Here is a 118,951-nt window from a genome sequence, read left to right as displayed (position 1 = left end):
AAGTACAAACTGTGGGTCCACAACAGGTAATGCATAACACAGTATCAAAGTCAACATTTAATACACAGAAGTTCAAGTAGTTAGCTGTGTCAGCATGCATAGGCTGCAAAGGATCAGGTAAAGATTTATTCCATGCTGAAAGGAAAAGAAAGACACAACGTTTTGGTTGTGGAGCCTTCTTCAGGTGTGAGGAAGATAGGGGAACCAGCAGCTAATAATGTTTTGGGAGAACAGACAGGGTAATTGAGAGGAGCCGAGAAGCAGGTGAGAAGGAGTATCAACACTCTGGAAGAACTGGAAGAGAGGTGTGAAGTCAAAACCTGCAAATGAATAGGGAATACACACATGAGAATTATGATATTAAGGACAATAATGAGAGTGGCTATACAAAAATTAAATGTCCTTTCTTTACATATCTTACAGGAATGTCAGGCGTCTGAAGGTGTTACGAGAGAAGTATCCAACAGCCCTTCATCACAAGCAAGATTGTGAAGGAAATTAACGTTTTCTTTCACTTCACTCATAAAATTACTCTGATCGCTAATACAAAGGTCCAGATGGATTCCTGACTTTAGGTGGGTAGCTAAAGTCAGCATGTGTAGGCTGCAAAGGAACAAGTAATAGGTTTATTCCATGCTGAAAAGAGAAGAAAGAAAACACAATGCTTCGGCCGTGGAGTCTTCTTCAGGTGTGAGGGGCCGCCTTCTTTTTTCAGCATGGAATAAACCTATTACTTGTTCCTTTGATTCCTGACTTTATTACGTTTTGTTTTAACACAAGTAAAGAAACATTTTACAGGAGCAACAAAAGAAAACCTAATTCAAGGACAGTATTCTACCTACACATCAGAATGCCTATGAAACTGACCTTGCACAAACACAGAAGATCTAGACATCTAAGAATACAGACTTCCGCCAGCAACAATCTGCCCACTGCCTTCTTCAAACATTGCTTCAGCTCTGATCTATCAATACTCAAATGAGCAAAACACAAGATACAAACTTAAACGATTCCTCCCTAGCAATCATGTCCCATGTGCACATGCTGACAATGGCAGTACATTCAATTGATTAACAAGTGATAACGAACTCTTCACACTGCCACATTAGTAGCATCTAGTGGCCATTGCAGAGTTAGGTTCACCCAACTAGATCAATGCCACACAAAGATCTTTTTTCTCAGCTACAATACTGCACTCAGTTAGGATTGCCACTAGAAAAATAGACTCCCTTGGGTTAATCATGCATTTCCCATGACCACCATTTCACTTCCAGCAAAATTCACCCATCCATTTTCTAACCATTTCTTCCAATGCAGCTGGAGCCAGATGCTATCTCAGCAAGTAAGGGGCATACAGCAGGTACGGTACACCCTGGACATCCATTCCAGGGCAGACACTCAGTCACACCTAGGGCCAATTTTCCCAGAAGCCACTTAACCCACCAGTGGGACTTTGGACTGTGGGAGTAAACTGGAGCACCCGGAGGAAAACCATGCAAACATGGGGAGAACATACCAACTCTGTGCAGATAGCAACCCCCCAGATCTGAAATTGAAACCAGGGCTCCAGGACTGCAAGGGCAGCAATGCTAACCACTGTGCCACTATGCTGCCCACTTCCAGCAAAATACCTAGAGAAAACTGATTGTATTATAACTTCTTTCAGTGGGAGATTGTAAGCAATCAAGGGTTCCATTGACAACCCTCATACCACAGGACAGAAAACCTATGGTTGCGATTGCTACATGGGTTTTCTTATTCTGCATTCCTCAGACTCCCCTCAAACGCTTGCACCTCCCACCCAGTGGCTGATATAATTGTTGGAACAGTCAGTACAAGAGGCCTTGGGTGTGTCCCTGTATCCACAGTTGTGGTATTGTGCTATTCATATGCACATTACTGCAAGGGTCTACAAGGGCTTAGGGTATCCTATTTCTAATTTGAGTTTCACAGGGGTACTCATGAACATCCCCAGTGGGTCTTCTAAGTGCACGTCAGGTCAGACATCACTGAAGGGTGTTACCCAAAATCCCTGGCGAAATTATGACATGTTCTAACCTATCAAAGCAGAGTGAAGTTTCCGCAGAGAAGAAAATACTCAAGTGTAAGCACAATTAAACTTTTTTACAGTTTTGCAACTCAATATTTGTGTAAAAACAATTTTATTAGGCTACAGTGTATTTTGTACATGGAAAGACAAACTATTTAATATTTGAATAGATAGAAAAAGTTTACCTTATTTAGATCATGAGCCTTAACAATAAGTGATGTCATGCGCGGGATTTCCCAGGAGCCTTTTATTAACAGTGCATCCTCAGATGCTTGTGCACCTTAAGCCCACACCTACATTATGTCACAAAAGGCCAGTCCTGGATGAAGGGCAGTTGTGTCTTCTCTTGGCACGTCTGTCTTCTCTCCTCTGAAATCAGTTCTCCCCCTTATTATATTTATATCGGAAAGAGAATTAGTCATGATTGGGGTGCAGTGGGGAGCAATACGTTCTCTTACTCTAAAAGCTTTGAACAATATATTGTTTGTATATGTTGTAATTATGTTGCTTTTGTTTAGTTTTCAAAATTTAACTAAAAAATGCTACAAATAAAAGGTTGGGGATGGTATGGTCTCTGTACCATTATATTGACTGAGATACAAACTCTATTATTATAGGCACTAGTAAAGGTTTATTCCTTGCTGAAAAGTGAAGAAAAGAAACACAACGTTAATGTTTCGGCTGTGGAGCCTTCTGTGGGAGTGGGCTTCTTCGATACCCGAAGAATGCTCCACAGCAGAAATGTTAACTTTGTGTTTCTTTTCTTCACTTTTCAGCATGGAATAAACCTTTACTTGTTCCTTTGCAGCCTACTGTACACATGATGACGCAACTACCTACTTGAACTACTTCTATTATTATATACATTTAAGTTATTTTATGTGGTTCTAACAACAGAATTTTGGATCATACAAAACATCATGTGCTGTAAATAGTTTTTATTATTTTGGAAGTATTAAGATTTGACCACCTTTCTGTCCCTGGGACACCCAATCACTGCCACTGTGTAACACAGACCGGCTGTTTTTAATCTTTGTCAGTCTGAAACGTGTGGGAAGAATAGAGTAAAAATAACTGCTTGTCTAGGGCAGGTCTGTGTATATTAGGGGAGGATACATTTTACATGCAATAAGTGCTCTCTTAATTATACAGGAAAATGGGCAAACCAGTGATACGTACTTATATTTATATATACATTTGGCTGACACTATTTTATTCCAAAGTGACTTACATTTGCCCCCTTTCATACAGTAGAGTATTTTACTGAAACAATTCAAGTGATGTACCTTGCTCAAGGGTAGAAAAGCAGTGTCTCACTTGGGATCTGAACCCACTGTATTTCAAGTACAAGTTCATATCCAAAGTAAATTAACTACTTCTTACTTCTATTATATAGAAAAGTATATACTATTTCTATTCCTAAATTTTCTTTCTATAAATGTCTGTAACATACTGTATCTATGACAGGGATATTTTCTTTAAGGTGTTTGCTTAGAGTCACAATACTGGGGTATTCATATATTTAGGATTTTTGAATTGGCCTTAAAATGTTTGGTTTTCCCACACTAAAATAGATTACTTTCGTTCTTTAACCATTTTGTTTTAAAACAGAATATTCAACATTCTTCAATTATCCAGAAATAGAGAGGAGAGCCTCCACCAAGAATTTATAAATTTAATCAGAAACATGGCTAAAACTATGCTTTTTAATAATGGTCATTTCATTGTACCTGTTTTCAAAAACCCAGCTGCACAACATTTGTTTCCTTCTTTAATGCACCTGTTGAGGATTTTGTCTGTTTGGTGAATTTTATTGAATATCTGTACACTGTTAATTCTTAAATAGTGAAAAAACAGAATGCTTTCTGGTATTTCTGTTGCTGTGTATAAACAAGTTTTATGTTTGTGACTTTATTGAGTCATGCAGGGTGCGGTGCAGCTCGTAGCTACACTTATCCAAAAAGTTGTTAGCGTGGCAAAAATATAGAAGTTACAGGACATGTAAGCCATTACATTGTAGAGATTGTTATGGTGGATGTGTCACTAAAACAAACATTACTCCTGCCAGCAGCTGTAGTCCACGCTAGATTTCACCTAGTAAATCTAAGTAAATCTGTCTTTAATAGCAATATAGATTTACACTCACCTAATACTGTAAGTGCAGAATATATTTTCAGACCTTTGTTTGATTTTTTATTTTATTTTTAATTTCACACTTCTACCAAAGTGCTTCTTATTTTGATTCAGTTCAGGACATCTTGTGAGTACAGAGTTAAAAAAACAAGACAGAACACAAACAAAAAAGTAGCTTGAATTATGCAGCTATTCTTCCGCGACATCTGCGATAACTGGGTATCTTAATAATGTTTCGTGATCTCAGTTTTAAATACACTTCCATATACTTTTCAGTTTTATCCTCTGGTTCCTCTTGTGTTGCAATTTCTTCAGAAGACCTCTTTGGGGTTGACTTGGTTAATGACTTTGAAGATTTGGAATACTTGAATTTTTGAATATGAAAAAGATTCATTTCTTTTAGTCTGGCGGAGTCAGACATTCCTTTCATCCCAGGAACCTTGATCTCTAGAGGACTGATTACAGAGCAGCACTATAATTTTTGTATCGTGGTGACCAAAATTGTATATAATATGGTAAATAAGTTTGCTTGTATCCACCCATCCACCTGGTCTTGATCAATGGTAAATAAGGGGTTACTAGTTCATTATAGGGTGGAATGGTGGTGCAGTGTTTAGCATTAATGACTCACAGCTCTGGGGCCCTGGGTCCAATTCCCAACCTGAATATCCGTGTGGATTTTGTACAATCTCCCCATTTTCACCTGGGTTTCCACTGGATGCTCAGGTTTCCTCCTTCAGACCAAAGACATACTGGTAAGTTACTTGGCTTCCTGGAAAAATGTGCCTGATGTAACTGTGTGCATGTCTGTGTTTGTGTCTGTATGTGTGGCCTGTGATGGGTCTGCCTAGTGCCTATTGTTGCCGGGGTAGGCCCCGACTCCCCTGTGACCCCAGATTGGATGAAGTGGCTTAGAAAATGGATGGCTGCATTATACAAATTTAACATAATATTGCTTGACTTAAAGTCTGTGTACAACATTCCTTCCTTATGATTGCTTTTTTTAGTGTTGCACTTCTATTTCACATGAAAAGCACATTTCAACACAAACCACTAAGCCTTTTGTATAGGTATCACCTTTGTGCTTGGGGCTTTTCACTTTATATTTCTATTTTATGTTATTGCTATCTTCATGTACTGTACATTGAATGTCATGTATCAAGTGTTGCCCCAGTCTCTACTTTTACTCTAATTTCTTACAGCCTTTGCTATCTAGACAATTAATATACTGTAATTAGGAAGAGCAGTGGTCCTAATATAGACTCCTGTGGTACACCTCTCCATATAACCCGTATGTATACAAAATATATCCATTTAATGGTTATATGATCTACACAGGTTACATTTATGAAATATTAAAATGTTTTATAAACATAATGATACACTGTACTTCAAAGAACTATAACAAAGTACACATTAAAGCAATAAGTAGCTACATAGGTAGTAGAAGTACTTCAGGTGGGTAGCTGCGTCAGCATGCGTAGGCTGCAAAGGAACAAGTAATAGGTTTATTCCATGCTGAAAAGAGAAGAAAGAAAACACAACGTTTCGGCCATGGAGCCTTCTTCAGGTGTGAGAAAGACAGGGCAATAAGCAAAGGTAATGTAGCAGGAGAACAAAAGCCGGGAGAGAGGAGGAGCAGGAGGCAGGAGCAGGGAACAGAGTGGCCAATCCGGTAGTGTGAAGTGGATAGGTGAAGAGAGGTGTAAAATGAAACCTACAATGAACAGAGAGAATTTGTCTGAAAATGAGTCTGTCATTGAGAGAAGAGGAAAGGTGTGATATTTCCTAGGAGTTAGGAAATCCATCTATGAGAACACAGACGGAGAGATTAGTGTGATCATGGCCTTCAGAGGTGAAATATATTACTTAGTAATAGGAATAAACCTATTACTTGTTCCTACATAGGTAGTATTCCACTTTATCTGTGTTAGGGCTTGGATTCAATTATGAAATAAGAGACACTCACACACTCTCACCTGGGGCCAATTGTCCCATTAACCTAGCAGTATGTCTTTGGGTTGTTGGAGGAAACTGAAGGAAACTACGGTAATCACAGGAAGAATGTACAAACTCCATGCAGAGAGGTTTGGAACTGAACCCCAGCACTGAGAGGCAGCAATGATAACCACTGTGCCACCAATGTACTGGTCATATGTAAACTTTTTTTTTTAGCCAGGGGCTACCCTTGCTAGCATATGTAACTGGGCATGCCATTATTACTGTGCTCCCATCACTCTTTGTGAAGAAGAGGTCAGCCACTAGGGTTACTAGTAGACTGCAATCATGGTAGGAACTAAAGCACATTCTTTGTATCTACTTAAACCCAGCCAAGGCCTTTAAAAAATATAGAGAAAATCAGTAGCATTTGCTCTCAACGTATGAGAAAAGTTTTCTAGCATTAAAATATTGTACTGTATTTACCAAAATCCTCTACATTTGCTTGAAGCTCAGCCATACGTCAATCCTCTCAAGAGCTTAGCTACAGTATATACAGTATATCCAGTTGACACTACATACCCTATTAATTTTAATATTAGCCCTACATCAAGTGCAGGGATGAGATTCGCCTCAAAGGCTGTCCCCAGAATGCACTTTGCATGTGATAGAGAGTGACTCGCTCCCAAGCAATATGTGTGAACAACTTCTTACATCTGATCATGACAGGACAAACTGCCATATAAACTCTTAAATATAAATACAAATATAATAATGATTCATATACACTTTGAAATGCAAAGTCCAAAAACCTTGCAGGCCTTGAGGACAGCAGTGGCCACTCCTTACTTAATCTAACAGCTCATTACTCAAAAAAAAGAGAGTTTTATCTGAAACTGTGGATTATGTTTTTTTATAATTGGCCACCTCTTCGCCAAACAATATACTGTATGAAGGAAGAACATTTTTATTTTTCAGGACCATGATCAAAATGGTAACACCAGGGTGGAGGTGTGCCAAGCATGGTCTGTGTAATTTATCGTGTGTGAACTTTTCTATTCACATGTTGTGTACAGTTTTGACAGGGAGTTCAGTGGTTAAATTATGAAGAAAAATCTGACTTATTTAGCTTTGCATGTAAATGCTCTGCTGAAGATGGTGCTATTGAAGGGCTCTTGGAGATGTGTAGAATCAGCTCCATCATTTCAGATAAAAAAGACTTGAGAAGTGAAGAGGATATTAAATAAGTGGCACGAGTTTTTTTTAAATTAATGAACATTGGAAAAAAGAGCACAAGATGCAGGCCTTTAGATTTCCATCATAATGTCAATAATGTCAATTTCCCTGGGAAAAAATGTAATTCAATGACTCTTTTAAAGCTTTCCATTAAAACGTAGTGGAGGAGCTAAACATGATGCTCTTTTACTTCCCAGGAATGCTGTGTACTTGCTTTTTCTTCCATTTTGAGATGTAGACACCAAGACAACAAGCAAGATTGAAATGCATTTATTCACAATGCACAGTTTATCTACAGTATGAGCACAGATACAGTATCAAGCTGTGTTTACTAAACTTTTCTGTATAAGGTCGACACTCATTTTGCGATTAAAGACTTGAGATGGACTATGAAGGATTGGTTTTGTAAAAGCTCCTAATTAAAGTAAATATTATCCATTTTAAATGAATCCAAATGTGAGTGCACACAGAAATGTGTTATCATTTAATTCACAGACTTTGGGATAGGTCATGACAACTAACTATAAATAAATGGAAAAGCTGCATTTTAACATCCAAAAATTAGTAGTTACACATAAGCTTTTAAGCACATAAGCCTTTTAAGGAGGTTTCTGGAATCGTTTAGATGCCTACGTCATACCTCACCTTGGGCAGACTAGACATTTAGACATTTAGATTAAATCTGTCTACAAAGAACAAAAATACATTTACATTTTTCTAAACAATTTTATACAGAAGCTAGTCCAGTAAAGAAAGAACAAGTTATTATAGAAGACTAAACTGCCTACCTATTTAAAGAACACAGGAAGGACCCACTGTGGTAAAAATAAAGAAAATTATTTGTAAGGCAAAAAAAAATCTAGTATACAAAACCTCCTTACCAATAATTTGTTAAATTGATCAACAACATCTAATGTGCAGTAGCCATTATATATACAGTATATATTTTACTTAAAAACACAGAATATAAAATTTCGGATACACATCAAATTGTATAGGATTTAAGACAATAAAGGGTGAAATTCAACAGTTATGAATATTCTTTTAATAGCCAACTTGGGAATCTGTCTGGTAAAGTATCCTGTTAATTTTAATCTTTTAGGCTGGGATTTCTTTTAGCAGTTCTAGTGTTGTGGGTTACTGAATATTGGTTGGTAGAAAATACTTTTGTTCCGAAAAGTCTAAACAATTAAATACCCTTTACTTCCTTTATCATGTAAACATGTAAGCACGATAAAGGTTCATGGTTCAAGCATGGATCTGCCGATGTAACTTAGATTTAATTTATGATTAGAGATAATTTTACTAAGTTCTACACATCAATACTGAAACTAAATTTGGCTAAGTATGACTATCCATGTTGTTCAACCCTGATTTTGTGGTCAAGTGAGAAATCTGGTGGCTGTTTTTGATGCAACTTTTACTCCATGTCCTTCTTTCAACCAGGGAACATTGCTTGGTCGCATTTTGTTATGTCATTGCCCATTGTGGAAATACTATTGCTTTAAACATGTAACCCTGGTATAGGTGTACAACCATGTACTGTATATAGTTTGTATATCCACACCAGGGTTACCAGCCTAGCAATTTTAAAGTAGCTTGCTGTGATTTTCAATACATTTTGCTGCATTTTTTGCTTTTCTTCGCGAAACAAATGCTGCACCTGGAACAATCTTTTCCAATTATTTTGATCATTATTCACTGTACAGAAAAAGTTTTGTATTTTTATTTTGCTGCACTTTATTTAACAATAATCGTATTATTAGTACACTTTTCTGTCTGAATGGCTTGACTTATGGCCTTCTTAACTGAAACCTGCACAGTCATGTCTAGTGTTACTTGGCATTCTTGCTTCTTGGGTAGATGCATGAATAGTTAAAAAAAACGTTAGTTTTATTAACATATTAATTTCCTGGATAAATAGCTGTGACAATGTATTACATCGTGTTTGTGAAATGAATGGTATCAAAGTTATATAAAAATGTTATTAATGTTTGGAGTATTTGCATTGGTTTCCTTACTGATTTGATCTTATTCTTAGTTTTCTGAAGTTACATCTAGTGAAATAGCGACACCAAGCGTTGCTTTGACATGTTACAAATACTGCTTATTATATACAATTAAAATCCCTATGTCTGTAAAATTGTATTGCAGTTTCTCCACTCGTTAATATGGACTTTATTTTTACGTGTCATTGAACTATAGACCCTGTATTCGTGAATAAAGCGATTAGAAAATAAATGCATGGATGAACTACAGGTAAAACCAATCAGAACTCCACTGAAGTTGTGTCATAAATGTCTTTGTGAGGAAATGACAAATGTTTATAGGATAGTATAACTAAGCCTACAAATACATAATTAAAGTGCGGTACTGAAGTGCTGATCATTGACGTGTATCCAAAGCTGTATATTTTTTGTCACGTCTTGGAGGCGGTTGTCATGGAGACACCTTACCAAATGTAGTGCATACGTCACGTCCGGTGCTGAAGTTGGTTCCGGTGGGTCTTTTTGGTTCCTCTTTTAGGTTCTCCGGTACCTGGGTAGTAAAGGAGAAAAATACTTAGAAAAGGGGGGTTCTTTCTTTAGGTACGCAGCAATTAAAATTAAAGGACCGTCTGTCTGAGAGTACTATGGATACTTCAGGGAGTTCGCACAAAAAAGCAAAACTGAGCAACGAGGCGGAGAAGTGGGTGAGTTTTGTGACTGCCGCCGCCTGAGATTCAGACTGGGCAGTAGATGGTCTCACGTTTTTCGTCTTTTTTGGCCAGTGCCGAGCGAGTGTATTAAGAGAGGGGGTTGGTGTGTCTGCAGCTGCAAATGAAAAGGGAATGCCCTTTTTTCCCGGTGTTTTTTGGAGGTGTTTCAGTACCGGTCCAGTCCGCTATAGCCCAATTAGCAAGGCTTGTAGACGAGGTGGAAACACTGAGAAGGTTAACTTCTGACGTGTAATACAGATGAATGCAGGCTAAAGGGAACGAGTCGCCTCAATGTAAAACTTGGAAATTGATTTTGTTAGGAATAAAAATGTATCCCGTTTTTCAAACGACCCCTTTGAGGCAAATCATACCATACCTTTCCTGAGCGACTGTTTTACGTTTAATCCCTTATTTTGATTAAAGCGCAACAGCTTTTCGTGAGTGACGTATCAGTTCAGATTGAAATAAAGCTAATGGTGATAAAACAAGCATAAACACACATTTTTTTTTATCCTTACAGAAACTGATTTTTTTTCCTGTTGTTTTGAGTTGGAACATGAGCATCTAGAACTTGTAATTGAACAGATCGCTGGATCGCAAAATGTTAATATACCAGTAATGATGACGGTATTAAACCAAGTTAACTGCGAGTATGGGTGATTCAAAGAGGGAAGAGTATAATTTCGAATATTCTATTATTCTGCTTCATCTTACACCATACGAATGGATATCATAATTACACCCTAGTAACTAAGAAGGCGTCGAAATTGTCGATACTGGGTCTTGATGGACATTGCAGTTGTATTAATGATTATAACTTACAGTCAGCGCACATATCTTTTATAACAAAAATGCAATCTGTAAGGTATAAACAGAGTGCTTTTTTAAAACGACATTGTGATCAGTATATGCCAATGATAAATCGTTATAAATCCAAAAGGGGTATTTTGAATGTTTTGAATTTTAAAATCCCTTTCACCGCATCCATGACATGAAATCAGTTATCGTACTTATCAGCATATCTCCCTTTCTAATGCTGATACTGCAAGTGGAAATTTCCTTTTACGTGTAGAAGTGACCTTAAAGCTTGATAATTACAAAAGCAGATACACCAATCTGGACGGCTCTTATTTTCTCATGTTTCACTTCCAGGACTGGTAAAGTTAAGGAAGCTTATCATCTGTATTTAAAAGCGCCAATCAGCTTGTCAGTTAATTTCTGCTGAAATTTCAGTCTAGTTATCATAGTTGATCAGCAGTGCCCTTCACCGATCTATGCATGCGTGTATTTTGCATACAAGTCATCAGACTAATCTAGGCCTTCGAGATATATTTCCCGTTATAGAAACCAATAAATCTCACACTATATTTTGTGTAAATCTCACTGTATTTATACTGTATTTTGTTTAATATAGTTCATGTTTCGCACTCTGTTTACTTTAAAACAATATTTTAACATATCTGTGTGCAAATGGGCTTGTAACATCATATTTGAAATATACAGCAGCTACTGTGGGGTTCTATAGAAGCCCAAAAGTGATCAAATTGCTCTGTAACACAATTTTTCTTCTTATTAAGAAATTAATCACCTTATGGATTTTGTAAGTAACTCTTTGGAAGGACAATTGCATTATATTTGACACCTGAATCATTTAGAATCATTTAAATTTGCAGGAAACTGTTTTATAATAGTAAGATATTACATTTAAAAAATTATTTTGGGGTAAAGAAATGAGACATTCTAAATCAACCATAACAGGAAAATGGTTCTTATAGAAGAAATATGAGGATCTTTGACTGTTTTGCTATTATGTTTTGGGAGAATAACTTTAAAGAAATCCTGATAACTTAAAAAATCCTTATTGTATTATTAGACTACGTTGTTCATACTGTTCTTATAAACAGGGCATTTACATTTTTGTGTGTAAGCCCCACTTTAACAAACTTTAAAAAGCTTTGACGTTTTATTTAAGTGTAGGAAAAATGTATTTTTACATCTTCAAAATTAAGCTTACACTTTCAAATTTTTTTATTAAAAAAAAATCAGAACCACTTTTCACCCAGCAAATTTGGAACATCCAGATGTGTGTTTTACCTGTCTTGGCTCTCATCTATGATTCTTGGTCACAGTGATGGGACCCAGGCTCAAACCTGTGATCAAAGAGAGAAATCTGTGGTCGAGTGAAGGACCATACCACTCTGCCACTTAGTAGGCCCCCTGTAACTATTTTAATAAAATGAGCCCAACCCTGGTCCTCAGAGCCATAGTGTCCTCTGTTTTTAGTTTTGGTTGTGCTCTGAATTATTTAATTGGTTCAATCATTTGAATATTTAGGAGCTATGAACAAAGGTCTAGATCTGTGCTGAATGATTTACTTAATGCCTGCAAGATGACAGCCTTTGAGGATCAATAATCTATATTAATCAGCTAAATTAGAAAATAATTAAGATGGCAAAGTGTAAACAGAGGCTGAAAATTACAGCAGAGCATTACATTGTTGTCAAAACTTGTGACCATTATATGTGATGTCTAGTGAGACGAGGAACACAGGGATAGAATAAAAGGTGATGGAAAAGTATTATGATGGAAAGACAAGAAGGAAAATTGAAAAACACTGAAAGCAAACCATAAGTCTGTTTTTAGACTTTCCAAGAACTAGAGAGAGCAGCTAAAAGTAGTAGTTAACTGGATTAAAAGGCGATTTGTGTAGTTGGTGTTAGCTAACATTTCTTTGAAAAAGTGGTGAAATAGAAGAAAAAAGAAGAGCTTCCCAATTGTTTTTAAAAACAGTTGGTGATTAAGCAAAGGTGATAGTGATTGACGTTGCCCTTCTTTAAAGGAATGAAAAAGGGTATATTGAAGGCAAAATTTATTTTTATATGTAGGCTCTTTTTTTCTTATTTGTTTCAAGTTTGTAAAGTTAGTTACTCAAAGTCCTTTCATTACACAAGAACAGTTTGCATTCCAGAGGAGAAAAAAACTTTACCTATGCCTCACAAAAAATGTAGCTACTTTTCAGGGAAAATGCTAATAAATACCAAGTGTGGAAATTCAGAAAGGAGAAGTGTTTTCTTTAATGTCATTTGTTGGGTGAAAATCATTGCGACAAACCAAAACTTTTGCTTTCATTTGAGTATTTTTACATGGTTTTGAACCTAAACTTTGCCTTCTAAACATAGCATATAGGATATACAGTAGTCCCTCTCTGTAACAGAAGACCAAATATTAAATGGTTAGTTGCTAAACCATCCTGAACATGATCATATATTAAGCATGACCTCCAGCACATGGTCAAATATATACGTGAGAGGAATACAGCTTCATTTTCCCCTATGGTTTTGTCCTTCCATTATTCACTGCAAAATAGCACATTGCCCATAGTCACATGTACATAGAAATGCAGGGTGTTTGCAAGGCACTCAAAGCTGAGATAAAATCTGAATGATTTTCTTAAAACAGAATGTAACATAATGTTACTTCCTGTTAGAATAGCATACTAAACATTTGTAGCATTATCAAAATGGTAAATCTTCCATCAGCTTTTATTTTTTTTAAACAACTAATTAAAACTAGGTCACCAGAACTGTATGGAAATGTAAACTGCAATCTGAACAATTAAGATTGTACTTTATATTTGCAGTATGTACGTGATTTAAAAGATAAGCCGGTAGACACCAACCAAAAGTCTTAGGTATAACTTAATGATCCTATATTCTTGCAAATCTTGCATAGTAGTAGTAGAAGAGTACTCTTCATACTTTGCCCATTCAGTACAACTCATTCTTTTAAAATATGTAAATGTAAACATGTTTTACTTACTCTTACTCTTACTCTTCTTAGAATCTGTATCAGAAAGATGTTTTCATATTATATGACTTGAACTGTGGTATTGCCTGCCTCTTTTTCCATCTTCTTGTCTTACTTCACAGCCATAAAAAGTGATCATTTTTATTGAAAGTTTAATCATTCTGATTTTATAAAAAAAATATCCTGATGAAAACAGAATGCATGATCTATTTACCCTGAAAATTTAAACAGATTTAGAAATAGCCAAAATCATACTATTGCCCTCTTTAATTTATGTAAAAATGTAGCGGGCATACTTAGCTGAAGTTAGAATTCATATTTCATTTTGTTAATGGTGCATGGGATGCTTTCATTTTATTTGAGGTATTATGCTGTTTTTTTAATCAAGGTTTTTTGTTACCAGTTCTACTAATACATGTTCTAGTGTGTGTCTAGTGTGCTTTCTGTGAATAAGTGTTTTAATTTGTTTAATTGTTACAGGGGATGCAGAGAGCTACTAATGTGACGTATCAAGCTCACCATGTCAGCAGAAACAAGCGTGGTCAAGTGGTTGGCACCAGAGGAGGGTTCCGTGGCTGTACAGTATGGCTGACAGGTAGCGTCCTGACTTCCACCCATGTCTCAGAACTGTAATATGATTAATAACAGTAGTCGCATTTTAGTCAATGTTTATTTTTCAGTCATTTGTTGATTCAAAATTTAGAATAAATGCATTGTTCCTTTTGTAATGCATGGGAAAGTTGCTCACATTAAATCGGAATTGAAGACTGTATTAACAATTATCAGTCCTGAGACATTACTTTTTAACTACGGTATTGAATGTTATAAATCCAAAGGTTTTTGGAACCTTGAGATTTAACATATCTATTCGGTCAAAAGACAAGTAGTATCTTATCTTGGTAATTGGTGATTAACCTGATGCCTCTGTTTTTTCAAAAATTTTTTACCATATTTTGTGGTTCACGTCCTCCAGCAATTTAGGGCAAAATAAATTGTTGGGCTATTGAAAACAGAGCCCTGAGTAAACCTCTAGGTTGTTTTCAAAAGTGAATTTTCAGTTTGGTTATTTTCTGTGCCACGGAGCACACTAAATGTGTTTGCAGAGTGACCTGAAACCCTCTTAAAGGAGTTGATGTTCTTGAGTTTCACTTGCATCAATACATTCCATTTAAACTTTTCCTAAATTCGTGATGGATTCATACCTGCCCAGTTGCCATGATGGTGTGGTATTCAGCACTGCTGCCTCCTGGCTTCTAGGTCCTGGGTCCTTTGAGTATGGACTTTATCTGTGTGAGTCGAATTTGCTTGAGAGTTTGTTGGCTGCCCTATTTCCTCTCACCTCTCAAAGTTATGCTATTCTAATTTTTCTCTTACTTTGTGGCCATGCAGTGAACCTGTGTCCCGTCCTTGCGGGGAGCAGTCATATGGTTGCAGTCTTACCATCTGCTGTGTCCTTCTGGGATAGCCTCGAGCTTGCCCATTGATAGATCACACCATTCCACAGTGTAATGTTTGCGTGTAACTTCTCTCTTGGTGATGAGAAACCCCCGATCTCCGTTTAAACGTGGTTTCCGAAGGGAGAGTAAAAGCTTTTGACTGAGCCAAAATTCCGGTTAGATTTTGGTACCAACAGCAAAATGTTAATTAACTCCTTCTGTGTCGAAGAAATTGCCTGTAGAATTAAAACAGAAATATCAATTTGTAATTATAGGTTTTTATTATTTTAAATACTTTTTCCAATTTATGAGTAAGAACATTAACATTTTTTCCCATCTGTGAAAGTATGAAAAAATAATTTTAAGCCAAGGCAGGGTGAAAGTGGCCACAGATGTCTGTTGATTTAACGAATCGCAGTGTGTGTTTTTAACGTTTCTTAAACACATTTTTTTCAGCTTGATGTCTTTCTTTGTTGCAGGTCTCTCGGGGGCCGGGAAGACCACGGTGAGCATGGCCATGGAGGAGTATTTGGTGTGTCACGGCATTCCCTGTTACACTCTGGACGGGGACAACATTCGCCAGGGCCTGAACAAGAACCTGGGCTTCAGCCCTGAGGACCGCGAAGAGAATATCCGCCGGATCGCGGAGGTAGCAAGGTTGTTTGCAGACGCTGGTCTCGTGTGCATCGCCAGCTTCATCTCTCCATACAGCAGGGTGAGATTTCAAAAACCTTTAATTAAAGAGTGTGTGCAGGCACAGTCGTTTATCTGCAGAAAGTCCTGCTTTGCACCCCGGCAGCGGACAAAAAAGCAAATCTGCTTTGCACAGTTGAAGGACTGAGTTTGATATGATGACAACTATTCTTTTCCACCTCTGTCAATCCCCCAAACCCCCAGCAGAGAACAATATTTGTTGTGAGCTGTCGATGGATTATTCCATACCGTTTTGTGAGTAGGTTGTTAAAACACTTTAATCTGCACTTCAAGTTTTTGGGTCAGAAATCAGGTCATGTGGGCCTCCAGTATCTTCTACAGCATTCTAAATTCTTGTTTTAGTTGTCCTAACTTTAACTCTTCTCCTTGTTAACTCTTTTTTGCCATTCTTACTGTAAAGCTCTTTGTGAAGCTACTTTTAAAAGGCATTAAATAAAATAATTAACTATTATGAAACAAAGGAGTGGCAACAGCTGCATATTAACCATGAAGATCACAGCCTTGCTAGAATGTCACCTTGATGTTTTTTAAAATAAATTTTTAGTGGCCTGTGGTTCAGTCTTGTGGATGGAACCCTCCTGGTTCTCTCCTCTTGGAGACGGCTGTATGGTCTTCCGTGTAGCTCTTCTCTTCGGGTTTCTTCCTTTCATAGCTTTCCTTACCTCCAGGTCTTCACTAATCTCTGTTCTCCCATCAAATCAGACTCTAATGTATAATGGAAATCATTGGTGTACCCCATTGACTCTGTGTTACGCAGTCACACGGTATCTTCATTTCAGAAATATAATCGCTCCTCCCCAAGCATATGCTCTTCCCAAGAGGCATTCAGACTTTCCAGCTCAGCTGTACTAGCAGGGTCTGCTCGGCCAGGGACGCAGCTCTTTCTTCAGTAATTACCACTTGCATTCCTGCCATAGTAGCAGTTGGCTTGTTGATTTCTCTTTCTGCCTGCTGGTGAGACCACACTCCTGCTTGTTGGTGTGATAGCCCGGGAGTATTCAGCTGTGCTATCTAGACACATTTCTTCTTAGCCAGATACACTACTACCTTGCCACATGAGCTGTCCTACTCCTCCAGGTATTAATACTTCCCATCAGCACTATTCCTTTTTCACTCACCAGGCTCAGACTACCTGACACAGCCCACCTGTCCAGCACTTGATGCCCCTCAGTATAACCTGATATATTTTCTTGAAGTAGCCTTTGTCCTACAAGCCTGTAGTACAGCTCAACCTGTTGCTTCTTGGACCTCCTTCCAGAGCTCTCTCTTTCATTTAATGCTGGGGCCTAGATGCAAGCTGTGAGCTGCTTCCTTCTGATCTTATACACCTTTCCATTAATCCAGTGGCTAGTTGCAATCAGAACAGACCTAATTTTTCCTCTTTAGCATGTGGAATCTCAATCCCACTGGGTGCCAATTACCCGTTTACACCAGGTGTGTCTTTTGACCTGAATTGTCCTCCTTAAGAGGTGCTATTCTTCCAAAACTACCTCACAAAAGCATTTTAAAAGCCATTTTTTGCTAAGCTTTTGCTAATCTTAAGCAGTTATTAATGGTTGGTATTGATTTTAAAAGGAGCAACACAAGAAACAGATTTATATTTTTGCTTTAAATATTTAATGCAGCTCAAGATAACTAAAAATTTTAATTATCCAGCGGCAAGATTCACAGAGAAATTTGTATTAAACATTTGTAGTTTAGAAATGGTTAATTGACCACAACTCCTGAATTCAGATCCAGGCTGTTCCTCATTAAGTTTTAAGTAAAAAATGCTATTACATATAAAGCAATTTAAACTAAATGAGAAAACCTTTCATGAAGTGTGTAATGCTATAGTTTAATTGATTAGATGTTTGAATAATTGTTTTTGCCTAGCACCCTTAAAGTTGGGAAATGCTAATGTAAATCCTTTAAAAATAATATATTCATGAATGTTTAGAAATTGCATTACAAACAAAATCTTATTTCAAGCTGAATATTTCAGGTAAATAGTGATTTAATTATTTTAAAAAAGTATTAATCTGTTGTCTTGATCTCATGTTGAAAATTTAAATGGTGCTTTATCAGTTGTTGCTGTTACCTTCCTAAGAGAGTATGTTACCTATGGTGCAGCTGTGTCATGTTCCTTTCTTCTTTTGTTTCCATCCTGATATGGCCAAATTTCTTCCGGTCAAATTCCGTGTAGACTTTAAAATCCTCATGCTCACCTATAAGGCTCTGCATGGCTTGGCACCTCAGTACCTGTCTGAACTATTATCGCCCTACTCCCTACCTCGCAACCCTCGCTCTTCTAATTCTGCTCTCCTGACTGTCCCCCAAGCCCGTCTACATTTTATGGGTGACAGGGCCTTCTCCTGTTATGCTCCCAAGCTCTGGAACTCTCTCCCCAAGGATATCAGAGAGTCACCTTCTCTAAACTCCTTCAAATCCAGACTCAAAACCCTCTTCTTCAGAAAAGCCTTTACTTAACTGGTTCCATTCTTCACCCCCTCTGCTTTTCTTAGTACCACTATCCACGGTCTCCTCTATATATTGTAATTGTGTTTTATCTTGTGTATTCTTCTTATTTATTGTTGTTGTCATCCTGTAAAGCGCTTTGAGAAGCCACCTTTAAAGGTGCTATATAAAATAAAGTTTATTATTATTATTATTATTATTATTATTATTATAATAATATGTTGTTTTGTTTTTTAGGACCGTATCAATGCCAGAAAGATCCATGAAGCTGCAGGCCTGCCTTTTTTTGAAGTATTTGTGGATGCTCCTCTAGATGTGTGTGAGCAGAGAGATGTGAAGGGACTCTATAAAAGAGCCAGAGCTGGAGAAATCAGAGGTGACTATTTATCTGGGACAGAAGTATTCAGGAGCCAGTTGTTCTACAACATCAAATAAGATTTTTTTATCTTATTGGAGTTGCTTCATAAAAAGTTGTTTTTTATGCAGAAGAGGGATCAGATGCCACTGATCCAATTTTTTCATGCAATACTTGAGCAGCTTGAGTGGTTCAAAGAAACCATCATCTCTCTTGTATTGATTATAGGAAGAGAGTGCTGTAGCACAGCCTTTTAAGTGATAGAAACAGGAAATATTTGATTTAAAAAGGTGGGAACTGCAGTTTAATTTTCATTGAAATAGTAATTTTTCTCTGTTATGTAGGCTATAGCATGTACAAACACCTCTGCTTACTACAAATCATATTGATGCTTTTATTTTCCTGTGTGTGGAGGAGATAATGGCAATATAAAGTTCTCTCAGTTCTAAAAGTAGGATCAGGCTGTCCTGCCTGAAAGCAGAATTGGAATTTAAGATGGGTGTGAATATGAAACAACAGACTATAATTATCTATAATTATCTAATCTATAATTGGATCCCTTGTATATAACTGAGTATCAGTTTGCATTTTGTCATAAACCTGTAAAGGTTTATTTTTTATTGCTATTTGTTAAACCATAAATCTATAACTTGATATTTCTGCCTAGTGCATTTTGTGATTCATAGTAACCCACCCCTAGCATCGATGTGGAATATAAGACTGCTTAAAACTTTTACTATCAGGAGTTTAACCAATGTTATCTGAACTCAAGTATGCAAGGTTAGCAAAGAAAAATATTACAGGATGTAGCTCATATGACTATAATCATATAGCAAAGAATTATCAGATCATTTAAATTATGTATTTGTTACCACATAAGACAGGTTGTTTGCTTGGCATGTTCATGACCATATATTGAGTGTTTGGTAACAGGTTTACAGGCAAATTGTGTTTTACATGTACAGTAGGCTTTTATCATGCAGATGACAAAACAGAGAAAACATGAGCAGTGTCTTCCCAAACCTTTTTCTTTACACCTGTGCTATGTGAGATCCATAATATCTCAAATTAAGTATCTAAAACTTCTGTGTATTAGAAGTTCTACAATACTTCCCTGAAAACCCTGCTTTGCTAGGGGAAAACTGAAATAAAGTGCTTAAGGGTGAACCGCAATACAGATTTGTCCAACCGGTTTTTACATTTTGGTAACAAAATAAATTCATGGACAGTATAGAAGAAAATCACAAATTTTGAATTGAGCACAAAATCATTAATTTTGTGAAAGTACGTCGCCATGTTGTCTCAACGCCATGTCTCGCCATGGGCGAGAGCGAGAATTCCCACTAATTGCAGCATAATGCGGCCCTTCCTGCTCGTTAGTCACTGTATTGTCTAATGTAATGTGATGTACGAGCAAATTAAGTACAGGTTGTGCAGCAGATATTTCACCACAGAGAGATTCTAATGTGATCTGCATGCAGAGTTCCATTTATTGGCAAAACCATCCTGAAGTTAAGAGCAATATTTCTATTGGATTAAAAGAGACGTTTTCACAAGTCTGCTTGTACTATGTAATAGGGCCACTTCACGTCACCACGGTTTTGTTGCCTCATTCTGAATCGCAGAATATGGCACTGCACATAAGTGACATTTTCCTCTATTTTGTGGTATAAATTGGAGGTTTTACTTTTTTGTAGTTTGCACTCATCAGTGCTGATTCTTTCTAACCCCAATATATAAAAATAGCATTGCAGTTCCCCTTAATAGTAATCAGCAGATTATAGTTTTCTCTGACCTGTGAGCTCCTGGTGATACTCTGAATTTGTGATAACTGACAGTTAATTGCAGTCAATTAGTGTATGGTCACAGATTCATAGATTCTTTGCTTTCTGGGAGTATTACTTAGTTTTGTACATCTCGGAGTGCCTTTTTAAAAAGCTGCAATTAAATATTCTGGTACATTTATCCCATGAAGCTTTGCGGCATACTGGGACTACGTGGCAAACGTTGCAATTAAACATCTGCTCTTTACAAAGCAAAGAAAATAAAAGCACATATAGCTGACCAAGTTTTGGCATTCTCAACTTAAGCATATTCTTGAGTGCTGAACTTAGAAAATAGACATCTGCGTATCGGTATTTTTTACGAGTGTTAACGATTACAACAACAGTATAGGAATGTGCTGCGGTCACGTTATCATCTTTGCAGTAAGAGGTTCCCACTAGGTGTGAAGACTGAGGCATTAAACATCTGGCACGCACTTTGAGTATTTACTCATGTAATAAAATCCCAGATGTTTTACTACCTGGGTTCAAGTGCATTTAAGTTTGCTCTATTCAATTCCTTCAGCTTGCTCAGACTCACCTGTTCGTGATCGTCTTTGTAGGTCACAGTTTTGAGGTGGCTGAGAAGATCTGAAACAATGACAAATTCAATGATTTAGAGTTGTTTCATGACTTGGAAGACAATCTTAAATCCAGTCTTTCAACAATTTTAACAGTTGCCTCCTATCCCGTGGCCAATGTGCATTTCATGTTGTTTTCATCTTTACCTTGTATTATGTGATAGTGAGGGAGGTGGAGTGGTGCAATGTAAACGTGTGGTGTAACTGAAATTACTAAGAAGCAAGAAGTGATTTTCTTTGAACCTGGCTTTGACATTCCATTCTTGGTTTCCAATCAGTAATTATGGAAAAAATATTTTTTTTTCAAAAGGTAGGCCTTGACTCTGCTAATATCAGCAATCCATTAATGTAGGAAGTGGTGTTTTATATTCTGTTCCCTTCTCCTTTTTTCAGGCTTCACTGGAATTGACTCTGAGTATGAGAAACCAGAAGCCCCAGAGCTGGTCTTGAAGACAGACTCCTGCAGTGTTAATGATTGCATACAGCAAGTAATCGACCTCCTGCAAGAAAGGGTAATTTGACTTCATAGTGCATAGTTAACATAATGCTTTCTATAATGGTTATATAAAGTAGTTAAATATAATGCTTTTTAAGGGTACTGAGTAGCACTATAAAGATATATACCAGTCCTCAAAATATATCCTCACAAAACGCAAAATGTTATATATAGTATACATTCCTGATTTCTATTTAGTCTCTACAGAGCTGTAGATTGGTGTTGTTTATATTTGGAAACTGAACACTTATGGTTAAGCCAGCTTTGGTGTGCGAGTAGATCTCTGATGAGACAGGGAACATGCATCTTCCAGTGAAGGGAACACTGGCCATGGATGGGAGAGCCCAGTTGAGTGTGCCAGGGATTCAACGGAATAAAAAAAGGTTTGTTTTGCAAGGAAGAGAAATGGAGAATGAAGAGGAGTGTGACAGGCTCTTTTAGTGGAGTAGATGTGAACTTGAATGAAAAAGTAACATTGATACTTAGGCGGGATATTTTCATTGTCAACCTTCTGTAAACTTTAGTGCATTTGTGTTAAAAATAATGATTTCTTAATAATTAATGTATTATTATAGAGCAGCAATTTCCAGTTACATTTCCTCCTATTTTGTCATGATTTGGAATTTAGGATTTTCCATAGTATGTTAAAAATTAATCAGCATTGCAGTTTTCTCATAGTTTAAATACAGTAATCAATACGAGTATAGTATCAGTGTAAAACTGTTAATTTCAGAGCTCTGTACTGTAACTCTAAATAACTATTCTGTTGACTATTACAGTATATTAAGCATTATTTTCATATTCTATAATGCTAACACTTTATTATTTGATATTGCTAAAGTGCAGTCTGTCTTTTCTTTTGTTTTTGTTTCTGCACAGGATATAGTTCCTGTGGATGCATCCTATGACGTTAAGGAGCTGTATGTGCCGGAGAATAAGCTGGACTTGGCCAAGGCTGATGCAGAAACTCTGCCAGCAGTCGAGATAAACAAGGTGAGGTGTCTCGTAGTTGCTGCTTCATGTTCAAAACTTTTCTAAAATCTTGCTTGATGGTGCAGTTACAGTAGTTTAGCGATTTTTTTTTTTCCTAGACATTTTATTTGCTCTGGTACAGCTCTGCAAGAGAGATGTGCATACAGACCAGGCAGAAGTAGCTAGCAGCAACTTTTGCAGGACTCTTTATAGTTAATGACAAAGAATGATCTATGTAAATCTTGGCTAATTAATCTAGTAAGAAATAATCTAAGTAAATAGAGATCAGTTGGAAAGTAAACCAGAAGGATGTGTAGCTCTCAAGAAATGGGAATGCAAACCCTTGATTTAACAGTAATACTAGCTGTGTGATAAAAACTTTCATGTAGAATATATCTTTGCTTTGAATAAGGCAGAATGGCAGTACTCCTGAGATGAGCTCTAATGACTGTTGCCTGGGGTCAAGGATATTGAGTAAGAAATCTGGATCAAAAGAGACGACAGGAACAAAAAGAGCATGCTATATCATGGTAGAAGAGAACAGGAATGAGACAACAAGCCATTTGTTCTATAAGAGAGTTTCCTTCTTATAGACTTGGAATACAGAACTTTCAGGTAATTTGACCACTAAGGAGTCCGACTTGTGACCTTACACAAGGGACTTGTCTTAATTGTGGAAATACGTTTTTCCTCTTTGTGGTATCCACCAGCCTTTTATTTGTCTGTTATACTTGTTTTATTTGTGTGTATATTATTATAAAGGTTTTCTGTCTGATTATTATTAATTTATCATTTTGTGCTAGAGAAACAAAGAAAACCTGCTTTGTGACATTTCATTTTATATATTCAATTACTCAGAGAGCCCATCCCACCATTCATTATGTAATGAGTGCTGGTAATCGATATCCCGATTTTGCATTTCTTGTAAATAATTGAGACAGTTAATGTATGAATCAATTTTCTTTTACTGTATAATAAGGAATAAGCAGTATTGCCAGAATTAAATAGTGCTTCGCTATCCTGCCCTTCCTTTTAACAATTCCCTTTTGCTGCTGAACGAGTGAAAAAGCTCAGTATAGCAGTGTCCGTCTGTGATGCATTGTTTCATCTTGTAAATTGTTCTGCATTCCAACTGTATATAATATATGGTAGATGAAGCATATCCTATCATTTCAAGAGCTTTTTTTTACCAATTGCAATACTTCTGAACTTTAATAATGCTGAAAACAACACATCTGCACCCAGATATGGTTTTAAAATATTTGTCATTCAGCTGGAAACTAATGCCAGCACCTAGTTAGAAAATTATATGGGCTCTACCAGCAAAACCGAATTTATGAAATCTTGCCGAGATATTTGGAAAGAACTATATAAGCTGAGAGCTGGTATGACGTAAATACTTAAGTGATTTCTGAATTTGGCTGTATTTTGTTTTCATTAAATGTGAAATAAATTTTTGTAAGAAAAGTCCAGCTCTCAGTTAAGATGACTGACCTGTGTTTCTAACATTTCTAATAGGTCGACATGCAGTGGGTTCAGGTTTTGGCAGAAGGCTGGGCTACGCCTTTGAATGGCTTCATGAGAGAGCGCGAATACCTGCAGTGTCTTCATTTCGACTGTCTTTTGGATGGTAAGACTATCATGACTTTTTATAGTTGATATTCAAAGACTAGTTGGACTTGCTTTAAGTATAGTTTTAATATAGGCTTAAATTCAGTCTGTGAGATAAACCATCCCACAGCTTTGTTTTGGTTTGGGTTTCAAAGGCCCAGCAGAATAAATTTACTTCCAAAATAAAGTATATGACCCCTACGTAAACATAGAATGACATGTGTATCAAAATACTTGATTTTCAAAAAGACCATTTAAAACATAAACCTAAATCTTGTAAAACCTAAACGCCAGTATTTTATAAAATGAATATTATAAAAAGCGATGAGGAAATGTTGTCTGGTGTAATACCAATTTTAACCCTACTTCAGTTTGTCTGTTGAGATATGGCTGTCAACACAGGAGTTATCGCTGATCTATTATTGTGTTAAAACAGTGTTGTGGATATGTTGAATATCAAATTTAAAGAAAGGGTTATTTTATGTTGAGGTGCTAATGATAATTTTGGACTATTTCTATGACTTGGGAAGTTTTGTGTTGTTGAACAATGTTTCAGGAAATGCACGCATATATATATTGATTAAATTACAAAGGAAAGAAACTATTAATAGTTTTTGTCAGTTTGACTTATATTTATACAGATTTATACGGACTTCGTTTTTTGGAGTAATCAAAATTAAAGGCCAAAGTTATGAGTCCAGAGCACTATCCATCATGTTATACTTCTTTTTCCATACCTTTTTATTAGACCTTTTTTTGTATGTACAGAATTACAAACATGATTGTGAAAGGACACAGTACAGCCTACTTAAAAACAGTCTAACTAATTTCAAACTATATGCAGTGCCTTGCAAAAGTATTCACCCTTTTTCAATGACGTCCCATTTTGTTGTCAAATCTGAAAAACTGAAATGTTGATCGGATAAGTTTTCACCCCTTTTGCCATGTTAAACCTAAATTTGTACTGACAAGTCACATTTAAAGTCCTCCTTGTGCATGCAATAATAGTGGTCCTCATGATTTCAGAATAAGCGCATCCTTCTCTGTGATGATTTGATAAGGTTTTTAAAAAATTTATATCAGGAGAAGGGTATAAGGAAAAATCAACAAAAATTATAAGAAAAATCATAACCATTCCCTCCTTTGACTTATCAGTGTAATTTTGTGCTTCAGAGATAAATGTAGGTTTGCTGTAGCAAACAGGGTAAACACCTCTGCAGTCATTATTTTAGTTATTGATTTTTCTTGCAGTTTTTTTTCTGACCTTTAATTTCTTTCATCTGTAAATTTAAGTACTGACATTTTGATTAAAAATCTGTATGAAAAGTGTGTTTATACTTTTTGTAATTTCACAAAATGGGACATAAATTAAAGGGGCTGAAAAATGTGATTTGAAGTATAACCTATAATTTCTTTCTCTCACTTTGCTGCTGTGAAGGATTAATGTGGAGTGTAGACAGCAAATATATTGGATAAAAAAAACTGGTGCAGTGGTAGTCTGAGCATGGGCAATAGAGGGAGCCAGAGACTGAGACTTTAATACAGTGTTCTGGAGGAGAGATGGCACAATACTGGTACCAAACAAATAATTCTTATGGAAAGTGTAACAACATGCAGTGAAAGGAGTAAACTAATATTTATTTTTGTTTTGGCAGTTAGGGGCAGGCTGGTAATTGTTAAAACAAATATATAATTTATGATTTGAATTATTATATCCCATGTGCAGTGATGTATGAGTTTTACCAATGGTAGCCATGTAAGAATTGTACACATTTTTTGGGACATGAACTATTAAATATCAAAGGCATAGTTGTATAATTATGTTTATAATAATTTAGCGCTTGGAACAAGAAGTATGGCTACCGTTCATTCAAAATCTGTCAGTTCTAAAACTGTTCTGGAAGATTCGTTTTCAGATTCTGACAGATGTCTCAGCTAAAATGGATAACCTAAAAGAAAATCCAACAGTCATTTATCCAAATATTGCTAATGGGATAGTTGTTAAAACCAACCATATCTGAGGTAAAAACTATTGTACGTTGGTGCTATATCTGGATTTAAAGCTTTAAATGCTGTGTAAAAATCAATATACATTTGTACTTTGCAGACAACTTAAAATCAATGATTTTTAAAGAAAATACAAAATGCAGTCTAATCATTTAAACGAAAAGGAAACAGGTCTTAATGTTCAAAAGTTTTTGTGTGTTCGCTAACATTTTTTGACCGATTATTCTGTGAAAATTGAAGAGTATTTAAGGTTATTTGAACCATTTCTGATATCCGCTGTGTTTAGACTAATTTTGATTAAGGACTCATTTTTTATTTCTGAAAAGTTTCTCATAAGTTCACAATACTGTAATGTTCACGTAAGTGCTCAAGAAATACATACTAAAATATATCCAATATTGTAAATTAAGAATACTTTGAAAGGATTGCAAGACACTATAATTATTATTAAATGTATACACAGGTAATTGCCTTTCTGTGGCAAAAGTGCTTTCACAAAACATGAAATTATAACTAAAATCAGGTTCAGTTTCCACATTTTTTTTTACCATAAAGTTGTCTTGCTTCCAGTATGTTTTAAAGAATTGGCAGAATTTGTACCATAAATCAGTCATTGGTAATACAATATTCACATTATGCCTGAACATATGTCAGCTCATGGGAAACGAGTCAGTTTTTAATTTTTTTTCTCTCAGCCAAATCACTGCAGGCGTTAACTGTTTTTTTTATAAGCATATATCCAAAAAAAATCTATTACCTGATCCACATACTAAATTCAGACATCTTCACGGTTTGGTTCAGTTTGGCTCAGCAGATATTAAGTGGAAAAGCAGCAGTACCCCCAGGAGACTGAGGTCCTCACTGTTCAGTTGTTCAAGTAGAGAAGGCTCAAAAAGTTTATTAAGATACTTTGCAGCTTAATGGCTAATTGCCTGACATTTGCATATGGCAAAAGACAAATGAATAATTACTTTATTACGTGTTTGGTTAAAATTATTTTACGTAATTCTGTACTATAACTTTTACATTTCAGATATTGCATGTTACTACCTCTTGGTCAGATTATTCCCCATCATGGATTTGGGTTTCATTTCTAGGGTGGTGAAATTCAGAACTATTTTTAGACCAAATTGGATGCTGAAGCTTCATATATAAGTAAAGTCTGTCTTATATTAAGCTATTAAGGTTATTCTCATAGGCTCTCAATTTTGACTTCACAAATTTGCTGGCTTTGAATGCTCTTTTGGCAGAAGTTGGAAACTTCTGTGAGTTTGGGTTAGTTATGCTTTCGTGTACTTTTATTTCAAGTGTGTTAGGAATATCACAGGGGTACCTTTCTTCCTAAAGCTTAACTTTGCATTGATAAGACGATTGCTCTGCCTGTCTGATGGTGAAAAGTTGAAGCATACCATTATTTAATCAAGGCTAGTCTGCTGTAATGCCTTAACTTACCAGGGTATCTTAAGGTACTAAACAGACTTCATTCTTTCCAGAATTCAGTATCCTGTATATGAAAAAAGTATATCAGCATATCACTCAAATACTCTTTAAATTGCACTTGTTCCTGGTGAAATCCTGAATGGATGTACATTATCTCCTCCTCACATATAAGGTACTGAATAGTTTGTTTCCAGTTTATGATATACTGCATGGGTATAATCCATCTCTTGACATTTGATTTGCTGACTCTGGTTGTCTTATTTAAATTTAACATTTAAGTGTTAAATCAGTACATTTTAATGAATAAAAATAAAGTAGGACAGCACTTTACTGTGGCAGGGTTTTTACACATAATAGAAATTATTCTTACTTAATGGAAGTTACTCCTCAATTTTATTTATTTATTAAATGAAACTTGAACTTGTTTTATAGACCAACTATTAAATCCTTGTCAGAACCTCTTTGTTCAGCCCTTTGTTTTGTCCTTGAAAGACAAAAGTAGTCATAGAGATTTTTTTCTGATTATAAGCAAGTGGGTGTGTATGAATCCAAACATTGTTGCATGTAAAATTTTCTTTTTTCATTTGGGTTTGGCAGGCAGCTTGGGGTGCGCAAAGGTTTCTTCAAGTTTTTCATCTTATGAAAAACAGCTGTCTGCAATACTTTGGTGATAGAAGATAGGAATCCCATCAGGAGCATAACATTTCAATTGGATGTAAAATCCATGGCCATGTTGTTTTAATCAAGGTGTAATGCCAAATTGAATATGCCAAAATAATGTCAGTCCTGGAAACGTAAAGGTGGCTTTGAAAAAAACATCTAAATAAAACTATTCCTATATTGACTGAGAGCACTGATTCTGCAGTGCAGTTTTAGAAGCAGTCAAGCAAACCTGCCCGTTATTTAAACCTGATACAGAATACAGTACTTTTCAGAAGTATTTAGACCCTTTAAAAGTTTTCAAATGTTGCTGGATTACAAGTGATACTTACACATCTTTTTCCAATCAGTTTTTTTTATTGCAAGCTTGCATGCTCAAACAGAATATTTTTAAAGACAAAATTAGTTGTTTGTCAGTAAATATAAGTATTAAGCTTTAAGTCTTTTGGGGTAGGTGTCTACCAGCTTTGCACACTGGTTAGGAGTGATGTTTGCTCATTCCTTTTGGGAATTTTAAGAGCAATCTTTGAGGTTCAGTATTAGATGCTAATGTATTAGTAAGGCTAAACAATACAGGTATTAAAATGGTCAGGGTCATGCCAGCAAAAGAATTTGATAGAACAGTCTTTAATAGTATAGTACTTGCCTATGATCAAGAATATGGCGCATCTTCATGACTAAGTATCATTAAGTGTTCTTCAGATTAACACAGAATCCTAGAGAAATACAATTATACACTGATGGATGCTTCTTTCTTCTAAATGTTCCTGCACTGAACACACACTGAAGGGGGGTTTACGCATTTGTAGAAGCTGAATATGATGAAGAAAAGGCATCTTCAGAAAAAAGAGGCTTGGGATAACTTAAATGTAGGATTGAACTGGAAACTGTAAAAACAGCGATTGTGTGGTGTGATGTCTGTTTTTCCTTTATCCATTTCTGTGAGAAGCAGTTGTGAAATTACCCTTAATTTGCCATGCCCTGCTTATGATCTTCAGGACTGGAATTCTGGCAGCAGGCCTAGTACTTTAAACTCAGAATTTTAATCAAAACGCAACACAGTGTTTTAGAAACTACAGAGGACGTCCTGTTGACAAAGTAATATTTTTTTATTGGTGACTCAAAATTAATGATTAAGCTCCAGACATATTGTGCAGTATTATGTTTGAGTGATATGTAATGATTTAACTAGCACAACGTTATCTTACAGAGACAAGAAATAAGAACATTGCTTTTGGAAGTCAAAAATATTGCCTCCATCCAACATTAATGGCATTTCGCAAGCATGTTTGTCCTTGGTACATTGCCCAAATCTTCCCTTCTGGGAACTGTTTACAATTGTTTCCCTTTCCTTTGGTCAGATAACCTGCTTTCAATGAAAGAAGCCTTAAATGCCAATTACATTTGAATAACAATTACCCTTTTTCGTATTGAATGAGAAACATTCTGCACTAGTAGTGCATGAACATATTTACATTTCAGAATTTTTTCCATTCACCTGTTATTGTGTTGAAGAGGACTACAATAACAAATAAACTGAATGAAGAAGTTTCACTGAACGACCAAGTTCTTTAAAGTCAGTTATTTCTTTTAATTATTTAATGTGGCAGTACAGTGGCTCTGTGACTAAGGATCTGCGCCTGTGGCTGGAAGGGTGTCGGTTTGTATCCAGCGGCCGGCAGAGGAGTCCTACTTTGTTGGGCCCCTGAGCAAGGCCCTGAAACCCAACTGCTCCAGGGGTGCCGTATAAATGGCTGACCCCAAGCTTCTCTCCCTGTCTGTGTGTCTCATGGAGAGCAAGTTGGGGTATGCGAAAAAAGACAAATTCCTAATACAAGAAATTGTATATGGCCAATAAAGTGATCTGATCTTATCCAATGTGTACAGCTGCAAGAATTGTAACCTGCCTAACATGGGCATCTGTTTTGCACAAATCCCAAGTTCAGCTTTTTTTGATAGCCTTCCAGTTCCACCTGAAAGGAATAAAACTTGCTTCAGTGGGACTCTAAATGAAAAAAATACTTTTGCAATCCACTGAAGATGTTTTTTTTTCACAAATGTGGATGTGTATTGTATTCCAAGTATTCCGAGTTAGCCCATTAATCTTCAGTTTTTTATTTCATTACATTTAATTGTCTTCTGTGGTATGCACATTTAGCTTAAAGGTGATTCATTTTTTTTTCTTGTTAAAAACCTGTGATTTCTTTTAGAAGTTACAGCATCAGTGAGCACTGTTCTGAAAGCAAGACTTGGTGACACAGAGATTGTCAGGCAACATCTGATCCACGTTTGCTCAGAGCCCATTCAGAGACTGTGTAATCTTGTGTAAAATTGATGATGCCTTGTTTGACCCGAAGTTTGAGCCCTGCCTTTTTTTGCTCCGCAGGTGGCGTGATTAACCTGTCGGTGCCGATAGTACTGCCGGTGCTGACCGAGGACAAAGAGAGGCTGGACGGCTGCACCGCCTTTGCGCTGGTCTATGGAGGCCGCAGGGTGGCCATTCTCCGAAACCCGGAGTTCTTCGAGCACAGGAAAGAGGAGCGTTGTGCTAGACAGTGGGGGACGACTTGCAAGGAGCACCCATATATCAAGGTTACAGCTGAAACTCTTTAAAAGTCTGCCTAATAAATTGTACTTTCCCTGTATTGATTTGAAGAAGGTTTGAACCGCTTATGGGCACCAGCTGGACGAAAACCTCATTTTTATCTTTACAGAGAAATTGTAATCTCTTTATCGCGGCCCTCCTTATTTTCACAGATGTTTTTTATTAAGGTGCCCACCCCAAAATAGAACCTTTGGCACTCATTACCTTTTTGGCTGAGCTTTTGCTGCTCTATCAGTTTTCAATCCAGTAACCTCCCCCACCCCCAATAAAAATCCTCACTTTCTCTCTCCTGTTTTTTGCTATTGGATACAGGCGAAGCATTTTCATTACACTGAATTACTCAAGTCACTGTTAGATTAGCTTTAATGTAATTGTCCCAAGATTCAATGCCAGACACATTAGATATGCAATAGGATCTGAGTTCTATGGATTCGTCTTGAGTCCAGATTTTAAACACGGTTCAATCCATTTGTTGACATGATGGTCATGCTGGAATAAATGGGGATATAAAGGGAGTCATGACGTAAATGGCTTCAGATTGTCCTTTGACAGCACATTACGAGTGAGAAAAATATTTAATTACAGAATGGTGTTTTGGAATTGTGTATTGAATTATTCTTTACCCTTAAACAATTAAATGTATTCCATTCTTTATACATTTTTGGAAAGGCTTACAAGTGTAATAGTAATTTGCTATAGGACATATTAACAGCAGAAAAACTGATTATATAATTGAATTGATATTAATTCAGCATTACTGTACCTGTATTTCTTCATATAAAAGCTAATGAATTTTTTTCTGATGTCAGATGGGCTCATTTATTGTACCCACAGCAAACAAATGTTTAGGCAGTCCTTCACAGAGATGTAGAGCATTATCTATCTTTTGTCTCTTAAATGACTTTCCTTATGACTTTCCATTTTTAACTTCTCAAGAATGTTGGCAAGTTGATGAACGTCAGATTCAGTGGACTCTTGGAAATCTGCCCAAGCTGCTTTTGACCTACTGAAAAAAGTAACAAGTAATAAGTAAGCTGACTATCTTATGGTGTATGGCGGGGGGTTTTTAAAAACTTAAGTTAGGTGACAGCAGATGCATTCATCCATCCCTTTAAGTATATTTTAGTGCTTAGGTAATTAGTTTTGTAAGAACATTAGAAAGACCATTTAAACCATCTTGCTAATTTGGTTTCAGTTATATTTAGCAACGAATTGATCCGAAAATCTGTTCCAGAAGCTTCTTAAAAGAAGCCAAGGTATTGGCTTTAACAACAAGATTCAAGATTGACAGTTGCATCTTATTTTCATTTTTTACAGCTGGGGAAGAAGTGCTAGCCTCATACACAGGGATCAGCCATACAACAGTTTCATATCTAGTAAATTCCAGCAGGTAGGAAGAACAGAATTTTTAGGTGGTGAGTCCAGGTCATCATATTTGTTAACGGTGCATAATCAAGGAAGATCAGGGAATATCTTTCCATGCTTCTTGTCTGGTCAGATGCTCTTTGATTTCATCAAGTGAACCCGCATAAATAATCCGAAACAAGGTGGATGTGACCTACTTTAACTAATTGAGAATTCAAAGCGATACGTAGTTTCTCTGCTGCACAGGCTGAGAGTCACATTGATGTAAGTGTCAGTCACATCTGGCCTCCAGATAGCATTTCGCATTTTTTCTTTTTAGGTGTTAACTGCACAAATGGCTCAGTTTGATAAGTTGTTTTAGATTCCCCCAAAGTTCGTGATTTATCAAAATGCGTTGAATAGAAAAATTGACATTGCGTGTAGCTGAGCAGAAAATGCAATTTGAAGCTGTTGAATCTGATAGTTGTGCTGAACGTGGACAGTTTACTGTGCAAATATGTTTCTTCCTTACATTTCTCATGTTTTGTTAAAAAACTGAAACTGATTTGAAGCTATGAAGAATGCCATCAAAGCACTGGCATAAGTAACACAAAATTGTCTATGGGCACTGGAGCAAAGGCTGTTTGGTTCATATCCCAGGTTGGTCACTGCTGTTGTACCTTTGAGCAAGGTGCTTCTTTCAAAATACCTTGCTATCGTCTGAGAATTTATTATCGATTGACTTACCTAGTTAATTAAAGGGACTCAGTACAGTGTACTACTAGTAGACAGTAGTCAACTGGGACTGTTAACACTTCACTTTGCATTGGTGCATCTTTTTTCATGTGTAATGCTCACAATCTTGTGAAGTGGTCAAATTGTCCTACTTTATTTACTCGTGCAGCTCGATCAAATGAGCGATTGTTTTTGGGGAAGGATTGGTTTTAGTCCAGTAAGCAGAATTTGCCAAAATGGAGAGTCTCCTTTATAGCATGTAAACTAGAGACTAGAGCCTGTTATGTATTATGTAGTAATCTGATTTTCCCTGTTACCGGTCCTCCGGTGCAGTGGGTGGCATTAAAACTGTGGTGTCAGAAAAATTAAAGAAAGTCTTATACCCGAAAGTTATGCCACGTTAATTTGTAAATTTGGAAGTCATGCACTTAAATCTTTTACATATGTAGACCTTTTAAATGCTGTTCTGGGTGATTCAAAGACCGAAGATACAATCAATTTCCTTTTTAATCTGTTCCAAATCTTTTCAGACTGTTTATCTTGATACTTCATAACATACGACTATTAATCAAATTTGTGTCTGATCCATTGCCAGTACTGGACAAGTTGGGTTTCTGAATAATCAAAAACACAATTAATACCATACCATTCAAACTCATTTTTAGGTTTTAATAGTAATGCACCTTGGTCATTAAAGCAAAGCCTGATGATCCATTAGATCTTAGTTAATTATCTCTCTTAATTAATCTCTTAATTAATTAATTTCTCTTTATGATTTCTGATTAATGTAAATTTCAAATAACTGGATGTCAGCATTCTTTATACTTTTGAGATTTTAAAGGCCCCAATCGAGTCATCTTACAGTGGATGACAGACCAGACTAAAGCTATAGTTCTTTCAGTCTTTCATTATAACTGCTCCAGAAAACTTACTCGTATTCCTCCTTGAAGGTATCAGTGTCCCAGTAATGTTGTATTGACCAGGAATAAAACTTTGTAAATACTGTATTAGTCCAATAAGGGTAGCAGGACTGCTTATTATACTTAGGCAGTCTTTTTATTAATTGAATTTGCTGACAATTGTAGGATTACTTTGTGCTTTATCAGTAATTATGTGTTTCATATATGTGTTTGGGGACAAGCAGAGGTTTATAGTCTTTTGACGCAGAGAAAATTGGAGAAGGGGCAGGAGGAGGTGAAAAGGGGGCTCTTCTTTCACCATCCCTTTGCCTTGATTTCTGCACTTTTCTTTAACATAAGAAAATTTAAAAATGAGATGTCAGTTCTGCCCATCTAGCCCATTTGGTAATTGATCCAATGATTTCATCAAGCTGTTTATTTAAGAAAGTCAGAGTATGAACAGCATAGCTGAGTAGTTTGGTCCAGACTGCCACAAGTCTCCTGTTCTTAGTTTTTAAATGCACTTCCTGTAGTTTCCACTTTTGTTCTCTGGTTCTCTATTCTGAATAAATCCTGGATTGACGTCATCAGTGCCCTTGAGGATTCTGAATACCTGTCAGATCTCTTTGTAATCTTCCTCTTGTGTGGAATTAATCACTACTTGTTCCTTTGCAGCTGTTGCAGCTACTCATATATGAGTTGTTGATTACATAGCCCCTAATGTGGTAATAAAGATTGGCCCAAGACTGGTAAAAATAAAAACATGTTGTAAATAACACAATTATTTATAGAATACTTGGCATTATAAATTTTAGATTGGTACATTTGATTGATAACTATCAGCTAGTATCCTTGAATACTTAATTGAAATTTGTTTACAAACTGTTGTTGGTTTCCACATTAACTGATAAATTGGCATATGGGAATTCAGTTTTAGATCGGGGGGGGGGGGGGTGGTTATTGAACAGCTGTGCATTGCATTATTCACCTCTAGCATGCAGGGTCTGTCTTTTAATAAAAACAAATCCACATAAAACAGGTCTGCTTCAAGACTAAAGACCTCTAAAGTGATAAAAGCATTTTTTTTCTGGAAACTGCTCTATTGTATCTTATGCAGTTTTACATTCAGCTACACAGTAAGGGGGAAAAGCCATCTGATGCCTTATTGCCTCAGTCATAACTGTTTTATCACACATTGTGCTTGAAAAAGTACTGAGAGTCATCTGGTTGTGTTTGTCTATTCCAGATGGTGATGGAGAGTGGAGACTGGCTGGTTGGTGGTGATCTTCAGGTTCTGGATCGCATCTACTGGAATGATGGGCTGGATCAGTATCGACTTACCCCTGCTGAGTTAAAGCAGAAATTCAAAGAGATGAATGCTGGTACAGCACATGTATTCCTTTCAGAAGCCCTTCTTTAATTTTTCCACAAACGTTTTAAACAGGTTAATTGTTGACATTTGTGAAGATGAGTGTATTGTGCACATGAACAAAAAGCACGTAATGTGAACCTGTATCACAGTTAATGCAGTTGACAAATGTAGAACTGAATTCTAATAGCATTGCATTAGTTGACTAGTAGTTTTCTATTTTACTGGGATTCAGAAGTTTGAGAGATACAAAACTAAGCAATTGTAAGCATCAGTGGTGCTCTGAGCTTGGGTGTGAAAGGTGATATTAAAGCTCAACAAACACAAAATGCATGGTTTTGGTGTCTACAATAGGCAATAGCAATATACATATATGCACAGGATTGTCAGGTGATATGAATGTCTTTAGATAATCTGTTTGTAATAAGACTTTTCACCTTTATTTCGGAAATACAGAAATGTACAAGACTTTTTTGAGCCTCGGCACTAGACAATCACTGCTCTGCCTGCCCCTATCTTCTCAGATGAGTCTTTTATATCTCCCTAGATGCAGTGTTTGCATTCCAGCTGCGTAATCCTGTGCACAACGGCCATGCTTTGCTCATGCAAGACACCCACAAGCGCCTGATTGAGCGTGGTTACGGAAGACCTGTCCTTCTGCTTCATCCCCTGGGTGGCTGGACCAAAGATGACGATGTTCCTCTGGCCTGGAGAATGAAGCAGCATGCAGCTGTGCTAGAGGAAGGTGTGCTGAATCCCGACTCTACTATTGTGGCTATTTTCCCGTCTCCCATGATGTATGCTGGTCCAACAGAGGTAAGCGTTGCCTGCTAAGGATGTGTAATCAACACCAGACTGCTTCCTTTGAAACTGTTTATTTTAGACATTTAACCTTTATGAATGGGTTCAGCTTTTTTCAGTTCTCCAATTTCAATGTCAAATTCAAAATTTCTAAAAAATGAGATGCAGAAGAATGTTCACATTATTAATATTGAATAATATTTCTTATTGTATCTACCCACAAACTGAAAAACACAGTTGGTTCTAAATGCTGTTGTGTAAAAATTGCAATAAAATGTTTAAGGTAAGGACTTTTTAAATACAAATATCTTTGGAATATGGTGCAGAAAACATGGAGGATGTTTGGTGGCTTCTGCCAGCCTTTTTTCAGTAAACAGGCAAGTGCAGTGAAAATATCACAACAGGAGAATTTTTTGCACGTGTATGGTTGTAGTTTTCTATCATTGTTGGAAACCTCTTAAATAAAACCACTACATGCAACATGGGAAATGTTTTTATCTGTATCCTCCCAAAAAAACAACAGCAACAAAAAAGGAAAATGAAAAAACAACAGATCTTGTCTTTGATTTTTTTTTTCCACTTGAACATTTCCAATGACATAAGCCATGGGGATTGCCAATAAAGGATTGCAGCCGGTTTAAAGTAAAAACACAATTGTCCTTTAATCATTAACTAGAGGTCATTTGGAAATCATTGGTACCAGATTTGTTTCTGTTGGACAAATGCTTTACAGAAAAACAAGCCATTAGCTGCTATGATTATAAGCAGGAAGTGAAGACAGTCTGTGCATCTGAAGATAGAAGGCCCATCTCCTAAGGAACAGCTGAAACTGTGTGTCAGTACCTCTTTATTCACTAGAAAAGGAACTTCACTGAATAACTTTGAAGCCAACCATCAATAACGATATTACCTTGTCTGCCAATCAACCCCATCATCCAGTTTAGGAACCAACGTGCTGTAGTGTTTCACCTCCAGGGCTAAGAATGACTGCTTCAAATAAATCAGACCAGTACAGTAATTGTAAAATCATTCATTATTCCCTCAATAATCTCTTAATGGTTTCCATTGTATGGTTCATTATTGATTCCCTGCAGGGAAAACTAAGCTTACATTTTCAAGTTAGACCCGGTGCCAGACTAATAAAGAAAAAAGGGAATGTTATTGTGTCCTCCAGGTTTTTAATAACTTGTGGTACAAATCTTGGCTTCAAGCAGTCTGAATCCATGGATAATCAGTAAACATACACTACAGGTAATAAAATATGGAAGAAAAAAACTAAGAATTATTTACAAAAGAAACTTTAAAAATAAAAGAAATATTACTATATATTGTTTAGGGAATTGCAATTTTTAGCTGAACTTGCTGTGCAGCTGTTTTCTAAAAGAGAGCTAATACAGAATTCCTAGGTTGGCTAACAGTATTGTCCTGCTTCTTTTGACTGTAAAATAATGTTTGTATTTCAAATTCATCATGTTTATTACACTGCTACCGCTTGATGTTGGAATGTCTTCAGATCTTTTATATGTTTTGATTAAGATACAAATACCTGCTTATGGAGCCCCAGAATATTACTGACAAATAAGTTTACTCTTTAACTCCTTAAAGTTTTCTGTGCTTATTAAATCATTAATAATGCCATTTCATATCATTTAATATACAAAAGAACAGTGACCAGTGTAATGAAGAGTGACCTCAGCTGTAGGTCCTGTATTGCTTCTGTATTATTACCATTATATAAAAACGTATAAAATGGGAACAGTGAATTTGTCATAATCCCAATTGAAAGTATTGCCTCCATACTTGAAACAGTTCTGTACCAGAAGGAGACATTTTATTTTTTGTTAAAATGTAAGGATCATTGCCTTTTCTGTCTATTGTACTTTCTGTACATATTCTGTCTGTGTACCTTTTCCATGAATTTGTATCCTTGATGAACTGTAATTAGAAGTTAATTTAGTAAAGAAAATGGCAGATGTACATTTTTTACATTTCAAGTTTAAAAAGGCATGAAAAGGAATGCTGAATATGACTAATATAATTTTAAAAAACTGTAATTGTAAAAATCTTGTTACTGATTTATTTTATACTAATTTCACAAACTTTATTTATAGAATAATATAGATATAGGTTTATAGAAAAGCTTCATAAGAAATCCCGGATTGTACAGACAAAATACTAATGAGTATTTTCATACTGAATCAACAAAAATGAAAATGTTTGCATTTGCTGTGTATAAAAACATGCATGCAGGCTAGATAATGTTACTGTACTTCGACTGTAGGATGTGTGTACTCAAATGGCACCTCTTCATTAAGGGATAATTTTTTCTTTTGGTTTTCAGGAAGGGTAAAACTTTTGTTTTCCAAAAGCTATAGTCGTAAGGTTCCTGTGATCTTGTTTGTTTGTGGCACCATACAGCAATTCACGGAAAAACATCCCTCTGTTTTGTACACGAAGGAAGTCTTCTCATTAAAAAGGAACTATGGAGCCAGACGGCACACAAATCTTATGTTCTTCCAGCCATAAAACGTAACCAACTTTCCAAGCAGACTAATAAATAAAAACATTGGTTTCTCCTTTTTTGAAAAGGATCTGCCCTCGCAGAGGAAGTTTAGAGGGCCTAAAGGGTTGTCAGATTTTTATTTGTCAATTGGAACATCCTTACAGTTTTTTTCTGTCAGCCAGCAATGCTGTAAAAATGGCACCACGTAAAATTGATGGCATCTAATAAAAGGCAGCTTTTTTAGTTGTTGATCCAGTTGTTTGGTGAAACTAGTCACTGCCTGTTTACCAGACATTTTTGTGTGCATTGTGGTGATAAGTGAACATAATGTACTGTAACAGCACCTCACCTCACCCTTATTTCTCAGGTATATCTGTACTAAACATTGAAGGACACGTGTTCCACAGTTGTAACAAATTCACAAAATTATCAGGAAACGGCAGCTTTTTTATAGTAGGTGCCCTGACTTTTAATTCATTATTCTGAATAACATTTGTAGTCAAAAGGGATGTTAAATGGAGTACACTGTGGAAGTCAGAGTCTTGGAGTATGAATATGGCATGAATATAAGCTATCTGTAGTACATGCAGAAGCTGCCTTGTGGGCTTGTTTCCTATTTCTTTTTTTAGTGGTTGGACAAGTATCTGCCTGTTCACTGGTCTCTGAGCCATAGATGTCATAATAAGCTTTCACAAATGTTTAGAAGGACTCAAGTTTTTCACTCATCCATCACACTTGCAAGAGGAGCATGAGGACATTCATTGTCCCGGTGGAAGAACATCTTAATGTAGCACCATGCTGCCAGGTTGCCATCAATCATTCCAAGAGGTGTTCTGTAACTGTAGTTACTAGACACTCCTGCACACATTAACAGAGTTGGCTCTCCCCAGAACTCAGCTAGCCTTCTGTACATAATTCTTTGTTTTGCTCATTGTACTGCACTTACTTTTATCCATCAGATTGCTCTACACAAAACCATATTTTAAACTAAAGGGTGCATGGCTCCACCTCTGTTTTTTAAGATAATGATGGCGTTCCGGGACTAAGCAAGGCATATTCCCCCATTTGCATCATTTTATAATTCAGCAAAATGGGATTTTTTTTAGAATGGGATGAATAGTTTTGCATGGCACTGTACATTAATACATAGCGATGTTCCATTTGACACTCAGTGTTTTTCATTGTTTGGCAGCTGTGTGGGCAGTTTTTATAACTATTTGCGTTACTTCTCACTTTACATGTCTTTGATCCGCAGGGTGTCAGTCACATGGTGCCTCTGGAGTCACACAATGCTGTCTTTCCCTGTTTGAGGCTCTGTGTGTATTGCTGATGGGATGGCCTGATGTTTTGCAGGTGCAGTGGCACTGCAGAGCCCGTATGGTTGCCGGGGCCAACTTCTATATTGTGGGTCGTGACCCTGCCGGGATGCCCCACCCCGAGACTGGAAAGGACCTGTATGAGCCAACACACGGAGCGAAGGTGCTGACGATGGCCCCAGGTCTCATCACATTGGAAATCGTACCTTTCAAGGTTGCGGCTTATAATAAAGTCAAGAAGAGCATGGATTTCTATGACCCCAAAAAGTAAGTGCTTTGAGATAAAACATATCGCAATTGTTGTGTTTCACTTTTTCAATTCCTTAGTACAAATGCCCCAGGAGGTAATAGCCCATTACTTTAGGAGTTTGCTTACTCCCAAACCAAATGGGCTGGATGGACTGAACGGTCTCCTCTACTTTGTAGCTTTTTTGTTATACAAATACTTTTTGACTTGGTTTTAAAGTAAGATTTGCAGGAGTTTTGATCATTTCTATATTTCTCTTATTTGAATGACCATTAGTTCCCAGCATTTTTCAATGGGCTGTCCCCCTTTGGCTCTTGTCTGCCAACCACCTCATGTCTTAATTTCAAAGACCCAAAGACAAAGTGGCTTTCAGTAATGTGATTTTATTAAAAATAATGGTAAGTCTTAATTCAGTTTGAAAGTAGTCAATTTACATACTGATTCTAAAGTTCAGTGGCATACAAAGCAAAGACATATTACTTAGATTAGTTTTATACCTTAAGAACAAAAGAAAGGTGTCATGCAGTTTGACCACCTGCACTGTTTGTTACTTTATAGCTAAATGATCCAAGGATCTCATTCAGTCATTTATTGGCATCAGCTTCAACAACATGGTTGGATAGATTGTTCCATACTCCAATAACCCTTTGCGTAAAGTCGCTTCCAGTTGGGTTTAAATATACTTTCAGAGAGTTTCCGCTTGTGTCTTCTGGTTCATCTTTTATCATTTATTCTGATTAATTCCATTGGGTTGACTTTGTCAGTACCTTTTAGGATTTTGAATACTTGGATGTCTGTTCAGGAATAAAAAGGTTGGTTCCTTCAGCCCGTTTTGTAGGATATTCCTTTAAGACCTGGAAAGTGTATTGTTGCTCTTTTCTGTACCGATTCCAAAGCAGCAATATACTGTGTATCTATAATGTGGAGATTAGACTTGTCCACAATATTCTCAGTGAAGACTTAACGAGTGCATTGTACCATTTTAAGATACACCCCTAGACTACAATGCTGTGCTTTTAACAGTATATGGTAACATTTTGTTTTCTTTTTTTATTGTTTCTCCATGTTGTCTAGAGAAGGTTACACTTTCTCTGTTTATATTCCTATTTAGGTATTTTCTGCAAACTTGGCCCGTTTACCAAGAATATCAGAAGCTAGATCATTACTATAAATTAGGAAGAGCAGTGATCCTAGTATAGCTCTCACTAATTACAACACCTCAATTTGAGTATTCACCCGTTATATGTACTCTGTTCTCTATAAAACAGTCTCGGTGCTCTGTGTGCCCATAACTGTTTGTTCAAAGGACTTTTAGGTAAATTAAGCAAGACCTGCTATTTATAAATCCATGGTTACTATCAGCTGCAATCGTACTTCCATGTATGTGATGAACTCGTTTAGTTCTGGTTGTTCCTTAACCTTACATGTAATTAAAGTTAGATTCATTGGTTTATAATAACCTGGTTCAGATCCTTTTTGTGGATAGGCACTATATTAGCAGTTCTCCAGTCACCCCTGTGTTGAGTGACTATTGAAAATGTTATCAATGGGCTGTAAATAACATCATTTATTCCCTTAAGTACATTTGGTAGGATACCATTGGTCCCTCCTATGTCCTGAAACACTTCTTCCTTTTTTATTTTAGCTGTATTTAATAAACTCTGGCCTGAGGCATGTTGTTGACTTCTTTCTTAGTGATCTGCTGAGTGAAATACCTATGTACTCAATAAGCCATGTCCCTTTTATTTTATTTAGACAATAAGTCTCCCCTAATTGTCCCAGGTACATTTTATATGTCTTGCATTTTCTGTATGTTAACTGAGCTATTTCAAGTAAACATGAATTTCTCTTTGGTTATCATACCGTTAAGAGTTTGGCTTAGAGGCTTTTAATGGTGAATGGAAGCTCCTACAAAGTTTAAGCCAGTTATTTCTCCTGTGTCCTTTAAGCCACTTGATTTTCCATCACCCTGACTACTGCTAATGGATTATGAGAACAGTGTCACAGAAGAGAGGAGGGTAAATTACACCACAGATACCACAAGTGGAAGAAATTTATTCAGCAAACGTTTAGGCGGTTTCTATAGTACGCCCAAACTTTTAAAGCAAAAGACCCCAGTGTTTTTTAATTTTTCTTTAACTGTGTGTAACTATATCCCAACATAAGCAGAAAGTTTTCTTGTGCTGTTTCTTTTTATATATACATTTGTAAAGTTCTGTGGCTTTCTGTCAGCTTTGATGTTTGAAGCAATCAAAACGAAACTGTTATTAATTACACACTTGTAAGGACATCGTAGACTTTCTGACTAATGAGTATCATGCAGCCCTGCAATGTTTCGTTAATTAGGAAGAACACCATCATATATTTGAAGAGTTAAATTGCCAAATTTGGCATGCATTATGGTGACACAGAGAAGACAGTCTCTGAAAAGCCTGATTCCAGGACCACCCGGCTTTTTTGTGTAATAAATGATGTGCTTCAGTAGCTGTATAACTCTAATGTTGGCAGACTATAAAATCCTATTAATATGAAGTTCTGGATAAGATGAACTTCCTGACCCTGTCTAGTATATTTAAGTTTAATTTCCACACCCACTCAAGCAAGACCTTAGGTTTTCTCCTTAATGCCAGTTGAAATTTTCTTAAACGATTTTACCCCTGTACAGTATACAGCTGTTGTGCGATTTTGTTTATTTCGTTGACTTTTTTCTTACTTTTTTCAGAAGCTCTTTTCCTGTAGTTGTACTAAGTTGTCTGATTTTTGGTTGTCTCAAAAGAGGAAAAGAGTGGACAAAGGTATTTTGTGCAGTACATTTTAAGGAAAGTGTAATTTATTCTCATTTTTTTTAAATGAGTGCTCAGGTCAGTTAAGCCTTTGAGTGTTCACATTTGACATTATGGATTAAAAGTCCTCTATTTCTTTTTTTAAATATTACCCATGAACACTAGACATTAAACTTTCATTCTCCTTTTTGGATTTCACAGCTGACTAGCAGTAGATAATGTGTATAACATCGTATCTTAATACTTCACAGCAACTACAGGTGTTACTTTAACACTTACTCTAATCATGAAAATGAGGAAATCAGGTAGTTGCAGGCTGTAAACATTCTCATGCTTATGCTAAGATTGCTTAGAGTACTTTTCATCTGCTGTTTATTCTGCCTATAAGAGTTATTCAAGCAGTTTTAGTGAAATGTTACCATGCAAAGGTTCTTAATGTCCTAGGCAAAGACCTGTCAAATTATGTTGCTAATGTCTTTCTATTGCAACTTACACAATATGCAAGGGCACTTGTCTTCCATTATGTGTATTACCCCAAAGATAAATAGTGTAAATGAATGTGAGCTGTGTTCTTCCTTGCTCACTGAAGACATGAATCATTTTTTATGAAAATTTAGGTGCACCCAGTAAAGGCACTTTTAACAAGGTTGGATTGTCTAAGTGCATGTTCAGAAACAACTTTGTATTTGACAGCATGCTTAGAAGTGGACCTGGCACTACAGTTGAATCTTTTCACAAATGTAGATATTTTCTTCCAGTTTGAGGACTTAGGTTGGTAAGAGCAAAGGCAAATTGAATTTCAAAGACTTCAGTTGGCGCCTTCGAAAATTTTATGGCAGCCCGTCTGCTTTCAGTTGTTCTTCTGCAGATTGCTGGGCTGTACCAAATTTAAAATGAATATGTGTGCTAAGACTAATTGCCAGCAATCCTCCAAAAAGACTTTGTTGAAGTGTAATGGCACAAATCAGTGCAAGCTGTTTCTGATTTGACCACATATTAAGTTTTCTCTATGGAATATGGTTTCTACATTTTGGTTTCCCCCTTAATAACATGAACAAGAGCAATGTAGTAGCCTGGTTCACCAGTTTTATTTTTGTATTTGTGTATTTGGTGTCTGTTGCTGCAATTCAGCTGACCTCTCTGTACAACAATATGGTATTGATTCTCTTCAGACTACTGACCTGTATCATTCTTCGAGGATACAATGTTTTTCCCAATAACTTTTCATTATATGATTTAAATCCTTCATGTCGGAATATTAACTATTATGTGTTACACACATAAGTGAACAAAGAAAAATATTTTGCTGTAGGTACTGGCTCGATTGATACAGGGCCATCTGAAATTGCATCCATTAGTCAGAGTTCATTCTGGATTTGACAGTTCCAATTAGATTTGACTTCTAAAAAGATTTTTTGGAATTCCTTAAGAATTTTCTTATACAGTACCTCTTGTACGTAAAGTGGTTAACATCCTGCTTTTCATCTATGGTCACTTGAACTTGGGGTGTTCAGTACACGAGAGGCGAACAACAGATGAAATGAATTAGGAAATGTTTTGTACATCATGCACAGCTGAAATCATTTGCCATCTGTCACCCAAATCTGCATTGCAGATTTGGGGTTTGCAGAGAGCTGTTTACACCAAGTAAAACATATTAACACTCATTAGTAATCAGAAAGTATGCATGCAATAAAAACACTCCCAGAGCCTCAGAATCCTGTGAAGTACGGGCATGTCTGTGCACTTCAGTTTGTATTTAACAAAGTTTGTATTTCTTTATTCCTGCAAAACGTAACAAATATTTCCTCCCAGAAACAACAAAGCCTTTTCAGAATTCAGAGACATACAAAGTTCTGAGCTGTTTTTTTTTTATATTATATATGTGACTTGGTGAGTAATAAGATAGCTAATGGCAAAAGGATGTGTACGGAGGAATTGGACAACCCAAAGTAAGATTTTGATCAGGCATACATTATATTGGTAGTTTTGTTATTGCATGCACCAAAGTGTCTAGTTTTGTACTTTATTTTAAGGTGCAAAGACTAGCTGGGCATGTCTGTGTAATGTTAGGCTTTATTCATAATTTTGCAGTACAGCCAAACGTTTAGATCTGGTCTGCCCAAGACATTATTAATTGCTGGCCTGGGGTGGGAAAGAAATCACTACACAATACATTCATTTTTTTTTTATTAACGACAAAAGGGAGAAGGACAGGCGGCAGCAACATAAAAATCTGCCGTCAGATGCCCGATCACGTTGAAAGATGAGGCCTTTCCATTTTGTCATTTAAAAGAACAACTTGTGCCTTTCAAGGTGGTTGTTTATTGCGGTGAAAGCCTTGAGCCCTTTACTGTAGAGCTCAACACACCCTCTGCTTTGTTCTTCTTTTTCCAGGCATGAGGACTTTGACTTCATCTCGGGAACCCGGATGCGTAAAATGGCTCGTGAGGGACACAATCCCCCTGAGGGTTTCATGGCTGCCAAAGCCTGGGCGGTACTGAAGGAATACTACAAGACTCTGGAAAAAGCTTAAGTTTTATTAAGTGCAGAACAGTCCTTTAACAGTTAATGAATTAAAAAAGGGGACCACACAATTACTGTTTCCACTGCTTTGTTGTGGTTTGCATCAGGAAGTCGTTTTCCCCAAAAGCAGGCTCTTGGTCTTAAAGTTACTACCACTGTATTCAGTCTTATGGGTTCCATTATATGCTGGCACCTAACAAAAATACTGTCTTTTTTTATGGATTTTGTTTAATGCACCATATCCGTCTTTTTAATTTAAAAAGCAAATAACTGTTAGCTTGCAATATTTTTAAAAACGCAAAACGCATTAACTAGAAGTAGACTCATCTGAATAGAAGCAAGGGGAGGTTTCACGAGTTGGCTTTTCACCAGTTAAATTCTGAAATGCAAACTGATCAGCTTTTGAACATCTTTCCAGTCAAAGCTACACTCCAAAAAGTCCAGGGAAGATTGTTTTAACTGTTGTGAGGACCTGGATTCAGCATAAAATACTGTAAAAGAACAAAATTGTGAATTGGTTTGAATTGGTTTTCATGTTGTCTGTCAGTGTGAGCCGGTCATTTATGCTCTTCATCAACTTTGATTTGTCACAAATTTGTTTCCCTTTGTAATCTGTGAAGACTGTTATTCTTGATTAATAATGGTTATATTGATGTTTGAACTATCAAGGCTGTATACATTGCTATCCTCTTTTCCTTGCTAAATTATTTTTTAACTATAAAAATACTTCATTGAACATTTAAAGATTTTACAGAGTCATATATTAAAAATATTCCCATGTAGCAGAGTAGATCATGTAGTACAGGTCTACAGTCAATACTGTACGTCTGATCCATTAACCTTCTAAAACTTTCTGTCCTGCTTTCTGAAATTCACATTAGATTACATTGTGAATGAATTTAATAGTCCATGCCTTGCCTCTAAAAGTTTTTTAAATTGACAGAAAAAACACTTAGGCTTTCTAGATTGGAAAAGGCATACGACTGGTTAATACAGTTCAGATCATGAAATAGCTGAAATATTGTCATATCTATTGACACTGATTGTAGCTTATTCAGCTGTTAATGGTATTACTTCTACTAAACATTAATCTGTGTAGTGATCATGTCATTATTGCTACAGTTCACACTTGAATAAACTGTTGTCTCAAAATATGCTTTTCTATAGATTCATAGTTAAATAATCAACTCTTACAGCCTCAAAGTATGTTTGTTTGTCTGTTCAGTTATTCTGTCAAACAAATAGGCATCTTCTCTGTGTACTTGTTGTTTTCCTAATCAGTATTTAGAAGTAAAATGGAGTGAGGCGCATAATTATAAATCACTTCCATACGAGTGAATTTTATTTTTGTTTATTCTGATTTAACTTGTATTTACCAGCATGTTGAGAATTTCTCACAGAAAAACTGTTACCGTTACTGTTTGTGTTACAAGTTGTTACATTTATACCCAATGCTTATTAAAACTTTGCATTAGTTTTATTTAGTTTTTGTATTCATTTTCAGCTTGTAGTGTTTTGTTAAATGTATTTCTATTATTAATTCTTTATTAATTTGTAAAATGTGATGGTAAACGGAGCGTTCAGATGACAGCCCATTATTGGCAGGTATTTGTTACAATTTCTATTAAACCATTCCTACCCAATATTTTCACTTTTTGTTTCAATTTTGGCATGGACATTCGCTTTGTGGTACATATTAAACATGAGTTATGAACAGCAGAATGAGTTTCAAATGTGAAGGCAAAACTATTAAATTCATATACCGTACTAGTAGATGAACTTTAAGGAAAATCATGAAACTTGCTTCCTCGTTTTCAGTGTACTTTGTGGCTAAAATAATATTGCCAGCATCCATATTACCATTCTGTTTTGATCCTCTCGAGTCTGATATCTTAGGGAATAAGGCTTTTGCTTGAAAAAAAGTCAAATGACAATGCGTGTGCACAGAAAGCATTCCTTCTTATTCTGTGTTTCGTTGTGCTTTGGGGCAATAAAATTCTAGCAATTGCCTTGTATTACTAAAGCTTAACGCTTTTTTAATAGAAATATTACATATCTCATCACATAACATAACAGAGGAACAATAGAGTGAAATGTGATGAAAAAGAGCAGTTTGCTATATGTGCCAATCCTTCATTTCTCACAACACAGTGGACTGAATTTACCACAAATTCCATTTCATTAGAGAATTGTTGCCACTTCCCACTCAAGGTTCTGCTGTCTTGTTGTTTGGCATGTGGAGTTCAAGTAGGTAGCTGCGTCAGCATGCGTAGGCTGCAAAGAACCAAGTGAAGGTTTATTCCATGCAGAAAAGAGATGAAAAGGCTCGAAATCCGAAGAAGGCTCCACAGCCGAAACATTTCTTTTCTTTTCTTTTCTTTTCAGCATGGAATAAACCTATACATGTAACTCATGGTGCTACTTTAACATTCAGATGTTAAGCATAAAAAGACGGTTGCATTGTTTTAAACCAACTAGCCTTCTCCTACTTGTGATCAGCTTTTTACAAATTGTGGAATCAAACCTAACCCGGACATGAGATGCTGAGGTGATGGCAGTAAAAGACTATCACAAAAATAATAATAATAATAAAAAATAATAATTGCATACACTTACTGTATATAACGCTTTTCTGGACATTCCACTCAAAGTGCTTTACAGGTAATGGGGACTCCCCTCAACCACCACCAATGTGCAGCCCCACCTGGACAATGCGATGGCAGCCATAGTGCACCAGCACAATCACCACACATCAGCTATCGGTGGGGAGGAGAACAGAGTGATGATTTGTAGGGGAGTAGGAGGCCAAGTCTGGTAAAGGCCAAAGGGAAATTTGGCCAGGATGCTGGGGTTACACCCCTACTCTTTTTTCAGGAAATACATGGAATTTTTAATGACCACAGAGTGTCAGGACCTTGGTTTCATGTCTCACCCGAAGGGCAGTGCCTTTTTTACGGTATAGTGTCCCCATCACTATACTGGAGCATTAGGATCCACCCAGACTGCAGGGTGAGTGCCCCCTACTGGCCCCCCTAACACCTCTTCCAGCAGCAACCTTAGTTTTTCCCAGGAGGTCTCCCATCCAGGTATTGAACAGGCTCACATCTGCTTAGCTTCAGTGGGTTGCCAGTTATGAGTCGCAGGGTGACATGGCTGCTGGCAAAATAATGAACACAATTTCAGAATGTATTGTGGAGGCAAAGTGCCAGCAGAAGACATTAATATAAAAGTAAGTATAGATTGACTGTAGATACTGTTTCTTTTGATGCAACATTCATTGGTTGCACATATTGCTTGAGGGAAGTATTATCAAGGTGTTACATTTTTTGACAATACATCAGACGAGGTATCTGATCCTTGCTATAAAAGATATTTGTTCATTTCGTAGATCACTGTGAAATAGAAACGTTTGATGTGAAAATCCTCCATGTGTAAGAGTGACGTTTGAAATTTAACTTCTCGTAAACTACACCTTACGAAAAGATGATCATTGTCTCTCATGAAAGTTAAGCAGCAGTGCCTCAGTTTCTTACCACTAGAGGCTGCCACTGTTTTAAATTAACTTTAAATTTGCCTTAACCCAAGGATGACAAACTCATTTGCTATGGTGGAGTAGATTGGATTTAAATGTACTTAAAGCAGACCATACATGCCATAAATGATCAGAATAATAGGCACAAACATACTCTTATTTATACTTTTTTGCATTTTTGGTGCTTATTTTCCAATTAATCATGTCCCTTTAAAGTTCAGTTAAGAAGTCATTATGTCTTCACTCGAAACCAGTTTAGTAAAACATATCCACTGATATTTGTATGTTGTTTAGCATAATTAACCATGATTATTCATGATATCATAATTATTAGTATACACTATGTAAATCAAAAGAATATTGTCAGGATACTTCATTCAATTACTATTAAAAATAAATCTGCTCTTATAGGCAGCCATCCCTCAAAATATGAATGTTTGATTGATATTTTTTTGCTACAAGAAACATATTTTATTTCCTGTTTTTTCACTGTATGAAGCTGTGTTCATGACAACAAGGTAAGAATGCACTGCCCTTCGCAACTGTTCCCTGATTTATTTTGTTTAGTGGTTTTTATCATTGAATATTCTTATTTTTGACATTGTGTTGGCAGAACATGTTGCCAGTGCATCAAGTATTGCATAAGCAAAGAAAATAGGGGAAGCATTTCACCTGGATGTAAAACATTATAGCACTGAAAAAGACAACTGGTCAAAAGATCTTTGCATTGTACTAAGTTAAATTGGATATTTATGGTCATAAACATACTGTGGTCTTATTTTGACAATTCAAAACTCTTAAAGTAACAATTAATTATATTGTTTGACCCTAGACTTCTGGAATGAGTCATAAGCTTTTACAGGTAAAGTAATGGGAGTGTAATTTTCATTATGTGCATATGAACGGTAAACTCTGGGACTGAAAAACAAATAAGGGATGTAGGATAAATGATCAGTACTGTGCTTGAGAGACTGTTAATAACATGGTGCTTATGATAAGCGAGAAGCAGCTTGCCTTGTTTCGTATTTAGCAGAGGTTGTGTTCTTAAATGGGGAATAAATAGAAAAAAAACAAGGTTAAAGGGAAATCATAATATTGCTTCAACAACTATTGCTATTACTCTTTGACAACAGCTTCTTTAATCAAGTATGCCACATTTTCATTAGCTTCTATGGATAAATTCCTCCTTCTTTGAACTGATCAGTTTTCTTTTTCTTTTCTTCTGTAGATAAATTACAAGGCCCTTATCACATTCAAAAATAACCTTTAAACATAAAAAACCCCACTATGTATTATGTCAGTGAGACCAGTGGTGGTTCCGTAGCTGTATTTGCCCACAAATTTGGAGGAGATTGGAGGAAGTGTACACACAGGTCTTTCAGTGTCATTTTTTTCTTCCCCCACTGTTTTCTGGCAACAACATGCTCCTGTCAAACTAGACTTGTGACATCATGAAACACGAGCTCTGCAATTGAATAGAAGTAGAGGGCAGGGAGTGCTGTTTATACAAGACTAAGGGCACCTGCCTCGTTTGTGGACTATTCAGGTTCAGACAAAGACAGAACTGAATCTACATCCAGCCCATTGGCCTTATACAGCATTCTATACCCCTGCCTTATGCAGTCAGACAGTTGAATGGGTAGACAGAAATCATCAAATGCAATATGTTGCATGTGAGCCAGAAAAAGAATGCTTCTGTTTTATTTTTTAAATGTTTCCTGGCTTTATTAGTTTAATAAGATTCTAAGCTCAGTTTCCCTGGACTGATCTTAAGTGTTTTAAATCCTTCTGTGACCTCAGAGCCTATTCCAGGGTGATTGAGTTAACTGAGTCACTGTGCATTCGATTTGCCTTATCAGCAACCTGTGTTTATTGCTCAACAACAGTCATTGACTCTGAATGATTTAGTTGAAAGACACCAGTCCTTTGCTTCAGCAGATGCATTAGCTCAGATATAATAATTGCTTACACTTATATAGCGCTTTTCTGGACACTCCACTCAAAGCGCTTTACAGGTAATGGGGACTCCCCTCTACCACCACCAATGTGCAGCATCCACCTAGATGATGCGACGGCAGCCATAGTGCGCCAGAACGCTCACCACACACCAGCTCTCAGTGGGGAGGAGAGCAGAGTAATGTAGCCAATTCATAGAGGGGGATTATTAGGAGGCCATGATTGGTAAGGGCCAATGGGAAATTTGGACAAGACGCCGGGGTTACACCCCTACTCTTTTCGAGGAAAGCCCTGGGACTTTTAATGACCACAGGGAGTCAGGACCTCGGTTTTACGTCTCATCCGAAGGACGGCACCTGTTTACAGTATAGTGTCCCTGTCAGTATACTGGGGCATTAGGACCCACATGGACTGCAGGGTGACCACCCCTGCTGGCCCCACTAACACCTCTTCCAGCAGCAACCTTAGTTTTTCCAAGGAGGTCTCCCATCCAGGTACTGACCAGGCTCACACCCGCTTAGCTTCAGTGGGTTGCCAGTTGTGAGTTGCAGGGTGATATGGCTGTAGCATTAATGACTGTCGTTTTCAGCTTTGGTTACAACACAGAGGACACTTACAGAATAGGTTGTAAGCATCTTAGCCCTTTGTTAAGATGTTCACTAACCGGAAGGATCCCCGTGCACAGGCAATGTGAGTCATGTGCCGCACATGCTCTGACATCACTCTCCAATTTATACACACAGCATTACATGGACTCCAGCTGCATTTTTCTTCAGTTTCCCAGCATCTGGTTTGCATTGCATTTAAAAGCAATTTGTGTGTATCCTTCATGATAAAAGTCTGCTTACACAAAAGAAAGGCAATTCAATGGTACATACCAGGATGTCTGGTTACAAAAAGAAAAAAAAAATCAAAGAAAAACAATAATAAAAAGTCTTGAAATAAAATGAGTGATCAGCATTCCCATTATATTTTAAATTAAACCTGTGCTGTCTAGACAACAGGTTTAGTCTGTGTGAACTACCGAACAGAAACAAGGGTCAATTTTTTCATGAGAACAGTAGCTCTATTGAAATGGCATCATGCCACTACTTTAGGCAGAAAAGGCGCATTTCACCATTTTTATCTCAATAAAAACATCTGCATTTTAGGCAACTGAATATTAATGAACTGTGTGTGAAGTCACTAACTGAATATTTGGATTTTTTTACACAAAAAATTAAACATTTAATTTGCGCACAATAGTTATCTGTGGATGCAGGCTAAGTTTCTACATTAATGTGAACTTGGTTTGTTGGAGAAGTTTTAGTTTACTCTTTATCGAACTATAAAGTATGAGGTAAATCTGATCTGTACAAGTTGTGATTTTTTTTTTCAATTTTTCAATCACGTCTTTACTTATTGCTGATGATCCTAGTTTAAAAATATTTTTTGTCTTCAAATCACATGAAAAACGCATTACAGGATTTGTATTTTCATTTATTAAACGAAAAGGCTTGTCAGTCCAATTTGATGTTATTCAGATTTGATCCATTAGTACCTTTATTTCCTGTCTGCATTGCTACTCCTCATATAGCAATATTGGGCTATGAGGATTCAGCACAATCATGCTGTTTAAGGAGACATCTGAAATGCATCATAAATTGAAGAAGATGTTAGAGAAGAGTAATAGCCAAGCATTATTTACTTGAGAATAACGAATAACAAAGTGGAGTATTTTGTTGCGACTTGCTGTTTAATTTAGAGATTTTTCATTTCTTGTTCATGAGACAGATTTACCAGGGAGGTTTAAACCAGTTGTGTGTCACATGCTCAGGAAATATTGCCACAATCCTGATCTGTCTACATTTATACAGAAGCCACATATACCATAACTTGCATTATTCTTGCATAATTTACATTGCAGTATTCACAATTTTTTTACATATGTGAATCTTGGAAAATCACTTAAATTAGTATGAGCCCAATGTGGGGTAGAGATGCCAACTGCATTGCGTGTACTGTACAGTATGTACTGTATGGTTGTTGTAAAAGGACTTGTTTTTTACTGTTTTTGCTGTGGATGTATTCCTCTTGGTGACCATGTAAAAAAATTAAAAGACGAGCCAGAATGTAATACAGCTCAGTAATATAGATAGGAAAGATCTAACTGCGTGACATTAATGGACAAAACTGGTTCACATCAAAGAACACATCTTTTCAAAGGGGACCTGAACTGCATCTTATTTTTACAGTAGAAAAGGGAGAGAGAAACAAAAGACAAGATGTCTGATGAGCCCCAGAAATGTCTTGTGCATTCGAGGTCTGCATTTCCCACCTACTGTGTATTGTATAATGGTGAGAACATTTCTCTCTCTCGCCACCTACACTGATGGAAAAACAAGGGATCATTATTCCATGAAAGTCAGGTGCATATCCCAAGGCTACTGACGGATACACAGCCAGTGTTGTTGTTTTTTTTCTTAGTTTGGGGGCTTTTTCATGGGGATGTGGGGCGGGGGAGGTCTTTTTGAAACGTTCTTCAGCTACTCTCAGTGGTGAGTTTTCTGTTTTGCCATTTTATAGAATGTGACGGCTCTTGCATCAAGCCTCACACTTCCCGCGGACGTCAATTATGGGTTATTTGACAGATTGCGATATCCCATGGCAATAAAACAGTCTGAACATGTTTAGCTTCATAAGATGGGTCGTTATGACATTTGTCCCATTGCCTAAGTCTTGATGATCGGGCATGCTGGCACAAATGTTTTGCAGGAGTGTGTTAAATTAAGGTTTGGCGTTGCTAGTTTGACTGTGACTAAGCCTCCAGGCCCTCTGTTTTTCTCCGTTGTATTAGAAAGTGCTGTAAGTGTAGGTTATTTGTTATTCTAATTTAACCTGAGCTGCTCATCATCCTAATTGCTAGTGGCCTGGTCTGGAGGGGTAAGGAGCAAGGATATTATTACAGAGATTGAGTAGTCCAATTTCAAATCTTTGAAGATTACTTATCAAGTGTTAGGAACAGGGATTTATTTCATCATGTGATCCCATATGTTTTCTAGGTGACTTGCACTCTGTTTTTTTCACATCCCTCGGAAACCAGAGAGAAAGAAAAGAATAAATCATTTTCTGCCAAATTTCAATCAAAAGCCAGGGAGACCTAAATTTCACATGTGCCACCCTCATTTCTTCCCTCTCTGATCTTCTGTCCAAACTGCAGGGTAGTTTTCATAGGGGATTTAATTACACAATTATTAGAAGGCTGCTTGATGCTTTACGTTTTTTTTAACAAATATGGACTTTCAATAGAGCCTTTTCCTTCTGGCAAGTAAAATATCCCCTTCCCAATACGCAAAATACTATTTTATTTCAGTAAACACTTTTTCCTAAGAAGATGAAACCTTTGGAGAGCACAGGTAATGTAAACAACCTTTTCTTTGAAGAAAACCGCATACATTGTCACACATAATAATCCCAGTGACTGGGGCATTGTGTGCTTGTGGTAATCCTACCAGATCTCTGAAACACTGCAGTGGCGGCCCGCTCTGCTGTGCTTTACATGGTTTAGATAACCATACGTCTTTTTATAGAAAAATTGTAGAAAATGTAAAGGTAATCTCTTCAATGCTCTATTTTATTCCTGAAAGACCTCTCAAACATTGACTGCTGACTGCTTCTGAGTTTGAAATAGGTTATTAGTGTATGGCTGTGAATTAGTGTGCTCACAAACAACAACTATATAATAATGGTGGCTACCAACTGTGTCAGTTCCATGCTTTTAAAGTTAGTGGATCTATTCAGATCACTTCATGTGAACTGTGTGCCACGGATCAATGACCATGAGGAGCAGTTCCCTGTGAACAATGACTTGCGATACTAAATGGATTTGTACAGATTGGAACTGATGCCCTCTGGTGTGTAAAGCTGTGTCCATTCTGAAACACCCTAATGGTATATGGTGTAGCCTGAGGCTCCTCTCAGTCTGCTATTGCCCTTCTGCCCAGGACAATGGGTCAGAGGTCACTGTCTGTCACACAAAGCATAATCATCCAATGATGGACCTTCAGGGTGGATACCAGAATTATACCTGACAGCATCCTAACTGATCATCAACTGTGATTTTCTATCTTAAAAGTCATCACCCAACACATTTGGTGGGTTAACTCACTGGCTCCTCTTCTGTCTCCAAGTGGGAACTCTGACTTTCCCAGCACCGTGACTGCCAGCAGTCTGAGACAGGACTTAACTTTTCTCCAAGATGCCAGGTCGAGATGCCAGGTGTTATATAACATAACAAGTTGATACATTTTAACTATGATGTTATTAACTCTGATAGATAGATACTTTAGATACTTTATTGATCCCGTCAGGGAAATTGCAGTGCAACAGCAGCTTTACACAGACAACACAGCCACAGTGTAACGAATGATACAATAATAATAATAGTACAATACATACAATACAATCAGTACAGTGAGGGGTGCACTAAAAGAGTTACTAACAGTCCAGACACACAAAGAACAAACTAGAACAGAACAGTACGCAGAAAAATCGTATCACACATATGAATATAAATATAGATGTAAATATAGATATAGATATAAATATATATGTATTGCACGGGTCCCTGGCATATATTGCACAAAAAATGGTTGTAAACGGGAAAAGAAAAGAAAGAGAACAGATGTAGCAGTAGATGTGTAGATGCGTTCAGTCCAGAAACAGGTCACTGTCAATGTTGCCTCTGCCCAGACGCAAGGTGGATGCGTTGTACAGTCTTATGGCAGAAGGCAAGAATGACCTCCTGTAGCGCTCCCTGTCGCACCGTGGATGAATCAGTCTATTGCTGAACGTGCTCTTCATTTCTACAAGCCTGTCATAGAGGGGATGGGAGATGTTGTCCATGATGGCCTCTAGTTTGGACATGGATGTAGACAGGAGTAGGTTTGACCTTTTTCCTCCTGAAATCTACCACCAGTTCCTTTGTCTTTGTTACATTCAGTTCCAAGTGGTTCACCCCACACCACTCCACAAAGCTGCTGACCAGTCCTCTGTACTCCTCCTCCTGCTCACCCTTGATACATCCCACAATTGCAGAGTCATCTGAGAACTTCCGCAGGTGGCATGACTTTGAGTTGTACTTAAAGTCCGAAGTATAGAGGGTGAAGAGGAATGGAGAAAGAACTGTCCCTTGAGGTGCCCCTGTGTTACTCACTACCTGTTCAGACACACAGTTCTGAAGTCTCACAGACTGTGGTCTGCCTGTCAGGTAGTCAGTGATCCACGAGGTCATGGAGGCATCGACTTGCATCTCCTCCAGCTTCCTCCTTAGAAGTAAGGGCTGGATGGTATTGAAGGCACTGGAGAAGTCGAAAAACATGATCCTTACAGTGTTGCCAGCCCTGTCCAGTTGTGAGTAGGCCCTTTGCAGCATGTAGATGATCGCATCCTCCACACCAACACTGGGCTGGTAGGCGAACTGTAGGGTGTCCAGTGATGAGCTGACCAGGTGACTGATCTTGGTGATCCCTGAGTGAACGATCAGAGTTTTGTATCTCAGCAGATTGATTCACATTTTCTATTTGTTTGTTATGCATTTTTTAATGTTTTAATGTTCTCTCAATAAATTATAAATTAGAATACACCATTTGAGATTGCAAATTATGTTTTATTGGTTGCTAACAGTCACAATTTGCTGTTCCAATTTACAGTAAATTAACCATATGTCCAGCAGCCATATCACTCTGCAACTCACAACTGGCAACCCACTGAAGCTAGGTAGGTGTGAGCCTGGTCAGTACCTGGATGGGAGACCTCCTGGGAAGGGAAGGTTACTGCTGGAAGAGGTGTTTGTGGGGCTCATCCTGTGGTCTGTGTGGGTCCTAATGCCTCAGTATAGTGATGGGGACACTATACTGTAAACAGGCACCGTCCTTCCAATGAGATGTAAAACTGAGGTCCTGACTCTCTGTGGTCATTAAAAATCCCAGGGTGTTTCTCAAAAAGAGTAGGGGTGTAACCCCGGCACCCTGACCAAATTTCCCATTGGCCCTTACTAATCATGGCCTCCTAATAACCCCCCTCTATGAACTGGATTCATTACTCTGTTCATCTCCCCACTGAGAGCTGATGTGTGGTGAGCGTTCTGGTGCACTATGGCTGCCGTCGCATCATCCAGGTGGATGCTGCCCATTGGTAGTGGTGGAGGGGAGTCCCCATTACCTGTAAAGCACTTTGAGTGGAGTGTCCAGAAAAGTGCTCTATAAGTGTAAGCAATTATTATTATTATTATTATAATAAATTAAAAGCCCTCAAATTGCTACAGTACACACTCCTCCAGGAATTGTTTCCAATGGGGATCCCACTTGACTCAGGCCTTCCCTCTTCCAGAGGGACAGCTAGTGCCTGAGAATGTTGTATCTTTACCGATTGATTAGATTTTGATCTAGTTAACATCTTGATATCAGGGATGCAGAATCATAAGGACTTAAGAAGATAAAAATGGCCCATATAGCCTGTTTGGTTGTTAGTAGTTACTGATCAAAGGATTTAGACGGAAGTTTTGATGATATTGCTAAATGCATACTGCCCCCACCCTTTAGCTAAAGTGCCTCCTGTTCTCAGTTTTATATACACTTTCATGTACTTCCACTTGTACCCTGTGTAATCAATTCAAAACCAACTTGCTTATTTTGTAAAATTTTAAGCTATACAAAATCCATAGGATGAAATCTATGCTCTTAAATATGCCTGCCATAATATTATGTCACTTCTTGTAGTTTTTTTTTGACCTACGTATTTGTATCTTTCCTGACCTTTCACTGATCTGTACAGAAAAGTCTATGAAGCTCAAACAGATTAGACTAGATCTTTGGAGACAATCCACAATGCACCTCTTCGTACTAGGGAGAGTATGAGTCAGTAAAATTAATGTTATTGGTAGGTTAAACTTAATCTATCCACCTCTAAAATTGTCACGATCGTCATCCTTCCTCTTAAGGGCCCTCCGACCATTTCGTATTTTAGTTGATTATGTGCACTTGCCCCCTGTTTTGTCTCTCATTATTTACAAGGCTTGCCTGTTCCCCGGGGCTTGTGGGTAGCCCGAGGGCAGGCCTTATTCCCCAGCGTCCTGAACGTCTGAGTCCAGGGCTCGGAGTGCCTGGCCTCGTTACTGTTTTAACTTCTTTTTAACTTTGTCTGTCTCAGATGGATCCCCCGGTTTCCCCCTTTGGACTGTCTGGATTGTTTGCCTTCGCCATGCCCCCAAGCACCGGATCACCGCCGTCACCGCCCCCTGTCTGTCAACCCGTCCTAATCCTGCTGTATCTTTTCCTGATGTCCTTCTCCACTTACTTCCAGATTATACCGTCTGCATAGGGTCCTGAGCTATGCTTCACGGGAGCCTGGACAGTATTTTGAAGACATTCACTCTATGATTATCAAAGTGATGTGGAAAGCCTGAAAAACACAATTAATATTTTGTTACATTTCAGTGTCCTTATTCCTATGGTGCTTTTATCTTTCGCAAATGCAAAACACTTCAAACTTACAGCCTTCTGTGGAATTCATTTTTTCCCTCTCACTTTTTCTAACATTGCATTGACATGCCCCAAATCTATCCCTTTCTCCACTTTTTTGTATTTCACGACACACAATGACACCCTATTAATATATTGTATATATGTATGAATATTTATATGTATGAATATTTATTTCAAAGGTTAGGCATAAAGAGTTTTCTATTAATCCACTTGGCGTAGGGCCAGCCACCTGGCCATACGACTAAGATTTCAGTTTCGTGCAGAGTGAAATTAAGCAAAGGGTACTGTAGCTACATATTTGAAGAGTAGCTCTACTTTATTCTTGTTCTAGTTTGCTTTATTTTTCTGTGATGTTTCATTGTTTCTTAAGGTATTCCATTTTCATAAAGCAATACACTAAAAAAATCTGGAAATATTTTTGGACTTTTCCACATAAAACACCCAGTCTAATTGATAAAAGTACTGTAAATCCCCAAATACTATTCATCGTGCTATGTTTAATATAACAGCTTTAAAGGAACAAGTAATAGGTTTATTCCATGCTGAAAAAAAGAAGAAAGAGAACACAACGTTTCGGCCGTGGAGCCTTCTTCAGGTGTGAGAGAGACAGGGCAGTAGGCAAAGGTAAAGTAGCGGGAGAACAAAGGTTGGGAGGGAGGAGGAGTGAGAGGCGGGAGTAGGGGACAGAAAGAGAGGCCAATCAAGAGGTGTGAAGTCAGAATGGGTGCAAAGAGGTGTGAAATGAAACTTCCAATGAATGGAGAAAATTTAAAAGAACATTAGTCTGTCGTTAAGGGAAGGGAGAATGTGTGATCCTAGCTGCAGAATAATTTTAGTTTCGGTGGTCTTTCTGATGTATGAGTTCGGAAAACCGTCTTTGAGAAAACAGACGGAGAGATTAGAGTGGTCGTGGCCACAGTGTGATTGACAGGGCCCTTTCCCGAGCCAAAAACACCCCCCGGACCATCAACCCGATCAGGAACTCCCGCCGTAACAACCGCATTCCTTTGGTGCTTCCTTACCACCCTAACACACTTCCTATCCCCAGGACCATTAACCACAACTTTTCCATCCTACAGGATGATCCCTCCATTGGGGCCCTTTTTTCTGATCGCCCTATCATCTCATATCGCCGACCACCTAATCTGCGTAACCTCCTTGTTCACAGCTCCCTTGACCGCCCTAAACAACCATCCACACCTGGCACTTTTCCTTGCAACAGAACTCGCTGTATCACCTGCAAGTACACAGCCACCACCACACTCATTCAAGGCCCCTCAGGACAATTCCGGATCACCCAGACAGCATCTTGTACCTCCAGCAACCTTATTTACTGTATCTCTTGCAGTAAATGCCCAGCCATCTACATTGGAGAAACAGGAAGGAGACTCGGAGACCGCTTCAGAGAACACGTCAGGGCTGTGAAGATTAAAGATCTCTCCAAGCCCATTGTTTCTCATTTCACCTCTGACGGCCACGACCACTCTAATCTCTCCGTCTGTGTTCTCAAAGACGGTTTTCCGAACTCATACATCAGAAAGACCACCGAAACTAAAATTATTCTGCAGCTAGGATCACACATTCTCCCTTCCCTTAACGACAGACTAATGTTCTTTTAAATTTTCTCCATTCATTGGAAGTTTCATTTCACACCTCTTTGCACCCATTCTGACTTCACACCTCTTGATTGGCCTCTCTTTCTGTCCCCTACTCCCGCCTCTCACTCCTCCTCCCTCCCAACCTTTGTTCTCCCGCTACTTTACCTTTGCCTACTGCCCTGTCTCTCTCACACCTGAAGAAGGCTCCACGGCCGAAACGTTGTGTTCTCTTTCTTCTTTTTTTCAGCATGGAATAAACCTATTACTTGTTCCTTTGCAGCCTACGCATGCTGACGCAGCTACCCACCTGAACTACTAACAGCTTTAATGCCAGGTGAATGTTTTTGTGTTAAACAGTTATGAACCCTTTTCAAAAGTGGATCACCAATGTGATCCTCATTTCTAAAACATCTGGGGAAGCCCAGAAATAGCTCTGGTCTCACAATACATTTATCTGAAGTCATTCTGGGAGTAGGAAATAAGGAGTCAGGAAGTAAAAGACAAAGGGACTTTTGAAGTAGAAGTTCCTCGTAAAACAATCAATCAGTTTTCACACATACTGCAATAAAATACAAAAAATTGACAAAATTGTTATACAATGGGAGCATGGCCATTAAGGAATTGCTGATCTTGTATCAGGATATAGACAGGTTCCCTTACACAACAAATAACCAAGAAGGAGACTAAGAGGGAGACACGGACCCTCATGCTACTGGAAAGATTCAATTGAAGCCAAACATTAGAGTAAATATGAGTCACTCATCTGCCGCAAAGCAATCTGGTTCCAAATCATTTGTTAACAAAGCCTTTTTTCTTATTTTTCTATACCTCTCCTGTCATATTCTTGCATCTTTTGTTTTTTTTTTTGCCAGAGGAAACTAGGCTTATCAAGAAGCTGTTATCCTTCAAGAGTGAATACAATAATCTGATAGCTTAGTTGATAATCATGAAGAAATAGACCACCCTTGGGGAAATCATCTGGGATATCAGAAAACAACCACATCCCGTACACAGAGTGACTGCAGGTCTTTTGGAATGTGAGGTTATGAGGAAATCTTTTTTTTGTACTGTGCTGAAATCATTCTCAAAACCAGGCAATGCACAGCGTGCCGGTGACTTCAAACAATGTTATGATTAAGTTTAATACAGTATATGTGTTTGGTGGAAGCTACATTAACCCTCTCTCAAGTGAAATTGTGTTGCTTTATGCTGCTCTGTGTCAAATCCTGTGGATGGAGGTTGGTATGATAACTCAACTTCTAAGATTCCTGCCAAGGTGTTCATTACAGCTGTCATGAATTTGCTGGAATCAGCCAACACAGTTGTAGCATAAACAATAAGGTAGCTACACCAGGTTTAATGTCTTTCCAAAGTCAATCAAGTCTCATTCAGCTGGGATATGTCTGGAGGGTAGGTCTGAGATAATGTTCCAGGCTTGGTTCACCTCACTGTCATTATATCAGGTGGAGGGGTGGGGGTTGAACCTTTCTCAAATGTCCTTGGAAATTTCCCAGGCACTTAAAAAAGGATATATTCTCAAACCTAATTACTGGTACGTAAAACAGTCTGTTAACATTCATTCTCATTTAGCTTATAATTGGTAAGAAAATCCCCTGGATTGTCACATTCTGTGGTATAGCTAGGAAATAAAGCGAGCTATTGTGATTTTATTTATTCCATTTAAGCTCAATTTGAAGTGTAAGCGCATCCTTTTCTGGGGTCGGCCAGAGGTTAGTAGAGAGCTACAAAAGACAAAGTGTACAATACATAACATGAAACTGATATAATCTGGATATTGTTCATACTACAAATTAATCCAGGTTTTCTTAATAGCATTATTATGGCTCAAGTGTGTGTGATCTCTTTAATCTCTTAGTGCCATGGTGGAATTCATTTAAAAGATGACAGCAAATGGTCATCAAAATGGATTCTACCGTAGACCTGTAGGCCAGACATTGCTAGTTGAAGCCTAGGCTACACACAAACGACTGTGTGCTGGTGGAACAGGGTGGGGTTGTGTGATGTACAACTTGCCACTTGTAAGTCATGGCTGAACAGGAAGGGTATTGATGGTAAATGACTTTGACTTTGAAAGTCCTTACTTCAGAGGAAAATGTAAATAATCCTCATTCCCCTCTTGCTGGTACAGGGGTTGTATCTAATTAAGAATCATCAATTACCAGTAGGTTGTGCATAAAAGACAATAGGTGAATGAATCAGTTCTTTAAAGTGTCCATATTTGCAAGCTCCAGTCCCAAATCAATGAAATCCCCTTTTGACTCCACAAATGGTTTGAAGATTCTTAACAGTAGAAAGGTCTTTAAAGGAGACCTCATTTGAGCTGATTTCTTTTTTTTTTTGCTTTCTTTCAGTGCCCAAATGTGTTACTGATTTTTACACAAATACCAAAATGAAATTCTACTAAGACCAACCAATTCCCTTTGTGAAATATTTTCAACATAAAATTTGCATTGCCTGTTGTTGTAATATGTATGGCTATATTGTTTTATGCTCTGAATAAATTAAGAATCTCAATTACTGGATTTAATCAGTCACAATTTGTTGTATGCTTTATGCAAGTGAACTTTTAAAGTAAAATGAACCTCCATCTGTGTCCAGGAACAGCACTGGGTATCTCCTGGGACAAAGTAAAAGCATAACGTTATACTCTTACTTCATGTCTTGCTGATTTTGAGATCTTTCCTAATAAATGCAATTAATCATTCTTGTTTTACCATCAATATTTGTTTACAGAGTGAGACGATTATTCCAGTTAAAATATTATTTCAAAGGAAAAGCTGTTCAAAGTCAGGAGACAGTGTTCAGGGTCAGTATGACCTGCTCTGAAGAGATGTAGAATACAGCTCAGCCTGTACCTCCTCTACATCTTCCCAGAGAATTTTCTTGAGCAGCTATTGTTGCCTGAATGTGTCTTAACACCTGCTGATTGAACAGAAATAACAGAGAGCCCTGTAAAGATTAGGTCTATCAATTCCAGACTCCGAATCTGTCTTCTCCCTTGGTCTTAATCAGACAGAAGAACATACAACAAGCTGAACACTTGTCCTCAGGAGACCAAAGTTGAGCATCCTTGACATCATATGACTCATTCTAATACAGAAAATGAAATAATAACAAAAGTAAATTCAAGTAAATTCTAGAAAAAATTGCATATTTGAACTATTTAAATAATTATTAAAAATACTTATCTCAGGCATTGAAAGACTACAAAAAAAATAACAGGTTTAAAATAAATAGTAAATAGTAAAAAAAATAAATACTGTAGTAAAATAATTAAACACCTTAAGAAAATGGTTCCTTTATTCTTTTTTTTCAGCTGCTGCTATTGTGGACCACATTAATGCTTTCAAATTACTAATGTGTTTGGATGTACAAAAATAATGGGTGAAATTCAATCACGTTTTCCCCCTTTTTTATCCCGTCATCTAAAACACAAAACACAAACCTGAGAAGTGAATGGAAGGGATTGTTCATTGATAGATTAAGGCAAATGAGAAAAATCAGAATTTCAACAGTCTGAGTCAGCTGGCTCCTGGTCATATTTGTAGCTGAGGATGTTAACCCATTCTCCATTTCTCTTAGTCCATTCATTTCAAGAAATGAATGGCTCTTGCTGATTGGCACTCATGGTAATTGTTCTGAGACACTGACCTTCCCTCTCAAGCCATCTTAGTAACAAACTATAACTGTAGTTAAGACACAAAAATGAAGGCAGGATGAATAATTTCTCCTAGAGTTTAATTCAATATGAGCTGTTGAGACTACATTAGGATTAAGCACTTAACAAACCAGTACAGTAATGACCTGCTGTAGTTCTGGGTGGGGGAGTCAATTTCCATCCATGACTCCTTCTTCCAATTCAGGGTCACAGGGAGCTGAAGCCTGTCCTGGCAAGCAATGAGTGCAAAGCAGGGTACACCCTTGACAGGACTCCAGTCTATCGCAGGGCAGACACAGACGCACTCACACCTAAAGTAGGGCAAATTTTCCCAGAAGCCAATTAACCTACCAGTTTGTCTTTGAAGGTGGGAGAAAATCAGAGCACCTGGAGGAAACCCACGCAAATATGGGGAGACCATACAAAGCCGGGGGGTGGAGACCTCTGAGTGAATTGCCATTCAGGTTAATTTTCTGTATTCTGTAATCTTGAATGTAATATCCCTAAAATTTACTATTCTGGGACTCTCAGTTTACTCAAAAACCTCTTTTCTGCTTCCACCCGCAGAAACAGACAGCAGAAATGAACTAGGGCAATATTAACAGCAGCAGTAAGAGGTGTCTCACTATCAGGCTAAAACATGGCTTGTGGACTCCCATTTAGAAGTATCGAACTCTAATCGGTATTCTGTACTTGTCCATTAAGCTGCAGTGATTCCTAATATTCACATGTGTCACCATCACAGCCTTAGAGAAGAGGTACAGTGAGCAAATGGTTTACTGGGTCAACCAGAATAAAGAACTTCACAGTGCTGGTAATGTGATATCTTTCAATTGTTTTGATGTCATGAGCTGTACCCGGTCTGACATCAGACAATGACCATTTATTTAAAAGGTTCCATGTTGGTTCAACAAAAGTCTCTGGCTGAATGTACAGGTTTTGGATGCAAGAGGGAGCCAGTGTATAAGCCTTAGAAACAAGGAAAACCTGTCAGATCTTTTGAATCTGTGCAGTGGTAGCTTTCAAATCCAACATAATATGAGAAGTATTTTATGGTAAAAAAACAGCACTATGGAATTGATAACATAATAAATACAGATAATACATCACAATTTCTTCTTTCCCATATGTCCTTGATTTATACTGCCAATAAGTGATCAACTGCAGTAACAAATAATTTACAGCTGGCTGCGTCAGGTTATTTCCTCAAGAAAATAAACTGCACCTGAAAAAACTCAGTATGTCTCAAATAAATTCACCGCAAGGGTTTAATCTTTCAGATTTTGCTTTAAAAGTTTGTAATGAAACTGAGTTGTATTTATTCCCCCTTTATCATGAATAAATTCTGAGACGTGGGGTATCTAAAGTTTCCTTAGGTAGTCTCATTGCGATCTATGATTTTATATCTGTATGTTATGGATTTTCAGCTTGTATGTGATATCCTGTATTCTCCTATATTAAACATTATTGTATGTGCCAGGTGTTTGCCCAGACTTGAATTTTATCTAAATGTTTTTGTATTTCTCTTGCAGCATCTACAGTGTTTGCTAATTTCCTAAACTTGACCAGTTTACTAACTATACAAGAAACTAGAATATCATTTATAAAAATTAGGAACAGCAATGGTCCTAACACAGATCCTTGTTGTACTCCACACCCCAGTTTAAGTCTTCACATACTGTCAGTAATTTCTGTCATCAATTCATTAACTAGTTCTTTTATTATTCTTTTTTATTTTATTTTCTAACCCACCTCCACCCCCCAACTTTGGAGAACTTATTTGTTTTCTTATTAGACAAAAAAAAAATCTTACGTTCACAAAAAATAATTTAAACACAACCAGAAAAAAAAGATTAATACAAACTTCCTACTGATATTCTTAACATCCAGTGCCATTCAAGTATGTCTCTAATGGGCCACTAACATTCCTATACTCACTAAGTTTCCCCTGTAAATTATATGAAATCTTTTCAAATTTAACTTGTGATACAGCCTCTTTAATCCATTCTTTGTACAGGAGTCCTGTACTGTCCACCCATTTTTGCGATGATATTTGTTTAGCAGTAATACAGTCAAGAAAGTATTTTTATATTAAACTGCTGCTTTAACGTTTGATAAATCACCAAGGATACATGTAATGGGAGTAAGTGAAATTGAGATATTTAGGTACTTGAGAGCTTTCCCCACTGTGGAAGTCCAGAATGACTGTACAGTATGTGCTGACAATACCATACATTTTGAACACATTCCTGTATTATGCCACTTCATCTTTTTCAAATTTTCTGGGTTATAAGAGAGTCTATTTAAACTTTTGTACTGAAGCAGTTTGATATGTCCAACTGTCACTCAGTTTGTTAGCCCTAAATGGATAACTAACATTATGCCTCTGACCCTACACAGAGATCGCCTGTCCATTGAGATGCACAACTATCAAAAGACTTGTTTGACCTTGCATTGAGAAGATTCTAAAATGTCCGAGCCTTCACTTATATATTAGTCTGCAATAGTTTATTGCTGTAATTATCCAGTTTCTGGTTTAGTTCACATAAAGGAAAGGTTTCAGACAGTAAAATTTTAAGTTTTGCGTAATTTAAAAATTCTTTAGTGTTTGATAAGATAATTCAGAAAAAGACATCAATTAGGTATCTCTAATCATAAGACCCAATTTACTAACACATACTTGGATCCACACTGGCCAATTAATTGTTCCTGACAGTATAGTTAGTCTTGGTGATCTAAATAATGCTTTATGTACAGATAATGAGGTGTCATAAGATAAAATTCTCTTGCAGCTTTTTAATATTTTAAAAGAAGAGCCAGTTGGTGTTTCAGTTAAAGATTTTGGACATACCATGGTACAATACAAACTTTCTAAGGAGATACGTACTGTAGCTCTGATACTCTATCATGCTCAATTTGTACCCAATCGTTTTCTATTTCTGCTTTAAACCACTCCTTCGCTTAAACTGAGCCAAATGCCAAGTAATAGTTATAAAAATTCAGTAGGTCTAACCCACCTTTATTTTTTGCTGCACTGAGTCTTTCAAAAGAGCAACAAGCTTTTTTTCACTTTCCAGACCAAAGATGTAATCGTTTTATGCAGCGCCACAAACCATTTCTTGTCAATCTCTACAGGTAGCATTCTCAATGTATAATTTACTTTAGGTAGTATTGACATCTTAACTATGTTCTACCCCATATTGGAAATAGGTAAACATCTCCATCTAAGTATGTCTCCATTTATTTTATTTAACAAGTCTCTTAAATTAACATCTCTGGTAGCTTTTAAGCTAGACTTTATTCGCAGCCCCAGATACCCTCTCTCTGTTGTACCTCGTACAGGATGAGCAAACTTATGGTTTAATGATAACAAATTGAGATACATAAGCTCTGTTTTGCTCCAATTGACCTTACAGCATGACATTTTACTAAAACTTTCAATAACATCTACTACTGCAGAGATTGATTTGTGCACATCTATTAAGTATAACAGTATAACATCATCAGCATATAAAGCGATCTTATAAACATTTTTATAAACACCTATACCTTTTATCTGGACTGATGCTCTTATTTTGCAGGCTAAAGGTTCGAGTGCTAAATTAAATAGTAAGGGTGACAAAGGACACCCTTGTTTGGTATGTCTATATAAACAAAAAGGTTTGGATATGCAGCTGTTAGTCACTATAGATGCCCGTGGACTGCGATATAAGATTTCAACCCATTTAATGAAATTAGGGCCATAACCAAACTCTTTTAACACATTAAATAAGTTAATTAATTAGTTCTAATCCCATATACATGTATTTCCCAGAAGTGCTACCACCTATAAATTGAGATTTAATCTTTTATGGTTTACTTTAAGGATGAGGCTATTTGAAATCTAAATACATTATGGTTGTCCAAAGAACAAGTTAGACAAGCAACCAGTCTTTTTAAAATTCTTATTGAATATAGCCTAGAATTTTATTTCATATTGGTGATCATCTAGTTTGGTTGTAATTAATTTACGTAACCTTACATGGATTAGATGTTTGATTTATTGGTCTATAACAATAGATATTTTCTACATCCATTGGAAGATGGGACAGCAATCACCAAATGACCCTTGATCACCCTGACGGACTATTAAGAGCATGGTTTGATAAAACTATGACCATTTGACCATTTCCTTCATTCTTGAGCCTAAATTCTGTCGCAGATGTAGAGTCACATCATTGTGGGCAGCAATGGATGTACAGTACATCATTAGCAGTGAAATGCAGATCAAAAAGGAGTTTGTGTAATGTCAGAAAATAGGTTTGATTTTTGGGACACATTTGGTTCAATATGCCAATTCAGTTACATTTAAATCACTTTAATGACATTACCATTTATAGCACTGCCAAGATAGCTGTTTTGAGAAACAAGCAAAAGGGAAAGAAAAAATTAGCTAATACAACTGTAGCAATTTTTATAATGAGGAAAATAGAAAGGAAACAGATTGAATTAGATACATTTTTGGGAGTGTTTCTTTGCATGTGAAGAATGTTTTCACAGAATTCTAAGACTGCTATTGGATGTTTCTGTCCCAGTATATGAAGTTTTGATATGTTAATGGACTTCACATTTTATCAACTTAGTGGGATAATCCTTTTTTGAATGCCTTTAATATTTTAGTAATATTTTTAAATTTATAGTAGAATCTCAATTTGATGTCATAGAAAACCCAGCCTTGTCTTTTAATGCAGTCACATCCAGTCCAAATGAAAAATGATTCTATGATGGACAGTCCCAGGTATGCCAAAGGACACTGTCATAGGTGTAGTAGTATGACCTGGGTGCCTCATGCCTACGTCAATGTCTATTAAAATTAGCATTTATTAAAACAAGCATTTGTTTATCATAGTATAAAAGTATGTAAACTAAAACCCTTTCAAGGCAGTTATTTAGGATTTAACTTACCCATCTGTTGTAGCATGATATCATAAAAGGCATTTTATTAGGATACATTTATGGCAAACAATATAATGGGCTTTCAGTACGTTGAAAGCTTTTGTGCCATAATGGTGAAATTATGTAAAATAAAATATATTTTAGGGTATCGAGTGCGCACCCAGCTGACTACTTTTTATATTGTTTTTTCTTTGGACAGCACATCCAAATTTTTGGGTGTGCGCTCTTTTCTTCTCTTATTGACAGACTAAAAACACCAGCAGATGTGAAGGTCTGGATGGTTACAAAGCCCAATAGAATTAAAGGTTGTGTATTATTTTCCTTAATTCTACTAAAGTGAAATCAAAAGGGTAAAAACTGTACATAAAATCAACATCAACACTGCTGCTTTTTGATAGAATTACTAAAAATAAACTTACATCAAAAACAGTAATGCATTGAGTAAAACATTAGGCAGGTATCCTATAAGGCTGTGAAGAGCCACTTGTACAATATTGGTGGTGTTAACTTGTTTGCAATATAGCTTTAAGGATAACAACGTATTACTGGTAGGTATAAGAAAATGTGTCAGCTATCAGTTATAGTTTTATGAATAAAATAGAATAAAAAAGACAAACAGGCTTGCAACAGAAAGTGAGATCAAAGCCTGGGATGAAGTCATGTATTAAGTGTCATGTAAGCATGTAAGTATTTATGTCTTCAAAAGGATCGAGCACAGATTTCAGACCTCTTCAGCAATGCATTTCCAGGAACATGGAAGCAGACCACAGATGTCAAAACAAATACATATCGCAAAATATATGAAAATAGCTAATCACCCTAAATTGAGCCATCCGACAAAGCTTCAGTATTATAATATGCAGACAAAGCCATTGGTCACACAAATCTCTATAACAGCATACAAATTTATTGTACAGTTTATGTTTCTCTGTCCCTTTGATGTTATTGTGTAGCGCCTTCAAATTAAGTTATTAGCCAATATCTCATTTCATTTGAAAGCACATCCATAATGCTGTATACTGTAGATTGTTCTCCACTGAAGTTACAGATGAAAGCAGATTAACTACTATTATGTCATTTCCATGTTAAGCGAAGTTACAGTACGGGTACTTTGTTTATTTTACTTAATTTTCCTCATGTAGGTACTTTTGAATTGAGATTAGGTTCTAAGTAAATTTAATTGCGAATAAATTAGACCACATTAAGATCAGAATAATCAGAAACATGATATTTTAGCAGTTTATTATTTTGTATTTTAGCATTACATTATACATGTTTCATTCCTACTGGATTTTGAAATTATAATTACAGACTAACTTGAATCAGGTAACCCAGGTATCAGATACTGTATGTTTAAATTTAGTGAAGCTGAGCTATTATTATTTTTGTATGCGACCCTGTATGATTAAGACCCCAGATTTGGTGCAGCTTACAAATTTGGTTGTTCTTTTTTTAGTAAAGAGGACCAAGGACCTAAGTCTTTTTTGGACCAAATACATATATGTGGACTTAAATGATCAGAAGCTTTATTTATATTAAGTCTTTAATACCCAAAGATTAAATTATTATTAAATTAATCCCTGTAGGTTTGAAAGTCCTGTGAAACATTTAAACATTGCAAGTTGTCTGTTCAGAGTAAATTATTGTTTAAGGTATTGAATATCGTACAATTCTCTGATAACAGTACAATCTCATGCAATCAAAATGAGATCCATTCCAGACATAGACATGTCTTCTGATTGGCTTGTTCCCAGTATGTCTTGAAATATACCTTACAATTTTACACTCAGAACATTCACCTTCTGGCTTCTTTTTCTTCTGCTGCTTCTGCATGTGTTTTCCATACCTTAGATCTCAGATCCCTGGAAAAATAGGAAGAAATGGAAAACATATGTTTTATTCTTTAGAGTGTACAGTACAATGAAGTACAATGTCAGTCCTAAAAAGCATAGCACAGCAGAGTAAAACAGACTGATGCCGGACTCCTGACATAAAGTAATGGTTGTAGCCAGGGAGTTTTTTTTTCTCTGAAAAGCTGGCAGAAACAAGAAAGACAAAAAAAGGAAATTAAACTTTCATGAAGAAGCATTACAAAAAATCAGAGGAAATTACAATTAAATGGAAGTGTATGAGTGTATGAGTGTTAAGGAGGCAACTTGTGGATTTTATCTCTCCTCAAAAACTGATGTCCGTTTTAGACACTGAACTTTCTGAGTTGATAGTAGACAACAGCACACCACACACCGCATCATTTACTTTTTTTGAAGAATGCCAGACCGCTCACCCTTCAAACACAGAGTATATATCTAACTGGGGTACAATTTAGAACTTCATTTGGTAATTTATGTTTATTTTTTATTCAGATATGTCTGAATATTGACCGAATACTTTACAGATACTGTACGTGCAAAGCAGTTTAGAATAGTTTTACTTTCATCCCTAATAACAGGTATCTTGCATTGATACAAGGAAATGATGAAGGTTTAACTTGAAATGCCTGTGTTAATTACAAAAACACAATATCAATGGAAGCTGAGTAGAATCTAAAGCCTATGGATAATTGCTAGTTTGTATCTTACAATACAGTACATACTGTAGCTGTGGTAAACATAGCTTTTGTAACTATCTTCCAATGTTAATTCCTTCACTACAAACTGCAGAAGTACTATATAAATACTGTACTGTGGCTCTAGGAATAATGGGTGTGTAGTAGTGAAAACTATTTGCTAATTTGGACAATAATATTGTAGAATCATATTACATACAGTCAACTCTTTTGCATCTCAGCTGTAATACTATAAGCTTCCAGATGCACAGTAAGTCACGAGGGTTAATGTTGCAAGTTATGCTGAGGTTACCCTGGCCAACACAGTCTGTCCAACCCCATCACAACTCACCCACAAGAGGATTCCTGGTCATTGTCATTGTCCTGGCCTAGACTTCATTTGACAATGTTCAAACATATGTCTCAAACTTGGCTCAGAATAAAACTTTTCATTAGGTGAGCGACTGTAATCCACAGTTCCATAAAACAAAAAAATTAATCATGGAAGACATGCTTCTAAATTCTGCTGACCTATTTAATGATTTATCCTGAAACCTTTCTGAAATCTGTGTCATTGCAAGAACCCCAGACCCAGTGCTGATATACCATGTATGCTATGTACTTTAACTATGTATATACTGTACAACATGAATGTGCTAGCCAGGATTCTAGTGATCACACAGTCATTAGAGTGGAATTTGTTCTCTGTAATTCTATTTCCGGTGAGCAAAATTTCCAGACTCTCCATCTCTGATTTGGCACTACCAAGAGGTAACCAGGCCCGAGGCACTTCCAGCCATTCACTTGCAAACACACACAGGACAGGATACCTGGTACCACATTCAAAAGAGAAACTATATCAGAGGATTTGAATATAAAGAGATACAAGCAAAGCCAGATTTATTTTGGGTTATAAGTAGGAGTTTGGGTCACACAGTGGCATAGTAGTTGTTACTGCCTGACAGCTCTTGGGTACTGGGATTCTGGAGTTCCAGCTCTAGTTTCCTCTTACAGTCCAATGCTGTTGAGGCTCCTCGTTGTTCCTAAATTGACCACGATGTTCATGGTTGTGTGTGTGTGTGTGGCATCCCATCCAGGTTGTGTCCATTCTTGTGTTCATGCTCTACAAGGTTAGTCTTTGTCTCACCACCATCCTCTTTTGTTGTTTGTTGAAAATGGAATAGTGGAAAAAAAGTTTAGCGACTCTGCAGCTTAACACACATGAAAAAATAAAGAGTTAAAGAAAGGACAACTGAAATCAGTAGGTGCTCCATGACGTTTTTGGTAGCCTCATAAGTTTAGCAATTAGAGAGTAGTGTCACCTGGTTTCAATCACAGCTGTGATTTTAAATTAATTATTTTTATACATGCAAAGAAAGGGTGTTTTCATGTAACTGAGGGTTTACACACACTGTGCTTTTCTGAAGTATGAATTGTTGGAATTATTTGAACATTGAACATTGAACATTAAAAGTTAAACTGCAATATTTGTCTCTAATGTTTACAACACAGTAAGTACAAGAAGTTTAGTTATCTTGTGTAAATGTTTTTCAGAATACTGTATAGTCTGGAAATAAAGATGGTGCTAGGAGTATGAAACCTGTTGTGGACACAACTTGTAAAACTAAATGATCACATGATACTTACACAAGTACAGTTAACTTGCAGTTAAACAATAGGATTTTCCTTCTGTCAAAATCCTTCCTTTGACCAGTTGTTGGTGGTTAACATGTTGGCTCCAGTTATCTCCAAGCTTGTGGCCTAAGAATGGCAACTGTAATTCTAACTAAACTAAAGCTTCCCTATAATATCCATAAGACTCCACTTGTTTTGAGTGAATTGAGTCGGACACTTCACTGGGTTTATCAAGTCATTATCAAGCTTATTGTCAAACTTCCTCAGGGTTCACCCTGAGAAGAGGGAAAATACTTGACTTTGAAAAGGGTAAAAGACCATTGCAATTATTTAATTCAGCATACCCTAATTGATAACAAAACTCATAAAAGCTTGTGATTTTCATTCAGTGGTGAACGGAATAAGTGAAAACCAATCAAGGTAACTGTGAGATATTATTTGAAGCAATGCTTACTATAAATGCACCTAACAACATCATCCACTGAACAAATTAAGCAGTATAAACCCAAATTGACGATCATCTTTTATCTAGCAAATAGAATTTATTAACACTCTCTGTTAAATATGACCCTTTCTCTGGAAAACATCAAGCTAGCACCAAATCATCAAAAAGTAAAGTGTCTTCAACAAAAACATCTGGAATATATCTTTTATCACTCTATTATTTTGAGAAGTATCCTTTTATGAACTAGCTTATGAAGACTAAATTGCACTTGGAGACATTTTCCCTTTTCTTTTAAACATACGGTATACAATTATTCAGATATCTCAGGGCATGATATGTATTGCCTTTCCCCTCAGCTAAACCTGGTTGTCATCATGTTCCACAGCTGACTTATAATTTCTTTTTTGTTGTTGCTATTTTCTTTTTCAGGCAAGTCTATGAAGTGGGGCAATGTCTTGCTTTATTGTTACTAGTAAAGGAATATGACCAATAGAAATCAAGGAAAGTATGTGAAGATTATGTAAAATAATGTTTCCCTGAGAAGGCTAAAAGAAAAAAACACACCTCCCACCTCCTGTCAACAAGGGATGGGGGGTAACAAGTTTACTGTGTAAAAATAGTTTCATTTCTGTTAAAACCAACTTTTTGACTTTGAAAGTGGGCATCTGAAATACAAACTAATTGCGTTCTTGCAACACCTGCCTCAAACATTTCTCAAAAAGGACATTCAGCTTGACATTTAACAGATCACTTTTTCACAGGTGTTGAAACCTGAGAGAATACAGAATTAAAAAAGAAATGAAAGAAGACACTGCTCCTTAGAAAACTGATTTTTGAATGTAAATCAATTGTTTAAGGAGAGCTGTCTTCCTTCAGTTTTCTGGACTCATACAACCCCTATGACAATTACCATTGCTCACATGCATAGCCATGAGTCACATCCACAGATCTAATGGCAGCTGCAATCCATATGGTGGGACATAGAAGGAAGGAAAATTAAGCTGGTACAGCTTACTCCCTGAAGCAGGAGAATGATGAGCAGAGATCTTGAAACCCAAACTTAGTGAACTCCCAGCTTAACATTTAGATGCTGGTCTTGTATTTTAGAAAGAAACCTCATATTATTTCCCTGTGGTCCACCTCATGATTATATACTGTACGTCTCATGGCATTGGAGCACATGTGGACTCGGAACAAATCCCAGGAAATGGGGAAAATTTAGCAGCTTGGTGAAAGACACATGTCCTTTCCTCGCACACCAAAAAACTGCCCAAATTGTCCATTGTCATAAAATGTTTAGAAGTAAATGGAAATGTCTCATGTTAGCACTGTGGCCCTGCCTTCAATTCCAGACCTAGTGTAGGGTGCTATCTGTGTGGAGTTTGTATGTTATCTCTGTTTTCACACGTGTTTTTGCCCGGTGCTCCAGTTTACTCCCACAGACCAAAGACATACTTGTGGGTTAATTGGCTTCCGGATCAATAGGCCAAAAATGTGAGTGTGTGTGTTTGTGTCTGTGTGTACCCTGTGTTTGACTAGCGACCCGTCCAGGGTCCTGCCTCGCACCCATTGCTTGCTACTGTAAATTTCATAATAGAAAATCGTTGAATGTCTCATTCTTCATCTAAATTCTATTTATTAATCAGTACAAATACAACTACTTGAAAACTCAATATCCTCTATGGCTGACGCACTAGAAGAAGATCAGACCAGAAGAAGGAATGAGAAAAAATATAAATTTCCTCGGCGGTTTTATTCACACCCTTCGCTCCCTCTATTGGTACAAATGTATGTGTGGCAGTTTTGCACTTAATAGTGTAGTACGTATCTTTCTTCTTGTCTGCTGCACGTTTGTAGTGTTTCAAATGTACAGTTGTGTAGACTGTGTGTGATGCACACAATCCTGCTTGGTTTATTCTGCTTGTCTGTGTAGAAAAAAATAAAATAACCGTACCAACTTACTGTAGAAAAGATGGTAGTGCTATTTGAAATGTCAGCCTTACTGTATGTATGTAGTGAAAGTGTAAAGGGGAAGCAAACGTGAATCATTCTGGTGAAACATCACAGACTTAAGCCACTATGGAAGTGATATATTCCTCATCTGGCCATCTGATTCTTCACACTGAGGCATCACAGCAACATTATATATTTTTGCTAGTTCTCCAACATACTGCATGACAATTGAACAACTTAATAAGGAATTGCTAGAAGCAGCTATCGAAGAACATACTGTAGTATGATTCAGAATTTAACACCTGTGAATGAATGGCTTCTTTAAATAATATTTCTGTCCATCATTTTCCTGAAAATACCCTAGGGATCTGTTTTCCTATAACCCATAGACTACAATTTGAACTAGATACTAGGAGAAAAGAGTATTATAGGAACAAGTTTGAAGTCTTTGTGTTGCAGCCTACATTACAGTAGTTTGGTTAAAATTAGACAGGATGTTTTTCAAGCTCCCTTCATAATTACTGCATTATATTATACCCAACCTTAAATATTTGGCTTTCCAGACTATTTGAAAACCTTTACAATGTAAGGCTGTTATAGCATTTATTTACATTCTGAAGAAGGAAAAAAAGAGCCAGCTACTTTGGTTTTAAAGGGACTGGGGGCAGCTTGTTAAAATAAATTGGGATTTCTTAGAAATATTTTGCTCCACAACGAAAAATAAAAAGGTCCTTTTGTTCCATCTTACTAAAGAATATATTTTTGCGGTGCAGTTGAAGATTTTCAGTATTTCTTCATCATTACCACAAACACTTTGCTCAGTTTCCCCAGTTAAAATTACAACCAAAAACAAATGCTTATTTTCTGCCAGCTTACACCAAAACACGTAGGTTACAATCTTTATATTCTCTTGTTACAATGCCCAAAGGACAGTGTGGGCTAACTGACATTCAAACATGGTTGAGACGGTTTCTACTTTAGTCAGCCCACAATACTGAACATGGCACACACTAGCTTTAGGTTTCAATAAAATAATTTATAGTTTGAACTTGAATTCCGTGACAGGATGAATCCCTGTCAAAACTCCATTATGATTTATGATTTAGTTACTCTGATGATTTGGGTACAGTACACTCGCATGTTCCAGAACTGAATATAAAGTTGTGATCTCAGTACAGGTCCTTTTATCTTCAATAGAGAAGGTTAGCTTTCAAAATCGTAGAAGGCACTTCTGTTAAGAGAAGCCATGCCAACAGATATTTGTAAGCATTGCCTTTTTTACATTGCATCACTGGGTTTTGTGCTTTAGTGTTCTATGTTTTACTGAGTTTCATTCCTGATAAAGTTTTTGGGTGGTTAGCAAGCAAGACGTCCTTGGGAAATTAAATACATACCTGTAAATACAAGCAAATATTGAAAAGAACTGAATTTAAATCCTAGAGCAGCACAAATGTCTTTACACAAAGGTTTGTGGGAAATCAGAATATGTTACCTGACTTTGCTGTTGAAGATAATAGTCTTGGATCCTCCAAACAACAGATGGATAATATATTCATTTCAATTAGGTTCAAGTAATCAAATGAACTCTGTAGGCACAGTAACCCTTTCTTGCCAATTAAATAAAGTCAAGTGATGAAGAAGCAACTACAAAGCCTAAGATTAAGACACAACTTGTAAAATGCCACTAGTCAATCAGAACACACTCTTACATTAAATAAAACCTTATCTACTGTAGTTTTGATTGCTATTTTATGGTTCATGTGTTTTTTTTTCTACTTGGATTACTTGTGCACAGTAAAGAACAGTGCTGGCCTTTGATGGTGAGCCAAACCTTTCATGATAAGATCTCTCCCCTCTAAAAATACTACTTGTATGTAGCCAGAGCCTCAAAAATGTGAAAAATGAACAGCTAGTAATGCAACCACTGCAGGAGCTACTTAAGACTGCTGTTTAGTCAGTACACCTAGCAGGTATTGCACATGCTTGTGAGTTTCACTGGGTTTAAAAATTCATGTAATGGGCGCCAGGTAATGTCTTGATGGGCTTGAGTCAGAACCATGTCAGGAGCTGACTAGAATTTCCTGGATAGCACTGCACAATTGATCCAGTGCTGCGGGCTGCCATTCTGTGTGAGCCTGAGTGGACCAGGGGATTTGTGGTTTGCCATGCAACTGTGATCCCTGCCTGCCTGCAAGCTTGTAGGTTTATGAGCGAGAGCTGAATCACTCCTCCAATTGAGGTGAACTCTGCAGCGAAGCACAACGGGAACTGCTGGAAACGAAATGCCAAATGGCTCCAGCAAGTGTGCATCTCCTCTTTGTTCTTTCCCCCATGGGGGAGTGTGAGGGTCTGGGGTGGTGAGGAGTTTAAGACAGCAGGGCAAATCACAGCCAGAGAGAAACAACTGCAATGAGTCACACGTGTAGCAGGGTACACAAGAAGGAATTAAATAACTGCAAATGTGGAGAATATAAACCAACCCTTTAAGCAACAACTGCTTCTGATGATTTGGTTGTATGTAACGTGAGGCTGAGTTGTATTGAAAGCTGTCCAGATGGTATGAATTACAACAAATACCCACAGTACAGAGATAAGTACCCTGTCAAAGTGACAGTAGTCATTCAATTTGCATATGGCTTCTATTTGTGGAGCTCAACCTCCTCTTTTGTTTTTTCACATTGTGTCAGTGATAGGCTGGCTGGAACCCAGAGGTACATTGTGAGGTGAAAGGTTTTAATGTATGGTTTAGGCTGGATTTGAACCTCCAGACTCTGTGACACCTGTAAATGGAAGAACCTTCAAATGATGTGTCAAAAACAGTCAGGCTCAGAATGCTAAGGCAAGCACAGATGTTGTCACATACAGTACATCAGCGTATTTTTATTTATTATGGGCACATGCCGTGGAATTGTACAACATACTTTTTATTATACAGTAAAACACTAGGAAACAAAACTCACCAGAAAGGTTTAGCACTTGTTATCGGAGATACTGGAGACAAAAACAAAAATCTATATTTCTTAACAATAATGCAAGACCTATGGAGATAAGGAACAAGCAAAGGTTTATTCCATGCTGAAAAGAGAAGAAAAGAAACACAACGTCTCAGCTATGGAGCCTTCTTCGGGTGTGTCACCTTGCTCCCTTTGCTTTGTGGGGAATAGGCTGTAGTTCCCCAATGACCCTCTTTTGGATAAAGTACTGTAGTTAGAAAATGGATGGAAGGATACTGAGATGAAACACATTGTTAATAAAACATTGTAGATATCATTTGCAGGTGAGTATAATATTAAGGTTTGTTGATCAGTCCAATGAGAACACTTTTCAAATAATCAGAAGTATACAGAAATCCATGCAGCTTTTTCTTATACTGACATTGCATAAATGGTTATGTAGTGAAGTGGTTTACTGCAGTCAAAATTTCAAACTTCTACATAAACCTAGATGAAGGGGAAACACACCAGATTATTGTTCCATGATTTAACTTCTTTTGAATTAAAAGTAGTTGGGAGATGATTGGCGTACCAGTGCCTAACAGTAAAATATAAAAGCATAAACCTCTTTGATCTGAAGAGCATTGGTTAACAGAAACGAATCAACAATCTTTCTCAGAAACATCACAGCTCCACTCTATGGTGTGAAGTTCAAAAAAGCAGACAAATACAGTGAACAGTAACTCCACAGCCATCCACAAAATATACATGACCCGAAATGGATTGCTACTCAGAACGTGATCATCAGAATACAAGATTTTTCGGAAAACCCCAATCTCACGAAACCTCTGGGGGACATGGCCTCATTTTTTTCCCAGGTGGTGTAGAGGAGGAGGGTGTCTCATTACATCTTTGTGCCACCTGTTGACCACATTGCACCATCAGGCTTAGAAAATGTTTTAAAAAGTTACACTTAAGGAACTAGGCCTTGCTATTAAACTGGTCCAATTAGGACCAATTTACCGACCAGTTTATCTGGTTCAGAGCAGATCTAGAATGAAAACGAAAAGACCACCTACCCTCCAGGAATAGAACTGGTTGTCTCTGGTTTACAATGAAGCAGCCTAACAACCAGGCAATCAACTAGTAAGTAGTTTGGCATGCATTTAAGAGAAATACAATACAAAGCTGTCAGAATGTGTACATGTATACAAAACATTGTAAATATGTAAAAACACAGATGGGCATTGCAGCTACTAAGCAGATTCTGAGGAGTTTTTATTATTTGTGTTATTATTTAAATTACATGATGTGGCCTGTGTGTTTCTCTCTTGTTTCACATAATTCTTCAGAGCATGCTCCAGGCCTTCCTACTGTACGTATGAAGGAAAGGGTGAAGGATCTCAGTCAGCATTGTTCCGTGACAAGGATGCTACTCTGTTAAATTCCATAGTAATAACTGTTTTTTGAGAATCATTTACATTCTGTACTAGGCATAATATTTAAATAGTGTATAAAAATGATTCTATTTATATTATTACCTTTATATTAGATTTATGATTGTTAATTAAGCTTTTTTTGCTCAAAAAGATTGCAGATTTCTTATTCACTTAATTTTTTTTAACTGCCTGTGTGAGATCAAACCCACCTAATCCATCTATAAAACAAGAAAAAACACAGAAAATGACAATTTTAATTAGGGCATATTAAATAATAAACTGTCAAAAAAGAGTGGTACAAAGGGTGAAACTGACAATATTTGTTTGAATAAAATTTAGATAATGATCAGCACAGTGGGGCAGTAGTTAGCATTGTTGCCTTGAAGCACAGGGGCCCTGGATTCAATTCCTGGGGTGCTATCTGCATGATGTTTGTCTTTTTTCCCTGTGTTTGCATGGATTTCCTTCTAGGGCTCCTCCTTCCATCCACAGTCCAAAAGCATAGTGGTAGGAGAATTGGCTTCTGGGAAAATTGGCCCAGCCCTGTGATGGCAGGGTGTACCCTGCCTTGTGCCCATCACTTGCTGCGTTGGGCTCTGGCTCTCTCATGACCTAGAATTGGATGAAGAGGTTAGAAAATGGATGAATGATGGATCTTCACAGTTGTTTTTCATGACTTAATCTGATTTAAAAGGGAAGGTGTTACCAATGTAATATTTTGGACACAACAGTCATGGTTACTGTTTGAATTTATTACGTACTCTCAAGCATTTTTGTTGCCATCGCTATTAAAGAGAACTAAAGTTTAACTTCAGGCTTTGAAAAGGAAGCAAAACAAAATTATAAAAGGTCCTCCATTTTTAAATTTTTAAGTAGGAACAGATTTGATGGCTAGCAAAAACATAGTAAGCCTCTTCGTAATTTATTTGCTTAGTACAGTAGGTCGATTCCAAAGACATCTTGTACAAATCTCTCACTATCACTGTAAGAACCTACAAATTGTCAATGGCTGTTAAAAGTATTTTGGCTTTTAAAAGGGAAATCAAACTTTTTCATGTGTCTTCTTTTACTTTCCCAGAGATTCTTTTTAAAGGGCACACTTTAAGAAAAAAAACACCACAGGCTTACCAGGTCAAATATAACACCTAAAACCATCTGGAGCTATCATATCCCCGATCCAATAAAACTATCAAGACATTAATCATACAAAACAAAAGTTTCCTGCAAAGCCTTTCAAAAGAAAATTTTAGGATCACTAGCACAATATGTTTAGTATTTGACACTCTCAAGAGAGTTAATCTATTATTTAGCATTCAGCGATTATATCCAGCAGATTCTGTTATGGCAGGATATCAATTTTGAATGTTAATAAAGAACACCTTTGGCAATCCTTTACTTTAAAGGTAAACCTGGAAAGCATGTATTAGTACATTACTACTGAATTCAAAATAATATATGCTTTCTTATGAAATATTAGGGCATATATTAATTATGTATTAGTGACAATAGGTAGTACTTGATAAGTACTATAACTAACTAAATGTACAAGGGTTTGTCAATCATTTATATACCACACTGACTTTGAATTGGGAAGAATAAAAAAAAATGTCATTGCAAGGGTGATACATTTTTATAACATGCTAAAAATATTCCCCTTTGTGACAGGAATGGTCAATAGCACACATGTTGACCATTCTTTCCTACAACCTCAGCATTGTATCCCATTGCCTGCATGTCTTACATTTGTTTATGACCATGTCCCGAAACCTAGTCAAGCATGTAGCATTTATTTTAGTCCTCTGTCAATCTCATCTCATAATATTTCAATAGAGGAGCAAAATCAGTTCCTGTGTTTTAATACTGTTTAATGGTCAGAGTTGCCATTTATGGGAAAAGCTGTGGTCTGTGAAATTCTGCTTTTTCTACAGTATTTGCTAGTCCTCCTATTATGGTATTATCTGCATGATGATATGACTGATTTACTAACTACGTCAGAAACTAGATCATTGCTATAAATCAGACAGAGCTGTGGTCCTAATCCTAATAACAAGGGTACTTTTCTAATACCACAAACCAGTCAAAGCATTCACCCTTTACCTTCAATCTGGTTCTATCTATTAATCAGTTCTTAATCTATACAGAAGTACATTTCCTTGTTAAGTCCATTAATTTGAGAGTTAATTGTTTTAAATTAAAACCTTTATCGAAACCCTACTTTTAATCTTCCAGGATTCTGAAAAAATAAAAAAAAAACCCAGAGGTAACTATGCACAGCAAAACATCATCAGCTTATTCTGTATCATTCTAGAATTCTCCAGGCACTTCATCCTTAACACTGTAAATGAATGGTTCTTTAAAGGGGTCATGAATTAAAGGGGTCTCTTCTGGGTTTTTCTGGTTAAAACTAGTGTGTAGCTACTCCTGACAAAATGATAACTGTTCTTCCTAAGAAGTTTCAGGGATTGTGCTAAACTTTTTGTACCACCCACAAAATTTTCAGTTTTGCATCTCTCTCACGGCTAACAGCTCTGACGAAGTATTTTTCCTTGCATTCATTATTCTTTAGTTCACCAGATTTGCCACAGTAAGACCTGCCCAACAGTGAGCTTCTAAAATCTTTACTTCCATATGGATCTTTGTTTTGCTCTGTTACAGGTGGCTGGATTATATATTCACTGTCGCCACTCCGTTCTTTACCAAATTCAGACCAGTATCATGCCAGTGATCATAGCACAGCTTATGGCTGTGGAATTTTCTTGTGTCTCAGATCATTGCAATGTATTTGCCCAGTGTTTGTGACCTCAGTGGTTTTGAAGACCACTGATTAGTTCTTTTGCCATGCTGAACTAATGCCTTTGACCATGACAGCATTCTTTGCATACATTTGACCACTGTGGGAAGGCATTTCTGGTTATTTAGGGCTTAGATTGACAAGAGCAGTCTGTGTGTGATCAATTAAGGGTATGTTAGGGTATATTTATCTGTGTGAGGATGAAGACTAACCAGAAGTGTCCTGTATGGACATGGTCAGAAAAACAAAAAAAATTGCATTAAACCCCTGGCACCAGACTATATATTCAAATGGAAGTAAACTATGCAAGTTAATTTTCTTCAAAGCAGTCCTTTAAATTCTGGTTGCCTCCTGGGAACCGCATCACCAGCCATTAACTGTGATGTCCTAAAAGGGACCACAGAGAGGAAACAACACTCAATGTTGAAAATCACAATTATCATTCTTCACAAATGGCATGGCCACAGAGCATCTTGTGCTTAGGCACCATACTGCCAAAAAGTGTGGCAAATAGCAAACTGTGCTATACATGGCACTGTAAAAGTTCAATGTGGGTTTCCTTGTCAAACCATACTGCATAGTGAAGCCAAATGAAACTGTTGCAAAAGCATGGTGAACCGTAGAGAGGTACTATAAAGGAAAAGTGTTGCACAAACTCAAGAGATAACATGGCAAAGCACAGGAAATCTGTAAGAAAGCAATGGGAAGACATTTTACTATTGGTAAACTTTAATAAAAGGTTGCATTGAACTGTGTGTCCGTGGTTTCCAAATAGTAAGTGCACCATCCGAAAAATTAAAATTAAGAGGGTTTGGTTATGACTGCTATGCCTGAGCCCAGAGGTGCTGGTTCTGTGGTCTCACTGAGAACTCAAATGAAGCTGAGAACCCACTTGATGAAATATGATGTTGAATTTGTTGCAATAGAATTCAAGTTTTTATTTTCGGTCCATATTAATCACACTGCACCAATGACCTGTAGCTCACTGTACTGTGCTCCCACTACTGGTTCACTGTTTCACCTATTCACAATTAAGATGGTGACCATAAACGTTACACAGTTCTCGTCTCATTAGTTTTCTAGCAGGGAGAAGTAGTGGTAAGAGTGTTGGGATTCTGACCAGAGAGGTGTGGATTTAAATCCTAGATGGGGATGATGTACCTTTAAGGAGGTTTAAGCAGAAAGTTCCACTATACTCAGCTGTATAAACAGATATAGTAATAAATAGATACAATTAAAGGCTGTTGTAATGTCTGGAGAGTGGCTTCATTTAAAATGCATCAGGCAGATCACTGCAGGTTCATTGGAGCTTATTTTGTGGGTACAACATAAAGATACAACATGTCAGAAAAGGCATTCAGGATTCTAATGTAAGAAAACTCAGGTTTCATACTTTTATATTATACTAAATAAGAATCATTTAGGGCCCATTTTTTATTTGTTTAAACTGGGGGATCTCTGTACTGTCAGTAGAGCCATAAATATAATGTAACACAAAACGTTTTAAGAATATACCTGTACATGTTTAAAATCTACATATTGTTGTTCTAATTAATTTTGAATATCATGGGTTTTAAAAGTTTTACCATATTTTTGATTCTTAAGGGAAACCTCCACCAGCGCATTACAGAATCTTTTACAAACTTTAATAGGCATGTGACAATATTTGTGTTAATCTCCACTGTATTTCTTTTCAAATGTAACTGCATTCATTGACCGTTACAGTTCTGGAGAAACCTTCAGCTTGCATACTCTTAAATACAGTTAGGCCTAAATAAAGACTCGGGAAAGTATCTCTAGAAGAACTCTGGTGCAAATACTGTAGTAAACTATTAATTGCAATGAAGTGAAGCACAAGGAGAGAGAGTGAGAAGAGGCATGTGACATAATTTGATATTTCCCTTTATTAATTCAGTTAAACCTCACTTCATATATTAAATGACAATGGCAGACTGTGCTCTAGGTATGTAACCAGGTTCTTTTGACAGTACATGACGGATCACACAAAATGTAGCCAGTTCTCTGCAGTGATGTCACCACTTCTGTCTCCTCTAAGAACAAAGTACAAACTAAAGACTACCAGATTTTTGGTCTGATCAAAGCTAGACATCATTCAGGAACCAAGAGCTATCAAGTGCTGAAAATGTGTATCTATTGATTAAAGTACTGCAGAGTTATTTTTTGTGCTAGTGTTATGAATAAGGGAGGATGGGGGAAATTTTCTTTCTTAATTTCAGAAAGAACCCCGTTTGGAGTTTCCAGTACCTTTCCAGAACTTTGCAAGATGTGAATATGGACGACAAGAAGTAGTAGGTACAGTAATGGGACAACAGCAACACCTCTCGAATAAATGACTTAAATAAAGTTTGTCAGGGAGTTAAGTGATTGTAATTGCAGATTCATGATTCGTGAGTGTTAAAATGCCAGACAGCTTGAAATAATGAGGATCCTATGAAGCCTGGGATAAGACAAGAAGACTGTGTTTGTAGTTTAGTAATGAGTTCCTCCTGTGATTGTTTCATTACTTCACCATTAGAAATCAATATCATAATTAATACAGATTGCATAACTTAATATTTGTTTGGAACTACCATGTAAAAAAATGTTGAGTAAACTGGAATGGAAACATGTAGCAAAAAGGAGAGCGAGCAAAAGATAGCCTTATTGTATTTATGTGTACGGAAGAGAAAGAATTTGATTAAACAATAAAAGAAAAATAATGACAGTTATAAGACTAAAATCCACATTATAAACATTTTATATACTAATGAGATGCAGATTCAGAGTAGCACAGCCAGTCTGGTTAAATATGCAGATGACATGGATCTCGCAGGACTGTTTAAAAGACCGACTTCTAGGTGAGCAAACTTTGAATACATAAGTATCCTTGAAAACTGGTGCCAGTCCAGCACATTGAAAATAAATGTCATCACCAAGACTAAAGAACATCTTTTCAAGGCTACAAATGACGGCAGGCAATGATTGTAGCCAATAGTACTCAATGGTCAGTGTGCAGTGGTTTTGAAGAGTTTTAAAAATCTGGGAACATATACTGATCAGTGGCTGGGTTACACTGAGAATATAGATATCATTTTTAAGAAAGCAAATCAGAGGTTGTTTTTAATTCAAAGACTAAAGAACTTTAATTTTAGTCACAATGTCCTAAAGATTTAACATGACAGGTTGTTATGGAAATGTGGGGTTGAAAAGCAAAACCAAACTGTCCAGGATTGTGAAAATAACTGGAAAAATAATTAGGAAACAACAGCCCCGGCTCTGCGACATTCATGTAATTTAAGTGATTTTATGTGACTTTTATTTTTTGCTTGTGCGTTTTGTACTTGTTGTGGGAGAAGCCAAAGACAAATTTCCACAGTAGTGGCCAATAAAGTATCTATGTTGATGCTCTAATTACGATGTAAAACAGCGATAAATGATACGCATTTATCTTTTTCTGGAACAAAGTGTCCAATACAGACATCAAAATATACAATACATGCTAACCAATAATGCTGAGAATGTTTGTTTGTTTTCTTTTATTTAAATGAGTAAATTTATAGGGATGGTATAGTCTAGTGACTCATGAATGGTGGATGGTGGGCTTTTGTCTACTACTACTCTTGAGTGAAGTAAGTTAGCTCAGTTGCTCTGGTCTAGCCTGCTATTTAAGTGGTGATCAGCATTGTAGGTGGGTAATCTCTGTGATGGACAGATGCCCCATCCTGGGGTAAAGTAATATGCTTCCTAGCCAACTTAATGCTACAGAAGTTAGTATAAGCTGCTATGGCTTTATTTTTACCTTACATGGGTAAAAAAAAAATGCAGATTGGCTATAGGCAGTTAGGTTGTACAGTATACAGTATACAGCATATGGATTGGTCACTCATGCATTAAAAGTAGAATCTTATTGACTATGGTGTGGCAGTTACCACACCACTCCTGGGTCTGGTCTGGCTCTAGATTCTGGGAGGGTGTAGACTTTCAGTGTTCTTCCCCTGACTGAGGATCTTCTCTGGGTAGCCTAGTTTTATCCCAACTCCTCGAGACCAACTGGTAGAGTAACTGGCTACTCTAAATTGTCCATTTCATGAGGAAGGGAACTGTGCACCTCAACACTTTAATTTGCCCTGGAAAGAGTGACTGTTTTTAATCAACCTAAATACTTGCAACAGGGTTTTGATCATGAAGAAGGAATTCTTAAGTAGAACTCTACAAGGCCACTAAGAGCCTGTTACAGTGGATATATAAAGTCTACACTCCCTTATTGAAATTGCAGGTTTTTCTTATGTAAAGCCAGAGATCAAGATAAATCATGTCAGACATTTTTCCATCTTTAATGTGACCTTGCAACCAACAAAATTCCAGAGAAAAACAAATAGATAATTATTAGGAAAAATAGTTGAAATTGGAAAAAACCTACAACACCCTAATTTATTTCTGTGTCCTAGAAAATATTGCTCCGTGGCTCTCAGCTAAGTTTCTGATATTTTCATCAATCCTGATTTATTAAGGATCCCAAGAAACATATTCAGAGCTCTTCAACCCAGATGGCTTCGATAACAATGTGCTGTAGGTGACTACAGTGGTTAAACTGCACATACAGTATACTGTACATGGCATAGAGCCCACATTGCAAACAAAGCTATGTCAGGGTGTAGAGATGGAGCTGTCAGTATTGCACTTGATTTGTAAGAGCAAGTAGACTGTACATAGACCAGAAACTTACTGATCCCATTATTATCTTCTGGAAATATCGAGACTGAAGTATCAGTTGTACAATTATTATGCATCTTTTTAATGTCTGATAAAATCAAAACCTTGTTTTGGACACAAATCTGCGACTAATTAAAGACATATTTGACAATATTCAATGCCTGGTGAGTATCTGCTATGAATGAGAAACGTTTGGATCTTTTACATTTCTGATTTCTTTGAAGTACTGTATTCTTTTAATGTGTCATTTTTGAAACATACCAGGCAAGGATGTTAATTATGTAAATGATTAATACTCTTTATGAATGAATCATATTTTCAGGGCACAACCTGAATGAATATGGCTTACAGAAGTACAGATGGGATATACATTATATGATACTGAAGGTTACACTGGGGATACAACTAAGAAATAAAGAGTGAACACAATCTGTATGAAATAAATGTTTACTTTCTTAAAACAAAATACAATGGAGGATATATTTGTTGTTATTTCATTAAAATATTTACTCACTTAAATGTCCTTTGTTCTATGACTGGAATTCCCCAAGTGATGAGAAAACTGACAGATTGCTACCATGGTAACAGCAGCTCCTGCAATTGCTTGTGCATCTGCAACCTTGTAGTGACGTTACTGAGTGATGGGTTTCATGTACATGTTAATTAGGTAACTGTAAGTAGTATCTAATCAAGAATATATAGTATTTAACAACTCTATGCAGTATATATTTAAAGAAATGTTAAACTTGCATGCTCTTAAATACAATTAGGCCTAAATTAAGACTTGGGAATGGATCTCTAGAACTCTGGTGCGAATAGTACATTTTTAATTACAATGAAATGAAGCACAGGGACAGAGAGTGAGAGGAGGCACTTGACTTCATTTGACATAATTATACTATAACAATATAATAAATAGAAGCAGAATTAAGGTATTGCACCTCTGTAGAGCTACTCTAGCACATCTAGCATTGGGGAAACTTTAATACTGAGAGGAAAACAGAGAGCATAGTACAGATATATCACGTGGCAGGAAGTGTCTCTACAGTTCCCCTAACCTGAGACCTACTGTATATGTTTTCTTATTGAACCGGAATTCAGCGTTCTTAGCCACCTGTTCCTTTTTTTAAAGAAAAAAAAGTGTAATTTTATGTTGGTAAGTACCGAAAGAAACAGTTGTTAATGGCAAGACAAACAGCCCAACAGGGTATTATGTGCAATCCAGAAAAGAGCTACAGGACTGGTGATACACCTATTTTTTCTCAATTAGAATACCTGTATGTATAAATAGAAAGAGAGAAATATCTCATTATCATTTAGAAGACGTCGACTTACATTAACCCACAGTATATGAGCACTCTCTAATTACAAAAGTACCATTGAAATACCACAGATCATTATATCTCATTTTATGGTCTACCATAACAATTCACTTGTATATTTGGAAAATCACAATTGACCATGAGAACACATTTTTATAGTATACCATTGGTTTACCATACCATAAATCACCATCAGGATGCACACCACAAACCGTACATTCTGTGGTATGTTACTGTATGTGAGATTTAAGGGTATACTTTACATCTCATGTTTTTCTGCAGACTTTCACAGCACAAAGCCTATTCAATGAAAGAACTGTGTAGAATTTTCACAATGTTGAAGAAAACACATTTTAGAAAAGTAATGTTTTATAATGTCTACAGTGAAGTGTCTTATAGGCAAAATAATTTTATCATTGTAAATAAAGTCATTGCTTACTTACTTAGATCCTCCATTGTTCCAGATGGGAAATTTGCTTTGCAGGTAGGTAAAAAGACATTTATTTACAATACATTTAACACAACTTAAATATATTAGCAATAAATAAACAGGCATACGTAAGTCAGTAACTATCAGCCAACTATCAATTATAACACAGTAACTTTGTATGTATACTTTAAATCATGTTGTCTAGGTTTTATCTAAAATTAGGATGTATGGTTTGACAATTGCATACTATGTGGGAATGAGGCAGGTCTTGTAGTTGGTGAGCAAGGAGCAAATGAACACAGAATCAACAGAACAAAGATGGTAATACTTTAAAAAAGTAATTTTTGAGCTTCAAAAAAATTCACACCTTAAACAATGAAGTTCGGGTCTAGGTAAATATGGCCACAGTTTCATGAACTAACAACACTTATGACCGCGTAAAATGGCTCAGGATTTAAAGACAGGAAAAGAGTATACCAGGTGCAGCTAAAAGAGATATTAGATTTATTATTGAAGTGGGTCCCCTCCTTTACGTAGCATTTTCTGAAATCATTTTGAATGAAATTAGCTACATTATATGAATCCAAATAATGCTGATAAATAACAACTCAATATTTTGACACAAGGTCAGAACTGGTAGTTAAAATGGAATTCATGAGAACAGTGAAAAGAAAAGAACATGTTTTCTTATTGACAGAATTGTGGGTATCTGGTTGAGGTGGTTGAAGTCCAAACGCTGGCCTCAATTTTAGATTGAAAGTTTAGATTCACAGACTACCAAACAAGCATATGGGCCAAATGGCTTCCTCCTGCTTGTCATTTTATTTTCTTCTTGTGCTCTTAATAGAAGGATATTATCCTTTATTTTGGAGTATCTGTCTCCTCTGAAGACATGGAGAGCAGTGGGGTCTTTTTGGATGCCTTTTTGTTCTTAAACTTACCTCACTTACATGCTGATCACATTCCGCTCAATTTACGCGACTTACCTTCAGAATGCATATATCCTTTGACTCCTGTATTTCTTCTTTCATGTGGCTGAAGTGAAGCTAAGGATGGTTCACTGTTATCACTTTATGAATCTGAGTCACTCTGGAAATAGCAGGGAGCCTTCCTTCTCTGTGGCCAGTCATGGCGTGACTCTTCAGTGAACAGACTAATCCATCTTCTTTTGCATTAAAAGGGGACAGAGCTAATTATCTGATGGGCACCATTTCCTCTCAGGCCAGCCTCTTCCATCTTAATCGCCTGCAGATAAACACTCTGGAATTTGGCTTACATGGTTCAGATTAGAAAGGATTATGTTAATGTAAACCTCTGTAGCAGATGTGTATAAAATGGATTTTATGTGTTCAGTACCTTCACTGGAAAGCATGTTAGAACTTCACAGAATTCTCAGAAGAAGATCCATGTTTCTTTGTACTTTATTAGTCAAAGCATTCTAAGAAAACTAGCCAAGAGTTCTTAAGGCTTTTAATTGTGAACTTATGTCTTTTTTCAAGTATGTATATATATGCATGTGTGTGTACAAAGTGAGTTTCAGTCATATTTATATTAGCTTGTTTCACTGAAGCTTGACTCAATATCAACAGCTTCTATTTATTCACTGGAGTAAAAAGTTTAGATATTCAGTCTCATATACTTTTACCTCCATTCTTTAAAAAATGCATTCAAGACAGATTCTGAAGGACACAAATGAGAGACCTGGAGGAGCTAGAGAACACTAGAGAGTAAAAAACATCCTTAATCATTTCTACTTAAGTATATCATTTCAAAAGAAGAGCAAAACCTGAAACAAAAAATAAGTCACTAGAATATCAGTTGCGAAAGGAATGAATGTGCTCTCTGCACTAAAAATTAAGGCTGGAAACCATACTCCCTAATATGCCAAAAATATAAAAAATAATTGATTTCTTTAACATTGTAAAAGACTTAAGATTTGTCCACCCTTTTTAAAATGTTTTATTCAACAAAGTCTTAACCAAATTATTTAAGTCAATTAAAAAATCTTTCTTAGTTACATTGACATCTTAGAGTGTACACATGTATTTAGTAGGGCATTTACTAGAGCTCGAGTACTTTGCTCAAGGGTACTACAGGATGTGGCCGGGCCCACAGCCCTCTGGTTCAGACCCAAGATGGTACTCTGAGCTGCTGCCTTGAAAGAAGGCGTTCTTATTCTTCCTCTTCTTAGCTGAGGTATTAAGTCACAGACCTCAGTGCTTTGTGAGCATTATTTCTTAACAATTCTCAACGATTTTGCCTGATTAGAATACAAAACTCTGCCTTCTAATTTTGAAACTGACTTGCATTCTTTGAGAAATGCCAGAAACGCAGTGGACTTCATGTATCTGTTCGTGTTAATAGGCAAATTTAACACATAGTAAAGCTTCAACATTTTGCCTTGTAAACCAGAATGATCTGACAAACCTACAGTACACGAGATCCCACACCTTCTGATTTCTTGCCTAGAATTATACTGTATTTACTTTCATGCTTTGAAGAGGACATTTCATACATAAATACTTTATAGTAATATGTTCTCTAACTAGGTTCCAGAAGTGCAGATGATTAACCTGCAATTACACAGACCAAAATACTTTAATCCCAGCTTATGTAATGGGCAGTTATGTAGTCCAGGATCTGCAGTGGCCTTTGAATAAAGGAGTGGCATTTTTCAATCATACAATCATTTTAGGATAGCATCCAAACCCCGTAATTACTGTAGACTTCTTATTTACATTATTACATAACTAATAACTTGGATCTGCAATAAATTAAGATCAGAGCTTATCCACTGCTTTGCTTGGGAAAGGCTGTCAGGTTGCCATGTTTCTCTCAAAAGGATCTCCTGACAGAAACTCAACTGCATCGTCATTACAGTTGAGTTACAGAGATACATTAAAGAGATATCCCACTCAACACTGTTAACAGGTTTTGTTAACATATGCAGAACCCCGACTTTAGAACACAGACCGAATCTGTTTTGAAGCGGATTAAACTGAGACCTTTGCTATTTCTATGACAGGTGCTGAGCAATAACATTAGCATCATTTTATTCAACACGCTGTATCAGATTTGATTACAGAAACAAAACATAAAAACACAAATGGTAACTGTGGCTGGCCAGCAGTAGAAGGTGATGTCATTTCAGTCGCTACAGCCTGCTGTAGAGGCTCTAATTTGCTTGTTAATAGCCACACTAGAGATTCATTAGTTTATTGGCTTAGGGTGTATGAATGCACAATCTCAGATGGATGTAACTAAGTTCGTGTTTGGTATTTAAATGACATGAACAGTTCTAGTGGCCTTTGCTGTCTTGTATGCTGACTTTTCCATTGCTGTCTTGAAATTTAGGCAGAACTTAACACCTCATGGACTTGGCTCATGGTGCCATTGTAGATTTTTCATGTGTGCATACCCCTGGGGTCAGTAAGGTCTGGGCTCTTTCAGTTTTGGATAGAGCAGTTAGATAATGGATAGATGGATGGAAGTTTCCAAATGCAGAGAAATGTTGTTCTCTGATAAACACAAAGTAAATGTTTCTGTCATGATTATTTTGTTGCATGGCAACATTAGATTTTTTTTAAAAATGTGCGGACATAGATGCCTAAACCACCACCAGCACAACCCGTTGAACTGTCCTCAGAAAAACTAGGGGAAAAAAACCCTTCAAAAGGCCTGAATGCCTTGAGTGAACAAACTGAAAAACTACCAACCCTTTCAGGGTGAGGACATAAAGGAAAACGTCTCTCTTTTTTTAATGTTCCTAAAGGACCACTGTGAGATGAAAAGCACAGACATCTGCAAAAAGTAGAAATGACAGATTTCCCTTTTTAAGAAAAGCTAAAGATCAGTCAATTACATGAGTCCGGAAATGGGAATGAAATACAGGCATCTTCTCTACAGGCCTGGTTTTGTCTAAAGCATATATTAATCATTTTAAAACATATGGGGTTGTTTCTACAGAATAAAATAGAACTTGAATGACTGGTGCTCTTGAATTTGATTGCTCTGGAGAATATAGAATTTTGAATACATAACTTGCCCTGGAAACCTTTAACTTCCTTTTGGCACTTCCACAATGGTAGGAACTGTGGTTTGTTTTAAATTGTCCGTTACAGCCCTTGGAAAACATTTGTGTTTTGTATTGCACGCTTTGTAAAAATTTGGCTATTTAAATGAGAAATTTCATCTTATAAAACAAATCAAACAACAGAGATCCATGCATAAATTACATAAATATTCCAAAAGAACAAATGTTTTGCTTAGCATTCTTTACTTCACTATATATAGAAGTATTACACTTTGCTTTTTCATTTTGAATGATGCCGAAATAAGACTATTCTTTAATTGGGAGGAAAGGATTTATAAATTAGGAAACATACAATATGGGGACTATAGGTTTATTCCATGCTGAAAATAGAAGAAAGAAAACACAACAGAGAAACCACCTGAAGTAGGCTCCACGGCCGAAACGTTGTGTTTTCTTTCTTCTCTTTTCAGCATACAATATGGGAGCCTAGTGTGGACTTCATATGCACTAAGTGAGAAGATATGATGTGCAATGAGTCACTTGACAAAACACGCAAACTCAAATCTGTTGAAGTAATCATACATCAACAAGCAGTGAAATAGCGCTTTGGCACTGAGAGACAGGCTGCTTCAAAACCATTTCCCTTCCACATACGGTTGGGTCACCCTCATTCTCAGACAATAACTATGCATTTTGCAATGGCAAAAGCGATTTATGGCTTTCTCTTCACTGTAACACGGATAAGTACAGTAAACACATGTAGTGTCCCACGGTTTTCTGAGGCACATTGCATAGTAATATTGTAAATTCCCCTTGAAAAAATGATTTTGACTTGTTGCAGATAGGAAGTCTGGTTTTATGGCTTCATTGTCTGCTTTTCTCTAGTGTGCCCTGGAGTTTCCCTGCCCTTCCGCTACCCCTGAGCAACGTGTCTGATCCACAGCTGACGCCCCAGCGGAAATTCTATGAACTAGAATCTTTTCTCACAGTAGATGTCTTAGGCATCTGATGGCAATATACCGTACCACAGTGATGTGTCAGGAATTTCAGACTAAGAAAAAAAACTTTTATTTCAAGAACTTACAGCAGTTTTTACTCCCCTTCCCTCTTGTTTTTATTGTCCCAGATTTCACACCAGGTTTTCCAGTCCTGCAGTGGCAAGGAATTTCTTCTTCCCCGCTCCAGATCAGGGGGGTGTTTGCATGGAGAACTTTCTTCAGAAACTCACTGACAGGTGAACCAAAGCCAGAACAATTCTCTTCACTCTCACCCAAAGAAAAAATTGCACCATCTATGGGTCACCAGCCAAGGTTAAATGTGAATATCTAAAGTTCTGAGTTCACCTGGGACATTAAATCCCATATACTGAAGAATGCATTACAAAATACAAATAAGAGTGCATGATATTCTAACTTCCAAAGGAAACTTAAAGCTTTTTCAAAGCTTTTTGGAGTATTAATGAAGCTGAAAATCTCACAATTGGCCAAATCAATCTTCCATTTCTAACTATTCCTATGCTTATTCTGCCTTTGAAGCTGTTAACATAATTTACATAAACTGGTGCATTTTCAGTGTGTGTGGTTTTGTTTTTAGAACCATATGAATTATTGTAAGCAATCGCTTATTGTGAGATTTTGCATTGTTTTTTACATGCTTCAAATTATTACGGTATTGTTATTGATATCACATGGCCAGTGCCATGCTAAGCAAAGTCAGCTGTGTTTTCCATTCTTTGTAGGTTACTTTCCAGGAGTTTGAAGAAAGAGAATTCTCTTCTAATACATTTCAGGAAAGAAGTTGGTAAAATTCCAATTTAACATCGATTAAAACCTTTATAGAATTAACCTTAGGACAGAAATTGTTATATGATACATGTACGGAAGTTCTATTTTACCATTCATCACAATTAATAAAATTCATTGAAGTAAATAGCACATTTGTAACTGTAGGCATGTTTCCTGCCTAAAATGTTTTCCCTCATTTCCATTCTTAACAATGACACACAAAGCATGAGAATAAACTTTTCAATCTTTCTGGTTTGCTTATAGTGCCCCAGGGAGCACATTGTGCAGTGATTAAAATGATGATCTGGATTTTCAGTTATAGTTTGGGAACAATTTTCATAGAAAGTATTTATTATAATATGAGTCTGTCATGCTAGAAAACATTCAAGCTGCGTTCTTACAATACAAACTACATGAACTACATTTGTTGTGGACAAACTGTAGAAATGCATGTAATTGTTCATGTAGTAGTAAATCTGTTCTCAAACATACCATATGAACTTAATGCTCCACTTGATGGTATTCATAATCAGCCAAACGATATTCTGAATCTCTGCCAGACTAACTAGGAATACATTCTGCTTTTACAGATGGAAGGTGTTCAGTGTTCAAACTCTTCAGAGGCTATAATGAGAGAATCATTCGGCAACTGCTGAGAAGCCACACCCTTTCCAGCTGGTAAGATGCAAAAAGTGACAAATGCTTGCAGTCAGTGCTCGACCAAGGGATGACATTCATTATGCAGCATATTCACAGTACAAGTAATAGGTTTCTCTCACACCTGAAGAGTAATAGCATGATCACACCTGAAGAAGGCTCCACAGCCTTAACGTTGTGTTTTCTTTCTTCTTTTTTCAGCATGGAATAAACCTATTACTTGTTCCTTTGCAGCCTACACATGCTGACGCAGCTACCTACTTGAACTACATACTGTATTCACAGTACTCTTGAGAGAGAGGCTGGAATGGCTTAGCATGGCCCGAGGCAGCTGTGGAGTTTAACATGTGCAAAATGTCTTCCCTCACAGACTCACGTGTGAAGATGAAAAATCTTTTCACTGGATTATTCTGTAAACCAAGTAAATAACATTCTGTCTAGCAGTAATATATTTTAAATTAGTCTCCATCAAACAGTAGGCTGATTAAAAAAAAATTGGGCATGACTAAAACATTATATTGATTAGATATATTTTAGCCCTGTATCTAAACCATAAAGAGACTTTTTGAATCTTATATGTTTATTCCTTATGAGATCACCTCTTTATGCACCTTTTAATAACTAAACATAGTGAAAACTGAGGACACAAGAGCACAATAAAGATTGAGTGCTTATTTAAAGGTGAGAAGGGCTAATTGAGGAAATTTCTTGTAACTCAATGACAAGAGACTGTTGTTCACAGCACCTTGCTGTGAAATTTATTACCAGATTTCTTCAAAAGCATAAAATGTTATTTAAAAAGGTTGGTCTGTGATGTATAATTCTGTTATTGTAGTATATCTGTCATAATATGTTTTAGCGTAAGTGGGCCTCAAGGGGATCAGGTATACACTGGAGGCTTGTGTTGTTAAAACAGAAAGTCTGTGTCTAAAAAAAGGTGAACAGTAAAACTATCAAAAGAAAAACACAGGCACCGTGACTCCTACGATCAACATAATAAAAAATCAGTCAGACAGCACAATGTTACCCTACAGTGAAATCAGAACCAAGATTTGAGACAAGAACCCTGTCTTTTTTTTAATGGCTGACAACACTGTCAAGGTTGCTGAATCAGTAACAGCTCAAGCAATGATAACGAGACAGGTGATCAGATTCTCATGCTGCTTAACCACTTAGTCAACCCCCCTGAGCAGCCTGATGTCTACTCTAACCAGGTGTAGGCTTGGCTCCTCAGACACTCTTCACAGTAAAACAAATGGACAAATGGTACGCAAGCTCATCATTAATGATGAAATGAAGGCAGTTAGGAGTCACCCATAACTATCTGGTATCTAGACCCAATAAAGAGTTGGTGTTTTGTAGGTTAACTGGAGGACAACACTTACTGTATGCTACTTCTAGAACTTTTAGCACTGATGAGGTGACATTTCCTGTTAAAAGTCAAGAATGAAAAACAGCAAATGGAACCAATATGACGTACGTATCTAGAAAACAGTGCATTTGACCCATTGGTGTGATGGAGCAACATCCCAGTTAGACTAACCACCCGGATGGATAACAGACTTGCAGAATGATACACTAATTGTTGTGTAAACAGACCAGTTGTCAGGGAGATTCCAGTCTTCGTAGGTCTCCACTGACAGTGATTGGTGACTTGCCTGCATGCCGTTACATTGAGCAAATCCTGTTACCTCACCTCTTACCCTTCCCATGGGTCAGTGAATCCTGACGTGACCTCATTCCAGCCGGACAATTTACATCCTCACGCTGCTTGTGAACAATGGCTTTCACGACAGCCATGCTGTGGAAGGCCTACTCCCCAAACTGTAGCTCCACTGAACATTTGTGAGATGAGTTGGGATGGCATTTGTCATCAAGGGCTCAGAGATCAGTAAAAGGTACATGCTTGTCCAGGCTCAATGAGAGAAATGTGATCGAATCCCACAAGACAACATCTACAACCCGGAGAAAAATATGCAGATGCATAGTTTGTATTGCTCCCATGGGTAGATACATACTATTAACCTATGACTCTCATAGTACAACTCTTGTTAGTCAGCATTGTTGAAAAATATTAAGAAGAATAATAAATGTATCCATGGTACACGATAATCTACAGACTACAAAAAAACATTTGGTCATTTTCCTGACAGTTTGATGAAATTGTTACATTTAAAAATGGTTTCTTTTCAGGCTCAGTACATATGATTGTGCCTAAAATGTCTAAGACTTGTACAACAGAGTGTATATAGTTTACAGCTGCTAAAGAGCTCTATTGTTTCAGGAAGGATTACCCTCAGACGTGTATCATAATGCTCACTATTCATGATCAGGAATTTTAAGAACTGGCTTCTTTAGAAAATTACTGAGACCTTCTACAGTAAATGTCAGCCAAGTGGCTTTCAAAGCAGCTTAAACATTACTCCCCATTGACTTGAATATGGATAAAGCTGAGACACCACCCCTTCTTTTGCAAATACATTGCTTGAAGACAGTTTTTCCTTGCCTTTGAAATTCCTGTCTTTCTGAGTTAAACTAGAATTTGTTTCGATCAGACTGCATTTAGATTCAATGTAAGTACCAGCTATGTAAATGATGATGGGCATTTTGTCAGAAAAAAAACTTTTTATGCAACGGACATAATTGGGTAATTAACTTAGCTTTATGTAGAGCCCATTATTTTCACTCAAACTTTATCTGGACAGGTATCAGCTCAGTTTTGCTAGATCCTGCTAAAGTATGATTCAAAAGGCTGGTCACCTGCTCTATGGCTACAAAAATGTAGATCGTTTCCATATGATATCCCAGAGAGGTAGAGGGAAGCAAACTTTGTTAGGATCACTGTATTTATTATCTTGTGATGTTGCTTCACATCTGCATACTTATTACATACTGTATAAATGTTATAGTGTACAGTATGTCGCCATTTGGTCAAAACTCCCTAGGCAGAAATGAATAAATAATTTTAAAAGGACCTGGCAGAGAGGGATATAGTCGTTTTTGACATCCTGCCATTGATTTTTTTTAATTCTATAAAATTCAGGGTGGGCTCCATAAAAAATGGGAACTGCACTTGACGTCTTCAATTGATGTGTGGGGAATGTGTCAGTAAAGCGAGGGGACTTCAGTCTATTTGTATGATCCATTAATATAAAACAGTGAAATGCACTGGGGTAAAATAGATTACAGCAGCATGGGTTATTTCAAAGCCAGAAACCACAAATTCTTAACTGTGTTCCCCAGCTTTCAAACCCATAGAAGCAAAGAGACTCACAGGAATTAAATGTATAACATCGTTGAAGAGAACCCCTTTAGCAATCCTCACCTTTTTCTAAACAGCACTATCCAGCCCATAGGTCTTAGAGCATTCATTTATAGATTATTTCTGTCTTCTTGCACCATGTGTTAGCATTTGTTTTTGTCTACAAGTGTTTCATCCTTGTTAAACTTGAACTTCAGAAGAGGAATTGATATTGTAAGGATGCATGATGTTTTGCTTCAGAACTGGTTCTTCTAACTTTATTCTTTGCCACACTTTTGCAGGTTGCAGTTTGCAATGATTTTAAAGAAACTATTATTTAGTGCCTTTTATTGAGTGAAATGCCTAGACTGAAATACCATACGTATCCAGCAGAGAAATTCATGTCATTAATGAATCGTTAAAACAGAAATACTGGCATTTGTGAGAACTCGTGATATGTGTCTGCGCCTGTTAGGGGGGTTAACCTTTAAGAAAGATACTGTTGATGAATGGTTGTTCTGTTTGTGGGCATCTTCAAAAACTAAAGGAATGGAAGAGCAGTGCGGAAACACATCTTGAGACTATTTAGGTCTTCCTGTGCACACCATCAAGATGGAACTGGAATGTCAGTAACATTATATACTGAGTGTCAAAGGATGTTGACATTCTATAGAACTGACATGAAAAAGGTAAATTAATGGTGTTGATTGTCATTTGAGATCAACACAGATGATCAGCGTGAAAGTCACAGCCTAGTCGAGTGTGACCACCAAAAGTTACAATACAATCTGTAAATCTGTGACACATGCTGTGCACCAGGCTGCAGATGTTGTCTTATGGGACCAGTTGTTCTTGTAGAGACAAGCAGGTCCCTATTCACTGGTCTCTGAGTCCTAGATACCACGTGTCATCCGAGCTCAATCCACAAAATCTGGTTAGCAGGGCATCCACGCACAAAGCCTTGACACTTTTAAGAGCAGCATAAGAAATGCTGTCATATGAGAATAAGCACCTAGGAAATAGAGTAAGAGAGGTCCTAGGACTTCATCAGTGTAGTGCTTTGCTATCAGGTTAATAAACACCACAATGCGAGTTATAGTACAGTATGTAGCAGCTAGACACTGCTACCCTAACACTTGGAGCTCACCACTGACTGATCTAGTGCACACAACAATTAGCATATCAGTCTGCATGTGTGAAATTGCTGATGTCCATCAGGGTGGTCAACACGAAATGTACCAAACTCCAGCCTGTAACCATACAAATACTGTAGAGTGAAAGCACTGTTCTATTGGTAAGCAGGATGAGTAGAATTTACAGGGGATTCTTTCTGTATTTTGAATTTCCGTGTTCTTGATTCTTCACCATGACTTGATACTGAAGAGGTTCAATTACTTTGACACATGTTTCCAATCAACTCTCTCACCAATTAGATGAATTAGTGCTTATGCAATAGCCCAAGCCGCTGAAATGTATCATGGTAAGTAAAGAATCATCAACTAATGTAAATGATTTTCAAGTGGGAAGCTGCATCAGCATGCGTAGGTTGCAAAGAAACGAGTAAAGGTTTATTCCATGCTGAAAAGAGAAGAAAGGAAACACAAAGATTTGGCTGTGGAGCCTTCTTCAGGTGTGAAGACGTGACCTTCTTCTTCATGATGACTGATGAAGATGAATGATGACTGAAAAAAAGTATTTGCAAAATTCAGATTTACATGCAGAAATTGGGTGATATTTCTGTTACTCTTTAAGAGACATGTACAGTTTCTCTACTTGTCTAATGTATAAAAGGAGGCATGAAGTCAGGCTTTTGGGCATGAAAATCATTGTTCTCATGGGATACATACTGTATGTAAAAAAGAAAAATGCATATTTTCAGTGGTTCTTGGTGTTGTAAGAAATATTATCCTATTTGGGTAGAATTTGTATGTAGAATAGAAATAAAAATTATGTGTTTTTTGTTATATTCAATAGGATACAAAATTGCACCATACAAAAACATTAAAACACAGTACAAATTCTGGGAAGGAGAGGGTTACACGAACATTTGTAATGTAAAGCTATGGCCTTTATTAGTAAAAGCTGTTTATATGCCTCCATCCTCTCATTTGGCTCGTATCAACAAAAGTGGCACGCTTCTCCCCATAAACTAATTTGAAAAAAGACGCATTCAACGCCAGTATTTCTTTGGAGAGAATGTTTTAAACCACTGCTATCAGTGAATTATCAACAAAGAATTTTACACACAAATTTAGACTGCTTGCTTTTTGTTTCTCGAGATCCGTATCACTGGGGTTCCGGATGAGTTGTCTGTTAATTTGCTTCCTTTGAGATTGGCAGTAAATAGGCTGAGGGCCGAAGTCTTCAACAAGAGTCCACTGTTGTGGGGATCCTTATTTGATGGTTGCCCAAACATGAATTAGAGCATTAAAGCAGAAAATGGAACTTGTCTAGCAAATTAGATCTCTCAGACATGATTAAAATAGCAGCGTCTGACTCTTTAGGAGTATCAGTGACCAAATGGAACAGATCGTTTGGCTTGAATGGGCAGAACGGTTATCAATTAGTTTGAGGCACAGTTATTTACTTTTTGGACTAAGATTTATTTTTATTCCTGAAAGCAAGAAGCCAGGTCTGTTTCTTAGTCACAACAGGGGAGGTATTTGTTTTTTAAATGCTCACTGTACATGGTTTCACCTCAGAAAAAAGTGCAGTATACAACCCAATACATCTGGTGTGTTATGGTACTGATGGCTCTGAGGAAAATAAGAGAAAGAAGACTTAAAGACATTGAGAGACTGAAAAACCCTGTTCTAAAGTCCAGAGTTGAGAAAAAGGAAAAAACAGTCTTTCGTCTTTAACGTGTTCAACCCTTTTAAAATAATAAACTAAAAATGTTTCAGAAAAACTGATCTAATACAGTAAACACGTAAGGTTCCTACAAGGCTTTTAGAAACAAAAGAGCAAAGTAACTGTCTGGAAATCATTCCTAAGCACAGATTCTGAAGATGAGATCCTGCATCAGCTATTGGAAAGGGGAATAGAATGAACAAGATCAAGACATTCACTGACAAGAGACCTTTGTTTTGTCTAAAGAGGAGCTGACAAGGGTGCCTCTTATGGCTGCTTACAGAACACTTGCAGTTCCTGTGTACATCCAACTGAATTAGATTAAGACGTGTACAACTGACACTCATTTCACATTTGTATCAGCTGCGGTGGACCACATTTGTATGAGAGACCAGAACTCGACATTGTTAATTTGATCTTATCTGTCACCAGGCCATTCAAAGATGTGTACCTTTATTTGCTTTCTGTGGTTTGAGTTCAGAACCTTTTTGTCGCTCCTGAAAACACACAGTTGTGCGTTCTTATACTTACTGTCCTTTGCAAGTACTGTGACAATTTACACCAGTACTGAAAGGCAGTTACAGTGCATTAAATTAGCAAGTGACATAGAGCCAGATGAGAATAGTGACCTACAGTATATGAACACTATTTGTGCATTTTCTACAAAACTTTAGACAATACTGGGTTAGGGGATAGTTTCATAGACCTTAATTAGAAGTAGGACTTCTAAATTTGCTAGTACAGTATGAATGATATTGACAGTTTGTGAAACCACTCATAAGTATGCTACTACTGCTGCTTATTATTCAAATGAAATGAAAATGAAAAATGTAAAAGAAAAATTAAAATATTTTTTTATTTTGCTAGATTTGTAAGGGTTTGCTGGCAATTGTCCTAATAGAAGGCTGTTTTCTTATTTTCTTTCCAGGGCTTTTCAAGGTCAAGGTCCTCCCCAAATCAATGAGTACTGTACTTCTATCCATCCATTTTATAATTCAGGATCTTGGTGGAGCTGGAGTCCATCCCAGCAAGCAACGGGGCAAGGCAGGGTACACCTTAGACAGGATGCCAGTCCATCACAGTCCTTGCTGTAAATTAACTTCATTAGTCAAGTCTGAGGGAGCACTTTTACCCAATCATGTTAAGTTCTTTTAAAACTCAAGAGTTAATGTAGCCGACAACATGCTTTTTATTTGTGAACTGATGTGTCCTTATTCACGTGTTCAGTTATAGAGGCTCCCTACCTAAACTCATATCTGAGTATGAGAAAGGGAGCAATACATTCTTAACAGCAGCTTTTTGCTGGATAAATGTCTTAAAATGAGTTTTAGGTTTTCTCCACATTCCTGGTGTTTTGGAGGTAACAAGTATAAATTTTGTCAAACTCCTAAAACCCATTTCTATGGAAAAAGTGTGAAGTTCTAGACATTTGCCAAGTAGCCTCTTTTTTTACTTGCTTTTGTTATTGGACTAAGGTTACCTATTGGAAGAGACAATAATACAAAGTTTTTGTGGCAACTTTGATTTAATTTCTTCTGTAATGTTGTGGCTCAGAACCTTAAACACCTTGAGGGTACATTATGTTCTGTATGTGTAAGCGGATGAAGCAAGGTAATAGCTGTAATTTAATTACCTGCTGCATGCTGAAATAATAACTAGCATTGTCACAATAGGTAACAGAAATGAAATGGACCCAAATACATACACACAACATCTCAGTATCTTGAATTACTGGAGAACAGGTACAGTTGCCATCCAACTATGAAGATATATACCTATTTCCTGCCCTTTAATTGAATTCTCTTCTCTGACATGGATATTGGTGACTCATTTTTGCCAGAGGACCTTTGCTTGGATTCCAAGTCCAAAAGGCGCCAAAGCTAACCACAAAGTCACTGGCTCGGTAAGGATCAGTTTTCTATGGTTTTTCAAATCTCTCATTTCGTAACTTGATACTGGGATTCATTTTATTGGGGTACCCAGCTGTCCACAGTTCACACTATGTAATTCTTTTAATTGTTCTCATATGGAATGATTCATTTGTGATTTATGGAATGATTCATTTGTGATTTTTGAAACCATTTTTACTCCACCCCATTACACTTGGAAAGTGAAATTCGTGCTCATTTATATTTCAGAATTTAATTGGTGGTGATTGGAATCTGTATTAAGGATTTCAGATGCTTTGTATTGTGTTTAGGCAGACTTGCTTCCTGTCCCAATGGACCTCTTAAAACATTTAGTACAACAAAATTAAATACATTTTGGATGTAAACAAAGTCAGTGTTGTTTGAAGTCAAGCTGGTACGTGGCCAATTCTAATGAGAGGAAGTCTTTCTGCACAGCAGCTGTCATAAAGCCATAAAAAGCAAACACTTAATCATACATATACACAAAATTATTATTATTATTATTATTATATAAAGAAAAGACCGGCATCACAGTAAACAAGCTTTAATTGGAAAAAGACCAAATGTTTCCTCTTGCGTTCTTTATCTTGTCAGATATAATTTTCCTCTTCATTATGAAAATGTCACTTTTGTATCTGGCCTTATTCTGGTTTATTGCAAAAACCTTCAGTTCAAAATGTTTGTCCACTAAAAAAAACAACAAAACAAGTTAGTTTAGTTCAAAGCTTTCAAACAATAATAATGGGACACACTCTTGCGCAAAGCCTGACAGGATTCCAAGAATAGCAGCCAGGTGGATCCTATGCAGAGCAAAGAGTGACGAGACGAGTTTTTGCCGACCTTACACGAAGTCCGAGGGGATTGTCGAGAGGATACTAAGATTGCAAACCGTAGATTTCTTAACCAGGGCGTTCGCAGCTAACGCTAGGCAAGGAGCTCTTTCTAAGGTACTAACACAAATACTGACCAGACAGAGGGGTTACCGGTATGCTTAAACACAGGCTAGGTGGCGGTGTGGTGGTAAAGGGAGCAGGTGCGTGGTTAGGTACTATAGTTAACCTGGATGTGCTCCTTCTTAAAGGAGCCGGAAGTGGAATTACGGGAAACCGTGACAAAGCCCAGGAAAGACAAAATTGTGGAATAAGAGTGTCCACTCACAGTAAGACACTCACAGTGGCAATCAACTCATTTTGTTGAAAGCCTGACCAGTGAAATTAATGGGAGAAAAATACTGTTATTCTTATTAAAAGAACTCCAACCTTGTACAGTTATAGAAACACTACTACAGAGAAGTATGTAATGACCACTGATAGAAAAGTACTGTAAATTAATGTCACACATACAAGATAATTGTGTTAGGGGTTTAGCAAACAAAAGTCTTCATTCATGGACTAACCTGTTTTCCTTAGTTTCATATTCATGTCACCAATTACTCTGAAATACTCCTTAATCACTTGAATATACAGTAAGTGAGTATACACTGCCACGCAAAAGCATTTTAGACAATTTAGGAAGAACACAAAAAAGGCTACCAATGAGAGAAAGCTATTACATCCATCTACTGTAGGTTGGTTGGTTGATACTAGTTTCAAAAACACGGCTGAGTATCTTATTCCATACTCCAACACATTGCGTAAAGTGCAGTGTATTACTCATTTTAAATGCATTTCCACTTAGTGTCTTCTGGTGTCCTCTGGTTCTTATTTTACTGTTTACTGTTTATTCCTGAAGACGTCTACTTGTAAACCTTGTAATCTACCTAATTGTTCTTCTCTTCACTAATTTTAGAATCATTCTTCTCCTTTCACTCACTTTCACAGTTTTTTTGCAGAAGCATAATTCTGATTTGAAATTCTAATTTTACTTCTACTAAGTTTAATAGTTCCGCTGAAATTGTTGCCATGTTGTTTCAAGCTAACAATGAATCATGAAATACAGCTTGTGTGTTTTGTTGTACAAAAGGTAGCCTTCTGGTGATATTGGTGTTTAGAACAGAGCAAATAGTGTAAATAATGAAGAATCCCTGATAATAAGTTAAATTAGACATGATAGGAAACTTTGATGAATTACTACTATAACACTTCATTGCGACTGTTTGCATAGTTTTCCTTTTGAAGATTCTGGTCAATGTAATTACAATTTTCTAAATATAAAGTTTGGCCTATTTTCACCCATATGAATATTAATTACAGTCAAATGTGTTATAATTATAGAAAAAAAATAGAGAGGCTTTAAGAACATTTGGCTTGCTTATGACAGACATGTTTTTAACTTCTGATTGTTTCTAAGATGTATAAGACTTCTTTAAAGCAGATTCAATCCACTGAAAAGTAAAATCACACAGGCCTGGCTAATGTCTGCAATTGAAGGGAATGCAGCTTTGTGGAGTCAAAGGTCCAACCAAAACACATAGGAAAGAGTTTCGCAGGCTAACCAGCATGTGATGAGTCAGAACTAGGCTTGACTTTACAGAAATGCTATTTAAGTGCCATGATGTGGGTGGTGGTGAGTACTGAACCTCCCTTCTGGAGATGAAGACTTCAGTGAGGTTCATTCACAGGAGCATGAAGTGTTCAAGAAACATCCGCCTTCCAGCACATAATCCAGCACCAAGGCTTGCCAATCACAAGCTCAGAAGATGTTGTTTTCCTGTTCTTCGGTCATGCGGTTATTGTGAAATTTACCACGCCATGGGTGGTGGTAAAACTACGAGATGAAGCTGAGTGAACTAACCACCCAGGGAGCAGTATATTTCATAGAAACCACATGGCTTGGAGTTATAAAACTATTAAATGGATTTTACAATGATAATAGTTGCAAAAAACAGTAAAACAACAATTATGGAACAATTAAACATCTTAAATTGAAAAATAACCATGAACTTTTATTGAGTGCACTGTGCATCTTACTGCTTCCCAGTCCCAGAGGACATGACTTTCAGATTGCCTTTTAGACTTAACTTCAGTTTCACTGGTTAACATTAAAATGCATTTAATGTTTCTGTTTATATATATTACAGTATATATTAAAAGCAGTTGTAAAAGTTGAGAGCACTGTGCAAGCTTTTGCCATCAATTGATTTGATTTCGTGGTGACAGTTTGTCACAATTAAAAGATGGCAATCGACAATCTTGTGGTACAGAGTAATTTATACAGCGTGAAGCAGATCTCGTTTATAAAAGCTGTTGTATGTGCAATATTTCCATAACACCGAATGAAAGTTTAACCAATCAGTTTACAATTTTACCAAGTTAACACAGTACACACGCACATAACACTGCTGCTTTTACATTATTGTTATTGGCATTTTTGGAGCGCTTTGAATGTCTCAATGAAAAATAAAAGAATACAAACTGCAGTCTTTGTTCTAAATTTGAGCTGTATAATATATGAGTTTCAGATTATTCACCACAGAGGAAGTAGCAAATGCAACTTCCTAGCCCCAGGGATTTCAAGAAAGATACTGTCACCGTAAAATGGTCAGTCTTACTTTAATCACCAGGCTTGTGTTTCTTCGTTTGTTTTAAAGGTCCTTCTGTAAAGATCGCGGCTCGGCTCTCCCTCAATTAAAATTCAATAACTGTCACTTGCAAGCTCAGTGCATACACAGTGCCTCTCACTAAACAGCAGAGAAGTATGCTACTTCAAAAGACTGGTCCTCTTCTATGGCAGAACTCAACACTATGATCTTCAAGGCAGGTGCTTCCACTTCTTGGACTAAACTGTGCTCTCCCTTGGTGTGGAACAAATATCCTGAGTGAACATTTAATGACTGGGGGTCATTTTTGTCATGTGTGGGTGGAAGGCTCTCCAGAAACATAAAGATTGTTTAAATTATTTTATTGATGAACCCAAATGGACACAACTGATAAGACTCAGCTGATGGTATGGAAAAAGCCTTCAAAACACCTCAAAGATGAATGCTGACATTACAAACCCTGCATGAAACATGGTGGAGGCAACAGCAAATTGTGGGCCCAAATGGCAGCTTCTGGTGTTAACTTAAACAAAAATAAGATAAAAAGGAAAATGGAGATACTAGCAGAGGAATCTCTCATCTAGGAATCTGAAAATAATAAAAACACACTGTTCCAATAGACATTACACATCCAAACATTATCTACAATACAGTGCTATTCACAAATACTGGCAGAGCCAAGTCAAAACTTGGTTTGCTTTACAGTCAAGTCCTTTCTGTGATCTGTGATCTTCAGATTAATTTTGAATAATAGGTATTGTATTCAGTCATATAAGATTTAATTTTAATTCCATGAAAACTTTTGATCATATTAGAATTAATATACTTTATGTCCAAGCCAGAGATTTCAAGTGATAAGACGTATTGGTACAAATTGGATGCAAAAGTCTTTTTTGATTACATAGCCCTTTGAGGCAGTAACTGCATGATGTCTATGACTTACTGAGCTCACGAAATTCTTTTAAAAATTTTTTTAAGATGAACTATTTTTGTTCTGACTTCAATGTTTTCTTCAGCATGTCAAATGTATACTCAATTGGATTTAAATCTTGAGACTGGCTTGCGTCTAAGATTTTCCACTATTCTTCTGATGAACTCCTTGGCTACAATGGCCATATTTTGGGTCACTGTCAAAAAAAGAAGAGTGATCTCGATCCAGAGATGGTCATGCCTGTACAGAGCATTACATTACTTAGACCATGATTCAGAATTTGGTTGAAGTACAAAGGTGAACCAGAGAGATTTTGGAACAACATTTTATAGACTGATGAGACCAAGGCAAACACATACCAAAGTAGTGTATATGTTCAAGTGTGGAGAATGAAAGAAACTGCTAAAAATCCGAAGAACACCTCATCTTTCATTGCAAATTACAAAAGAATCACGTCACCTGTGAAGCATGGCCTGCTATATATAACTACAGATCACAGGGTTATTAAGGATATCTACAGTATTTGGAATATTGTATAGCCACTGATTTATCTAATCACAAGTCAGTTCAATATAGATTAAAAATAATTTGAATGAAGTTACAGATCAAAGTGTCATGAAACATTCAAGTATCAAGCATGAAAGAGCTATCAGAAATAAAAAAACATTACATGAAAGACAAAGTTAGTAGTTAAAAGCTACCTGAGCATTCGCTAAATCCTGGCAGTGCTGTTACATAGACATACCCTTCCCACATACTGTAGCTGCAGCTAAATGGCAAAAGGTTGATAGACTATAGTTCTGTCCTCTTGGTGGCATTAGTGAGCTGGTTATTTGGATACTTCATTGGACTCAGATCAGCCCGAAAAGCTGACCATAATAACACCTCAACATTGTTTTTTTTTATTTATTTACTGTCGATGTAATCCTAGGACTGTGTGGTCTTGCATTGCCTTACAGCAAAAGGGACATTCTTATATTAGGTTGCAGAAACAGAAGCCTGATGGCTCAAGGGAATCATCAACATACATTATCACTGAGGAATAAGGTTCTCTTCAATCTATGCCAGAGATAGTCTTGTGTTGAAAGAGAATCCTTCCCACATCATTATATTTCTCATGATTGGCTTGACCACTGCAAAAATAAGCCTAATGCTCACCCTGATGTCTCCACACAGGTCAGATCTTAAGGGCAAAATGGCATTTATTGGTAAGATGCTCCACCCCTCTGTTGCCACAACAGTTCAGGACATGCAGATCAATTTCACAGAGACTGCGAGATATATTTATTTCATTGTTGTGTGGTTTATTTCTTACTGGAATTTCTTGTGCACTAGCTTTCTAAAAATTATTGCACAGATGTATGTGATTGCCCTTCGCCATTGTGGTGACTGTACACTAACCAGTATACAGTATGGCCCGGCTCTCTCAAAGCTGGTTTCCTGGTTTCTCTGAGCTGCTCTGCTTACATTGAACGAAAATAGCTCATAGGCATTTTTGAAACACAACATGTTGTATATTTTGATATTTTTGACTTATTTAAACTAATCTCTTTTTGAATTTCTACAGATTCTTAATGAACTAATTTTTGCAGCTTAATCTCAGATTTTCATGACATCAAATAATTTGAGATCAGTATTTTCCTATTCCAAGAATCAAAACAACACCATATCTGTTCAATATTTAAAATTTAAACAACATGATGCATGTACCTACTAAGGAATTAATATAAAATTAGACTGTCATATTTTCTGTTCTGTTTCAGTAGATAGTGCAATGGTATATACCAAAATTATATAACAATTCATTCAAATAAATATTTATATATATGGCCAACCACTTACTGTACTATGTAGCACAGTACGGCTGCCAGAACACTTCAAAAACCTTGGCATTGAAATGCATTCTTTTTTATCATGGTGTCACGATCGCTACTCCTCCTCTTAAGGGCACTCCAGCCCTTCCTTGTTTTCTCCCATTTACCCACACTTGTTCCCTATTTTAGTTCCTCCTTATAAGCCAGACGCAGACGTCACTCGAGGTTCCTCATTGAATTCCGCTTTGTGAGAGCCCGGGGTCCTGCTGCATCTGGCTCCGTCATGGTTTTAACCTTCTGTTCTTGATCCCCCCCCCTGCCAGTCCTGACCCGGCTCCTGGTTTTAATTCCTTCGGATGGATCTTCTGGCATTGGACTTACTCTCCTGTCTTGGATTACTCATTTGGATTTCTTCATGGATTGTTTGCCCCGGACTCACTCCCCCTGGACACCTGCACCCTTTGGACGCGCCCCCTGTCTCCATACCCGTCTCCTGCATGACTGTCTCCCCCGTGTTTCCTCACTAATCCAGATCGTGTCGTCTGCATAGGGCCCGGAAAGAACTGTTTGTGACACATGGTATCACAGTAATAAATGATTTTAAACAAGTGGACTCCAAAACAAAAATTTCTTCCTTATTTCTTCCTCATTTGAATTTTATAATTCGATCCCTCTCTTCCCCATTAGGCGATTTGGGACAGAGCGGGTATTAAAATTATTAATTCATATAGAACAGGAAATAACTGCATAGTAATTTCTCCTTTCAGTTGCATGAAAGCTCTTCTAGGGGGTTAAAGCTACTCCATTGTTTTGAAATCACTGGCATTTTGGTTTAATCCTTTGGGCTTTTGGAAAGAAAACACAAATTTTATAGAATATTAAAAAAGTATTTTTCTTTGTTTTCAGTCCATTTTGTATTACTGCAAGTATTTCTTTCGAGCACAGCACATCTTTGATTTAATTGTGAATATTTGAAAGATTATCGCGTGATCTCATTACATTTTTGATTGTTAACCACAATGCATTTTTTGAAGTAGGGTACTAAAGCTAACCAGGATTTTTAATCATTTAAATCTGTGTCACATACCACAGAGTGAGAATTCTGGCATTAACGTGTTATTTGTGGGTGAACTGTCACAATTCCCAATCCAGTTTGATAAAGCAAATGGAACCCTATGAAGTACTGAGAAAGTGCTGTTGGTTCACTGAAGATTCATGCCTCAAACCACAGGAGTTAAGTGAGGTTTTGTGTGCTGGTTTTTACAAAACCTATATTATAGATTCCAGGGTTTGAAATTGAACAATGTCTAAAGGCCATCCCAGAACGTAACTCAGCTCAGAAGGAAGTCATTGTCACACGGGCAGCATAAGGAAGGGCATTGTCAGGCTGGAATATTGTCCCACAGGATGGGCATTAAAAGAGGTCCCAGGACTTGCTCAGTGTAGCCCTGTGCAGGGATATTGCCAATCAATGTAAGTGGAGTTCTGTATTGACTGTTGTCCAGACCATCATACCTGGACCTCTCATTCACCATGCTGAGGTGTTAAGTGTCAAAAAGATACAGTACGAGAGCTCTGATATACTGTACAGTGTTTCCATGCTGAAAAAAAAGAAGAAAGAAAACACAACAAGATCAGATCTTGCTCACACCCGAAAAAGGCTCCACGGCCAAAATTTTGTGTTTTCTTTCTTCTTTTTTTCTGCATGGAATAAACCTATTACTTGTTCCTTTGCAGCCTACGCATGCTAGGCTGTCATAAATGATCGATTAAACTTTGTGGCATAACGCGGGGGCATGTTCAGTGTGGAGGCGGAGCCCTGGTGTCACGAACCGCATTCCTACGAGCACATCTCTCCCCGCCAACACCCGCACACTAATTAATCAATTGTCATTCCTCACGCTCTTCCCTATTTATACCCTCTCACTCCACTCAGTCCCCGCTCACTATTGAGAATAACCCTTGACTTTCTCTTGTGCGCGTAAACTACTCTCGACCTGATTTCTGGCTACCCGACCTTGTTTTTCCTCCTGTTTCGACTGCGTCTCACCTCTCGTTTTGGATTTGAATACTCTCGACCTGACTCTTATGATCCCCGACCTAGCTCTTCTACCTCGACTACGACTTTTGCCTTCTGCCTTTGGGATTTGGACACCAATCACCAGCTACCTACAGTCTCAGCGCTGCATAGGGTCCAACCAGGTGCTCCTGAACGCCATCCTTGACACCTGGATTAAGGGCGACATTTTGCCCTTAGCTGCTCTAGCTAATTAAGGATGAGCCACAGCTGTGGGGGCCGTTTAAGCCACACTGAACATCTCCCCGGAGGGACGAGAAAACCCCTGCAAGGGGAGAACCTTCCACTGAGACTCTTGGAGAAGATTGTGACGCGAGCATTAAGGCCATGTTTTGAATGCTCTTTTGTTTTGGCCTTGCAACTCCTTTTCTTCCAGGCTGGTCCCAATTAGATAGGCAAAGTCCAGTCTGAATGCCGCTGTCTATAATGGCTTTTTTTCCCCAGCTAAATAGGGACACTCCAGCCTGGTCACTGCTGTGCACAGCAGTGCATTTTTCTTTTTCCTTTTTTGGGGTTTTTGTTAGCCTCACACCGATGCCTCCGCCCCTCCCAGATGGGGTGTCGACTTTACCGGTGCTTGCCGTGGCTCCTCCCACTCGCACACTGCTACAACATAATGACACAAAATATCATCAGTATCCAGCATCAGCGTACTTTATTTCTGTAAAACCATAAGTGCATTGAGTGATCAGTTTCTTTTGACGCTCAGAAAATACTGCAAGTCACTCTGGGTAAGGGCACTTTCTAAGCACATACATAATAACAGTGACAGAGATGGAATTCGAACATGGAACCATGACAGCAAAATAAAAAAAGGAATCTTACAGGTGGGTAAGGCTGGCATTTGGATGTGAAGTAAAGATTGAAACCAAGATGATACTGATTAATACCCTTATTATTCCTGAAGTGACATAGAGTTTCATTGTGCATTATTTGTAAAAGAAAGGGTGAACTTTCAATGCTGTATTCAACCATGAGCAAAACAAGAGTAAGTCTAATCAAAGAGGCCATAAGATAGCACAGAGGTATCGGAGTGTAATCAGAAGACATAACTTACTGGTAACAGAAAAGGGCAGAATAAACAAGAACAAAACAAAGGAGTTCATATAGCAGCTGTTGGCAAATGGGAAGTGGGAAGAGAGGAGTAAGAAACTCAGAATGTGAATAGCTGACAAGCTGATATAGACATTGGCAAAGTATAATGATATGGAAACAGTGAGCTAAGCACTGAAATGGAAAGCAAAGCTTCATCACAGTAGTTTGAGATCAGAGTCCAAACATACTCTTAATTAAAAAAAAAGGTAACTAGGGATATCACCACCCAGAGAGCAGCCGAAATCTGAAGAATAACCTCTTGAACACATAACCTCAGGCTGCCACATACTCGCACAAACTGAATAGAGAAACATCTTATATAAAGCAACACCTTATATAAACTGAAAAATGTGCTTTCACTGTAAAATACCTGTACCATCAAAATGGTACCAGCACAAATGATGGACTGTAAGTGGAAAATGGGGATAAAATTATACTCTGGCTGGTGTACACTGACAGCTTTGGAACAGACTTGTTATAACAGCAGAGGAAAAATCTGAAATAAAATGTTACATCATTGACTTAGCAAAACGTGCAGACAGAGGTCAATGAAAGATATTAATAAGACATCAGAAGGTGAATATCCCTGAAGTTCTCAACTGTTTAACCACTGAAGCTAAGCAAAGTTGAGCCTGGTCAGTACCTGGATGAAAGACCTGTGGGAAGCTGTGGTTGCTGCTGGAAGTGGTGTTAGTGGGACCCACCCTGCAGTCTGTGTGGGTCCTAATGCCCCAGTATAGCGGCGGGGACACTATACTGTAGTGGGCGCCGTCTTTTGGATGAGATGTTAAACCGAGGTCCTGACTCTCAGTGGTCATTAAAAATCCCTGGGCATTTCTCAATAAAGACTAGGGAGTTATCCTTGTGTCCAGGCCAAATTTCCCCCTCTGCCTTTACCGTGGCCTCCAAATTGTTCCCATATACGACTGGCTTGCACTTGCCCTGCGATGGACTGGCACCCCATCCAGGGTGTACCCTGCCTTGTGCTCATTGCTTGCCAGGTAGGCTCCGGCTTCCCGCAACACCGTATGGTATAAAGCGGTTTGGTGAATCACATGACAGAAGGTGAATATCTTGAAATAGAATTCAATGGAACAAGGAACATCAAATGTAAAATCATCATCATCTCAGTCATTATTAGTGATTTTGGTCTAATCAAGACAGGAAGGAGAAGAACATAAAAAAGATTCCCCAGAAAAGTCCGCATTGCAGAAATTTGGATAGTGGTGTTGATTGAAACATCGCACACAGTAAGAGTTCTCTCTAAATTTTGTTTTCCTGGGGTTCACAAATTGAACTTGAAGAAAAATGTTAATGCTTGGCTTAGATGACAATTACTATAATGAAGACGAACACGTAAGAAAATGTGTATTTCCTCTCTGTGAAAAATCAAAGAAAGAAATGGAAAAAAAGATATAAAGCAGTCATGGAATAAAAAGAATCTGAACAGCCACCAAACAATTCCTCTTTAATGGTTTCCTTGAAGTCTTTCAAGATTTTTTTAAATGGAAATTTGTGTCACTCAACTTTATTGTTATTTCATTTCTCACTCATCTACCATTACATTTAAAGCCGTTGTTATATGTATTTAGATCGTCTTGTACCCTCCAATTTGGAACCTTGAGAGGAGTTTCTCTGTGCAGATGAATGGGTAAGAGGAATTTGATGAATGCTACACTAAGTGAAGTCTCTAATGTCTCATGGGTTTACGGTCCAGTAACATGCAAAATAAAACTTTTACTCTGCAAAGTGAGACAAGAAAGTGACAGAGCTCTCTGTAATGGGAAGCTTAATCTGGGATATCCTCAAAGCTATTAAAGCATCATTGAATGGAATAGTATTAGTCCATTATTATAAAACATTTATATAAAAATACAGACATAATTTTAATGCTTTTCATATCTTAGGACCAAAATGATTCAAAATGTGTATATTTCTTCTTCTAGTTTAGGTAGGTCATATAGAAATCACAGGAAGGCAGTCTGGTCATAATGTCTTGTACAGAAGATAAATACAAAATAAAATTAAGAAAACTCGTACAATGCTATACCACTCGTTATTTTGTGTGACTTTCTTTGCTTTTTGTGACCACTGGGGGCAGTAAAGTTAATGTGGGTTGCACCTTATACTATACAAGCAGAGAAACTGAAATCCTAAAAAAAGGCATGCAAATCGACTCAAGATTGAATCAAGATGTAGGAACATATTGACTTACCCTTCAGGGACTCATTCAAATGCTGATGCAGCTCAGAGTATCTAGTGACACAGATTTTGAGAGGCTTTGTTTTCGGCAGTCAGTATGTTTGACCCAGCACCCAATGAAAATGTGTCATTCTAAATATGTTTATAGAAAAATGCATTACATGGACTTTAAATATCGATATGACGTAGATTTTTCTTTTGTCGGGATTTGCTTGTGACTCACACAAGTGACAGGTGAGTGCTGCGTAAGAACTAAATCGCTTCCTTAGTCAGAGATATGAGTGGGCATAGTGAAGAGATTTAGGTCACGCCTGGTGCGAGCCGAGCAAAACAATGCAGAAAAGAAGCAGAATGTTTATTATGAGAACTATGCCTTTTTGGCTCGATTAAAGCCGCTCACGGATGCTTGGTGTCCAGATTGTTCACCAGCCAGCCTATTCTAAACTGGCAAGACATTACAGCCAAACACATTCCATCAGTGACAGGTCACAATCTGGTGGACGATGGGACCACGTGTGGCATCCATCCATGTCCTGGAACCTCACTTGCTGTCTGTCCTGCGGGCTTTCCCGCCTTTCCTGGGTGATAAGAACGTGACAGTTATCGAGCATTTGTGGGATAAACCATGACGACAAGTGGTACTGTAGGTCTCAGCCACCAGAGAACAGCGACTGTTCTACATTGTTGCACAAGAGGAAGAAGACAGAATCCACACCCAGGATTCTGAAGTAAACTAAAGAAGACAGCATCTACAACCTGGTATATTGCATGTGTGTATTGCTTCCAAAGATGGCCTCACGTGCAACTAAGCAGAGATTTTCACAGCAGATCCCCAGTTGAGCCACCCAATTGATGACGAATGTTAATCAGCAACGTCACATTTGGCACGTGTGTTTGATAACATGCTAGTGCCTAAACACCATGTTGCTTTCTGGATACCTTTGAGTCTTTGTTGCAGGTATAAACTTCTGCTGATGCAGAGTATATGCTGTACTACTGTATATGTGTTCAGGGACAAGTGCAGCTCTGCCCTTGGTGAGTGATTCGAACCCTTTTACAGCCATCAGCACAAACAGCGCCAGTGTCTTGACAACAGCGTTGTCTGCTACACTCAAAGCCCGAATTCCTGTAGGGGAATGGTGAATTGGTTGGCCACTGAACCTTGTTATACATGCTTGAATGTGCTCTGGCAGCGTTGGCATGAATCTCGCTTCATGTGGAGATAGTTTTACAAACCATCCTTATATCTAGGGACAGTGAAAAACGAAATGATCCAGTTTCTTGCACCGTAAAGCGCAAAAAAAAAAAACGTCCAGTTCTTGATGAAAAAGGCTAGGGTCGGCTTAAGAAGCTGATTGATTGCATGTATCGTGTTTGGTTTATGAAGGAAATCGAAAACGCTGCGCAATTCGCTGAAAAATGCAAGGAGAACATCTTCCAGCTTTCTCCCTGTCATCTCTCATTTTAAGAGAGAAAGATGTTGCAAGGCACCCACTATGAAAGCCAGGTTCATACGAACAGAAATGTTCATGTCGGTAACTCGGTAAAAGCAAAATATTTGCAAGGCTGACAATAATGGCAGGAAAGTTATTTTTAAATAAAACAACATGTAAAATACTACTTTTTGAAGCAGAATACAGTAAACAAATTGCAAAGAGAAAATGAGTACAATACATAATATCACTGTAAATGTAGGAGTTTAGATTATTTACAAAAAATGATACAATATTAAAATAGTTGTGAAATCTATGGACTTGACTACATGCAAAACATGCCAAATTAAAAAAAATAGTTCAGCCATATACCGTAAAACTGCAACATCAAACAAAAGTTCACAGTGGTGAAAACATTGAGCACAAATACGATCCACATAAAGAAGTCTAGACTACTTCAGATTATATTTGTGTTGCGTTCAAAGCATTAGCTACAGAGAAAAGCAATATGTACCGTTTAATTCCTTAAGGTCCGTGATCCGTGAAGCCAATTTGGGGAACAGTTAACGGAGCTTTTATTTCTTGCGGTATTTCCGACTGTACCTGAACAGTAGGTTTAAAGCTCTTTTTAAACTTGTCACCACACGATCCCAAATACCTTTCGGCTATCATAGTCATTCGTTTATTCGTTTATTTCTTCGTTTTTGTATTTTAATCAGTATAGTGTTATTGCTACAAATGGTAGGGAGCTTGATAAATTCTTCCTCCCTCAGCTCAATGTTCTGAGAGTCGGTATATCATTTATTAGTTCCATGGAAGCAGATGTCTTTATTAATTAAGTTAGATTTTTTTCTTCTTCTCTATTGTTTCTAAGAGGGAAACAATAGAGACAGTAACATGTCACTCGCATCAAAACGTCAAAAGCGCATAAATATCAAATACAGTACTTGTTGCATTAAGATGAGCAACATTAAATGTCAGTACAGGCAAAACCAGTTTTAATGTCCGGTCTAATCAAGAAAGGCAGAAACTGTACTGTTCTGTGAAAGATTAAAAAACAATTTCTCATAATAACCCAGTGGTTTCATATTTTATTAGGTCCTGATGCATTTAACAGTATGACGGTTGAACTGAGCTTCTTCATTCGTCTTATTCACTGTGAAGACAATAGTTCGCAAGAACCACTGCCAATTCTGAAATTAATAGACTGAAGAATCTTCTACAGTACAATGTATTTAAGCTATGCATCAAAACAACCTTTTCTCTTTAATTTATTTCCGATTGAAAAACCGTCATATGAATCAACTGACTCTAATACCGAGTCCGTTTTCTTTAAAAAAACATGATTTACAGGCATTTATTCGTTTACTCTCTAATAATTCAATGAGATATAAATCAAATAAAAAAAAACTGGAAATTCTGAAATATAATATATAGATAGGCCTATGATTTTGAACTATGTGAACTGCTGTTGGAAAATTCTATCACTTCGATAATTAAATAAAAAATCGTAAGGCAAAATGTTGGCTGTTACAAATTTGAATGGTAGTCTTTTTTTTTGCGATGTCGTATTAGCCTATACAATAATGTTAAGTAGGCTACTAAGATTAAATAATACTTAATTATTAATTATTGATAATTTATTAATGCTACTTGTGTTTTATGTGGGAAGGTTCGACCCTAGCATACTGTACAGTATGTGTAGGGTGACCATTTCAAATATATTTGTGTTTATTTCCAAATCATAAAGATTAATATTCCTTCATAACCTACAGGATACCAGATACATTTTACACCAGTACAGTACACTTTAAACGATCTAATCTGGTAAAGTCGACCATAAAGTTTTTTTTCTTAACAAGATCCAATGCTAAAGCAATCCTACAGTACAGACGTGTGTTTAAAATCAGTTGAAATAAGGCATTGTACTCGACTACTGTATATCGCTTTATCTTGCAGGAAAAAAAAACGTTGCTCGAACCAACAAAGACTGGGCTACTACAACCACGATTCATTCCTTGTAAATAAAAACAACCATAAACAAAGGGAGACAGTCTATGATCTTTATATTGTTAATCCTATCAAATTTTGTTTTTCAGAAAATGATAATCTTACCAAACCCCCATGTATTGATATCAAAATGATTACCTCTGTGCAGTCAAACACATTTTCTTCTTAGTGATCGACGTGCAATTGTATCCGGAATGCGCATGATACATTTACCTTTAAATGAATGACTCTCGTGTTTAAATGTATGCACAGTATTGCCGCATAAACCCTATAATATCTTTTATAATAACTCGGTAATAAATATAAGAAAACTATAATGTATAGTAACAGAATTGTCTTTACACAGCTTTTGTTTACTTCCAAGAGACGTGTTTAGAACACATTTTTTTTTAAATCTTTAGATTTGTTCCTCACTTGTATATAAGCTATTAATAGATATGGAAACTAGCAACAGTAATTAACTTA

General features: G+C 37.1%; 1 protein-coding gene across 2 annotated transcripts; it reads left to right on the top strand.

Annotated features, from left to right (window-relative positions):
* Nucleotides 1–516: 516 nt before the first annotated feature.
* Nucleotides 517–47,183, top strand: papss1 (3'-phosphoadenosine 5'-phosphosulfate synthase 1). 2 transcript variants are annotated; one of them, XM_088915137.1, is made up of 12 exons: nt 517–575; nt 14,343–14,457; nt 15,778–16,013; nt 18,707–18,845; nt 21,622–21,740; nt 22,604–22,717; nt 24,215–24,326; nt 30,801–31,006; nt 35,244–35,379; nt 35,914–36,182; nt 40,024–40,253; nt 45,414–47,183. In XM_088915137.1, the coding sequence occupies exons 2-12, from the start codon at nt 14,346–14,348 to the stop codon at nt 45,550–45,552; spliced, it is 1,812 nt and encodes a 603-aa protein (XP_088771263.1). In that variant the 5' UTR covers nt 517–575; nt 14,343–14,345; the 3' UTR covers nt 45,553–47,183. The 2 variants fall into 2 exon arrangements, with proteins under 2 accessions (XP_088771263.1, XP_088771262.1); XM_088915136.1 differs by lacking the exon at nt 517–575 and adding an exon at nt 9,828–10,049.
* Nucleotides 47,184–118,951: the final 71,768 nt, after the last annotated feature.

The sequence above is a fragment of the Atractosteus spatula genome, chromosome 1 (genome assembly GCF_055471065.1).
Source record: "Atractosteus spatula isolate fAtrSpa1 chromosome 1, fAtrSpa1.hap1, whole genome shotgun sequence".
Taxonomy (NCBI): domain Eukaryota; kingdom Metazoa; phylum Chordata; class Actinopteri; order Semionotiformes; family Lepisosteidae; genus Atractosteus; species Atractosteus spatula.
Note: the sequence above shows the minus strand (reverse complement) of the source record. Positions and strands in the feature narration are given on the sequence as shown.

Coding starts and splice junctions, on each gene's coding strand:
- papss1 (XM_088915136.1), top strand. CDS start 9,990: ATGGATACTTCAGGGAGTTCGCACAAAAAAGCAAAACTGAGCAACGAG. Junction 24,327..30,800: donor TTTCGACTGTCTTTTGGATG/GTAAGACTATCA, acceptor TTTGCTCCGCAG/GTGGCGTGATTAACCTGTCG. Junction 36,183..40,023: donor TGTATGCTGGTCCAACAGAG/GTAAGCGTTGCC, acceptor GATGTTTTGCAG/GTGCAGTGGCACTGCAGAGC.